We start from the raw sequence: 144,179 nt of genomic DNA on the forward strand, positions 1-144,179 counted from the left end.
AGCTCTGAGCTACGTCCCTAACTCTATTTTATTTTGAAACAGGTCCTCGAAAAGTTGCTGAGGGTCTTGCTATATTACTGAGGTTGGCCTCAAACCTGTGATCCCCTAGTCTCAGCCTCTCAAGTACTGGGATGACAGGCGTGTGCCACTGCACCTGGCTTCCCCTTGACTTCCAAGAGAATAGAGGCCTAGAAGGATGTGGCTGAGTTGGAGCTGTTATTTGCTTTAGAGAGTGGGTAAGATGACATGTACGGTCTTGGACCTCTAGTGTCCTCTCTGATGGGCACACTTATGGGGTTGGGCACAACCTTGCTCTTTACCAAGGAGAACTGCCACACTGGCGCCATCATTACTTACTTAAGGGGCATCCGCCAAGACCACAGCACATCCCACCTCTGCCTCATTGATCACTGGTCAGTTACACTGATTAAAATGAAGCAGTAATTTAATTTTTTCCAAGGAGCTTCATTAGAATAAGGGCAAATTAAATTTGCCAAGGAAAGAAGGAAACAGTCAAATAAAAAATATGGCAAGTAATTGAATTGCATATCCACAATTGCTCTAGTGTGATTCGATTCTGACACATGGAGCAAGGAATGAGAGGGACCTGCCTCTTCCTCTGCACAGGAGCCCACTGACCCATGCGGATGGCTGAGATGCTCGGGAGCCTCTGCTTCCATGGTGACCTGTGGCCTGGTCCTGGCAGAGGGGCTTAGGACCCAGGGACATTACTGAGAATCTGCAGTGCACCACAATGGGTTACATTAGCATCTTGTTTAGTCCACAAAAGTCCAAGTGAGGAAGATAAATTTTATCCATTTCACCTATGAAATAGAAATGGATTTATGAAACTGGAAAAATAACTTCGTGGTGCTGGGGACTGAACCCAGGGTATTCTGCTTCTGGGAAACACCCCCAGCCCTATTTTATTTTTTATTTGGAAATAGGGTCTGACCAAGTTGCGGAGAGCCTTGTTATATTTCTAAGGCCGGCTTCCAACCCTTGATCCTTTTGTTTCAGCCTCCTGAGTACAAGGATTACAGATATGTTCCACCACGGCTGGCTAACTGCTATACTTCTTTTTATTTTTTTCCCTTTGGAACTGAGGATTAAACCCAGGGGCATTCTACCTCCAAGCTATACCCCCAGCACTGTTTTATATTCTTTATTTTGAAACAGGGTCTCACTAAGTTGTGGAAGGCCTCACTACATAGCTGAGGCTGGCTGTGAACCTGCTATCTTCCTGTCTCAGCCTCCCAAGTACTGGGATTACAAAAGCATGCAGCCCCACACCTGGCTTCCTTGCACCTCTGATTCTAAATGCATGTTATTTCTACCAGCTCACGGTTCCTTCCAGGAGGATGTTCACATTGGAGTGGAAATAGACCTGGTGAGCTTCTGGGCCTGGTACATTCTGAGCTTCTAATCCTGGGTGTCCTTCTAGGCATCTTAGTCAATTCCAGCTAAAATATAAGAGGAGAAACACTCTTAGATTTTGTAGAACATCTCAGCCAGCCAATTCATAAATGACCAAGTTATTTCAGAATGAACGGGCAATTTTTAAGAATTCATCTAAACCGGGCATGGTATACACTTACTTGTAATCCCAGTGTTCGAGAGGCTGAGACAGGATGATTGCGGTTTGAGGACAGCCTCAGCTACTTAGAGAGGCCCTTTGCAACTCAGTGAGACCCTGTTTCAAAATAAAGAATAAAAAATAGGTCTGGGGTATAGCTCAGAGTTAGGATGCCCCTGGGTTCCAACCCCAGTACAGCAAAAAAGAAAAAAAAAAGAGAAAAAAAATCCATTCAAAAGTAAGTAACAATAACAACAACAACATCAACATTGAAAAACCCAATGGCACCCAAAGCTGGGGAGGCTGTAATGAAATGCTGGCCTGACACAGAATTCCCAAGAGGTTTAATTACTGCCATCATAGTTCCAAAAATTGACTTAGCAAGAGTTCTGGGTTGGATTGTGCCCCCCTCAAATGTGTAAGTTGAAGTCCTGACCCCTAGTATGAGTGTGAGCTTATTTAGAAAAAGGGTTTTTATAAATATAGCCAAGTTAAAGCCAGGGCGTACGGAAGTAGGGTGGGCCTAATCCAACATGACTGGCATAGACTGGGATAGTTTTCAAAAGGGGAAATTTAGGAAGACACAGGTACAGAGAGGATGATGTGAGGAGTTACAGGGACAAGGTCGCCATCTACAAGCCAAGAGCGCCTTGGGACAGGCTTTCTTCACTACCCTCAGAAGGAGCCAGCCCTGCAGACAGCCTGACCGAGACAAGAGACGGCTGTTGCTGAAGTCACCCAGTGTGTGGTGCTTTGTTAGGGCAACTCTAGGAAAGCAAACAAAAATATATACTGAGAAGCTTCAAACTGGCATGACCATCGGCGACAGAAACCGCCTCGCCTTGACTGTTGCTTAGGAAGGCTGCACTTTGCCACAGAGTTATACACCAACGTGCATTTAGCTGGCTTTCCCCCGACACGGGTTGCAAGAGGACGAATCCAAGGTCTCCCAGATCCTGGCTTGTTCCTGGGCATTCTCTGGGAGCTTGTGCATTGGATACCAGAAGCCGCTTGTCCTTTCTCTTCTCCTTCTGTGGACCCTGCTGTGAGGTCAGCTGCAGGACTTGGTGAGGCCTCGGGCCTCCATGTGCAGGACATTACTGCCCGGAGCATGGCCACGCTCCCCGCCTGCTGCTCCGGCCTCTCTCTCAGGCCCAGACCTGAGCCTCTGGTCAGCTGGGGTTAGGGCTCAGCTGGCAGGTGGTCAAGCAGGCCAGGCCACAGTCATGCAGGGCGGCGCCTTTCACAGCCCCGCAGTGGCTGGACCTTAGCGGGTGCCCAGCTCCCTGAACACCTAGGCCTTCAGCCAGCACTAGTCAGACGTGTCCAATCTCAGGGCTTGCCACTGGCTGGGTGCTGTGATGGAAATACCTGAGAACCACTGTGTAGAGGAGGAAAGGTTTATTTTAGTTCAGTCCGTGGCTGGCTGGCTCCATGGCTCTGGGCCATGATGGTGGACTGTGTTTAGGTGGGAAGTTACTCAGCTCTTGGAAGGCAAGAAACAAAGAGAGAGAAGAGAAGAGAAAGGGGCTAGGGACAAAGTGTACCCTTTCAGAGGACATCCTCAGTGACTTACTCCGCCAGTCCGGCCTCCCAACAATCCATTTAAATGATCGATCTGTCGGTGGCTGCCCGGGGAACAAGCCTTCAACAGGGGATCTGGGGGCAGGAGTGACGAGCCAAATCCCAGGCACAGAGATGTCAGCCTCCTTCCTACCCACTCCTAGTACTCATGTGCAAATGAACCATCTCCTTCCCACTTCACTGCCCACCCCTCTGTCTGCCCCCTGCCCTGGTAGTCAGTCGTCTTAGTGCACAGCCCCAGGGACCACCTCCTTTCTTTTCTGCTCCTCCTTAGCCAGAACAAACAGTAGGAACTCCCCCAGCCAGCCTGTGGACCCTTTGCTTTGGAAACATACTCAGGGTGAAAGGAATTCTGAGTTTAAACAGCATCTCATTGTGCGGCCCTTCCAGGGTACCGCCTGGAGCCCTCGGGAGCACCCCTGTTGACCTCTGACCCTTGGCCCTTTCACCCAAACAAGGTGAGCATTTCTGAGGCCTTCCTGGCTCAGGGAGGACCAGAGAATGCATCTGAGCCTGTTTACATTCCTTTTCCCTGAAGGTGATAAATGGTTTCCAGCATTCAAGCCAGGACCCTCCTGGGCTCTTGGATTTGCTCCTCTGATTTTAAAAGGCAGGGAATGTATTGAGTATCTTCTCCTGTTTACCAGCAGAAGGGCAAAGATCAGATTACCAGCTCAGGGTGATTCATCTTTTCTCCCAAATCAAAGCCATGTGTACAGAGTCTGTGTACATATTAGTTCATTTCATGCTTTCAGCTGGGTCAGAGGAGGGCCCTGGAACGAAGCCCAAGGAGGTAGAGAGAAGGAGTCATTAGGCTGAGCTCGGAGCAACGGGTCTCTATTCACATGAGGACTTGAGAGAATTTTTTTTTTTTAAAGAAAAGTATCTCGTAATTTCCTGTCAGGCTAATTAATGATGCTTTTCCCAGGCTCCTAGTTTAGGGCATGTTTTAATTTGAGAGACATTTCTACCTCCAAAAATACATTATCCCTACCTTTGGGAATAGTGTTCCAACCGCGGGGACCAAAATTCATATACAAAGGAAAATATGAGTTCAATCCATAGGTCTGAGTCCAGTGGATGGTGCAAAGAAGAGATCTCTATAACACTGGCATTTTTAAATTAAAAAACATTGCAAACATTTAGAATAATATATGCACCTACCTATGAAATTCTAAGATTTTTTTGGCCCACCTACAAAATTCTAACACTTTGTGGTATTTGTATGCCTGTTTGGGATTAATAAATAAAACATATGCCAGGCATTGTGGCACATGCTTATAATCCCAGTACTTGGGAGGCTGAGACTGAAGGATTGCAGATTCGAAGCCAGCCTCAGCTACTTAGTGAGGCCTTTCGCAACTTAGTGAGACCCTGTTTCAAAATAAAAAGAATAAAAAAACTGTAGAATAAAGAATAAAAATAATTGCAGCTTGGAAGTAGAATGCCCTGGGTTCAATCCCTAGTAACACACACACACACACACACACACACACACACACACACACACACACTAGAGTTGGGGTGTAGCTTGGAGGTAGAATGCTCCTGGGTTCCATCCCCAGTACCACAAAAGAAAAAAAAAAAAGAAATAAAACACACAGAGACCACGGAAACCCTTACTGCCCCTCCCTGTCTCTATACTGGTATCTCTCCTTTCCAGAAAGGTAAGAGTGTTATACTACAGATGGATGTATCCCCAAACAGTCTCCAGTGACTTGTGATGGCTCCATAACTCTATAACAAGCTACTTTTCAGTGAACGTTGTTTATGTGATTTAATAATATTGACAGGTGTAATTACATTCATTTTTTCTCATCAGCATATAGAATTTTATTTCATGTGTATCACATACCTTACTCATGCCGATGATGAGCATTTAAGTGGATTCCATCTAAAGCTATGAAGGGTCTGAGACTTTATCCCACGGACCAGCTATCATCGAGGCTGCCCCAGTCATGTGGATGCTGGAGGTTTCTGCATCAGAGATGGAAGGCTTTATTGTTCACAAAGCAGTAGCCAGCGTCAGCTTATTTGTGCTGGCTCCCCCAGGCCTCAGAGGCGCAGAGGAGGGGATCTCTGGGCTTGGGGCCCCCGTGGATTTACAGTAAGTAGATAGCAGACAAGCAGGCCCTTTGTCCTGGAGGGATGCTACCTCATCTTTCTACTCCTTGCTAAAACCCTGAAACCTACAGCAGTAAAAAGCAGTGGGCACCCTGTGGTCTCCACACACCCAGTGGGATGGGAGGACTGGACATCCGAGGAGGGTCACTTCTCTTTCCAAGCATCCATGCTGCAGACCTACCCACCGTGCTGCCACGTGTCTCCTCGTGAGGGGAGTCGATTTGCTTCTTGCCAAACTGTTGTCTTCGGTGATCAGAGGAATCTAGAATTCCCCAGCAGGATATAGGAACACTCACTCTGGCTTCTTCATGTCCTGTGTAACTCCGGTGTGTCAGACACTTTAATCCGTGATAACCTCATGGGTCTGGATGATGCTGCAATCAGCCTTGATTGTAGGTGAGCTCGGGCAGCCTCATACTGTGCTGGGGTGATCAACTGTGTCTCTCTTTTATACTTTGGACTTTGACATCATTTGCTTTTTATAGATTCTCCTCCTCCTCTTCCTCCTCCTCCTCCTCCTCCTCCTCCTCCTCCTCCTCCTCCTCCTCCTCTTCCCAGCTTGGATAACAGGCATACACACCATTGTGCCCAACACTTTCATTACTTTATTCATTTTGTTGTGGTGCTGGGGATTGAATCCAGGAGCATCCTACCTCTGAGCTACACCCCCAGCCCTATTTTTATCTTTATTTTGAAACAGAGTATCCCTAGGTTAATGTGAGTCCTTCCTTCCTTCCTCCCTTCCTTCCTTCCTTCCTTCCTCTTTCCTTCCTTCCTTTCCTTCTTTCTTCTTTCCCTTCCTTACTTCCTTCCTTCCTTCTTTCTACTGGGGATGGAACCTGGGGCATCCTACCTCTGAGCTATACCTCCCGCACTATTTTTTATTCTTTATTTTGAGACAGGGTCTCACTAGTTGCAAAGGACTTCACTAAGTAGGTGAGGCTGGCCACGAACCGAGATCCTCCCATCTCAGCCTCCCAATTTCTGGGACTAGAGTCTCACTACTTTTTGAGGCTGTCCTTAAACCTGTGATCCTCCTGTCTCAACCTCCCAAGTACTAGGATCATAGGCATGTACCATTATGTCTGGCCTGACTTTTATTTATTTATTTATTTTGCAGTACTGAGATGGAACCCAGGAGCATTCTAACTCAGAGTGACATCCCCAGCCCTAATTTTATTCTTTATTTTGAAATAGGGTTCACTGAGTTGCAAAGGGCCTAAGTAGCTGAGGCTGTGTGTGAACTGTGATCCTCCTGTCTCAACCTACTGAATGCTGGGATTACAAACATGGTCCACCATGCCCAGCTAATGAATGTTTTCATAAAATTTCTTCTAAACTCTACTTGAGATACATCACATGATTTCATTTGCTTTGTAATTTTTCTCTTTAAATCAAGAGTTATTTTAGAGTATTTTTTAAAATTTTTAGTCAGTGTGGTTGTTTGAAACATCCTTCCAGTTTTCGCTGTATCTAAGTGGCTACACTCTGACCAGAGGATGCATTGTCTGTTTCAAATTTTTTTTTTTTTTTTTTTTACCAAGATGCATGCAAACCAGGCCTTTGGACAAAACTATTTAGTGTCCAAACATATGAGCACACACTCCAAATTCAATAATCCCCGTGGCAAATTCTGATCTGAGTACATAGGTTTTTAAATGGATCCAAACACAGAAGCCTAGCTGACTTCGAGGTTCAGTCTGACTATTTTATATTGGATTAGTCAAGTCAGGGAAAATGAGAGTTATTAACCTAACAAGATTCAATTGCTCACCTTGCAAAACAAGGGCTGTATTTCAAAAACCTTATTTAAATTTCAGAATTCTTTCCTGGCCTCTCTCATTGCATTTGAGATCTGTGTGATAACTTGCAGAAACAGACTCTAGAGGGAGGAGAGAGAGCCTGTAAGAATAAGATTTCAGCCTGACTCCATAGGTCAAACAAATAAGTGAATAAAACCATCCACAGCTCAGGGGCAATGAAAACAGGTGGTTTGGGAAGCGCTGGCTAAAACCGGTCCCAGCCTGGATTTTGAATGGAACTTTGAGTACCTAGACCACAGGTGTGACTTGACTTCCCTCCTGGGTCCGACTCACTGGTGTGAACTCCAACAAGCAATGTATCCTTGGACACTCAGCTCTTCTCACTTGCAAGGAGGGTGCCTGCTAACGGCGGCTATCCTGTGCAGTGAGTCTGATAGGGTTTGTGACACTACGGGACACCAGGCTCACGACACTGACGCTGATGGCCAAGAAGGAACACAGAAAGATCTCTCAGCAAAAGAAACTCTTGATCCATCTGACACAGGAGAAGGGAAAATAAATCAATGTTTATATTCCAAAAAGCCCAGAGGAAGCGGAGAAGCCAGGGAAGGATATGGACGAGTATGTTAATGTGAGACTTTCCTGAAATTAAAGCCAACAGTCCCCCTTGAGAGGCAGGGTACCCTAGTGGTTAAGAGATGGATGTTAAGGCCCAGTGCAGGGTCAGTACCAACGTCTCTCCCCTGCAGCTATATGGCCCAGGGCAAACTATCCCACCTCTCTGTGTCTCACTCACCTCAACCTTAAAGGGGAGCTAATAATAAAATCTAGTCCACAGTGATGACTCATTAATATTGGCTGGGAACTTGGAAAAATGCCTGGCTTCTGGTAAGAAATTATGTATATATACATATATGCATATATACATAGACACACACATAATTTTCTACCATTAGCTAGCACCATAAACCAAAGTAAAAGCAAAATAAAATCTATTTTACAGTGATGATTCATTAATATCAGCCAAGAACTTGGAAAAATACCTGGCTTCTGGTAAGCAATTACATACATACATATATACACATATATATAGACACACTCACATATATAATTGGTTAATATTAGCCAGCGACACAAATCAATTAAAAAAACTGGATTATGTGAAATACTTATCAAGTTAATATTCTTATTTTAAAAGGGCATGGTGGCGCACGCTTGTAATCCCCGTGCGTGGGAGACTGCAGCAGGAGGATCGTGCAGGTTCGAAGCCAGCCTCAGCTGCCTTAAGAGACCCTATTTCTAAATAACACATAAAATAGGTCTGGAAGTGTAGCCCAGAGATAGAAGGCCCCTGGGTTCCATCCCCAGTGCCACCAAAAAAAAAAAAAAAAAAAAAAAAAATCAGATGGAAAGATAGATATTTCAATTGAAATACAGGGCAAAATACAGGAGCAGGCAATTTACTGTTGAAAAGACGATCAGCAGGCATGTGTACAAATGTCCAGTGATAAACAATAACCTGTGAAATGTGAATTTCAAGAGTGAAAGAAAGCTGGGCGTGGTGGGCACGCTTGTAATCCCAGCATTTGGGAGGCTGAGACAGGAGGATCACAGTTCTCGGCCAGCCTCAGCTACTTAGTGAGGCCCTCTGCAACTCAAGGAAACCCTGTTTAAAAATAAAGAATAAAAAATAGGCTGGGGGTATAGCTCAGAGGTAGAATGCTCCTGGGTTCCATCTTTAGCATCGCAAAAGATAAAAAATAAAAAGAAGAGTGAGAGAAACACTACTTTATCACTGAGGACTGAGATGTCAAAGAAAGGATCCCCAGAGGCCACTGTGGAAAGAAGGCTTTCTCCTGCTGGCGAGGGAAGGAGCTGGGAGCATCCGCTGGCCTTGTCATCTCTGAAGGCCTGGGGTACAGGGGCCTTCTGCCCAAGCTTACAGTTTCTTATTCATGTGTTTTCCTTAGTTGATAACTGGCCAGTTAAGCAACTATAGATACTGGGCCAGGGGTGGGGTAGCCACCTCCTGCCCCAACTGCCTGTGGTTCATGAGCCTCCTGTGACTGTACAGAGATGTTGTGGACCCAAGATGGAACAGGGAGGGGGATGCTCACCCAGCATTGCATGCTAGCCCTTGTTCTTCCTTAGGGACAGACAAGAGCCTTTGGATTAGGAATCGGGCTGACAGCCACCAAGCTGCCATGGACTCTGCTCCAACAGTTGGTTTGAAATGTACTTGGTCATAGGCAGTCCATGTCTCTTCTTTTATGGGAGACCTCCATGAGGGGTGGTGGGAGGAGGCAAAATGACATCACTCCTGTAGTCAAAAGATAATTCGGGTGCCTTGGTCCTCTCCCATGCCTTGATGGGGCCTTCAAGGACAAACCAGCCTCCTTCTTCTAACACAGCTGCGGCTTGTGGTTGGGACGCGTCCTTGGAGTGGCAACATGGCAGTAGGCTTTTTGTGGACTGTAATCAGAACTCTTTGGCCCCCCCAGGCTGCCTCCCGAGATTAAGCAAGGCACCACAATAAAACAAACAATAAACTCCACACTCTCGAGGTGCACAGTCTGATCTGTACACCTGTGAGTCATCACCGTAATCATGAAGGGTGCGTATCCATCTCCCCCAGTGTGTCCTGGAGCACCTCTGATGCCCCTCCCTCCTGAGCCCAGCCCTGCCCCAGCCCCAGCTCCAGCCCCAGAGAGCTGGGAGCTGCTTTCTGTCCCTTTCACTGGGTCACAGCTCCCAGGATTTTCTGTGGATGACACCATTTCACAGGTAGCCCTTTTTTTTTTTGGTCTGATTTCTTCCCCAGCACTCAATATTGTGAGGTTCATTCCTTCTTATTGTTGAATAGTTATTTCATAGTGTAGACAATGAACCTCTTTATTTCTCCATTCACCTTTATTTATTTATTTTTCTGTACTGGGGATGGAACCCAGGGGCATTCTATCACCGAGCTACACCCCTAGCCTTATTTTTTCTTCTTTATTTTGAAACAGGGTCTCACTGAGTTGCAAAGGACGTAAGTAGCTCACTAAGTAGCTGAGGCTGCCCGTGAACCGCGCTCCTCCTGTCTCAGCCTCCTGAAAGCTGGGATTACAAGTGTGCTAGCAATACAAACCACCACTCCAGGCTTCCATTTACCTTTTGATGGATATCTGTACCACTGTGGTTTGGGACTGCTACAAATAAAGCTGCATGAGTATTCATGTACAAATCTCTGTGTGGCCATGTATTTTATCTTGAGTAATCATCTAGGAATCGAATGGCTGGATCATTTCTTTTGCTTGGTACCAGGGCTAGAACCCAGGGGCATTCTACCTCCAAGCTACACTCCTGGCCCATTTTGTTTTGAAAATAGGTCTTGCTAAGTTGCCCAAGATCTTAGTCATTCTCACTGACATCACTCAAAAGCCCTGACCACATAACTTAGAAAAAGAAAGATTTATTTGCTCATGGTTTTCCTTGGAGGATTTGAGGGATTCAGTCCATGAGAGGCTGGGGGCTGCAGATCTCAGGGAAGTGGAGAGAGGGGAGCCCAAGGCTTTTCTCTTCACATCATGGGGCCCAGAAGTGAGAGAGTGCAAGCATAACTCCAAGCCTGGGGACCGCCTTCTCCAGCCACTCCCTGCCAGCCCAGGCCACCCCCGAATAGGTCCATTACTGCTGGGATCACAGCCCTCATGACTCAGTTATACCAACCCCCAACACCAACTTATGCACTCCTCTGGGGTCAGTCTATAGCTACCTATAACACGCAGGCTGGCCTGGCACCTGCCATCCTCCTGTCTCAGCCTCCCAATATCAGGACTGCAGGCTTAGGCCCCACACCTGACGGGATCATTACTCCCCGTAATGCTTCTGGATGAGATGGGAGTAACAGAGATAGGATTTACTTTCCTGTGTGAACCAATACCCCCCCCCCCCAAAATATCAGGAAAAAAATAGTGATGAAAGCCAGTCCTTCTGAGAGACACTGAACTAGGTAAGCCCTGTGACGGCCCGGGCTCGGTGCCTGAGGGCTTGGGGGCTGTTATAGTGAGATATGAAATGTCCCCTAAAAAATTCATGTATTAATATACAGGGCTGATATAACTGAGTCATGAGGGCTGTCATCCTAGAAGTGAATAAATCCACCGTGATAAATTTATCTGGATGGCACTCCATAGGGTATGGCTGGAGGTGGGCCTCGGGGATTATATATGGTTCCTCCTTCCCCGCTCGCAGCCGCCATGATGCGAGGAACACAGCCCATGTGCTGTCTCCACTTCCATGCCGAGTTCCAGTTCCCCGGCCTCACATGTACTGAACCTCGAAACTGTGAGCTAATAAATCTTTTTTCCTCTAAGTTGCTTTAGATTATGGCTACAAAATGCCGACTAACACAGGAGCTAAGCAATAGAGGTGGAGTCCAGGCAGAGTTTAGATGCTTTGAGTGTAAATGAGGGAGATGAGTTGCGTGAATCCAAAGCAGCTAGCGTTTGCAGAGAGGCAGTGAGAAACTTCTTGAGAGGGACTGGTAAATGCTCAGGAGGGCACCTCTGAGACTGGGAAAGGAAAAGCTAGGAGGAGAGGACACAGTGCCCAGAGATGGCATGGGACGGGCACCCTGGGATGTAGGAGGCGTCCATGCAATGTTCAGATAGGGCCCTACTACTTTTTCTTCTTCTTCTTCTTCTTCTTCTTCTTCTTCTTCTTCTTCTTCTTCTTCTTCTTCTTCTTCTTCTTCTTCTTCTTCTTCTTCTTCTTCTTCTTCTTCTTCTTCTTCTTCTTCTTCTTCTTCTTCTTCTTCTTCTTCTTCTTCTTCTTCTTCTTCTTCTTCTTCTTCTTTTTTTTTTGAAATAGGGTTTCACTGAATTGCAAAGGGCCTCACTAAGTAGCTGAGGCTGGCCGCAAACCACGATCCTCCTATCTCAGCCTCCCGAATGCTGAGATTATAAGTGTACACCACCACGCCTGGCTTAGGCCAGGCATTTAAAGAAAGAAAAATGTGGCCTGTGATAAAGTGGAGAATCAATCAAGCAAATCATCCCAGGGCTGGCGGGATGTTGCCCTGTGGAGGTGGAGGCACTACAGGCGTCTAACTTTATTCTGTGTGTTCAAAAGTTAAGTAGTAATATGGAAGATGTGTTTAAAAACTTAAACCACAAATCAAAGTTTGAGAGAAGAAAGCTAAAATGTGTGAGGGGAAAATATGTTGCTTGGGATTTAGAAGAGATAAGACATGGTAAAGGAATCTCAGTGAACTTGAAGATAGAACAATTTAATACATTTTAAGTGAAGAAAGAAAGAAAGAAAGAAAGAAAGAAAGAAAGAAAGAAAGAAAGAAGTGAGGGATTTTTTTTTTTGTACTAAGGATTGAACTCAAGGGCATTCTGCCTCTGAGTTATACCCCCAGCCTTATCTTGTTATTTTTAAACAAGGTCTCATTGAGTTCCTGAGAGTCTCACTAAATTGCTGATGATGGCCTTCAACATGCCATCCTGCTGTCTCAGCCTCCAAAAGACTGGAACTACAGGCCTGAGCCACCATACCCAGCAAGAGGTTGTTCTAAACAAAAAAACAAAAACAAAAACAATAAAACAGTAAACCATGGGGAAACTACTTTATTAGCTGAAGCTAATAAAGGGTGTGGGGGCATTCTTGAGATAAAAGGAGCTGAAAGCTTTCCGATCTTGACAAAAGCTATAATGCCCCATATCCAAGCTCATAAGCATAAAGGCACCCACATGGGGCATAGCAAAATCGCAGTGATTGTAATCATTATTGAAACAGGAATCTTAGCAGCAGCAAGAAAAAAGAAAAAAAAGGGACACTGAATACAGAGAATAAAGAACAGGTAGACATGAAAGGAAAACTGGATGAGCTGCAAGAGAAGCAGACACGGCCATGGTTACACTGGGGGCTTCAGCATGCCTCCCTCGAAGATGATGGATACAGCGGGTAGGAAATCAGCAAGCTTCCAGCAGACCTGAACAGCACCATCAAACAACTGGACCTGGGAGATGATTGTAGGTCACCTTGCTCTACAGAGGCAGGACATACATTCATTTCAAGTGTAATCAAAACATCTACCATGTTCTGTGCTATTTTGAGCCACTAAAACAAGTCTCAGTAACCTTCAAAGGATTCAGACCATATGAAGTATGTCTTCCAACCACAACAAAATAAAAGTAGAACTCCACTGCATAAGGACATCTGGAAAATCTCCACGTAATACAAACTAAGTAACTTACTTCTAAATAACCCATGATTCAGAGAATAAATCAAAAGGGAAATTAGAAAGCAGTTTGAATGGGACGAAAATGAAAACACTCCCTATCAAACTCCATGGGAGGATGTTTAGGCAGTACTTTGAGAGAAATTTATAGCACTAAGTGCACAGTTTACAAAAGAAGAAAGGTCTCAAATGATCTCTGCCACTATGTGAAGGACTATGAAAACCAAATTAAACCTGATGTAAGTAAAAGAAAGAAAAATAATAAAGATCCAAGAAGAAATCAATGTACCAGACAACAGTTAAAATAGAGAAAAACCAAGAAAAACAAAGCTGTTTCCTTGAGATGATCCACAAAATTAATCAACCTTCAGCCAGAATGTTCGGGGGAAAATAAAACCCCACGAAGGAGAATCATCAATGCTGAGAATGAGAAAGGTGACATCACTACATATTCTACAGATACTGAGAGGATGAAGAGAAACTTTATGAATAAGCTTATGCCTATACATTTGATGACTTTTTTCCATGAGATGGAAAAGTTCCTCAAGTATTACCAAAGATCACATAAGAAGAATTAGATATGCTGAATAGCCCTATATTTAGTAAAAAAAAAAACTGAATAGGAATGGGAGTAAAGTTCAATGGTACTTACCTACTATGTGTGAGGCACAAGGTCCCATCTCCAGTATCAAAACAAATAACAATAAATTGAATACTTAACCTCTTTATTTTTTAATTTTTTTGCCGGTCTGGGGATGGAACTTAGGGGCATTTTACCTCCGAGCTACATCCCCTGCCCTATTTTTTATTCTTTATTTTGAAACCGGGTCTCACTGAGTTGCAGAGAGCCTCACTAAGTACCTGACGCTGTCCATGAACCATGATCCTCCAGGTCTCAGCCTTCCAAATGCTGGGATTACAAGCGTGCACCACCATGCCCGGCTTAGTTAACCTCTTTCTTTCTTTTCTTTTCTTTTTCTTTCTTTTTTTTTTTTTTTTTTTTTTTGGTGGTACTGGGGTTCCTGGAAGCCCTTCTACCTCCGGGCTACACTCCCAGACCTATTTTTACATTTTTTATTTGGAAACAGGGTCTCCTAAGCCAGTGGCTAGCTTCAAATCTGCATGATCCTCCTGTCTCTGCCTTCCAAGCGCGGGGATTACAAGCATGCGCCACCACGCCCGGCTAGTTAACCTCTTTCCAATGAAAAAAATTTCAGGCCTGGATGGATTTACTGGTGAATTATGTCAAACGTGCATGCAAGTGTGTTACTTAGGGATTAACCCAGGGGTATTTTACTTTTGAGCTACACCCCAGCCCTATTTTACTTATTTTTTATTTTGAAACAGAGTCTCACTAAGTTGTGGAGGGCCTCACTAAGTTCCTAAGGCTGGCTATGAACCTGTGCTCCTCCTGTCTCAGCCTCTCAAATACTGGGATTACAAGTATGTGCCACTACTCCTGCTTATGTTATACATTTAAGATAGAGGTAGTATCAAGTGAAGCAGAGAGAATATTTCTAAATTCATCCTAAGAGAACAGTATTATCCTGATACCAAAATGAAATAAAGATAAGAAACAAAACAAAACTAATATCCTCCCTGGCTCTGGCTTCCGCTCCCTTGTGTGGACTTTGCTCTGAGGGTCTCAGCCCTGTTCTGGTCCATCATCAGCTCTACATCGGAGGGCTGAACCTGGCTTTGAGCTTAGTCTTCTCTACCTCTGTTTGCTCATTGTTGTTTGCTGAACTGGGAGATCTTCAGTTAGTTCTTTTCTGAACACCCAGTGCTTAGAGCATAATAGAATTTTGGTAAATATTCTCAGATTCAGTATTGAATCATAAGAATTAGCAGGATGCCATTCAACCTGCAATAATGTAATAAGTTAAACATACATATGCAAAACCTCACATGAATCATAAGTAACAAGATCTGTGTGAATTATTGTGAAATGAAAGCAAAAGTGTGGAGATAAAAGGAGAGAAGGGCATTGAGTCCATGTTGTGCTCCTGGCAGAAGACACTCAAATTCTGAATATCCCAAAGGACTCACCTAAACTAATCACAATAATCTCAGTTCCCCCAATCATTCTAGGAAAGAGTGTGAAGGGGGAAATCTTGGGTATTTCTTAAAAAAGACTTTTCTTACATCTAATAAGAAGACTAATGGGACGGAGAGACACTGCCTCTGTCTCCTATAGATGTTTTACCTATGGATGTGTTGCCTGGACCTGTGGTAACTGTTACAAACAGATTCTAGAGACGCCACAAATAAAAACTCATGAAATAAAAAGTAACTTGGCAAGGCAATTTACTTCTGCACAGAGGGTGCTCAGCTGACAGTCTGTTAAGTAAGCACATCAAGTGGGCAGTCTGCTCGTTATCTCTATTGTGATCCTACCCCTTGCCTTGATTGGTGAGGTCTTGGGTTCACAACTCAGCATGATTGGCTACTTCCTAAGACATAAAGGAATTCTGAAACAAGGTTTAACATTCTGGAAGATTCCTGGCCAATGGTTTCCTTGATCTAAGAAGATAGAAGACACAGGTCAACCACAAGTCACAGGAGCTCAGATGGCTGACGCTGGGGATGACTTGGGAGTAGAGCAAACAGATGCAGGTACTGGTTACAAAATGAATGCCTAAGCTACAATTCTGAAAGGGAAAGGAGCACACTTTTATGTAATTCGCGGCTTCCATGAAAATGACTGCCTTTATTCCTCACATAAAGGCACATAAAGGCTGCCTGCAGTCATGAGGCAAGGCTGATACAGCACAGAATAGAGAGACAAGCATCTGCTGTTCCTCTGGACTTTTGTTTTGTGACATAGTATATTCGCTGATAAACTTGGGTCAGGTTTTATGTTTCTAATAGTCAAGACCACTATAAAGCCTATTAAAATGATGTAATTTAGGGCTACGTTAATATTAGCCTCCTTCTTTAGCCCATATGGAGAGGGCTAGGTGACTTATTAAGTAAAAGTTGTGCAGCTGTAACAAAGAGCTCTCATGCCTCCAGAGAAGGAAATGGGACGGACGTTTACTCCTGACCCGAGCACAGGGGAGTCTCAGGGCAGCCTGGAGAGCCGGCCTCGCCATTTTCAACATGAGGAACTCTTGTTCCCAGCCTCACTAACAACATGGGAGAAGCTGGCATCAAGAAGGAGGTGCCCGGCATCAAGAAGGAGGTGCCCAGCATCCTTGGATGCTGACACACAGGTGAGACTCTCTCCTGGAGAGGGAGAGCTTACAGGGGGTGACAGGGCTGGGCAGTGGGCTGTGGTGGGCAGTGGGTGTTAAGACTCCAGCATCAGCAAACTGGAAATCGTGCTTTGGAGCCGTTCAGTGTGAATTGTGAATCTCCTGATTATCACACCCCTGGGCTACTGTTTGTCACTTGGGGAAGACATAAAAGGTACAAAAAGCGGCCGGTGAGGCCGCTTGAGGCTGCTTGAGGCTGGCTAGGGGAGCATGGGGGCTGTGTGGGGCCAGACTGGGGAAAGACACACCCTGAAGATTACAAATGTGTTTCTAATGTGTGAGAAATGATCTCAGGAAGACAAGGATGAGCTGATTAAGTGGGACACTGTGCTAAGACCTGTTTGGTATGATTTATAGAGCACTGCAGAACTTGACGTGAGAGGAGACAACACAATGGTAACAGTGAGGTCACTGGGGATGGGATAAAGAAGTGCTGATAAAAAAAAAAAAGCATTGCTCAAGCCGGGCGTGATGGTGCACACTTAGAATCCCAGCATTTGGGAGGCTGAGACAGGTGGATCGCGGTTCACAGACAGCCTCAGCTACTTAGTGAAGCCCTCTGCAACTCAGTGAGACTGTTTCAAAATAAAGAATAAAAAATAGGGCTGGGGGTATAGCTCAGAGGTAAAATGCCCCTGGGTTTCATCCAAAGTACTGCAAAAAATAAAATAAAATGATGTAATTTAGGGCTACATAAAATAAAGTATTACTGTTAGAAATGGATTCTAGGGAAATCACAAATAAAAACTCATGAAATAATAAGTAATACACAGCAAGACAATTTGCTTCTGTGCAGAAGGGTGTGCAATCAGCAAAAAGTCTGGTAAGCAAGCACAGTGAGCAGGCAGTCCACCCTGATTTTATCTCTAACGTGATCCTGCCCCTTACCCTGGTTGGTGAGGGTTTGAGTTTGCAACTCTACATGATTGGCTACTTTCTAAGGCAGACAGTAAATATGAAATAAAGGTAATGTTTTGGAAGATTCATAATCAACTAAAGGTTATTATATGAGCTAAATGGAAGACTTAGGTCAACCAAAAGTCATGTGAGCTAAGATGACTGACATTCCAGAAGATTCTGAGAGTGGAACATACAGACACATGTACAGTTACAAAATGAATGCCTAAGCTACAAAGTGGAAAGAAGTACACTTCTGTGTGACTTGCAGTGGAAAAGATTATCTTTATTCCTTATGCTTTCTACAGTTTGATGGAGAGGAAGAAAATGTATTCTCCTACAAATAGTAAAGCAGCTGCTCTCCTGGAAAGGTCTTGGACCTAAGACTTACAAAATCCAGTGTGTTTAAGTGTGGAATGGAGGGAGTAAGGGCAACTGCCGTGTGATCTTCTATCAATGGTACACAGCAGCTCATGGTCTCATAAGAATTTGATTTTCAGGACTGGCCTTCACCTTCTCGGTGTCTCCTTTGGACAAGAGCCTCCTGCTAAGGCCAGATGTTGCTCTCATCTCAAACCAGAGCTATTACAAATTCAAGGCAACACTTTTATTTTGGAAAGAGTATTGCACCAAGAACAGACACAGATGACCACATTCTTTAAAAAAAAAAAAAAAAAAAACCTGTGCTTGGTTAACAATTTGTTATATTAGTAACAAAGTTAGGACATTTTGTGCTGTTGAGAGAATCTCCAGGCTTTGAAAACATATTCTTTCCTAGCCTTAACTCAATTAAGTAACTTATTTTCTCTAAAGAATGCCAAAAATACCCACTGAACCCTGTTTAGCTCTGCATTTTCTATTTACTTTTTCCAGCTCCATCCATTAATGTGCTCCCAGACGTAGGAGGAATTAGATTCTGCCAAAGACAGATGCTTTGCCAGTGTTTTCTCAGTAAGTGATACTGTGGTAGAAAAGTTACTAAAATAGAAGGCCATGTTTCCAGGCAGTCAGGCAACTGACGAAGTAAGTCACTAAGTCGTAGCTCTCTCAGGAATTTCCTGCAATCACTAACTGCCACGTTTCAACTTCTGTAAGCCTACCTGCCTATTTCTGCCCTTTGTTCTATAAAATGAGAGCTCATGTGGAGTTTGGGGCCAGAGTTTTTCAGTAGTTATCCTAACTTCAGCCTGCCATTATAGTAAACTTACTTTTTTCCACCCTTATTGGTGTTGGGTAAATTATTCCAGAGAATTTCTGCAACAGAACAGGCTACATGTCCACCTGTCCATTGAGCGGTTCCTGTCACCCTGGAGTACAGATGGAATTGTAAAGGCAGTATGGGCTGAAAATACAATCCTCTGCCGTCTGTGGCAGCCTCAGTTTCCTATGTCAGTATATATTTGGTATATATTATTCACATGCTGGGGTGCCTTTCTGGCTAATGAGAACATTTGTTTTTTAAGGAACAAGTTGTCAGCTTGCTCAAGCCTAGCGTTGGCGCAAGTGGCTTGTAATTCAAGCAGAGCTTCTGTGTTTCTGTGGCTTGGCCTCAGCCTCCAATCAGTCTCCTGGCTGAGTTTCTTGGTGGTGTGCTCACTGGAGATACCTGGTTATTGATGTAGACCTCTGACCGGGAGGTCAAGGCACTCAGCATTTTTGAGCTGCCAAGCAGGGCTTGACCTTTATAGAATTGAAAATGGCACAAGCCCTTCCCTCCTCCACATCTGGGTCTTGGTGCAGTGAAAAGTGGAAACAGATGTTGCAGGGTCCAACGGCCAGGATTCAGTCTCATTAAACCAGAACAATTCAGGATGGCTACTTCCTGAGCGTAGACATCTTTGTGAAGTGACAATTTTACCCATAAAATATAATTTGGGGGGGAGAGTAAGTCAGGGGCTGGTTGAAGACGTGTGTCCAGAATCAAATATTAAACTAAAACTTGCCTTTAGATATCTCTGGGTACATAAGTATATTTGTGGTGAGTTGAGATGCATCCTTTCTCAAAAAAAAAATAAAAAAAGATGTTGAAGTGTTAGCTCCCAGTGCTTGTGGAGGTGACCATTTTTTTAGCTGATGAAATTAAGATGAGGTCAGTACAACTGTGTCCTTCAAAAAATGGAGACCTCGGACACAGAGAAAGCTCATGGAGAAGGTGCGAAGGAAACAGCTGGAATTACACTGCTACCTCCAAGGAGCTCTGAGGAGTCCGGGAGGCTTGGAGCAAATTCTTTCCTGGTGCTTTTAGGGGAGACTGGTCCTGCCAATGCCTTGCTCTTGGACGTCAAGCCTCCACACTGAGACAACACATTTCTATTTGGGTTGATTACTTGACTACTGCAGCCCTAGCAAACCAATACGGTGTTTTGCCTATTTTTAGAATATAATTATTGGAGTCTGGCTATAATTATTGGAGTCTGTAATGCTCCAACTTCTTCGAAAAGAAGCCAATGCTGCTAGTGCTTTGAAGTCCTTAAAAATATGACTTCCTTGACCTCCACAGAAGGAGATTGGGGTCCAGTAAACACAGTGTGTCCTCACAGTAACACAGAAGCCCTGGCGTATGTCCATGGTGTCACAAGTGCTATTCCAGCAGACATCCCCATGCAGAGACTGGCAGTAATACCGCAGCTTTATGGGACTCATATCTGGTAGAAGAGAATGAACCAGTAGCTACAAGAATGTCATCTCCTGAGACTCAGTCTAATGGGAGCTGAGAAAATTTGTCTCAGAAAGCCATCTGCTTTAGCATTTCTATCAGGGATTTAATTTCTTTCTACTTCTAGTATAGTCAATATTTGTAACTCACATCTAATCAGTTATTTTAAATTTAACTTATTTCATCCAGGGAATAAGTCTGAGATGAAATAGAGAAAAACTTTAAAAAAGTGAATCATTAAAACAAACCATCTCTCACCACTGTGATCTTATCTTTTTGTTATCTCCTTATCTGAATAATTGCTCCTTATAAAAGCATTTCATTTGGAAATAATTTTAAACTTAACCGAAATATTACAAAATAACTACGAGCACTCACACATTACTTAGGAAACATTGCCTATTAAACATTTGCTCTATTTGATTTATTATTTTCCCTCTTTCAATACATATACATTGTCCTTTGCTTCTCTTCAGTCAATAATCAACTTATTAAACATTCACTGAGCCCTGAGCCCTGTGGAAGACATGGCGGTAGACACATAATTTAGCCACAAGGGCAGAAGCGGGACAGGAGAGCAGGTCCAAATGATCACGCTGGTCAAGTCCAGGAGCACAGTGGCCCTTGATGTACTGGACAAATCTTGGGATGCTGGGAACATTCTCTCCCAGGTAATTCCTCATTCTAATTCCATGCTCACATTATTCCTCGGCCCTCTATTCCACATGAAAAGGGCACAGCAGAGCCTGGATCCCAATGAGCACAGAAGGTGCCCCCATCTTTGCCCATGAATCGGAGATGTCTATTTTCTAAGTTCCAGGAATAGTATGGCTTCTTGGTAGACATGGGTCACTCTTAAGTCACTGTGACCCAGCCCCTAAAGTTGTATCTGTCAACAGAAATACCTGATGGATGGACGAATCTTCTTTTTTTTTGGTGGTACTGGGGGTGGAACCCAGAGGCTTTCTACCTCCGGGCTATACTCCCAGACCTATTTTATATTTTATTTGGAAACAGGGTCTCACTAAGTTGCTGAGAGCCTCACTAAGTAGCAGAGGCTGGCTTCAAACTTGTGCGATCCTCCTGTCTCAGCCTCCCAAGCACGGGGATTACAAGCGTGCACCACCACGCCTGGCTTGGATGGATGGACCTTGAAACTCAGTTTTAACAATCTGGGTTGAGTCTATAGTGAGTATTATGGGATGCCGACACTGACTTCTCTTGATGACCCCAGGGGAAGAGCCACTGCATCCTTTTTTACAGAGGATATGAAGAAGATGGGTTACTTGCTTATCGTCACCAGCCAGTGTTACAGCTGAACCACTGTCAGCAGCCACTCGGGTGTGACCCAGTGACCTCCATGTCTGTCGGCAGGACCCGGCCTTTCTGGGACATGGCTGTTTGTACACACGGCGGCTGGGCTGGGCTTCCTTGGACCACAGCCTGTTTTCCTCAAGGACTCCAGCTCCTTGTATTTAGTTGTCATGCTCCATCAATTAGAAAACATCAGTCACGAAGCCTCAGTAAGTTTCCAGAACACGCAACAGTCATCATGAACGCGGCAAGTTGTGAGGAAGTTGCACAGCAAATTGCTGTAGGTCGGGTTTCTGTGACGGGGGCTTTGTTACTGCCCTGGGGAAATCACCTTCAGAACATCCCACCAACTGGCTAAGTCAAAGAGAGAAGAAGAAAAAAATTCACCCTTCAGCCACTCCCTTGTCCTGAATGACCATGACCTGAGGAATTCAAGTCCATGACCCAAACAGGCTGTGACAGCAGCTTGGACACAGCAGTGTGTCTTCTCTGCAAACCGTCCTCTGGGTTTGCAGAAGGTGCCCTTGCTGAAGGTTCCCATGCTGTGCACCCCGCACTCCGAGAGCGAGTGCAGATTTCCACGTAGAGAAAACTCTCTTCCCATGGTGGGTGGGTGCTGAGAAATCACACCGTTTTCTTTTTCTGGCAGTGCTGGGGCTCAACCCCAGGACTTTGCACAATCTAGGGAGGCTCTACTACTGAGCCCGACCCAGCCAACCAAGGACCGAAATGGCACCTGCAGCCTGACCTGGGCCGTGAGTTTACGTGCTCCTCTTTTGACTGATCTGGCTTCACTCAGTTATATTCACAAAAGCAAATCAAGGAGAAATGTGTGTGTGTTGGGTGCGGGAGGAACCCTCTTGATGTCTCTAAATTACGCTAGCTGGTTCAGAGACTTGGCCAGCTCCTGCAGCGCAGGGTCAGGGAGAGGAATCTGGGCCCCAGCAAGAGAGGTGCTAGACATTTTCTGCTGGAACAGATGGAGGTGGCCAAGAGCCAAGAGTGAGCAGGAACCCCGAGCAGGGGAAGGTGGGGCGGCATACTAGTGCCGTGCGTCACTTAAAAACACAAAGAACAATGGTATTTGCAGGTGGTTATTGATAGCTCCAGGCATTCAATCCTTCTCATTTATAAGACACGATACAAATCTCAATTATTAATGGTTGAGATGAAAAAACAATTGCCCTGAAGTTAGGAAATTCAAACGGCTGGTTACCTCGGCTCCCAGCACACAGAAGCAGGTCTGTTCTACAGAACGCACCTGGCCTGGCCTGCTCCAGTACCACCCGCACCCCATTCGCTTGCGCTGCGGCAACTAGGTGCTCCAGGCATGCGCACCCTCGAAGCCAGGTCAGAGGCCTGTCCCTGGCAGCACTGACTTTTGTGAAATGCATTTTGAATAAATACCTCTTAAAGTGATGGTCCAGGAAAATGTGTGTTTTTCAGCGGGAAGAAACTCAAATTGGCAGTTGTGCTGCGGCTGCTGCTAGGTAAGTCCCATGCAATAACAGTATGTCCCCAGGGCAAAGACAGAAGCCTCAGCCTCTGCGGTCAGCCCCTGCAGTGAAATTATTTCCTGAGTGTTTGTTGGGAAATTAGTGTAGTGTATAAGCGCTCGTGATAGTGTGTGTTTTATTCATAAAAAGATTGCTCAACCAGAGGGTACATTTAAAGCTCCCACTCACTGTAAGAGTTATGAAATACAGAAACAAGATAAGTATGTTACAGGAATGAGCCGAGGCATTCCCAGAAGAATGCTCTTATGGGGCTGGAAGTGGCTCAGAGGCAGGGTTTGCCCAGTGTGTGCAAGGGCTTGGGTTCGAGCCTCAACACAAGGAAGGAAGGAAGGAAGGAAGGAAGGAAAAGAAAGAGGGAAAACTGCCTGTGGGACTTTTGAATGGACAGTCTTTCCTTAACTTCTGTGGCAAGCCTCTGATGGTATACCATTAGATATAGAACTGACTTTTTTTTTTTTTTTTTTTTTTTTTTTTTGCGGGCCTGGAGATGGAACCCAGGGGCATTCTACCTCTGAGCCACACCCTCTGCCCTATTTTTTATTCTTTATTTTGAAACAGGGTCTCACTGAGTTGCAGAGGGCCTCACTAAGTAGCTGAGGCTGTCCGCGAACCGTGATCCTCCTGTCTCAGCCTCCCAAATGCTGGGATTACAAGCATGCGCCACCACACCTGGCCAGAACTGACTTTTAACTTGATCTATATTCTTATTTATTAAAAACATCAATTCCTTTTATTTAAGAGTATATATTAGATATTAGAAATGGATATTAAATTTTGTCAAATGTGGCTATGGAGAAAATGATAGCTTCCACTCGTTGTCCATGGAGGTTATCAGTATACGTGTGTGTGTGTGTGTGTGTGTGTGTGTGTGTGTGTGTGTGTGTGTTACTAGGAATGGAACCCAGGGGCATTCTGCTTCCAAGTTACACCCTTGGCCCTATTTCTATTCTTTCTTTTGAAATAGGGTTTCACTAAGTTCCAAAGGGCCTCACTAAGTTGCTAAGGCTGACTTCCAACCTACGATCCTCCTAGCTCAGCCTCCCAAGTACTGGGATTATAGGTATGAACCATGCCCAGTTTAAATCACTTCAAATCACGTAGAAGTAGCTTGTTTTAGGGGAGCAGAAAAGGTATCTAGATAACACTTTAATTATATTTTAATTCCAGCAACTAACCTCATTAAAATTTATTCAAGTTTTAATACGTTTGAACCATCTCTTCCCTGGGCTACAGTTCCGTTTTATATATACAGATGGTCCCTGTCTTAGTAGGGTGGGACTTAAGAGTTTTTCAGCTTCAACATGGAGCAAAAGTGGCATGCATTTGGTAGAAGCTGTACTCTGAGCCGCAGCTCATAGTCAGCTCCACCATCCCCAGAGGAAACAGCCAATACTCTGTAGTAATGGGGGCAGACTGATACCCTATCTTTTTAAACTGAAAGTTGAATCCTAGATTTTAATCATTAGCCAGTTCCTCCATTCTGGCCAGAGCACATTTTGACCATTGGTAGGATCCTTGAGGGATATTTATGCAAACAGATCCTATGATTTGGAATAGTAATTATTTCCAATCAACTTTAGAACTTAAAAAACTTCCTCTAATGAAAACTGAGAAAAAAAATGTATGCAAAGTCTTACCGCACTGTCTTGGTAAGCTGGGGCACCTTGGGCCACCATTGTATTGCTGGGTCGTTCTTCCAGCAGAGGGAGGTTTAGGCTGTCGGACAAACTATTGATCTTCATCAGCAGTTCATCTAACAGACTTGCAAATTCATCCAGGTAGTAACGCTGAAGAGACAGGAACTGGATGAGCGGATGAGCAAATGTGTTCACGAATGTAATTTTTCTTCTTTTCTCTTTTGCTGAAGCGCTTATCCAAGTGGTTATAGAGCATTTGTGCGCCTGTGTTAGAATCTGTATCGAACCCTGGGGTCAGAGGACCCGGGCACTGGGCCTGTCTCTTCATGTCTCCATACCTTAGTCCCTTTCATTTATCGTGTGCAGAGACTAATGCATTCATGAATGCTGTGGCTAGTGATGCCTACTCGGAGGTCGATGGGGGGGACTTGAAGGCAATACTAGGTAGGGGAACACATGACAGACAGTGAAGCCCAAGACAAATGCACAACCAGGTTCTAGAACTGCTCTGAGTGATGCGGAAATATCAGTGTGGAAGGCAGTTGAGGATTTAGCATGCAAGTATCTGGTTGGCCTTGTTGGCATTTGTGTCTGAATATCCAGCTCAAAACAATGCACCCAGGGTTCCATGTTTTGGATAGAAGTTTGGGTTTGGTAGCAAGTACCAAAACCAACATGACTAACTCTAAAGAGGGCAGAGTATAGAATATGTGTGCTCCAGGGAAGACCAGAAACACGATCTTTCCAACTGTGCAGGGTCATTATGAGGAGCTAGCAAGTTCATGGAGGAGGTGCTTTGGAACTTTCAGGGTAATGTCTACACGCTCCACAATGGTTAAGAACTAATTCCGAGCCTTTGCAATGATGTGGGACATAGATCACAATCATGCTTTGATAACTGAACACAACGTTCTGCAGTAAAGCTGTCATGCTGAGGGCACCACTCTGCTTACAGCACCCAGGGCTACAGCTTACTTGATCCATGGCCACCTCGGTCTCTTCTGACTTCGACATTTTCAGCCCTAGGAAGGTGAGGGCCTTCCTCCACGCATCAGCAGTGATGTCTTTAAATCTCAGGAGAGACTTGGGGCGAAAAGATTTTCTTTTTTGAAAAAAAGTCATGAGGGAAATTCTCAGCTGGAAAAAAGGATAAAAGAGAGAGAGAAAAAAAAAAACTTGTGTTGGTGCTTAAAAAATGGCTTTGTTAGCCGGGCATGGTGGTGCATGCTTGTAATTCCAGCATTCGGGAGGCTGAGACAGGAGGATTGTGGTTCGTGGACAGCCTCAGCTACTTGAGAGGTTCCTTGCAATTCAGTGAGAACTGTTTCAAAATAAAGAATAAAAAAATAGGGCTGGGGATGTTGCTCAGAGGCAGAATGCCCCTGTGTCCATCCCTAGTACCATACACACACACACACACACACACACACACACACACACACACACACACACAAATGGCTTTGTTAACTTTCTACATTATCAAATAGAGATTATAGTTTACCAAGTTATTTGATGAATTTTTGGTATGTGCTTGGTAAAAAAAAATTAGAAAAACAAATTTTATTAATTAAGCCAAGTGGCAGCAAGCTGAACTTGGCAATGGACATTAATCTTATTACAAAGGAGGTTTTCAATATCTAACAGTTGGGCGAAGATTACTAAAAAGATACGCATTTTCATATGTGATTTCTGCATCTCAGCTCAGTGTTCCCTGGCGAGCCACTACACGGGAGCACATAACTGTGTCTGGGAGAAACAAGGGGTCCAGAGGCCCCCAGGATGCTGTGTTCTCAACTGTGAAATGGAAATGATTCCACTGCAAACTGTTCCTTAGTTTGTGTATTTCCTCACTCCAAGATGGTACCTATTATCTCAAAAGCCTGTTGGCACCAGACTCAATGATTTTACACTTCAACTTGCTTTAAAAATAGCTTAAAGAAGTGAGTTTCCAGCCATCTTGAGCCTGTCTGCTGTGTGTACCCTGCAGCTTCAGGGCAACCGTTGCAATGCTGAGGGTCAGGACCTGTGGCTCTAAGGCCCCATCACTGCTGCCCTTGGAAGCTCTGTGGGAGACCAGAGCCACCCCTCCACTGCTCCAACTCCTCGAGGCATGGCAGCCCTTTGCCCCCGGGATTTCCCTTGTCCTCATCCCTTTGGGAGTCCCTCACCACCTAGGCCATAAGCCTCCAGATGGTCTCAGTATGTAAGGGATGCCCCTTCCCCCAGGGAAACGTGTCCAAACAAACTTCACCCACATGGAGCTTGTGTGTTTTTATTGTCTCTTATAGTCAGATCTTTGTCCTTCATCAGTCACTGAACCCCTTCAACCTATGAGTATGTGTCAGAACTACTCAGGGATGCTCAGGAACCTGAGAAGACAGGTAACAAATGCATAGAAACAGCACACATAGGTCTGCTGTGTCAGCAAGGCCACCATAGCCCAACTCTTGCATGGCGAGACCTCCAGAACTCACTTTCCAGTTTCCAGCAACTGAGTCCAAGTACCTGAGTATGGCACCCGGGACCTCCATTCCTGGCTCCCACTATTCGTTGGAAGGACAGGGCCTGAGTTGTCAAGATGAGAGCGTGTGCACTCATTTCTAGTATCAGTATCTACTGAATGAGAACACTGGTAGAATTTTAAAGACAGCAGGGAATTTGCAGTCATTTACAAAGCTTGAATCTAGCCCATTCAACTTGCATTAGGCTCTGCATGTGTTAGGAAGCATGGGGGAAGGCAGGGCATGTTGCTTGGTCTACCTGCTCTGCGTGTGGTCAGGGTTCAGAGGAAGTCAGGAAGCGACCACCGGGGACCCTGGTGCAGGGAAGAGGCCTGCCCTCTGAGACTCTGGGAGAGGAGGGGAGCATCAGCGGGCTGGGTCTGCTGTGGTGCCCAGAAAGGCCTGGAACCGAGCTTGAGCAGGACTTCACCTCAAATGGGGTGCAGAGGAGGACCCAACAAGAGGCCTGCTTAGAGAAGAGAGCAGCACACACAGCCGCCCAGCCCGCCTGGCCAAGCATAGAGCAGGGGCTTCCAACCCTCAGTCTTCAGCAGGAACCTCGGGGTCTTCCCAAAGCAGAAGTGTGAGCCCATCCCTTGCCAGCTAGATACAGCCACCTGGGGTTGACCCTGAGGAGGATCTAGGCAGAACAGCAAGAGCCAGGCACATGGCTAGATAAAACATAGGGCCAGTTACATTTTAATTTCAGGTAGGCAACAAATAATTGTTATAAGAGTATGTCTGAAGTATTACAGGTGTATAAAGACACTAAAAAAATTATTCACTGTATTGAAATTTGTTTGAAGCCTTCTTGGTCCTCAGCTCTGAGGTCACCTCGCTCCAGTTTGGGGGGGACACAAACTACCCACCCAAGTGGACACTTGTTGTAAGCAAGTTTCCAAGGACCCAACAGGACTGACAAGCTGGCAGACCCTGACATAACCTTCCTATTTCACAAAATTGTTTACCCTTTCCTTCCCTGACTCACCCACAACTGCCTTGCTATTTTTTCCTGGTCCATCTCATGACTGCTTTCCTGGCTCCTGTGTTTAATTATTTTTTACATTGTTTTGGTTAAACCCTCAATAGAAGAAAGACACTGGTTGAAGGAGGACAGACAATTGCTATCTTCTCCCCAGCTACCCTAAACCTCTAAAAATAATTCTGACTCCGAGCCATCTAAATACAGAGACTTCTGATATCCTCAGCAGCTTCCACTTGGCAATAGAAATTTATTAGTAAGTAGATATTCTGTGCTTGTATTCGTCAAGCCTGTCAACCCCACACTGTGGGGCAGGGCAAGGTCAGGGAGCGACCTTCTTCTCTGATGACAGGCTCTGAGCCCGGTGATTGGATTTACCTGTGGCAGGTAAGTAGAAGGGCACAGAACAGGGAATGCCCTGCATTCAGATGAATGTCCTGCATGTGCAGGGGCCGTCTGAAGACTGAGAGGGCAGGGCAGCAGCTACGCCTTTGGCAGCGAGAGATGCTCAGTGAAAGATGAGCTGAGATTCAGTGCAGGGGAAGGTCTTCCAGCCCTGGCAGCATCCTGGGGTAGGTATCACCTTGCAGGATTTTTCTAGGCAAAGGATTGGTCCCCAGCCCCAGCCTAGGGCAGGTCAGACGGCCTCGGGGTTCTGATCCCACGAGACCTGGCCTGAACAACCTGGAAGTGTTATTCCCTATGCACAAAAAGCATTTTGCCTCAACAGCAGAGGACACTTTCACAAACCCTGACTTCTGGGTATGGGGGGGTGTGTTTACGTACCATTCCAAAGCACAGCATGGTTGTCAGCAGCACGAGGGCTGTGCAGTAGCGGGTCAGGGCTGGCTGGTCGGACCCCGGAAAGCTGCCGAGGGAATCTTTTTGGCTTCTTCCAGGAAAATGGGGCAGCAGCCCTGGGAAGGGATCTGCAAAGTTGCCTGATGGCAGCATCCAGAGGAAGAGCGAGAACTGGAGCAGGTGGGACCGGGCAGCCAGCAGAAGAGCCCCCACCAGCTGTAGAGAGAAAAGGGCAAAACTGGCCGCACCCGCTCTTCGACATAGAGGGCTCCCCTGCAGGCTCCAAATTGCTTTTCAGTAGTGACAGCGTGGAGGGGCAGTGTTTGGAGGGTGGCTCGAGACTTCCTGGGCTTAGGAACCAACTCTGGAAAGGCCAGCCTCGATCCCCTCTGCTTCCCCAGCGCTGCTCTGCTCATCTCTAAATGCCAGCTCAGCTAGGTGGCCGGTGCTCCCACTTCAGCGCTAGTGCTCCTCCTGTCCCAGCACTGTCCTCCCTCCACTGCTCCTCTGCAAGGGCTCCCATCTGCCTGCCTCCCAGCCCAGGCTGGACCCCCTAGCCCTACAGGAGGCCATGGCTCCCTAGCCTTCATGTCTCAAGAACGCAGCAAGGGCTGGGTAAAGCAGACCATTCAAGAAGCAATAGGAAAGCCAACTTAGTGTTATTTCAGTTCCCCTAAACCTCAAAGTCCTGGCTGGCTGTGATAGCCAGAGCACTTGGTCTGGAACCTCAGGGTTTGCATCAGTGTCTCAGTTTGGTTCTTACTCCATCTGCTCAGACCAGCTCTGGTGCTGACCAACGCTTTTGCAACCGGGCTGACAGATGTCAGCTGGTGGTCGTCACAGGTGCATGTATATGGCCTATGGCCTGACCACTGGGCCTCCCGAGCCAGAGCTGCAGCCATGAACTGCAGCCGCGCAGGCACCCCCGGCCTCTGCTGCTACCCTGGCCCTGCACCTGCTCATATCCAGGAGCTTGTTTGGTGTCAAGCACTCTGCATGTGGGATGTCACCACTGGAATGGCACTCAGGGGAAAGAGTAACCCATGAGTCCATGTCCTGGGTAATCTGGCCAGTGGCCTACCTGGACTCTGCTGATCCCTAGGTAGTGTGCTTTTTGGCCAGTTTGAATTCTACTACCTACCTTGAACATTATTTTACATTTTAGACTTTTTTTCTTTATATAAAAGCATTTTATTTTTTAGTGCTGAAGATGGAACCCAGGGGCATTCTACCTCCAAGTGACATCCCCAGCTCTACTTTTTTTATATTTTATTTTGAATCATGGTCTCACTGAAGTTCCAAAGGGCCTCACTAAGTAGCTGAGGCTGGCCACAAACAGTGATCCTTCTGTCTCAGACTCCCAAATGCTGAGATTATAAGCATGTGCCACCACAACCGGCTTACATAAAAGCATTTTTTAAGTTGCTAAATGTTAATAACGACCAGCTTCATTGCTGGGTAAATTCTAATATATATATATTATATATTCTAATATATATATATATATATATATATATATATATATATATATATATATATATATATATATATTCTAAGGCCAGCAATAATCCTCCCAGGCCCATACCATCCATGCACTTCCTGGAGCTGAAGGTTTGGTAATTGGTCCATGGTCTCAACAGTGAGCTAGGAGGGAGCAGCCAGGACTGAAGGCAGCTCTTTCTGACGCTAAGGTTTACTCTCTCTGCCCTGGCGTGCTAAGCCGGGACCACTAAGCACAGGGCCAGCAGGGTCTGGGGACCTTTGCTCTCTGGAGCAGGAGGCCCTGCCTGGAGCTCCTTGAGTCCTGTATCTGAAAGCCAGGGCTATTCACTCAGGCCACCTGGAGAGACTGCTCCAGCCTGACTGCAGTTCTGTGCTGTGCAGAGGTAGGAAACAGGTACTGTACTAGAACCTGTATGAATACAGCAAGCTCTTGTGGCCTGCCAGGGCGAGGTCAGAACTCTAGCACCCAGCAGCTTCATCTGGGCTACAGGCTACACTCTAGACCTGCTAATCTTGGGCTTCCCTCTCCAGCCTGGACTTCAGGGTCACCCCAGGAGGATGGAGATCTGCCATGTGCTGGGGTTGGAGACAAACAGGGTATGTCCAAGCAACCACATTTGTTTTTTAATTCTTGATTGGGGTTTCTTTCTTCTATGATTTTACCAGGGCATTAAATTTTAGGAAAATGAGTTCCATTAGTGGGGAAGTATTTGAATACAGGGCACAGTTGACAGATGGAAGCCAGAGTTGGGGCAGGGCTGCATGGAGCAGTGCACAGCTGTGCTCACAGCAACTGTACCACACAGTGACCCCTCGGTGGGAGGAGTGGGGAGGTACCTCTCCAAGGCAAGCCTCACCCACAGCAATGCCTGGCCACAGCCTGTTGTGACCACTAAGCGAGGTACATCTGAGAGGCCCCACAGACCATTCCCGACCCGTTGCCAGAGCGCCACTGGTGGCAATAACTACTTACACAAGGAATGATAACAGTGTGCTACCAGGAAGCGTAACCCCAAGCAAGTGTTTACCAATCACAGTTACTGTTGTCATGACTGGAACTGATGACGTCTCTGCTGATAGCAGTTATCTGAAAGCCACACTGCCAAATGGACTAGAAGGCTGGGATGTGGGGTGGTGTTTCACCTTGAGAGAAGTCTGCATTTCCCTAACGACTGATGACAGCTTGCTGTTTGGGGAAATCCCTGGATAGAGGTGAGAATCTTACCGCTGGTACCAAGACGTAGGAGAGAAAGTGACGCATCATAAAAGGGCAGAATGCCGTGGTGCTTAGGGATCCCAGGAGGTAAATGCCTTTCAACGTCCAGAGGAAGGAGAGGATTCCCCGGAGCCATCGCACCCTCTGAGACAGAAGAGCACAGCAGGTCAGTGTGTAGGGCCAGGCGATGAGAAGGTAGAGGCTTGCATCTGCCCTGGGCCATGCATGAAGTATTCCTTGATTAGATGGAGTTACACAGACCATGAAACTCCCAGGGACATGGAGAATTAATGTCTGCAGAAGAGGATGAACTAGAACCAGGAGTAAGTACCAATTACCAAGCATTCGCAGGACACTAAGGTCAGTATTCTAGCCTTGCTGTTTCTGTGAAGCTCAAAAGGGGGCAGGCTACTGTGCTATACAGTCTACTGTCTTGTATGAAAACCAGGACACCAGCCCTATTGACCTTTGCCAAAGAAAGACAATTCTTTTCCCTAAGGATGAAGCCCAGACACTCCCCTGCCTGGGCTTTGTCAGAGCACACGTGATACCCACTAGGTTCCTGGTGGGTTCCTGGTGCTTGCAATAAAATGGTCCATTGCTGGAGATGCTTAGGAAGGAACCAAGAGCCAGAACTCTTGTGGAGGAGGGCTGCTGGGCTCATGCTGCCCACAACTTCCCACATAAAGAGAAGAGCCGGGCCTAGGGCCAGGTCATAAGAGGACCAAAAAGGAGATGGAGGGGATGTGGTGGAGCATCTGAGACTAGTGGGGTCTTCTTTCTTACAGGTTGTCTTGCAACCTCTCTGCCCTGGGGATGGGTTGGCCCAGCGGCCTCCCTAGGTGGATGGAAATGGAGGTCTGTGGGTGAGGAAGAGTTAGCTGTGGCTGTAACAGGAAAAGGAATAATATGTGGGCTCGACTTCCACACACCCATGCTGGTGTGAGGCCCTGGACCTGCGGGTGGTGGTGGATCCCTGCCCTGAGTATCCTTCCGCAGGCCTTGGCCAGGCCCGTCCTGTGAGAGTTCGCCTGGTCCTCCTGGTAAAGGATGCCATCTTTCAGATGGGACCCTGGGGTGATAGTTCAGCAAGCTGGATTTCTCCCCACCACGGGGCCCAGCCCTTTCCTTGAGCCTAAGTGTGGTCACTTGTAAAGACTACCTCTAGTTATTTAGGTCTGTCACAGATGGAAGGGACAGACGCCACAGAGTGTGTCTAAGAACTAGCCATTGTCCTGCATTGACAACCATTTCCTCATGCAGCTCAAGGGCCTCAGGAATCCCAGGGTCATGCCCCTGGGTTCCATCCCCAGTACCTTAAAAAAAAATCCCAGGCTCTTGAGCTCCATCTATTCCACGCAGAACCCACACACCTCTGGCTTGTGGAGCATGTGCTAGGTTCTCCAGGCCCTCTACGCTCCAACCACCAACACCTGCAAGCTCGTAGCACCATCAGACCACACCCAGACCATCCCTCACCCGTACATTCTAGACCTGAGTGACCATTGCCATGTGGAAAGCCTCAGCCCTGGTCCCTGTCTGTGTGCCCCAGAGACCCCATCGTACCTGATTCCACAGCGCCATCGGGCTGAGGTCCATGAGCACCTGACAAAGGCCTTTTTGAAACTGGTCAGCGGCATCCCTGGCAAGGGCAGTGAGCTGGCCAGAGGCTGCATAGTAGGCGAGAGCCACTCCGATCGCTGAGAGCTGCAATGTCGAGGAAGTGGGGCTGCTCAGTCAGCTCCCGAGGGAGGCCACCAGCATCTGACAACGCCTGGTCATAAGGGGACTGCGGGAATGCCAGGAAGAAGCTTTCAAGTTCTCCTCTGGAATCCAGACTCTAAAGAAGCACACTGCAGTGTTGAAAGTAACTAGTGCCTGGTTGATTTCTCATTAAAACCTTTCCTTCTTAGATTAAAAAAAAACTCACTTCTTTTTTTCAGTGCTGGGGATGGAACTCAGGGGCATTCTACCTCCGAGCTACATCCCCAGCCCGAGTTTTATTCTTTATTTTTTAAAACAGAGTCTCAGTAAGTTGCAGAGGGCCTTACTAAGTAGCGGAGACTGGCTGCAAACCTATGATCCTCCTGTCTCAGCCTCCAAAGTGCTGGGATTACAAGAGTGTGCCACCACGCCAGGCTGAAAAACTGACTTTTTGGTATTATATTTTCACAAAATAAATGACCTAAGAGAGTGTTACCTCCAGCCAGTTTTTTGGTTTTTTAGCATACTTGAGGACACCTTTCTCGACCATTTTGTAGAGTTGGAAGCAGAGGTGAATCAGGTTGAGTACCAGGAAGAACAGCTGCCAAGAGAATGTAAACAAGACATAAAAACTCAAGTACTTTGGGTTTTTAAAGGTCCAAGCTTCTTGTTGGCTTCCCTGCCAATCACTCTTTCAGTAGATATGACACCAGCCCTTTTCTTGCTCTGCAACATCTGAGAATGAACTTGCCCTGGGACCGAGTGGCACCTCATCACCTGTTTATTGTTCACAGAAGCAGCCCAGCTCTACACCAGTCGCTAGGACCTGCAGGCATCAGAACCAGGGATGTGAAAGTTCCCTGCCCCATCAGGCCTCTAAGCCTCCACGCCCGCCAGCTAGTCCTTCCTTAGCACCATTTGAAACAATGATAAAGCCGGGCATAGTGGTGCAACGCTTGTAATCCCCGTGCTTGGGAGGCGGAGACAGGAGGATTGCGCTGGTTCAGAGCCAGACTTGCTGGCTTAAGAGACCCTGTTTCCAAATAAAAATATAAAATAGGTCTGGGAGTGTAGCCTGGAGGTAGAAGGGCTTCCAGGAACCCCAGTACAACCACCAAAAAAAAAAAAAAAACAATGATAAACATATATAAGATATGATATGCACTAATTTTTTATGAAGTAAAGCCTTTAAATGCTCCTATAAGTTCTATTTAAATGGCCTTTTCACCAGCCATAAGTTATCCATTTATTTACACCTTCATATATTCATGTACTAATCCAAATTCCGGAAGAGTCATCAGATGGCGGGGGATGGGCCCCATCACCAAGGCTCCGTGCACTCCCTTCTGGTCCTCTGTTGGAGGCACGTGCCTGTGCTCCACAGACCTGCGCTAAGGAGCCACAGACACAACCAGAGTAAAGTTCACTTTGGGTGTCAGTGAAATATGTTATGTAGCAGCCTGTTCCAAGTCGTTTGGGAGCCGGAGGCCATGCAGACATCAACAAAACTGATGGTCTAAAATCCTGATCCTGCTGGTCTAAAATCTTGATACTGTAACCCATCTTTTTTTGCAAGAATTCTGATATTTTAAAATACTACACTAGATGACTGCTGACTTTGACTACTGGCGTGTGTGCGTGCACCCAAAGCAAGTGTTTCAGCTCAGTCCACAGATGCACAGCTCTGAGTGCAACTCAGCCTTAGCCGTTGTTGTGTCTCTGAGCAGGCCCTAGAATTGAAAGCCTTTTGGGATTCTCCCCTCCACTTCTGAGACAAAGCAAGCTTGACCTGAAGTGACAGCTGGACTTGGTGCTTCATGGCAGAAAAGCTAAATAAATAAGGTACAAACCCAGCAGTGCTTCCAGGAAAACACCCAGGATTGAGCCCAGAGGCGGTCCACCTCTGAGCTACACCTCCATCCCTTTTTTTTTCTTTTTATGTAAGACAGGATCTTGCTAGGTTGAGGAAAGCCTCACTACTCGCTGAGATTGTCCTTGAACTTGCCATAGTCTTATTTCAGCCTCCCAAGTACTGGGATCGCAAGTGTGTGCCACTGTTCCCAGCTGCTAACTGTTTTCTTATAGCAGCTGATGCTAAGACTGACAAGAATCAAGACATCAGTCCCGATTCTCCTAGGATGAACTCTGAATGTATGCCTGCTTCGTATTCGATGGCTGGTTTCCCCATGGAGGTCTTCTTCATCCTGTGCCCCAACACTAGCACCAAGCCTGCTATGAGGGGAGGGAGCCACAAGGGCGTGGGTGAAGGTGGGTCAGTAGGTGTGTGTTTGTCCCCCTGGTTGGGGTCCAAAGCCCATCTCCCTGCGGGTGAGCTCACCTCGGGCAGCACAAGGTGGTACCATGGAGCCGATTCCCCGTGGAAGATCTTGAAAGACTCCACCAGGGATGTGGGGGCGAGGGCCCCAGTGGGGAGGAGCTCTGCCCTCAGGGTCACACTGCTGAAGAGTCGGGTTGGAGGGTTGTAGAGGGTGAAATGCACGGACACGGTCCTGGTGCTGCGGTCGATCCATCTGCTGGCCCTGAGGGCCCTGAGGGCCGCCCGGGCTTCGGGCCTGGGAAGCAGTACAAGTTCCAAGTGAGGTTCGGGAGCCATGCTTGGGAACCTGTGTAAAGATCCAGCCACCACAGCCCTCTGCTGGAATACCTCAGGCAAGCGTTCACGAGGGCAGATGATACCGGGGCTGCAGAGGGCTGGGCAGATGGACCCTCTGTGTTCTAGGGACCCCATGGCCCACGGTGCCACTCTTCCTGCTCTGCTGGCTTCCTGCAGCAGCCAGGGTGCCCACAGGCAGATGGAAGCCTGAGCAAAGGGGGGCAGATATGCCCGAAGCCCTCCTGGGCTCCCTACAACATTCAGTTTCCTCTCTTGCATTGGGCTCCATTGTTGGAAAGCCATTACTTGTTACTAAGCCTTGTTTAATAACAATTTCTTTCTCTCTTTTTAATTCCTCAAGGCAAATATTGCTGCGATTGCAGAGCCTCCTGCCCTCGCTGTGAGCAACTCCTCCTGGCACCGGCGAGGGCCACCCAGGGAGCCCACCGCGGGCCACACACGGGCGGCGTCGCTTCTCTTAGGGCTGCCCCTCATCTGCTCAAGACCTACTCCACAGAGGACTAAAGGAGGCACCTACACACCCTGCTGGACACACAGTGGCACAGGACAAATGTCCACTCTACTCTCTGTGGCCTCTGGAAAAAAAAGAGCAGCCACTCTTTTTTTTTTTTTTTTTTTTGGTTCCTGGAAGCCCTTCTACCTCTGGGCTACACTCCCAGACCTATTTTATACTTTTATTTGGAATCAGGGTCTCTTAAGCCAGTGCGGCTGGCTTCGAACCTGTGCGATCCTCCTGTCTCTGCCTCCCAAGCAGCGCAGGGATTACAAGCGAGCGCCACCATGCCCGGCACGAGCAGCCACTCTTTTGAAAGGACGCTCAGTCTGCAGGCCAGCCCTCAGTTCCCTCGCCCTCTAAAGGCTCCTCTACCCTTCCCCAGCCTTGGCAAGTCCTGCACACCCGGGGACCTCTGAGCTGCCGGTTCCTGCTGCAGACGCTGGTTGCAGAGCCTCCCAGCAGGCTGGCTGGATGCCAGCCCGACCCACACTGACCTTGTTCTGCCCAGGGTGCAGGCGCAGTCCTCCCTCCTCACCCCAGCTCCGCAGGGGGCCACACTTCCGTTCTCAAGGCCTCTAACTTCAGGGTTACAGGTCAGAAGAGGGTCTTTGATGAGTGCTGAAAGCGGCCCTGGAGGCTGTGTAGGAAAAACACCCATCAGAAAAAGCCTTTGATCGCTGATGCCAGTTCATCTGTGTTCTGGGGCTCTTGAGCCGCACCTGGGAACATGCTGCACCTTATAACAAGGTACCCTGTCTTCTCAAAGTGGTCTGCAGCCTGGCTCAGGGGCTCTGGGCTCTACATGAGCTGGAAGGATGGAGGATGAAGCCACCAAAGGCGGGCACCTGAGTGATCACACCTGGGGCTTGGTCATGTAATTTCCAAGGAAGAAATGATCCAGGTAAAATGTCCACCTTGGAGCACCCCTCCTCTTCAGAAATCATATGTGACCATTGTAATTTTATTTATTTAAAAAATTTACATTTTTTTTTTGGCAGTACTGGGGATGGAACCCAGGGACATTCTACCAAACTGTACCTCCAGCCTTATTTTTTATTCTTTATTTTAAAACAGGGTCTCACTGAGTTGCAGTTGCAAAGGGCCTAAGTGAATGAGGCTGTCTGCGAACCACGAGCCTCCTGTCTCAGCTCCCAAATGCTGGGACTACAAGTGTGCGCCACCACACCTGGCTGAACACTGTAGTTTTTAGGTGTTTATATTAAAAAGTACTGTTTTTGCCTAGAACAGATCGCTGAAACCCAGCAGTGAGCCAAGCATGCCTGCGGCAGAATGCCAAGTCTAGGAGGGGCCTGGGGAAAGGCTGGCAGAAGGAGGAGAAGGAGAAAGAGGAGGAGGAGGAGGAGAAGAAGAGGAGGAGGAGGAGAAGGAGGAGAGGAGGAGGAGGAGGAGGAGGAGAGGAGGAAGAAGAGGAGGAGGAGGAGGAGAGGAGGAGGAGGAGGAGAGGAAGAAGAGGAGGAGGAGGAGGAGAGGAGGAAGAAGAGGAGGAGGAGGAGAGAGAAGAGGAGGAGAGTAAGAGGGAGGAGGAGGGCCAGGCTCCTGCTTTTCCCCAGAGCTGACACCTGGCATGTCTAAGCACCCCCAATGCTCTGAGAAGCTAAAATGATCTTCCAGCTTGCCAGACTTCTCTAACTCCATTTATATTTTGAAGTCATAGAGAACATCTTACCTTGCATGGACTACTGGAAGAGATTCTTAGCTGCTTAATTACTGAAGTGCCGATGAGGTAGCATTTTCCTCTGAGGGCTCCAGGCTAAAAGAAGAGTCCCAGGGAAGGCACAAGTTATAGATTCCACAGGCCTGCACAGGTACCCAGAAAAACTCTAAGGCTGCATCCAGGAGTCTCGGGAAGACTCCATCCCCAGCCTCTTCCAGAAGCCATCTCAGGCTCACTCTCTGTCTTCATAATTAGAATGATCTATTTCAGTCTTTTTCTTTCAACTGTCACCTGTTGTGATCCCATGAGACCACAGAGAATATAACGAAATGGAATGAGGAATAAGGTATCTGAGGAATGCAAGACAAAGAGAGTTTGTCTTTGAAAGATAGAAGAGAATAAAACCCTGGCAAGGCCTGGGATTACATGGAACCTACATTCCCTTTTTCTTTCTAACTTGGGCTCCACCTTGCCTTTTTCTGGAGCCTTCTTTGATGCTGGCTAGCTGTTTGCGGCACCTCAGCTCTGGGCTGCGCCCTTAGCCCATGTGCTTCTCCTCATGTGTTTTACTTATTAAATTGGAATCTTCCATGTAGTCACTTGTGCACTCCCATCAGTCCCCACATCCCCTCCTCCTCCTCCCCTGGGTCTGGGGCAGCTCAGCAGGTGCAGAAGCCCGAGACCCAGAAAGCTGAGGAGGGGGCAGGGTGTGTGTGGGGGAAGCTGACAGGTGCAGAGCTAGCCATGGCACCCACCCCACGGAGCACAGCCATGGCACCCATGGAGCACAGCCACAGGTCTCGACCCGTGGCCTCTTGGGAACCTCAGGGTGTCCACTGATGTGCCTTGCGATGCCAGGCAGTGGCCAGGGAGGGAAGGATGGCCCACCTGAGTTCCCTGAGTGCCGGCAGTGGAGGGACCGCCAGCATGCAGCCTGTCCAGCAGGGTGGTCAGACTCCAGGCCCACCAGTCTCCCGTGCTTCTCAGGCCACCTGAGGAGTGTCCAGCACTGCTTAATTCAAGAGCAGAAACAAAGTCAATCCTGCCTCTGTGAGAACACGGACAAGTTGTGAACAAAAACATTTTTTTCCTGCCAATTTAATTTTTTTGTGGTACTGAGGATGGAACCCAGAGGCATTCTATCTCTGAGCTACATCCCCGGCCCCCCTTTTTTTTTTTAATTCTTTATTTTGAAACAGGGTCTCACTGAGTTGCAAAGGGCCTCACTGAGGCTGTCCATGAACTGTGATCCTCCTGTCTCAGCCTCCCGAATGCTGGGATGACAAGCGTGCACCACCATGCTTGGCATTCCTGCCAATTTTTAACGTCAGATATTTTGCAGGTCCCACTTTGCTCCTCTGTGGCAGGGGGAGGGAGGAGAGTGGACGGTCATCTAGCTCATTCATTCACTCAACAAACATCACTGGGTAACTACTGGGTGTGAGGCATGCTCATAGGCCCTGGGCAACAGAAAATCAAAGCCTTGCCCTCACAGGGGGAAACAAGGAATGAGACCTAAAGGGTTTCTGCTACTGTGATTCAGCTTAAGGATTTTTGGCTTTGCAATGGTGGACAGGATGCCCAGCCAGCCACTCTCACCTTTAGCACAGCACGCCATGGGTTCCTGAGCCTTCCAACACTGTATTAGAAAAGAGGCTTATTTTTAAGAGGCACCAAGTCTTTACTGGAAAGGAAACCCACCCGCTTCCCTCAATGCAAGTGTCAGGCTAGGCTGGCAGGTTCAGCTGGTACTTCTTTTCCAGAGCAGGTGGTACAAAATGACCTCCCAAGTAATGGTAGCCACCAGCACACTGGGTCACAGACTCTTTGGGTACCATCAGAGAGATGAGCAAGACCCGCCGCATCTCTCCTGGGCTTTCTCACTGCATCCCTCTTGAGCTTCTCACTGCATCCCTCCTGAGCCTCCCACCGCATCCCTCCTGGGCTTCCCGCTGCATCCCTCCTGGGCTTCTCGCTGCATCCCTCCTGAGCTTCTCGCTGCATCCCTCCTGAGCTTCCTGCTGCATCCCTCCTGGGCTTCTCACTGCATCCCTCCTGAGCTTCCTGCTGCATCCCTCCTGGGCTTCTCACTGCATCCCTCCTGAGCATCCTGGTGCATCCCTCCTGAGCTTCCTGCTGCATCCCTCCTGGGCTTCTCGCTGCATCCCTCCTGAGCTTCCTGCTGCATCCCTCCTGGGCTTCTCACTGCATCCCTCCTGGGCTTCTCACTGCATCCCTCCTGGGCTTCTCATTGCATTCCTCCTGAGCTTCCCGCTGCATCCCTCCTGGGCTTCTTGCTGCATCCCTCCTGGGCTTCCTGCTGCATCCCTCCTGAGCTTCCTTTCTCCACACCCCATCCTGAGGGAATGTCGACGCGGGCACTAGGTGCAGCAAGTCCTTTCAGGACACTCAGGATGCTGCGGAACAGCTCCCGAACATCACTCCTGAAGCTGCAGTCAAAGATGGCATCCACCTCCAGCTCACACGGCTCGTCAACTGAGGGCTCTGAGGGCATCACCAAGGAAAGGGGCGCCCACTTTCTGACACCGAGTCACCAGTGCAGTGAGGAGTGTTTTGCTGGGTGTTTGGGGTAGTAGATGGTTGGCTGCTACTGAGAGTTTGAGATGTCAAGCACAGCCTCGCCCATGCCCTCTGTTACCCCCAGGCTCCAGGTGACCGGGATAGTCGGGGGCTCCTGGACATGGACGTGGGGGATATGCCTGGGCAATGGCCATAGCACAGCTCAGCACAGCCAGCTCCATAAGTGGGTCCACACTGAATTGGTCCTCACCAACTCCTGTCCACGGTTAGATGATACTGCCCAGCAGTGGGCAAATGTAAGCGCCTGCTCGTGGTTAAGCCAAGAGTCAAAGCCAGCGCGCAGCAGCTCTAGTGCGCTGTGCTAAACGCTGTCTTTTTACTTAGAATAATTTCAGTTCATAATCGACTCACTAGACATAGCCCCATAGTAAGCCATGGATTCTCTGCATCAGCAAAACATTCACCGCGATGTAGGAGAGAAAAAGGACCTTTTCTATTTTTAGGAGGTCACATAAAAATTGGCTGGTGTCCATTTTCTAACAGTGGCTTTTGTCACTTTTTGGCCTTTATGCTTCAGGGGTATAGGTTTCCTATTTCTCCTTTGTTCTAAAGAATAAAGGTGCCCAGTGGAAACTAGCCAGGCTAGTTTATGAGGCCTCACGCCAGTGGAGGACGAGTCGGTGGGCCAGGCGTTATGGGGATAAGAGGCTGCGTGGACCGCCCGCCCCACGTGCGCATGCTCTTCTCCCCAGGAGCAAATCGCCTCGCGAGCGGCTTTTGATTGCATAAGTTTTTATTTGCGACTCACCTAAAATCTCTTTCTGAGAATGAGAGGGATAAATATGAGAGAACCCTCAGCAGGGATGAGAGACTGGAGGCTTCATTTCACATGGCCGCAGGACACAGAGGTGCTGGGTCAGCGATACCAAAGGCCACAGGGAGGTTCCCGGCAGCGGGACGGTGTGGGTGGCGGCCAGGGAGCAGTGGACACCCAGGCCTAGACACGGCCCTCTACACTGGCCGCGCCAGGGGCGGTGTTGACCTGCTCCTAGGACGGCTGCAAACGCTAGACGAGAGGGCATCATGGACCAGTGCTTTGGGCACATAGTAGGAACCCAACAAATGCTAGTTTTCAATGAAGTGCTGTTTTTTTTATAGTGCTGGGGATGGAACCCAGGGCCTCGCACTGGAGAGGCAAACGCTGCACCACTGAGCTGCCCTTCCCAGCTTCTCCAATTAACTTCTTTACAATGCGGCACTTTCCAACCAAGGAACAACTTAGGAGAACACTGAAATCACTGCAAACTGACAAAATGTAGCATTCTGTCACCTGGGTGATATAAAGAGCCATGTGCATAAACCACAGCTGCCCACTGCAGCCTCAGTTTACCTCCGCAGGACAGTCAAAGGGAAAAGAACAGAATAAAGTTCCCCCGAGAGAACAAGGCGCCTCTCCCATGGCTCTACCACACTTTCTCACCATGCCCCCCCCCCCGAAGGGGCCCAGAAGAAAGGTCAGGACAGTGTCCTGTCCACAGCAAACAGAAGCGCACCAGATATGGCTGCTCTATCCCGATCTTTCTCCATAAAAAGGAGAGGCCAGAATATTTCTCTGAGAAAAGTAGTTTTGTTGCCGACGGGTAAGGAGGAAGACAAGGATATAAACTGGAGCCATCCAAGTACACTCAAGCTTAATTCTTCCTACTGGCCCACCGAGTCCAGGTTGCTCTACAGGATGCACTGAACAGCACATCCTTAAAGGCTGGCCCTGGCAAACGAGCTTGGGAGCAAAGCTGCGCTATGGCGGTGGGGTGCCCGAGCCCCTCGCACCCTCCTGAGAGCCAACTGCGCCTCTCTCCATCCAGCTTCCTCTTCAGGGCTACCCCAGACCATGATGGGGGGGTCTACACAACTTGGCAGGCAGATGTGATCAATCCAGAGAGAATGGAACAGTTACAGCCATCTGCCGACACGCCACTGAGACCCTGCTCCCAGGAGAGGGTTGGAGCAGTTATCCCATTGATGACTAAAGGCAGCTTTAGAGGATAATTGAGAAAAAGCATTTTAATTAATTAATTAATTTATTATTTATTTTTGCAGTACTGGGGATGGGACCCAGGGGGATTCTACCTTTGAGCCACAACCCCAGCCTTGTTTTTTATTCTTTGTTTTGAGACAGGGTCTCACTGAGTTGCAGAGGGCCTCACTAAGTAGCCGAGGCTGTCTGCGAACCTGCGATCCTCCCGTCTCAGACTCCCAAGTACTGGGATTAGAAGCGTGCGCCACCACACCTGGCTATTCCCATCCAATTTAAATGTGGCAGAATCCAATAACATGGTCACCTTTTGTGATCACGTAGCCTAGCTCCATCACGTTACAGGGGACAATCTACAGCCTAGGAAGGCCTGCCAGGCACCAACAGCAAGAAGCCCCGCCCATGAATTCCATTTGATCCACTTCCCCGGGGCTCAGCTCCTCTCTCTGGAATGCTATCAACAAACCCTGAGACACCGCGGATGTTTCTGGAATAGGCGCTGGTGGATGGTGGCCCGGGTGGTAGGGACAGGATGGGGTTTAAGTGTACCACTAAGAACACGAACACACAAATATATCCCTGCCTGGTGGCCAGGCCAGGAGGAGGCAGGGAGGCCTTGCATCCTGTGAGAAATAGGAGGCTTCTGCAAACCCATCGGGTAACTTAGGAGCCGTCCCTCTAGGCCCCTGGGTCTCCTGTGCCCGTGAGGGAGTTCAAAAATATTATCTCAGCTGCGAACACTCTGAGTTGAAGACCAAGAGGCAGCAATTGCTATGAGAAACGTGTCAAATAATGCTGACTTGTGAAATGTGAAATTAAAGAGGCCAGCAATTTTAGATGTTTGGATTTCCATCGCCAGAGAGAAGGGCGCAAAGGGTCGCTTTGGCTTGCTCGCAGCGCCACCTACTGGCAGGACCTGCGCGCCCCCAGGTGGGAGCGCTGAGAGGCGGGTCAGTCACTTCTCAAAGACCTGCTGCAGTTGTAGACTGGGAGGCAGAAAATACCACCGAGCTTTGCTGCTAGAATGTTTTTACCAAAAATGTGGATCATTGAGCTATGGATATCCAGATTCATTGAACAGGGATCTCCAGGTCTCACCTTATTAGTGAATCATAAAACTAACAAGGGGATGACATCTGCTAGCCATCACATGACTGGGTATCAATAACCCCATCTTACAGAAAAAATAGGGTGTCAAGTAATCAACAAAATCAAATGGATTTTTCTGCCAACCACCACTGCCGAAAATCTAACAAAAGATTTCCATCAACTTGAATGATTTTATCAAAGCATATTCATAGAAATGCTGTAGAATCTGTATTAAAATATTCTCCGGAAGCCGGGTGGAAAAGGAAACCCTTAAACACAAATATTTTGCTTCCTGTCACTGAACCCATGCTGAATAACTGATATCAAATCATACCATGAACCTCAGAATTTAGAGTCAAATTGTCTTGAAAAAGCTATTCGATAGACTTTTTGACATGTGAAATAAAGTCTGATTATACATTTTAAAACAACTTTCAGATGGAGGTGGGGACACACACTTGTAATCCCAGCACTGGGGAAGCTGAGACAGGAGGATTGCAGGTTCGAGGACAGCCTCAGAAAGCAAGGAGACCTTGTTTCAAAATAAATATAAATCAAACTGGGAGTGTTGCTTGGAGATAGAATGTCCCTGGGTTCAATCTCCAGAAACACACACACACACGCGTGCGTATGCACACACACACACACACACACACACACACACACAGCAACTTTCAATAAGGGAAAATGCTAGATTAAATGTATACATTGGCTACAAAGTGTCTTCTAATTTCAGAGATGTCAGGACAGAAAAGAATCAGGACATGATGAATGCTATCAGCACACACCTCTACCTTGACATCATGGGGACTTTCCTCTCTATTTTTCAGTTCTTACATGTATGTGGACCGGTGACAAACTCTCCTACTTTCAGAAGTAGGAAGAAACAAATCAACACTTGAGAAATAGTAGGGAAATTCAGGAGAATTAAGAGAGGGTTTGATATCAGGCATCGTGGATTATGAACCACGACCCTGGCCTTTGGCTGAGGAACTCAGATGTCTTTTTGCAATCAGGAAACTCAAAGAGCCTTGGAATATTCTCATCCACCTTTCACCCAGAGTGAGATGGTAGGAACATGCCTGAAGTCAGGTCTGGTATCAACACAGGGGAAATAAGGTCCAATGAGTCAGCTTGACAAAACCTTTTTTAGATTTCACAGTCTCAATTCTGCATAGGAAAAACGAACCCGCAAGGACTGGGCCATCTGCGGGGCTCCCCCTTCTGACACTGCACTCACAGACCAAGACACGGCGTGACTCACTCAGAGTGACACCTCCTAGAACCCCAAGCGCGGACTCCTTTTTACTTGCACTGGTCATGAATGAGTGCACCCGCCCCCAGATCTAGAGGGGTCCCCCAGACTTCCTACCTTACAAATTCCTTCCGGATAGCTTGATTGAGAGAATATTCATCCGGGGAATGCTTCCCATATATTACAAGCAAAAGCAGAAGCATCGTGAGGATGTACACTGAAATGTCTCTGTAAGAAGAGATTTTAAAGTCAGCATCCTTATAGAGGGTCTCACAAAGTTGCCCAGGCTGGCCTCGAACTTGCCATCCTCCTGCCTTCGCCTTCTGAGTAGGAGTAGCCGAGAGCACAGGAGAGGACCGCAGCACTTGGCTCCTCATGTTTTGTTGTTTCGTTTTGTTTTTGTTTAGCAGCTGAACACAACTCCACGGTGTGGGAAGGAGATGGTGAGTTATTTCTAGGCTACACCCATAAACTGTCTCCTGCGTGGGTCCTTATACGCTTGTGTCTTCGAAGTCCCATCCTAGATGTGGGTATGCTGGGTGAGAGCCCACCTGTGCTGGAGCTCCCCACCTCCCACAGGGCTGCACACTTGCACCTCACACCAGCCCGTGTGAGAGAACCTGCCGTAGCCCCACCAGCAGAGCGCATGCTCAGGTTTTAGAATGTTCACAATTTTAATTTGCAAGTCTCTAAATTTAAGTAGAAGCGCCACTTGTACCTTATTTCCCCCACAAACTGTCTTGTGCATGAAGCCTGTAGGTTACAAACTTGTGTTGTTGTTGTTTTTAAGAGTTGCTGGGAGACAGACGTGGGGGTGCACGCTTGTAATCCCAGAACTTGGGAGGCTGAGACAGGAGGATCACGGTTCGCAGACAGCCTCAGCTACTTGGTGAGGCCCTCTGCAACTTAGTGAGACCCTGTTTCAAGATAAAAAAAAAAAAAAAAAAAAAGAAAAGAAAAATAGGCCTGGGGTATAGCTCAGAGGCAAAATGCCCCTGGGTTTCATCCCCAGCACCATAAAAAAAGAGAGTTGCTGGTCTTTTTGTTTTACTTTTTGAACCTCTTTGCATGTGAAGTATATTGGATCTTTGTTTTATTTATCTTTGTTTTTTCCTGCCTTACATTGCACATGGTGTCTTTAACGGCACAACGCTCTCTTTTTTCAACATTACATACTTGATTATGTAATCAAGTTTATTTTTCTTTTTTTGGTTTCTGGATTTAAATTCATAGGAATTTTTTTTTTCCCTTTCACAGACCTTCAAGAAAGTTATTCGTGTTTTCTTCTCTAACTTGAATGGGTTTGGTCTATATTAAAAATCTTTATCCACTTGTAATTTTTTTGTAGTAGGCAAGATAAAAACATCCACATTTTTTTTCCATGTGGTCATTCAATGATCCCAGTTTTACTTAATAAAAATCCCATGTCTTTCTCAAGATGTGAAGCGTCACCTTTATTGGAGACAAACACTGGGGTTTGATCTGGATTTCCTCATTGTCTTTCAACGGTCTGATATTTTTGTGAAAATACCCATAATTTTTTTCTTTTTGTTATCTTCCTTTTATTGTTGAGGTGTTTATTTGGTAACAATGTAGGTTCTTTCTTTATTTATATTTTTAGTGGTGCATTGTATTTATACATCATAATGGGGTAAAAAACATCATCACCCAGCCAGCCCCCACCTCCCTCCCTCCCTCCCATGCTTGGCTTAGTGGTTGACTTGATATGAATAAGTACATCATGTGCTTTAAAGCGTTTCCCTCTCCCCACCTTCCATCCCCACAGTTAGGTTGTCTTATCTGCTCCTCTATAGGATCCTTTTTCACCTGGAGTTCCTCCTATGACCCCATTCACCCTAGCTTTCACATATTAGGGGAAGCATCCCATTCCTTACTTTTTGTGACTGACTAATCTCACTTAGCATAATGTCCTCAAGATCCATCCATTTCCCTGAAAATACCGCAACTGTATTTTTTATGGCTGAGTAAAATTCCATTGTGTCCATATCCCACAGTTTTGTAATCCATTCATCTGTTGATCGACATCTTGGCTGGTTCCGTAGTTTGGCTATGGTGAATTGTGCAGCTATGAGCATAGATACACATGCATTAGTTTGGTAATTTGGTTTCCTATCTTTTGGATAGATACCCAGAAGTGGTATTGCTGGATCGAATAGTAGATTTGTTCCCATTCTTCTGAGGATTCTCCATACTGTTTTCCAAATTGGTTCCACTAATTTACAATCCCACCAACAATGTCTTAGAGTTCTCACTTCTCCACATCCTCGCCAGCATTTGTTGTTTGTGTTTTGAATGATTGCCATTCTAGTTGGAGTTAGGTGAAATCTCGGTAGTTTTGATTTGCATCTCTCTGATTGCCAATGATGTTGAGCATTTTTTCATGCATTTATTGGCCATTTGACTTTCTTCTTTCATGAAGTGTCTATTTAGTTCACTTGCCCATTTTTTGATTGGATGATTTGTTATTTTAGTGTTGAGTTTCTTGAGTTCTGTATATATTCTAGGTATTAGTCCTCTATCGGAGGGGTAGGTGGCAAAAATCTCCCATTCTGTTGGCTCTCGATTGAGGTTCTTAACAGTTTCCTTTGCTGAACAGAAGCTCTTCAATTCCATGCAATCCCACACATTGATTCGTTAACAGGGGTTTGTTTTAATATCTAGGAGAGCTAGATCTGGTCATTTATGAGGTTAGTTTGGAAGTACAAATAGACAGAAATAGCTAGTAAAAACCCTGAAAAGGTAGAACTTCAGTTCACTCACCTGTGAACTGAAGTTGTACCTTTTAACTGAAATTCTACCTTTTCAGGGTTTTTACTAGCTATTTCTATTTGTTCTTCCAAACTAACCTCATAAATGACCAGAACCTGTTAAAAAGAAACTTTAATATACTGACTTTATAAATTGGTTTTAGAGAGAACTATAGGAAAACCTAGTCTTGTGTCTTCTCATTCAAGAACACAGTATCTCCTTCCACTTGTGTAAGTCTATTCTTGTGCCCTCAGGACTATTTTTTAGCTTTCCTCTATGCCTTGCACATTTCCCCTTTAGATTGTACCTAAGTGTGTCTTTTGTTTTTGCTATGTTGTATTCTTCTATCAAACCTCTTATCTGACTTTCATATGTCTAGACAAAGGTTGTTGGCTTTTGTATTTTAATTTTATAATCTGCTACTCTACTAAATTCTTTTATTGCCTGTAGTAGTTTGTTTCATTTTGGAGGGATTTTCTAGACCTTTGGCCATGTGATATGCAATGCCGGAAGAGCTGCTCTTCTGATTCCTGACTCTGCTGTTCCCAGCAGTGTTTTCTGGGCTGCCCTCTGTGGTGTGGCCTCTGCCCAGGACTTCCCACCTGAGGCTCCTTCCTGGGGGTCTGGCTCCCTCAGGCGGCCCTTGCACTCACCTGTGAACTGAAGTGTGCAAATCCCTTCCAGGTAGATTCGATTTGTTCCTAGTCTCCACCCTGTGGCGGCTCTAGGCTGCCCTGTCCCCAGGCCCGTGGGACACCCCAAGATGTCCTCTACAGAGGTGCGTTGCTAGGGTTCGAGGTGCCGGTGGGGGGCGACTTGTCATCTAGTTTTGTTGTGCATGTTTTCCATGAGTTTCGGCTTGAGGTAATTCAGTCCCTCTAGTTTTGTGAGGAGATTCGATCCAATTAAAAATTTTGAGTCATGCGTGGCGGTGCACGCTTGTAATCCCCACACTTGGGAGGCAGAGACAGGAGGATCGCACAGGTTCAAAGCCAGCCGTGCTGGATTAAGAGACCCTGTGTCCAAATTAAAAAAAAAAAAAAAAATATATATATATATATATATATATTAGGTCTGGGAGTGTAGCCTGGAGGCAGAAGGGTTCTATCCCCAGTACCACCAAAAAAAATAAAAAATAAAAAATTTAGAGGCTGCTCCATCCTCTTGGAATTTCTCTCCCACTTGTCTTTAAACATGCCATTTGAACACAGCCATGATTCTTCTCTTTGGAAAAGAATTTGCTTAGTACATACTTCCTACTGAAGGGTACTACCCATGTTCCACACTCTAATGAAGGGACTTTTTTTTTTTTTAAGATGATTGGAGGTACTCCCATTATATATTTTAGCAACACCAATTTGGAACAATAATCAGGAATTTCCAATCCTTAACAAGCTACACCAGAAATCTAGAAGTCAGTGTGGAGGTGCATGCTTGTAATCCCAGCATTTGGGAGGCTGAGACAGGTGGATTGTGGTTCATGGACAGCCTCAGCTACTTAGTGAGGACCTTTGCTCAGTGAGACCCTGTTTCAAAATAAAAAAAAAATAGGCCTGGGGGTGTAGCTCAAAGGTAGAATGCTCCTGGGTTCCATCCCAGTACCACACACACACACACACACACACACACACACACACACACACACACACAATAGAAGTCAATCTAGAAAAACCTTTTGGAGAGTTCCAGAAGGCTTCTCAGTAGCACTGGGCAGAGGACGCACCCCGGGACAAGGGAGCCGGGCCCAAGCGAGCCGTGGCCTCCCAGCCTGCACCCACCTCAGGGCTGCCTGCCTGCGCCGTGCTCTCCGCACCTTCTCCCTGGTCTCCCTGAGTTGGGCCTTGGATGGCGGACGTGCCCAGCGCAGGCGGCGCTGCCGTTCTCGGGCAGCCAAGACCTGTTGGACAAGAGAGTACTGAGGACCTTGGCCTCTGGTGGAAAGAGAGAGGCCTTAGTATCTGTGCCAGGCCCAAAGCCACGTTCCAATGCGCTTTGCCTGGTATTTGGGAACAAAGAGGCACTTTGTGTAGATAACATATTCCAGGTCATTGGGGAGGGGGTTGAAGACAGGGTAGCCCTATTAAAAAAAAAATCTCTGGTCATGTCTCTGCCAAGTTTTTCTTTTTTCTTTCTTTTTTCTTTTTTTTTTGGCAGGAATAGCAGCTGGGCCACTACAAAGCATGGCTTTACACAAAAAGCATGTCGGATACTGTCACACCGCCGGAGCAATTATCTTTGGCATTTGCATGGTATTTTCTCTTAGAGAACGTCAAAGTCTGGGAAAGCCATTTGAAATCTCAGTCTTAGCAAGAAATTACCACTGTTTTTCTTTTTTTATTTTATTGAAATAAAAGTATTCTTGCTCTCCTGGTCAGGAAAGTAACAACTGACGGCATCATTCATTTCTTCCTCATGCATTGGTTCACTGAGCACACATTCAGTGCACAGGCCTTGGACCAGGTACCGGGACTCTGAGAGCTCAGAGGCAGCCGGTCCCCTCAGAGTCCCTAGGCTTCTAAGGCAAGCATGTGCGCTGCAAGGTGAACCTGGGGTTGCAGCAGGGGATGGGAATTCGTCCCAGCCGGCACGCTGGGAGGGCGGGCTCTGTGGCTGCACATGGAGAGGGTAGGAGCATCCTGACCTTCAGGTGATAATGGGAGGGATGGGATCTAGTGCCACCAGCCCGGTCCTCAGGATCTCAGTAGAACTTGTTGAAGAAATTTGACTCCTGAGATGAGACTACAGAGAAAAAGGACACGCGTGTGGGGCAAAGCTGCACACAGAACAGGAAAAAAAAAAAGAGCCTTTGAGAGAAAAAAAGGGAAGCTGAGATCCCACAGGGTGAGCCAAAGAGTGGGGTGCCCCATCACAGAGGGGCTGGGCACAGGGCGCAGGGTGCAGGCCAGACACCCCTTTCCCTGTCTTTAAAGTAGGGTACGATAATGATGCCTACTTCTTAAGGTCTTGAAAGGAACAAATGAAACATTAAATGTAAATAATATGAAAATATAACATAGCATGACAAGTCGTATATGGTCTGAGCTAACACACTTTTTCTTTTTGGTGGACTGGGGATGGAACCCAGGGGCATTCTACCTCCAAGCTACACCCCTAGCCTGATTTTTTTTCTTGATTTTGAAACAGAGTCTCACTGAGTTGCAAATGGCTGCACTAAGTAGCTGAGGCTGCCCACAAACCCAGATCTTCCTGTCTCAGCCTCCCAAGTACTGGGATTACAAGCGTGCGCCACCTTGCCTGGCTCTATTTTTTTATTCTTTATTTTGAAACAGGGTCTCGCTAAGTTGTGGAGGGCCTCACTAAGTAGTTGAGGCTGGCCTTGAACTGTGATTCTTCTGTCTCAGTCTCCCAAATGCTGGGATTACAAGTGTGCACCACCACACCCTGCTCCCGAGCTAACACAGTCCGTCTCCTCAGTGGGAGCCCAGGCCAGGGAGGAAGGGCGTTGGGCAGGGCGGCTGACCTGGCTACTGAGTCAGCCAAGGCTTAGTGGCTCTGGGAGAGGAGAGGAGTGGGGACGAGGAGGGGAGAGATGGCGTCTGGCTGTGAAGCTACTGGGCAGCATCTGGGCTGGAAGGAGTCCTAGCCGCTCCACAGTTGATAACAGTAGGCTGTGTCTCACATGCGTGTGTGTGAGCGACATGTCTGTGAATATCTGTGGTGGTTGGAAGACCTTTCTCTCTTCCAAATAATCTATCCTAAGAGGAAACGATGCAAATATGCAAAACTGAATATGGGAAGGAAGGGAGGGAGGGAGGGAGGCAGGCAGGCTTGCAGGCAGGCATTCCTAAGGCTCCAACGAAAAGCAAATGGCCTGAAAGTTCTCCAAATTCATGACCAGAAATTATTTTTCTCATTTGCTTCAATACTTTATAGTAGGCTAGGGACTTGGGCTGTAGGGCAGTGGTAGAGCATTCATGTAGCAGGCCCAAGGCGCTAGCACCACCAGAAAAAGAAAAAAACTAAAAATAAATAATAAGTGAAACTAAAAATAAATAGCAAAGCAAGAAATAAAAGTCAAAAATAAGAATAAATAAAACAGGCTCATTTTCTTGAGGTTTTGGTCGCCCTGGGATGGGGTAAAGGTTAGGAAAGGAATGTTTATGCCTCTACCAGCCACATATATGTGTGGAAAGAAACATAAGAAATTAAAGGTACACACCAAAGGTCTCTAAGAGTGTGGCCACATCTGCACCAAGGCCTGGGAACACAGCTTGGTCTCTATGGCATGGTTCACACCACACAGATCCTCTTCTCACCTCATTAACGTCCCCTACACCATCGGGAAGGCAGCAGTTTCGAGAGAAGAGAACGTGGGTTCTGGAATGTTCTTCTAATTCCAAGTCCAGGTTCCTGGTTGCCTCACATAAAGACTCAGCAAAGAATTGGGGGTCGTCTTTTCTTCTCCAGGCGAAACCCAAGGCCACACAGCATATCTGGAGGGAAAGATGTAGCAGCCGAGCAGCCTGGTGTCACCGTTCCCAGGGCCCTTCCTGGTCCAGCAACCGACATGCCTCGTGAGAGTTCCATGGGAACCACGCATTAAGCTGGCGTGGAGCTTAACACGGGGCCGGGCGACCCATTTTTCTCATCACATTTTTCAAGCTGCACCCCCTTTCCCTGCGCCTCGCTGACGGGAGGCACCTGTGCCACGGGGCATTTTGTTTTCTTGTGTTTTGTTTTTACCATGAGTGGCTGGATGACGAACACACAGCAGATGATGGAGAGGGTCAGCAGGTGCAGCCACCGCACACACTGGGCCGGGACAAACCTGCCAGAGAGCACGGCCCATCAGTCTCCTGCGAGAGCAGCCGCCTCATGCCGTGGAGATCCAGTGAGGCTGGGCAGAAGGGGACTGTGGCCAGGGCGGGCCGCGGACGTGACGCCGTATCTTCCTGGCCACTAGAGGAGGGCCTTTCTCTAAAAGGACATGGACCTCTCTAAAGACGCCCAGGGGAAAGAGAAAGGCAAACCCAGCCCAGGACAGAGTGCAGAGGGAAGGCGACGAGATGGTTAGATGCGATGGGATGATAAAGCGAGGACAGGCTGGCGCCCCGAGCAGGACCACATTTGGAATATCCTGCTGGTGAAGGCTCTGAGCAGCACTGTTTGCAGGTGAGCACACGGGCCCATCCCTGGTCGTCCTTGTGGGCACAGAACGGTTCAGCATGCACAGTTGGGAGAGGGGAGACCGTCAGGAGGAAAGGGAGCCGGCTTTGTGGCTGGGCCATGTGCTTTAGGAGCGAGGTCCACAGGAGCCACGTCGAGTGACCCCAGGGTCTCTAATGGCGTCACAGCCACTCTGACCGCAGGCTGGGAGGACAGACCAGAAGCTATGGCATGTTCACCACGGTTCCCACCTCCCAAGCATATACTTTCTGTTGTTGTTTTTTGCAGAATTTGGGATGGAACCCAGGGCCTTGCACAGTTAGGTAAGTGCTCTACCACTGGGTTGAACCCCCAGCCCTTCTTATTTTACATATGTATGTATGCATGTATGTGTATACTTTTTGTACTGGGGATTGAACTCAGGGGCATTTTACCTCTGAGTTATACCCTGCCCTTTTTATTTTTTACTTTAAAACAGGATCTCACTAAATTGCTGAGAGTCCCGCTAAGTGGTTGAGGCTGGCCCGGAGCCTTGAACCTGCTATCCTACTGTCTCAGCCACCCAAGGACTGGGATTACAGGCATGGACCACCACTCCTGGCTCCTTTTTATTTTTTATTTTGAGATAGTCTCACTAAATTCCCCAGGCTGGCCTTAAAACTGTGATCATCCTTCCTCAGCTTCCAGAGTAGCTGGGATTATTGGCATGCACACCATGCCTGAAGGCAAGTGTGTTTTCAAGCAATATGAATAGAGATATTGAACACAAGTTCTGGCCAGTGTCCAGGCTCATCCCTGCCCTCTTTGGAGCTCCACGGTTGGGCCTTTGTTCCTAGGTGAAGGAAGCTACCCAGCTTGGAAGGAAGCTGTTGCAGAGGAGCCAAGGGACCTTTTGGGGTTTGCATTCTAGTGTCCCCAGGAGGTAGGGGTAGGATGGGAGGCCTAGCAAGGGTGACATCTCGTGCCTGCCTTTTACACGTGACTAGAGATGCAGGGCTACCTTACAAATGCTGACTTCCATCAAAGAACCTGAGCTGAAAACAGCAGCAGCTCACCTGTAGCCTAGGAATCCTGTCCCCAAAGCACAGGCCAGGGAAGCCAACACACAAATGGCCCACGCTGCAGAGCTTGACCAAGACAGATGGGCCCTTGACCTCTGGGGCATAAGCCCTTCAAAACCACTTGCTGAGGCTGTGAAAGAGAAGGACATGGACGGGCAGGTTAAAGGACCATCCTCCCCACCCACCATGATGGTGAACTTTGTGGCACCTGGGCTGGACCACATGTTAGGTCAAACATCATTCTGGGAATGACTCTTCAGTGCATAATTACCCCAAGGAGCCTCTGTCTGCCTTCCTCTCAGGGGCTCGCCTGCCTCAGCCCGGGGAGGGCTCTTGGCATCCTGCAGAAGTAGAGAGGTGTCAGAGCAGTGGAGTGCCACCCAGGAGCACAGGGCCATGCAGACAGTCCCTGGGTACCTTGCTGAGCCTGAAGAGCAGAGCCAGGAGCTGGGCCCCCGGGGAGGCCAGGAAGGCACACAGGAGAGCCAGCCTGAAGGATTCCAGAGTGATGTCTAAGGGGCCATCGGTAGGGAGCTGTGACAGCCAAACAGTAGAGTTACATCCCCTGGAATGAGCCCAACTAAAGACTCACAGGCATTAATATTCTCATTGTATTTAATAAAAATGCCCTCTACTTTAATCTTTGCCCTCTTAGTCCAAAAGTTAAAAATCACAAGATATCATGTGTTTTCTGCCTATACAAATCCTTGTCAGGTGACCCTATATTTGATGAGTGCCCATTTCCCACAAGGCACAATCTGATCTGATTTAACCTTGTTACAGTCTTACAAGAGCCTTCAATGTCCTCCATGCACCACCAGGCAAGAAGGATGGTCAGGGCCTCAGATCAGACAACTGGTCAACCTCACAGGAGTGGCTCATTTTACGTCCTGATGCAGGCCTGAGCATTTCCTTGATGGGTATGGCAGCTCTTCTTCCTATGTGATAATATTATTATTTCTTCTCCTCCTCCTCCTCCTCCGCCTCTGCCTTTTTTATTCTCCTCCTCCTTCCGTTTTTCTTCTTCTCCTCTGCCTACTTCTCCTCCTCCTCTCTTCTTCCTCCTACTCATTTTTTTTTTTTGTGTGTGTGTGTGGTTCTAGGAGAACAAACCCAGGGACATTCTACCTCCGAGCTACACCCCCAGCCCTTTTACTTTGATTTTTCATTTTGAAACAAGGTCTCACTAGGTTGCTGAGAATCTCACTAGATTGCTGAGGGATCCTTCAAGCCTGGGATCCCCTTGTCTCAGCCTCCCAAGCACTGAGATTACAAGTCTACATTACCACACCTGATATTTTATCACTTTTTAAAGAGTTCTACACACATAGTGTTCTGAAAAAAAAATCTTGCAAGCTAAGCATGGTGGTGCACTCCTGTAATCCCAGTACTGGGAGGCTGAGACAGGAGGATCCGCAGGTTCACAGCCAGCCTCAGCTACTTAGTGAGGCCCTCTGAAGCTCAAAGAGACGCTGTTTCAAAATAAAGAATAAAAACTAGGGCTGGGGGTGTATCTCAGAGGTAGAATGCTTCTGGGTTCCACCTCCAGTACTACAAAAAAAAAAAAAAAAAAAGTAAAAAGGGCTGGGGGTAAAAGCCTCCGGGTTCAATCTCCAGTACCCCCCACAAAAGAAAATTCTACAAATCTCTAATATTTCCCACACCTCTCTGACACCCAGTGCCACATAAGAGAGCCACCATGCCCTGCTGTCCCACTGACAGACCGCTGAGCCTGATCCCATGGCTCCACTCTGCAGTCACACGGGAGATGCTGTGACCACCATGAGGTCTTAAAGAACAAGCCAAGCTGTTTGGAAGTGCCCTAAAGACAGAGTCTCCCCCTATCTGCCAGTACTGATTCAGAGTTAATTCTCTTTGTCTCATGAGGAACAATTAGAGCTGCAGTGCACACGGCCCTCTAAGGGCTGACGTGGCCATCTGAACTGTTTCCTTTCCTCTCTGCCAGAGGATTTGTTTATAGATGAGCAATATGGTGACCTAACTGAGGGGGGTGAAAACAGGGAAGAGGAAATCCCCTAATGTACATGATGCACATTCACAAACATATCAAAGTCAATCACTAAGCCCAACATGAGAAGGAGGAAGGGGTGGGAATTGGGGAAGGGCTACATGAGTGATGTGTGCATGTATGCCTCTACCATCTTGTACCTCGTTAAGATGTATGACTACTGCAGGGCATGGTGGTGCATGCTTGTAATCCCAGTACTTGGGAGGCTGAGACAGGAGAATCTTGGTTTGTGGCCAGCCTTAGCTACTTAGTGAGGCTCTTTGCAACTCAGTGAGACCCCTGTTTCAACATAAAGAATAAAAATCTGGGCTGGGGGTGTAGCGCAGAGGTAGAATGCTCCTGAATTCCATCCCCAGTACCTCAAAAAAATATGTATGACTACAGTGCATCAATAAAAAAATAAAAATAAAATGCAAATTAACTATTGACCTTAAAAGCAGTTCAAGTGCATTCTCCAAGACAACCCAGGCTGCCTGTCTCACTGGGCACATCACGCTCTGTGACACCTCCCACCCAGGCCAGCCAGCCAGGCACAGTGGTCCCTCACTCACCCTCCACCCTGCAGATGGCTCCCAGCTGTCTCTGGCCAGTCACCTGTGGGCCCTCCTAGCACTCAGATTGTTCCCGCTGGCCTAAACCCTTCTCTGAGGAAACTGGGTTTTGCTGATTTGGTCAAGCAGGGGCCACACCGGGGAGAAATCAGCTGCCCCTCACCTGCTCCTGCACTCCCACAGTGACCAGGGCGGCGAGGCACGCATGGACACACAGCAGGCAGAAGGACACGGTGAGCCGCTGCGTGCGCAGGTAGCCACTGCCCGAGGGCCGGCTGTACCCCGAGAGCCACACGTGGAAATCCTCCAGGTACTCCGTGAACTTGGCATAGAAAAGCTGAAAGGGAAACCGCGGGAAACTGGCATTTGCAAAATCCCATTGGTAACCAGAAATTCTCCGAGCTGAGAGCCCAGCATTTCTTGGCTTCCCTCTCTGGGCTGGTGGACGACGCCCCACGGCCTCAATCCTGCTGCAGCCAGGAGTGGCTGCACCTTCCTGGCCCATGGTCCAGTCCGGCCTCCTGCATGTTGGAACAGCCCATCCCCCTGCCCCACATGTCTGGTCTCGGAGCCCTTCACACCAGCTCAGGGACCCTTATTCTAGAGCCTCTCAATGCTTTTCTCCTTTGTGTGCATAAGAGACTTTAAATCCGTCGGTTCTCAGCACTTCTGCAGCACACAGCTCATCTGTCACGGGGTCCTGAGCACACCCAGAACTGAGGCTGTCTCACCCCATCTGCCCCCCGGTGGCCCATGTGGTCCACTCTGCACAGCCAATATGTGACTCGGGAAGACACTGGATTCCTAAAGTTTCAGTGAAACTTGAATAAAGTTTGGTGCTCAGCAATTAGCACCGAACATTAGAAACATCTAAAAAATAAAACAGAATTACTTATACATAGAAGTGATTCCATAGAATCCATACTTATACATAGAATTACTTCCAAGACTCATAGATGTCAAGACTTATACATAGAACTACTTATACACAGAAAAATACAGGCACAATAGTAAGTAAATACCAGCAGAACCATTTAAAATAAAATGAGCATATGTCTTTTGTAGGTTAACTGACCGGCCAAGAACTCATGATGGATTTATGGGATGCAGCCACACTGGCTTGCAGGTGGCCTAATTAGTAAAGGTTTTTCACACAAAGTTCTCAAGCAAAACAGCTGGAGGAGAAGCAGTGTATATCTCCTATTGTTAACTTTTTAGGTCAGCTAAGTGGGCATTCTTCCACGGAAATAACTGTCTAAGGGAAGCCCCAGTTGAGTCTGGCCTTCGGTGTTAGGTGCTAAAATAAATGCTCTGGACCATTGGGTAGTCTTGTTTTGAATTCATCTTGATCCTGTTTCTTACTAACTAGCAATAAAGTTCTGGGCCTGACCCTCCTTACCACCATGGTAATAGAGCTGGAAGAAGAGCCTAAGTGCCTGGCAAATTCAAGTGTCTGGGAGAGCCGGAGCCCACGGGCCCTTCCTCCTGCTTGAGACCCTGCCTGTGAAGTAATTTGCTAGAAACACAAATTCACATGCAAACACGCTATCTACGATAATTTTAATTATGGAGACAAGTGAGAGAAAATTGGGTATGTTCCACAGATGGATATATAAGCAAAACGGAATGAATGCTTGGCCATTATATGAGCCGCAGGTGACTTTGAACAAAATCAATAGAGATTTACTCTAACGTGTTGAATCAGAGAATGCGAAATGCATGGGCATTCTTATTTCAACCAAATAAAATATGTTTGCAGGTAGGGAAAGGTTAGAAGGGGGTGTGCATAAGTTAAGGCTGCCGTGGTTTGTGAGATTAGGAATGATTTCATCTGTCTTCATGACCTCCTGCCATCTGGCCCTGACCAGGGATGTTCTGTGTAATAGTTATCTATGTTGTTTGAAATACATGCAGGGTACTGAAAAGTCCTTCAGTGGGTGCCTGTGAGACACTACAGACCACCAGCAACCAGACATCCCAGAGATCTTATTACAATGATAACAAATCACATTACTACAATCATTAATGCTCGGCAGAGGTAAGCAATACATGCGTGGATGGCCACTTAACTTATGCATCGCTTAAGAATATCTAGATGGCTAAATTAAAAAGAGCTACTACTATTAACTTCAGAAAAGTTTAAAGAAAGGACTGAAGAGCAGAGCTAGGCACCAAGGTGTGTACTGACGGACGGCATCTGCACAGGACTCACCTTCCTGAAGCCGAGCCCCCGGCGTAGACAAGTGAGCTCCCGCGCCACGCGGCCATCACAGCGATCTGCAGCCAGCCAACACTGGGCAGGGAAGAACCAGCCCTGTCCTGAGCACAGATCCTTCACCATCACACGGCTGATGAACCAGCTCGGGGAGGGGCCGCGGCTGTCATGCCAGAGGTGGACCTTCTGGAGCAGGCCCAATGGTTTGGAAGTGCTGGAGACACAGAACAGGATCTCATCATGTGTGTGTGTGCAAGATAGCATGGGCCTGTCCACCTCCCAACCCCATGCCAGCCCATGAGGGGTGGCTGGCACATGCCAACACACAGCTGTCATCAGAGTGACAGGTGAACATGGCCAGTGGCAGCCAGTCCCCTCGAGAGTGGCCGCTGATGGAGCTCACAGCTCTCCAACACCCGCCACAGCTGTCCCTCCTCACCCCTGCCTTGCGGACCAGAGTTTCCATTACCCACCACCCAGCACAGCCCCAAAGTGTCAAATGACCAATTCCAGAAATAAGCAATATGTAAGTTTTAAGTAAACTTTATGGTAGAATATTAAGATTATTTTACTTTATTATTACTGTGAAACTCTTCCTGTGCTTAATTGATAAATTAAATGGGTACAAACAGTATATATATCAGATCAATACTATCTGCTGTTTCCAGCAATCCACTGGGGGTCTTGAAATGGGACCCCTGAGGATCAGGAGGGATGATTATAGTTTGTCTAAACCAAAGTCATGTAAATCTCATTAATGCATTGCTAGCTGGCTTGAATTACTCTGAAGTTAACCTTTTCTGTCCCGATGAAGACAATACTCCAAGCCAAAAGATACAAATGCAGTTTTCCAGGAGAAAAAATAATTTATTTTCCTAAAAACGCCTAGCCTTTGGGAGGCTGAGATGGGAGGACTGTGGTTCGCAGACATCCTCAGCTACTCAGCCCTTTGCAACTCAGTGAGACCCTGTTTTAGAAATAAAGAATAAAAAATAGGGCTGGGGGTGTAGCTTGGTAGTAGAATGCCCCAGTACCATAACACACACACACACACACACACACACACACACACACACACACACACACACACACACAATCATACCAGGAGCTTGCCTCCTGGCTTGATAAAGGGATTCCTCTTACTCTGGCCCACCAATCTCTGTGATACCGTTGCTTCTTGCTCTTCCAGATTTGGGATGACCCTAACTGATGTAAGCAAGTTTAGAAAACACTGATTCTAGCAGGCAAAGCTAGGGGACCTCTCTCTCCTTCCTTCCCTCCATCATATACTGTTAACCTGCCCCAAATAATAAACCACAAAAATACTTTGTAAAGTTGTATGCTCCCCGTTAGACACCCGTGTTCTCCTCATTATTTTTCTGGGTTTGTGATAAGTCTACCCCAATTTCGGATGGTTACTCTTTTTCTCCAAAGTCTGTGGTTGAAATATCCCAGAATACCTCAGGATAAAGGTGTGTCTGGAATTCCTCTCAAACAGCGGTTTCTCTGGACAGTAGAGCTCCTGGGTTTCCGAAAGCCCATCTTCACCACACAAAATGATGTATACCTCAAGACATAGACATGGGACAGCTGTGGGCACCTCATGGACCCCAGCTGGGGTGGGGCTTCCCATCTGGTCCCCACCGCCCTGCAGGCTGCCAGCCACAGTGTACACCCAGGGATGGAGGTACCCACGGGGGATGCTTTTGGTCCTCTTTAGAGCTTCCCAGGAGAGACGGGCCAAGGGCCAGAAAGCGGGACTAGGAGGTTCTCCACATACTTGATGTGGAAGAGCTGGGCCTCACCTGGGTGGGGAGTGCTGGGGAGGCCCGCAGGATCCTGCAGTGCGCCAGGTGGGTGGGTGGGCTTTGCAGCCTTGCAAGCTCACCCGGGGCTGTCTCCCCGACCCCCCTGGGCCTGGGCTTGCCTTCCTTACTGGTATCTTGCCACCCAAGAATTTACAGTTCTGACATGGTGTAATTTATCAACCTTTTATCTTAGGACAATGTTTAGCTCTTGTTTTCTGAAATTCTTGCTTTATTGTCTTGATGGAAGTTTTCAGCACAGAAACCCATAAGAGGGATAGTTTCTGACATCCCTTAGCAGGTATCTACGGTTTCATCATGTAATTCTAGGAATGCTATAGGTAGATGCCCTCTGTTGGTTTAAGAGCACTCCCTTCTATGTGACATGTACTGTTTGTGAATTTATATCTGGTGGACTAGAGAAATATATCATGAATAGACTAGGGCTTGCAGTGAATAAAGGCCGCACAAGCTCCTGTGCCCAGGTACCCCTGCGATACCATGGAAGCCCCTCCACACACACCACCCATCAGGCCTACAGGCTTCTTAAAACAGCCACAGCTCCCTCCGGAAGTGGAGGGGTGAAGTTCAAGTGCATTTGGAGCCCCTCTTCTGGCCAGGAAGTTCCCTGTGGATTTGTGTAGACACACTTCTGCTTGCACACATAGCTCTGACCAATGTTCAGTGTCCACCTCTGTAGACCTGGCCTCCATAGCCCACCCCAGCCTGGGTGTCCCCGGGGCTCCTCTGCTAAACCTCCTTAATCCTCTGACCACTTGTTTACTCCAAACTTCTTTTTCTTCTCCTTCTCCTTCTTCTTCTTCTTCTTTGCAGTACTAGGGATGGAATCGAGGGGCAGTCTACCTCCGAGCTATACCCTCAGCCTATTTTTTATTCTTTAATTTAAAACAGGGTCTCACTGAGTTGCAAAGAGCCTCACTAAGTAGCTGAGGCTGTCCGTGAACTGCGATCCTCTTGTCTCAGCCCCCCGAATGCTGGATTACAAGTGTGCAGCACACGCCTGGCTTCTACTCCAAACTTTCTGCTTCATCTTCCATCTGCTCCTCTGAGAAATACTGGCTTTAGCCCCAAATTACCCAATGCAGCTATGTGCCCCTGAGCTCCAAGGTTAGTCTGGTCAATTCTTCCTCCTTTATTCCTGGATCCACCTCTGGCTGATGGGGAATAGATTTCTATCAACTACAAGAGCTCAACTTGGCTACTAAACTAATCTCTCTGGTTTGCTTTCCTTGGTGTAGCAGGAAGATGGGAAGGGATTCCAGCTGGCAGAAGGTGAGGGTCCTGCCTTCCACCCTTACAGATGTATAGATCAGGGAGGACAGTGGGAAGGGAGGGTGAGGCGGAGCCCAGGAGCAGGGGCTGGTGCTGGCAGGTGATTGACAGGACAGCTGTATCATCACCTCTTTTTTTCCAGTGCACCGCAGGCCCGCCACACCCTCAGACACCACTGATAGCGTCCCAGGAGGCTCGGGTTACCTTAGAGGTCAAACGGGCCGGCATCCGGAAGCCAGTGTCAATGACCACAGCGTAGAGCTGGTGGCCAGCCGGGGTGTCTTCATGAAGAAAAATGTAGCCACTTTTCTTTGTGTTATGATGATCTACATATCTGCTTTTAATGGCCAAAAGTCCATAAAGAATCATAAAAACCATGGTAAAAATGCCTGGAAGTAGGTTTTGTGGGTGGCTATAAACAAAGGAAAAGAATTACTCATGGAGACAGACATGTAGGAGAAGCTGGGTCCCCCACCCCACACATAAGCCCTGGCTGGGCTTCAGGGATGTGGTTCAAAGGCGTGTGGGGACCGAAGGGTGGGGCTTCTGCAGACAGACCTGCCGCAAAATAGGTGCCCAGAACCCCATGGCCTGGACTTCAGAACCAAGAGTTCCTCCCCTCCCCTGTTCCCCTTGGGAAAGATGAGTAAGAGCACCCTTTCCTGCTGCTATGACCATCAAGCCCTGTAGCAAGTGTACGGGAGCATCCTCCAGCAAAGCAAGGCTGGGAGATGCTAGACGTGTCTCGGGTGACCTCTTCTACATTCCTGTCCCTGTGGGTGTTGTAGCTTGCTCCCTGCCTGCAGGTTCACTCACCTGTTCCCTAGCACCTGTTCTGGCTGAGTGAGAGATCATCTAACCCTTGGGGATCCACAGAATGGCATCCACAAAGAGTGTCTTGTGCTGGAAACTTAACTGAGTAAGATATTCTGCCTGGACTCAAGCCTTACAGATCTTTGGCAAGATTGCAAAGGGTAGTTGCTGGGCCCCCCCGCATGGGCACACTGCTCCCTTATCTCTGCCTCGCCATTCTTTCTCATGCCTGAGGGTTGGGCTTTCTGCTCTTGGCTTCTTGCCCGGTACCCTTCTTTCTTCCTCATCAGGATGGGGACAAGCTTGTTCTGAGCCCCACGCTACCAGCTCAGCCCTTCTCAGCCCTGCACCATGCCTGGAATCTCTTGGATTCTGGCCAGCTGTCCCTGGTGCTAATGTCTTTAGGTGACCTCAGGTGCCCCCCCCAAATTGCCCCCTAGCCCTCACTGTTTGCCCCAGTGGTACCCATGCTGCAGAAACCAGGACTGAGGCTGCTGCACTTGCAGCCTTGATTGGTGGATGACTGACCACCAATCAAGATGCTGATCTCTGAAGCCAGCATCAACTGAGTGAGTCATTAATGCCTTCTATACTAATCATCTTATACACCACTGGTCCACAAAGTACTGTGGCTGGTTAAATAATAAAGGTAGGGTTTCCTATTACACAAATATGAGAGAGAAAAACTCTATCATCCAACACCCCTGAAAGTGCAGTCCAGCCCTTAATATTCACTCAGTAAATGTTTCCCACGCACCTACTGGGATAAGAGTGCATCAAACATGAGTTCATGTCTGAATGAGCCAGGGAACTTCCCTGCCTATACCAGCTGGCTCCTGATTTGCCCATTATGCAGACTCTAAATATAACTGTCCCAAATAAAATGGTTATAAAAAATAGGGTGGATTTTAAATTTACTTTAAAAATGGGACACTTCTCAGAGAGAAAGAAGGAGGTGTTAATAATTAGGCCACAGCACTAGGCATAAACCAGGACAGGCAATTCTGAAGGTGTTTTCTATGTAGAGGTTAACCCGATTGGTTATCATTGGCCAAGGTCACACTGAATAAAGCTGAGCTTAAAAGTGAGAAAAGTATGTTCACTTTCTTACTTATAAACCTCTTGTCAATATAAGTAAGTATAGACAACAGTTGAATAGAATATTTAAGGACAACTATCTGCCAGGCATGGTGGCACATGCCTGTAATCCCAGTACCTGGGAGGCTGAGACAGGAGAATTGTCAGTTTGAGGACAGCCTCAGCAAGTAGTGGAGCTCTCATTAACTTAGGGAGACCCTGTTTCAAAATAAAAATAAAATAAGGCTGGGGAGCTTAGAGGTAGAATGCTCCTGGGTTCAATCCCCAGTAAAAATAAATACATACATACATACAAGTAAATAAATCTACCTGCTAATATTTGTAATCCAGACACCAAAATAAGCAACAGAGACTTCAAGCATCTGCTTAATTCCAGAAGGGCATCCTGAGTGGGTGGGGGTATCAATTAAATGAAGTTCTGTTTAGAGAACAGAACCTACCTCTGTAAACCGGAAATGTCACTCACTTCGAAACTGGCATTTAGCCGTCTTCTTAGGACCGAGAATGTTGCCAAGCGATCATAGCTAGGAGGGAAATGCTGATTAGGTACCTCTGTGGCAAGAGAGCAGCTATTTACAATATGGTGTGAGGTTTGGGATCAAGAAGTATGCAGGGAGAGACAGGTCCCAGTCATTTGTAACTTTATGATGCAGGTCCAGTTTATAGCATTCACCTAGCCTAAGTTATAAACACCTTCATCTGTAATGCTTCTGATGCAAGAGATGTCCTTGTGTCTGGGCACTGGGGTACCCTGCTCCCATGTGGACTGAGATAGCAGATGTCAGAGCCTTTGTAGACTGCCTGGGAGCCCCAAGCCTCGCTGGGGACTGAACCCAGCTCTTGTCACACTGCAAATTTGGCCTAAGAGCATGCTCCTGGTACTACACATCTGTCCTTGGGACCTCCTGCCACAACCACCACCGTGAACCCTGTCCTTTTCGAATAAAAAGCCTTACTCATCCTTATTATCCTGTGAGTGGTTCCCGGGTCTCATTCACATTTGTACTCCTGGCTCTTGGAAGAACACCTATCAGGGAGTGGTATTCAACAGAGAATGAATGAGTGTATGAATCTCAAATCCAGTCTTGAAGCAGACTATTGAGCTAGAATCAGTAAGTTGAAATGGCGTCCCGTGATTGTAAAGGGGCCAGCACAGGGAAACAGCGGGTGAAGGATGTCACCGCGGGGCTGCCATCTGGACATCCTGCACCCTGGGAGGTGTCTGTAGCATAAACTCTCCTGTGGTTTAATTATCCTTACGGGGAAAATGACCACGTCTGTTGCTCAGCATGCCTAATCATTGCTGATCTCCATCTTAACAAGAGGGTCAAGACATCCAAAATGAACAAACTAAGCCTCTCAGAATCCTAAGTGTTGCGGCTGGACAATAAAGGACTTCCAGTCTTATAATGTGACTCAGATACCCAGAGATGTCCGAGAAGGCTGCTCATGCAGTCTCCTGAAGTTCACTTTCAAGAGGCCCGGGTGGGGGTGGAGACTCTTCCACAGACAGGGAGGCGGGGCGGCACACCAGCCAGGGAAGAGGAAGCACCAGTCTGCCTGACCACAGAGTGCACACCCTTGGGATGTTGGCATTTCCGCCATCATGAAAGACTCCTCTGTGGATCACTTTCTCCATGGAAACTCACTGAACACTTGATGTGCCTGATGTGTGCTAGTCACCATGGGAGAAGTGGGCTCACAGGGACTCTACAGAAACCAGTGTCTTCCCCTCCCAAGCCCTGGGAAAGCCTGGGAGAACCAAGACTGACTCCCAAAGTTCCTGTTGGGGTTGTACCAACTGGGATTGGTTAGCTTTCCATGGGAGGACAGGATTCAGAGAAGGCTCCAGGGCTGGACCAGAGGGAGAAAATATAGTCAACCTGCTACAAATCCTAGACTTTTTTTTTTTTTCTCAGCAGTATGCCCACACCTGCAGTTAACTTTTCCTGGAGAAGTTCCTGGTTGTGGAGAGAAACTTGCAGGTTTCCACTCCCTCTTATCCCAAAGTAGGCATCGGACCCACTGGAAAAGCACCGTATAGCTCACTGCCTCGGCAAAATATTGGTTGGGAGGCCTTCTGTCATAATCGGCATCTAATAAGGATAAATATCCCACGCTGGCCCCTAAAATGAAGAGAAAGAAATAAAAAAATATGATCTAAAGTTTGCAAAGACGTACTCCATTCAGAATTGCAGATAAAAGGACAAAGGGGACAGGTGCGGATGCAGAGAAGATGGGTAGGGACCATCTCTCACCCTCTCTTGCCCGCAGATAATTTAAATCTAAATTAAATACACCCAGACTTTCATTTGGGACACGCAGAATGCTGGAAGGGGAGCTTCTAGTGCTTGAAATGTTTCAAGTCCCTTTGAGATCATGAAGGAAGGGTTACCCACCCCAGGGGGATGGAGAGAATTCAGTTTCCTCAGCTGCTACTAGCACCGCCCCTGCTGCTCCCGGCACTTGGACGGCCTGCCAGCCAGCAGCTCTTCCAAGTCTGCTCCCTTCTCAGCAACAACAGTACAATGACCCATGTGGTTTTAGACTATCACTCCCATGATGGGGGCTGAGCCTGTTATTGGCTATTAATAAGAGCTGTATTAATTGCTAATAAAAACAAGTTTTCATATTTAGGCAGAACATTAAAATCCCTTTCTCTGCCTCTAAGCTGTCAGCCAAGAGCTGCAGCCAGGCTCTACTATTAAATACATGCAGAAAAAATAAGTAGTGAATTTAATTGTACATAATATTGGTAGCAAAATTCCGCATAGAGAAAGGAATTAATTTTAATAACTTTAGACTGTACTTTGGGGGCATTACAGTCACAACTAAAACCAAAATTATAAAAAAAAAAAGCCTAGAAAATTGAACTCTTTTTCTGATAGGTTTGTTATTGGTATGGACATAGGTGCTTTGATTCTGGAAGTATTTTGTAGACAATGTGTGGACGTAATGATGTTATTGGGAACTAGAGTCCACTTTGAAAATGAGATCCAAATGTGCAATGGGAGAATATGAGGACAGACAGACAGACAGACAGATACACACACACACACACACACACACACACACACACAACCACACACACACACACACACACACACACACAGTAATTAAATCAAACACATCCCAACAGCAATGAGCCACACATTTGGCACCGAAGGCTTAGGTTCTAAATATCACTCGCCGTGGGAAAGGGCCGTTTCCCTGGAAGGGCAGGCTCAGAGCAGGGGAAGCCAGGGCACCTGGGCCTCCAGAAGCCAGCGAGCACTCCAGGGCCACCTGTCCTGCCAGAACAACGCAGGCAGCATGTTGAAGGAGCATCTGTGGGAATGACTTGAGCATCAGAAAGAAAAATGGCAGAAAGGAACTGGACACATTGAATTTTTAAAAACACTCTATGCACACAGAGACAGGAGAGAGACAGAGGCTCTTCCCTGACGAAGGCACCCAGCATGCAGTGGAGTTAGAAAGCCACCATCGTGCAGATGGCATCTATTACCAAGGCAGGCTTAAGACCCCAGGTGAGAGGCCAGGAGGAGAAACTCAGAACCACCCTCTGATAGGGGAGGGAAGCATGTCCGGCCTCTTCAAGACAATCACCAAGGTGAGCATCATAGCAGCACCTGTTAAGCATGCTCCAAACACCTGAACACCAAGTTCAACTAAAAAGAAATCAGACAATTCTAGAATGTGATAATTCAAAGAAAATAAGTGACTTGGACTCATATAGTCAATGTTATAAAATATCAAACAAACAAATGGGGTAGGTGTTCTGGATTTTACAGGGACTCTGAAATCATGGTACTGACATGCATGTGTGAGCTGTGGCTTAATTCTGAGTATGAAAGATAAAGAGGCAGCTGTGCACTGTGGCACACACCTGTAATTCCAGGACTTGGAAGGCTGAAACAGGAGGATCATAAGTTCAAGTAACTTAGTGATACCCTGTTTCAAAATAAATGAGTGATAAATGGCGTACACTTGTATTCCCTGGGCTTGGGAGGCGGAGACAGGAGGATCATTCAGGTTTGAAGCCAGCTGCACTGGCTTAAGAGACCCTGTTTCCAAACTTAAAAAATATATAAAAAATAGGTCTGGGAGTGTAGCCCTGAGGTAGAAGGGCTTCCAGAAACCCTAGTACCACCAAAAAATTAAAATAAAAAAAATGAGTGATGTGTGCCTCTACCATTTTGTATTTTATTTCATATATGGCTTCAATGCACCAATAAAAATTATTAAAAAATAACAAAAAGGGCCAAGGTTGTCAGATGTAGAATGCTTCTGAGTTCAATCCCCATTACAAAAACAAAACATAAACAAACAAACAAAAAGCAACAACAGAAATAAAGAGAAATATAAATAGATATTTGGGGGGAATTTACAAAAATTAAATAAATATTATAGGGTAGATATTCTTGAGTTAATGTTGATTTATCTTGGTTATGATGATGGTATGAATTCAGTCGGAGAATGTCCTTGTCTTTATGAGCTGTGTGTAGACGTATTTAGGAGTGGAATGTCATGGAGTCTTTCCATAAAGTCATCTTCCTATTCAAAGGAACCCCGCTTCAGTTTGAAATTTCTCACAGTGAAAGAGAGCAGAAAAAAGAAAAACATGTAAAATGCCAAACTTTAAAAAATGCCAAGAACTTTTAAAAAGAAAACACCAAGATTTTGAAATTGAATCTATTCAACAATCCATTTTTTTTTTTTTTTTTGGTGGTACTGGGGTTCCTGGAAGCCCTTCTACCTCCGGGCTACACTCCCAGACCTATTTTTATATTTTTTATTTAGAAACAGGGTCTCCTAAGCCAGCGCGCATGGCTGGCTTCGAACCTGCGCGATCCTCCTGTCTCCGCCTCCCAAGAGCGGGGATTACAAGCGTGCGCCACCACGCCCGGCAACAATCCATTTTTTAAAAGTGTGAATGATATCCAGGCGTGGTGGTGCACGCTTGTAATCCCAGCATTTGGGAGGCTGAGACGGGAGGATCACGGTTCATGGACAGGCTCAGCTACTATTTAGTGAGGGCCTTTGCAACTCAGTGAGACCCAGTTTCAAAATAAAGAATAAAAAATAGGGCTGGGGATGTAGCTTGGAGGTAGAATGCCTCTGGGTTCCATCCCCAATACTGCAAAAAAAGAAGTGAATTAAATGCTATGAAGCACATGGGTGGGTCTCAGAGGAAAGTAACTATCTCCAGCAAAATCTAGAGAGGATACGTGGGACCGATCTGAGAGTCGGATGCCAACTTCTCCTGCAAGGGCCATGGCATGCAAGATGTGGCTTAGAGTGGGTCCTATTAGCATGTGTGGTCCATGTGAACACACAGAGCTCCAGTTTCTGGCCCTGCAGGGTGGTCACCGAGGCTTGGGATCCTGAGCGACCAGCTTAGGCTGCTGAGAGCCCCTTTGGCATGGACATCATTGACGCTGGTGAGCCCCAAAGTCAGCGCTCTGTCCTACCCACAGCTTCTGGTAAGAACCACCACGGGGTGCTGCTCTCTGCTGTAGGTCCCACACAGACCAGCCAGCCTCTGAAGTCGAGGCCCCTGATGGCCACCGGGGAGCAAGGGCAACAGGCCAGACAGCGAAGTTGAGGTGCTTGGGCATGGGAGTGTTGGGGTCTGGGAGGCTCAGCAGGGGTGAATCTGAGGCAGGAAAGAGGAGGGTGCTGCAGGTGAAGGACTCTGGCCAGCCCGGGATGGGAGAAGCTGTCGGAGCCATGCTGGGCAAGGTGGGCAGAGTCTCATGAGCGGTGTGTTTGGCCTGGTACCACTGGTGACGAGGCCTGTGCTTGGTTATGGGCTGGTTTTCTCAAGCGGATTGTGTATGTCAGGGAGAGAAAGGGCAATGATGTTTATGCCCTGAGGAGAGTAAACCGCTGCCTGGATACAGTGGATATACAGGACACAGCGATGTTCTCTCCGCCTGTGCGTAACTGGAAATGAACAGGCATCTTGCCCACTGACCTTTCTGCGGGATGGCAGGTATGTACATTTGTACAGTTTGATCATTCCAGAAGTAGGTCTGTTTCACAAAAAAATCAGAAGGAGTAGGTTTTTCTGAAAACCTAGGAGATAAAAACGTAGGAGTGATGTCTGGCGGCTTTCTCCTCTCAAATAGTTTCATGACATATTTTATGAAATACTTCCTTCTTGCTGCAAGGAGATAGTGAAGGCCAAAAATGTCCCCCTCTAGCCGGGCGTGGTGGTGCACGCTTGTGATCCCTGCACTTGGGAGGCTGAAGTGCAGGAAGGTCGCAGGTTCGCAAAAAGCCTCAGCTACTTAGCAAGCCCCTCCGCAACTTAGTGAGACCCTGTTTCAAAATAAAGAATAAAAAATAGGGCTGGGGGTGTGGCTCGGAGGTCGAATGCTCCTGGGTTCAACCCCCACTACTGCAAAAATAAGTAAATAATTAAAAATTTAAAAAATTAATAAGAAATAAAAAGGTGCCCTTTGCTTATCCCATGGCACCAGTTGGCCTTTTAGTAAAGATTTCTACATAACACTTTCATCCTTTATTTCATTTTAAAAAATAAGAACTTAAATAAAAGACGGGAAGAAGAAGAACCAGCAGAGTTTGTAGGAATAAGGCAAGCGGTGCTGGCTCCATCTTCGGGCCCCGTCGCACACACGGATCTGTGTTAGTACCTCACCAATCCTGCTAGCAGAGCTGGGGATTGGCAGATAGAGAACAGCAAGCATGACAGACTCAGACTAAGAGTTTTCTCAGAACCAGTTTCTGAACCTTTTTCGGTGTGTGACTTGAAGAAGTTAAAATCCAAGCTCTGTAAGAAAAGACACGCTTTCAGACCTGTGAGGGCTTAGCGCAATTGCTAAAACCATGAGAGCCCATTAAGCCCAAACTCAATAGAGCTGCGTGCCGAAGCTGCCTATGATGCGGCCTTGCCCACGAGCCGGTCTCCTGGAGGCCCAGCTATTCAGGTGGTGTGCTGGAATGGCTGGCGTCTCTGCCAGACAGCCCCACACACACAGAGGCTCAGGAAGAGACCACCACGCACTCTGCAAACTTGTGCTTTCCATCAGCAATTACAGTGTAAGATCCCAATCAATCTTTTCACTATTTATTTATTTATTTATTTATTTATTTATTTATTTGTACTGGGGATTAAACCAAGGGAGATTCTACCTCCAAGGTACACCCCCAGCCCTATTTTTTTTTTTTCTTTCAGTACTGGAGATAGAACTCAAGGGCATTCTACCTCCGAGCTATACCCCAGCCCTGTTTTTTATTCTTTATTTTTTGAAACAGGGTCTCACTGAGTTGCAAAGGGCCTCACTAAGTAGCTGGGGCTGGCTGCAAACCGCGATCCTCCTATCTCAGCTTCCCAAATGCTGGAATCACAAGCATGTGCCACCATGCCTGGCCCTATTTTTTATTTTTTTATTTTGAAACAGGGTCTCACAAAGTAGCTGAGGGCCTAAGTAACTGAGGCTGGCTGCAAAGCTGTGATCCTCTGGTCTCAGCCTCCCATGTTATAAGCGTGGGATTAGAGGCATGTGCCACCATGCCCGGCTTCACTAGTCATTTATTAAATCATGCTATGGCTGGGCATGGTGGCGCATGCTTGTATTCCCCGTGCTTGGGAAGCAGAGACAGGAGGATTGCGCAGGTTTGAAGCCAGCCTTGCTGGCTTAAGAGACCCTATTTTCAAGTAAAAATATAAAAAATAGGTCTGGGAGTGTAGCCCAGAGGTAGAAGGGTTTCCAGGAACCCCAGTACCACCAAAAACAAACAAACAAACAAAAAACAAAGCAAAACAAAAAAAATCTTAGGTAATTCATGTGGCCACACTCACAAACTAAGCATCAGTAAGAAAGAGAATTAATTTATCAAATTTTCTTAGATGTATACACTTGAACACATTTTCTACTTTTGCACAAGAAAGGAGGAAAAAGATAAAAAAAAAAACCATACAATATGAAAACCCAGATCTCTATGGTAAAAGACAATTAGATTAATAAATGAGATCATACATATTATTACTAATAATTGAGATGTTTCCCACTCCAATTGACAGGCAACAGTCTGACTTTAAAAAACCCACAAACTATGGAAACTTACTGTCTAAAAAGCAAAATCATAACATAATTGCTTTGGACAATGGGCCTCATTATTGCTTTATTTTTTTTAAAGAGTTTTATTTATTTTTTATTTTTATTTTTATTTTTTTATTTTCGGTGGTACTGGGGGTGGAACCCAGAGGCTTTCTACCTCTGGGCTATACTCCCAGACCTATTTTATATTTTATTTGGAAACAGGGTCTCACTAAGTTGCTGAGGCTGGCTTCGAACCCATGCGATCCTCCTGTCTCAGCCTCCCAAGTGCAGGGATTACAAGCGTGCGCCACCACACCCGGCTCTCATTATTGCTTTAAAAACACAATTTAATTCACTGATGTGTTCACAGACCACCTTAAGGATGATATGCCTTGCCGTATATAATCTTATCTCCAGTCGTAATCCCTCTCAACACACCTTACCAGCAGCATGATGGGAAACGCTCTTCTAACGGGCTTAGACAATTCTATTTGTATCTGGAGAGACTCCTGGGGGTTTCTGGAAAGCCCAACAAACTGATGGAAATTCACCTTATCACGAAACAATATATATGTCGTTTTATTTTCATTATTGTCCTGTCATCAAAAAAAAAAAGGGTTAAACAAAAGGGTCTTTGGAAAAACAAGTGCGTTTAGAATCAGCCAGAGCAGTTAAGGTGAAGCAGAGATAGTGAGGCAGGTCCTTACCTGGCCGTCGTCTTCCCCAAACTCCACAGTCACGGGTGTGGCCAGCCAACCTCTGGGGATGGGTCTCCTGCTGGAGCAGCTGAAGAGGCTGAGCCCCAGGACATCACCGACCTGAGGACCAAAGGTCATCTCTGAAGATGAATAACACAGCTGATTCATATAGGAAAAGCAGGAAACCAAAGACTGGAGGTGGTGCCATTGTATTCTGGAAAATCACATACCTCGCCTGGCGATGGAGGCGCACGCTTGTAATCCCAGCATTTGGGAGGCTGAGACAGGAGGATTGTGGTTTGCAGACAACCTCAGCTACTTAACGAGGCTTAGGGCAATGAATTCCAAACCATTCCTATGTACTGAGTACAGGCTGGGCTGAGACTGTCCTCAAACCTGTGATCACCTGTCACAGCTTCCTAAGTACTAGGATTGCAGGTGTGTGCCACCAACCATAGTTGTGCATAAAACCTTCTAAAGTTCCTAAAATTCCCAGAGGAATATAATTTTAATGGACTCCATGTAAACTAAAATTTACTTAAATGACCAGTGAACTATATCACTCTGTTGAGCAATTAGATAGAATTCTACCTGGGTTATCATAAGTACTGTTGTTTTGAGCAAACAAAGCCAAACAGAACATCTTGCTGCAAAGAAGTCTCGTCTCATTTTCTACAAGTGGAAGAACAGGATGCAGTTTCTGAAACTCCCAGCGCCTTGTGACAATGCGCTCTCAGAAAGCTCATACCAGCCGGCACCTTGTCGTGAGTCCTATACCCCCGCACTTGGTATTTTTTTAAAGTATACTTTTGTAAGTTAAAAAATCACTTAATTGCTGTTGCTTTATTGCTTGTGAATATGAATTCTTTTTATATGCTGATTAGCTATTTCTAGTTCCCTAAAAATGAAGAAAGCACTTTCTGAGTACTTTTTTGGTTACGATAAGGTGCCCATCATTAATTTATACATTCATTCGGTAGACACGTATTGGGTGACTGGTCAAACGAGCCAAGTACTGGAGCCTGGGTTGGGAGGTTTAAGACAGAGAATACAGAGAATGTGATCTCTCTGTACTTCCCAACTTGTCGTAATCCTGAAGAACTTTGTCTCTGAATCTAGAGTTTGAAGCAGATATCTACAGAGGTGTCAAGTGTCTGGGGCACATCTCTTGGACTTCCTGGATCGAATTGGGCTCAGCCTACGTGTGCCCACAGTGGAGGAGGGACAGTTCTGGTGGACCCCAGCAGCCCCTCCCCCAGGTTGCATTCAGCTGACTTTGGCTTTTGATTTTAGGAACCAGCAAAACTGACCATGGCGGGTAACTGTACCGCACGCCCTCACTTAGTCTGGCCTTGCATTCTCTGACAGTGAATTAAAAATTCCCATAGGAGTTAGGTATGGTGGCACACATCTGGAGTCCCGGGACTTGGGAGGCCGAGACAGGTGGGTTGGATGTTTAAGGATAGCCTCAGCAATATGGCGACACTCTCAGCGACTTAGGGAGACTCTGTTTTGCAATGACAAATAAAAAGGGCTGGTATAAATAAGGCAAAAATAAAGCCAGGTGTGGTAGCACACGCTTGTAATCCCAGTACTTGGGAGGCTGAGACAGGAGGATCGCAGATTACTTAGTGAGGCCCTCTGCAACTTAGTGAGACCTTGTCTCAAAAAATAAAAAATATAAAAGTGGGCTGGGGTAGAGCTCAGAGGTAGAATGTCCCTGGGTTCTATCCCCAGCACCCCTCCCATACACAAAAGGGCTGGAAGTGTAACTCAAGAGGAAGAATGCCCCTGCGTTAAATCTCCAGTGTCCATTCCCCAAACAAAAATGTCCCCATAGAAAATACTGAATGGACCAGTTGCCCAGATCCTTAGGATACCTAGTTTTGCTGAGATTTTTCTGGAGAAACTGATCCTCCTAGAGGTGTATAGATAGCAACCCCTTAGAATCCCCAGGGATTCTAAGAGGCCCCCCTCAGAACTAAAAACAGGTACCAACGTGCCAACCTACTTTTTCTTTTTACCATCAAAGCTTAGTTGCTGCAATTGTGAAATGGCCACTGAAGTGGCCGGTCACCTCCCCCTACCTGCTCAGGAGCTTGTCCCCCTGGAAAGGAGTTCTTCTTGAAGAACATGAGCTGGCTCACATAGCACGAGCTCTGCACTCCCTCTTGAGCAGGACTCTGCCCAGCCAGGTCCCCAGGTAAGTGCACACGGGCAGAGCCCAGGGTCTGGATGGAGCTCCGGAGGTCATGATGGAGGAGGACCCGGAACGCCATCTGCCCAGCCCTCAGGTCCAGCTGAGGCTCCTGGCTCGACGAGAGACAGCCCTGAAACACAATGCGGCGGGTTGGACGGCTGCAGGCGGCCTAGTAAACTGTCCTGAGTGCAGACCAGGCCGAGGTGAGGATCATTACGCCATAACCTGTGTAAAGTTACATCGGATTGCTCCTTTGCCCGAGTGAAGGCTTTGACATAAGAACCTAAGAGAGCACATAACAGTAAAATACAAACTGTTTTCCTTTGTGTCTGAAGACTATCCTTTTAAACAGCTGTGATGCCTCTTGGGGATTCCTTGCCCATCAAAAGAGAAATTTTGTTTGTTTGCAGTACTGGGGATTGAACCCAGGGACATTCTACTTCCAAGCTCCACCCCTAGCCTTATCTTTTATCCTTTTCATTTTTTTATTTTTATATATATCATATTAAAAGGCATACATTCAGAGAGTGATTGGTACAGGGTCTCAGTACTAAGTAGCTGAGGCCGTGAACCTACCATCCTTCTGTCTCAGCCTCCTAGGTGCTGGGATTACAAGCGTGTGCCACTATGTCTGGCTCAAAAGAGAGTTTTAATACCAGGATTGCTTTTTAAGACCTAGAGACTTGATAGCTCTCATAAGCACAGGGCCTTAGGGCTCAATACAAGGTGGTATACAAGCAATATTTTTATATGTGCTCATGTGTAATGAGTATAATTACCAGATTAAAAAATGAATCCTTATTTACTTTCTAATTTTTCAAATATTTCAATAACTATCAGCTAAGTAAACCAGCAGCCCTGGAAGGGAGGGAGGGATGATAGTCAGCAGAAGTAAAACAGGAGCCCGTCTATAGGCTTACTGCTTTCTGAAGTTGTTGGCCACTTCATAAGATTAAAAGCAAGAAACCAACAAACAACCTCAGATAAATCTCCAAAGCTATCACAGCAGAAATAAGCTAAATAAACTTAAACTTCAATATCCTGAAATATGATGTTTCTAAGTAAACATTTTAAAAAATACTCCAAATAAAAATCTATGAAGCTAGCCATGGTGGCAGATCCCTGTAATCTTAGTACTTGGGAGGCTGAAACAGGAGGATTGAAAGTTCAAAACCAGTCTCAACATTGAAGGTTCAAAGCCAGTCTCAGCAACTTAGTGAGGCTGTCAGCAGTTTAATAAGTCTCTGTTTCCAAATTTAAAAAAAATTAAAAATAGTCTGGGGGTGTAGCTTGGAGGTAGAATGCTTCTGGGTTCAATCCCAAGCATCACACTCAAAAAATCTATCAAAGCCTTGGAATATTACAGTATTACCACAAAGTGTTTATAATTTAAAACAATTATTTTCAAATATTAGACTGCCACCCGGAATCATAAACATAGTTCTTTAGGAACCCCTATCTTCGGTTGTGAGAAGGGGTTACAAACACGGGTTAGCATCTGGGAAGGGGGCAGCTGCTTTGTCGTCATTGGTGCTGGGGACTGATGCAGGGCTTGCACTTCGGGCATGCGCTGTACCACTGGGCGGCATCCTTGGCCCCGCCGCTGCGTTTTTATGGGTGGAGAAGTCTTACTCACCAGCAGTACATCTGAGATGACCTTCATTCCTCCTTCTCGTAGATAGTCCGCATTGTTCAATCCCTCTTGTTCAGACGCTTCCCAGACTCCGGAGATTAGAAGGACAAGTTCTAGGCCAAGTCCCTTGTCAACCACAAACCTCCTGGAGAGCTGGCTACCAGCAAGGAGTGTCCGGGCGAACTTGAGGATGTGGACTGCGCTCAGAAAGCTCAACTGCATAAAAGGAGACATGCTAATAATGTTTCCAGGCCCATGATGCCTACGCTGTTGCCTCTTTCGTTATTACTAGGATTAAATGATTGAACTTGAGCTCAAGAGAACAGGATCAAGCCCACTTTGGTCCCTGTGTGATTACTGCCTGGCTTCCTCAGTAACCGTGGTGTCTCTGACATTCACCTTCCAGCTCATAAAGTGACCAAGGAAAAATAAAGGCCCTCCACAGCACTTTACACTTTAAGATGCTACTTGATTTGAACCCTGAAAACCGCTTAACAAATCCTTCCACAAATTGATTCCCACCTCCCTCCCAGGCCTCAGTCTCTATCATCCATGTGTGTTATGTGCTTAGCCACCTTGAATTCTTACTGTTTTCTAATAACCAAGGCTTTTTCCTGGTGCTATGATATTCCTCTCACTTGCAAAATCTTTACTCTTTCTTTACCTAGCTATATCCTACTTTTCTCTCTCTTTCTAAACTCTGATGGGTGGTCATTTTCAAGCATACACAAAGTAGAGAAAATAGTACAGTTGTACAGCTTCATCAACCTTCAGCAAATATAATTGCAATGCACCAATAAAATAAAAATTATATTCAACTCCAAGTAAAAAAAAGTGTGGTATTGAGTTGGAAAACTCAATACCATGCATTAGTAATAACCAGTAAGCCAGGTATGGTGGTACACACTTGCAATCTCAGGACCTGGGAGGCGGAGACAGCCAACTTCAGAAACTTAGCAAGGCCATCTGAAACTTAGTAAGATCCTGTTCCAAAATAAAATAAAATAAAAAATAGGACTGGGAGTGTAGCTCAGAGGTAGAAATGTCCCTGGGTTAAATCCCCAGTACCACAAAAACAAAACAAAAAAAAGTCCCTCACCCAAATGATTCATAGTGTGGATAGGACTTGTTTTTATCCATTTCTACATTCAGTTTCTAAATTTCTGTACAAATGAAAGCCACAAATGGAGATGGACAATGCCATTTAAATGAATTCTTCGGAGAAAGTAATATTTCTAATTTAAGTGTCAATCTTTAACTCTAAACAGTGTATTCTAGAGGAACTGATCATGGCCCTCACAGTCATGCAAAAAAGCAGGAAATACAGATTGAAAGAGGTAGCACTTACCTTACTGGGGAAGTTTATAAGGCCTCTCAGCATAAGAACAGAATTAACAATCTCTTCCTGACCAGCAGAAGCAAACAAACAAACATACAAAGAAAGAAAAGTTTATTAATTTAGTTGCAGTTGTTTATGTACACATAGAATAGACCTTATGCTTTTCAGCCAAGAGAAAACCTAGAGGTCAGACCTTCTCTAGCAAAACCACCATCTTGGTCTCAAGTTTTCTTGTCAGTCCAGCACATCTTTGTGCCCACCCATGGCTGACCTCACAGATCCCTTCAGGAAACTGGCACGAGGAGGGAAAAAAGCAAGGGAGAGAACTCAGTGAGATTTTGAAAAAGAATCAGAGAGAATGAAGAGGAAGGGAAGCCATTAGTTCAAGTGAAAGATCTTTTAATGAAACGAGACGTGTTCTTTGCAGACGTGAATGTTCTCGAGTCACCATTTTAAGACAAAGTTGTAGAAATGCTCTGAGCAAGGACAGTGACCCTTAACTATGTGATTATTTCTTAAGAAGCAGCACAGAATCATGACTTTGACTCTCTAGGATATTGTTGTTAACAAGATCAAGTTAGATCAGATTCAGGTAATTGTTATTTATAAAAACATTAGCAGAATTGGCTGTAATGAGGACTAACTTTGAGCAGTTTTTTCAGTGATAAACCAGCAGCATCCACTTGTGAGGCATGCAAACAAGTGGGAAACTACAGCTGGGTATAAAAGTCAAGTTGGCCACCCACCTGGTTTGTGTCTGTGTTTGAAGAGCATGACCCCTTATTGGGAGCCAACTATGCATAGACCCTATGACCTGACACAGGTTTGCAGACAGTGACCTCACCCATCTCTGGGCCATACCTGATATGCAAAATCTAACTTGCATACTGAAGAAATAAATGCATTTTGCATTTGTGACCACTGGCTGCACAGAGCACTTCCACTCTCCTTAGCCAGACGACTGAGGATTGTGGCGATCATCGTGACGTAGTTCTTGATTTCCGTGTAACTCCCCATCAGCTGGAGGGTAGACAGGTTTTTCAGGCTGGAATTATATCTATAGAAAAAACGAGAGTTATCATGACTTTCCAAACACACTGTGAGACTTTTTACCCTGCCCACCAAGGGTGGAATGGAATTTGTTTTGGGGGTAGGTCAGGGAAGAAAGGATCATTCAAAGCTGAGTTGGTCTGTGCAGATGAAACTCTAAAAAGATGCAGTAGGACATTGGACCAAAATACTATAAAAACAATTTTCATCAGAACTGAAAAGGGCACAAGAATCCAACAGACACTGAATCAGAACTATCAATAAACACAGATATAAAAGCACCAACAAACACTGACACTGAAGCACTGCAGCGATGAAGGAATGCAGTGCAGAGCCAGATAAAGATACAACACTACAGAGGCACCAGCTGGCTCAAGCCCCACAGCATCCTGCCAGTTCTAAGTTGTTCACTGTGCCCACACTCACAATAGAGCATGGCCTGTACTCGTGGTTCAATGTGAAATCACAAGCTACTGACTTCAGATTTTAATAAATGGGTATTTATTCACTTATTTTAAAATGGCATATTTCAATTATTTGTATTTGGAAAGGCAATGTAGTGTCCTGGAAATAGCCCTGGGCATAAATTCAGAGGCCAGTTCCAGCCCTTGCTGTGCAGTTTCTTTGTTGCATGAGCTTGTGAACACCAGTTAACAGAGTAACAGAGCCTCAGTTTTCAAATGTGTAAAACAGAAAGTCCAATTAATTAAAAAATGCTTTGTGGGCACTAGGCGTACATGCCTGAGCACACATTTGACCAACAAGTGATTAGTACAGACCAAGACCACAGGAAGCCAAGCTACACACACACACACACACACACACACACACACACACACACACACTGAATCTGAGCAGAAACATCATGGGGGCAGCTGCGAGAGGAAAAAGCTGGGTAGCAGGATAGAGGAGTTACTATAAGAATAATGAACATATTTTACAAAGAAGATGTTCTACACCCAGATTGTGTGGAAGGTCACACAACTCAAATTGTTGTGCATGTTCTTAGGGGGTAAACTATAAAATATGTAAATGATGCTTTAATAAAACTGTTTCCAAACAAGAAGAAAGTGCTCTGAAGCACGTGCACAAACATCATGCAGCTGTGAGTGGGGAGGACCGCGGGGACAGCGCCCTGCCTTCTGCTGCCGCCATCCTGTGCAGGGGAGTTCACTCCCTGCCATATCTCCCCCTTGTTTTCAACTCAGAGGAAATGTAGACATTACTCTCTAGATGTCTATGTGCTGCTGTGGTACTCACAGGTCTTTATCCGGGCAGGCGTTCCCATGGAAACGGGGCAGCACGATCACCGCCACAGTGCATGGCTGCACCTTGGAGCCTTTGCCGTCTGTGATCTCAGTAGAGATCATGACTGCGAGGAAAGAGAACAGGTGGGTCACCCTGTGGCTACAGAGACGCCTCTTCACACACTGGCTGCCCTGGACAGGCTCAGCCCTGGCACAGCTCAGGATGAGATTAAATGCAAGCGGTTTTGCATCCCCAATGATGTCCACACTGTGGATATCAACAGTAAATAGAATCTCTGCTGGGCATATGGTTGCTATAAGGGATGCTAAAATAAGGCCAGGGGAGCAAACCTTGAGGTTCTCCCACCCTCTGAGAACTCACATTTGACATAGAAGCCAAGCATCAGCACCAGGCAGTGAGCATCATTTAGACAGGGAAATGGGAGGTGTCAGAGAGCTACAGGCAGGAGCCACCACTGTGTGTGCTGCAGGTGTCAGGGAAGGGGCCCATTCATTCACGTGTTTCCTTAGCCATTCATTTGAGCTGCAGAGCCATGGGCTGTGGTAGTGTCAATGTCGTGGGTGAGCAGCAGCTTCCCTGCCCTCCAGCATGCCCCTGTCCTCTAATAGCATGAGGAGTGCCAAAGCACAGGGACACCGGGTCCATGGGAGCCCAGAGAGGGGAATGCAGTCTCTACAATGGGCCGTTAAAGGTTGGGGGACTTCAACCAGTTCTTAAGGGATTTGCACAGATTTAACAGGTCTAGAATAAAGGTGGAGAATAATAATGACTAAGAGGAAGTTTTCATGAAGACACAGGAACATGGCAGGAAATGGTCCTGCTGGGACCTAGGAATTACTTCCTGTGAGAAAGGTGTGTGGGGGTGTGCTGAGGAAACCAGCAGATGAGCTCAGAGTATAGGCAATGATCACATGGTGAGGGCCACAGGACAGACGTGTGACCCACAGAAGACCAACACACATGTGCACCTTGGGTGTCTTCACCACACCCTTAGCCTGAAGCCCAAGGCGAAGGAGTTGGGAACTTAATTTTGGAGGTTAGAGCTTCTTAAGATATGGTCTCTGGACACTTGCATCCAATAACTGAGAAGCCTGTTTACAAGTGAATCCTGGGCTCCACTGTGTCCTCAAGATTCTGAGTCAGAAGAGACAACGTAGTTCCCTTAAAGCTCTAGTTTTAATTAATATCCCCACTGCGGCCATGTTGGTTCTAGGAAATGAACTGGAGAATGTAGAGATGAAGGAAGTTCCAGGCAAGATTCCATTTAATTTTGTATAAAGTTTGAGGCAGGTTCTATTTAACTTTGCACACTCCCTCCATCAGAAGAGGAGAACTTGGGGTGAGCATGCATTAGAAGAAAAGTGTCTGGAAGCAGAGGGTGATTTATGGAGAGGTGGGATCATGAAAGCCACCTGCATCCATTTGGCCAATGTCTACTGTTTTAGTCAGTCTCGCTGCTTGACTTCATGAAGCCTCTCGCTCAGATGGGAAAATAGTCATCATGCTACAAGGCAGAAAATGCCTACATAGTTCACAAAGCACCCTGCTCGGAAAAGCATTGCCCCCTTGGACTTCAATCTAGAAGCACATGCCATTGGAGGTGGCAGGCAAGGTTTCAGGAAGAAAATACTTTTATCAGACTTCAAGGAGTGGTGAAATTTAAATACAGCTGATGCATGAACTAGTTCAGACTTTGAGCTGAAATAATCTCACCAGCCCCAAAGAAGCTTCTAGATTAGAGACTCTCAACTTTAACCTACACAATAGCATCATACAGAAGTTTAAAACAAAATAAAACCAACAGTCACCTCAGAGACTACTTTATCCACTGTAGGTGTGTATATCCAGACTGTGTGTTAAATGCTCACAGGCCTCACATGCTCAGCTAGGCCACTTCCCCAGGGCTGGTGTAGGACTGCACAGGGCCTCAGGGACAGGGATTGGGGCGGAAAGTTCTGACACCATGGGACTCTTCGTCTGGGGATTACTGTGGCTTAGATCTGGGGTGTTCTCCAAAGGCCCACGAGTTCAAGGCTTAGGCCCCAGGTATTGTCACTTGAAGGTGGTGGAACCTTTAAGAGGAGGGGTCTAGTGAGAGGCCCTCCTGTTCCTGGGGGCATGGACTCAGTGAGAACATAGAGATCCTGGCTGCTCCTCCTCCTCTCTCTCTGTGTCTGACCATGAGATAAACAGGCCTCTTCTACAACTCACTCACTCCATGATGCACAGTGCCGCCAACCCCAGGGCCAAAGCACTGAGCCAGTCATTCACAGACTGAAAAATTAAAAAATGTGAGCCAATATAAACCTTTCTTCTTTCCAGTTTTTTTTTCTCAGGTATTTGTTATAGTAACGGAAAAATGGCTAACACAGGAATTAAAACTCGCAAATTCAACAGCCCTTCATCCCACATTTTCTTTATCGGGGTTTTATTTTATTTTATTTTATTTTTGTGGTACTGGGGATGGAACCCTTCTACCTCCGGGCTACACTCCCAGACCTATTGTATATTTTTATTTGGAAACAGGGTCTTTTGAACCTGCGTGATCCTTCTGTCTCCGCCTCCCAAGCGCGGGGATTACAAGCATGCAACACCACGCCTGGCTTGATTTGCTTTTATCTATAGTAAATGTCTAATTTTCCAGATAGGATGCATTCCATTAATAAATAAGATATATCATTTTTGTTAAATATTGAGAATTGAACCAAGGGGCATTCTAACTACAAACTACACTCTCAGCCCTTTTTTATTTTAATTTTTATTTTCTGGTACTGGGGATAGAACCCAGGACATTCTACCACTGAACTACACCTCCAGCCCTACTTTTTTATTCTCTATTTTGAAACAGGGTCTCACTGAGTTGCAAAGGGCCTAAGTAGCTGAGGCTGTCCGTGACCCACAATCCATTTGTCTCAGCCTCCCAAATGCCGGGATTACAAGTGTGTGCCACCACGCCCGGCTTATTTTTTGTTTTGAAACTGGGTCTTACTAGGTTGCTGAGTCTCACTAAGTTGCTGAATTTGTCTTTGAGCCTGTGATCCTCTTAGCCTCTCCAGTACTGGGATTTCAGGCATATGCCACTGCACCTAGCAATAATGAATATCTTAATCTCAAATATTTAACTTATATGAAATATATTTTTGGCATTTTATTATCTACATTACCTTTCAGCTAAAACTTTAGCTATAAAGACTACCTACTCATGAGAGTACTTTCTACATGAAAATGTAATCAACCTAAAAAAAAAAAAAACATTAAACTTGCAGAGGTGAATAAACACTTAATTCCTAGACAGCCAGGTGTAGCAGTGCACACTTGTAATCCCAGTACTTGGGAGGCCGAGACAGGAGGATTGCAGCAGGTTTGAAGCCAGCCTCAGTTACTTAGGCTCTGGCAGCTTAGTGAGACACTGTTTCCAAATAAAATATAAAATAGGTCTGGGAGTGTAGCCTGGAGATAGAAAGTTCCATCCCCAGTACCACACACACACACACACACACACACACACACACACACACACACACACACACATTCCTAGACACATAATTTTACCAATTTTTAGTTCCTGGAAACCAAGAGAAAGTGTTTAGAGCCATGGGTAGGCAAAACCAGCAACCCAGTCGCACAGTGACTCACCTTTGTACTTGTCCGAGGGCTCGCCAGCTGGCAGTGCAAAATAATACTGAGTATCTCTCCCATGGTACAGGGTGCGTTTGGAGGAGTTTCCTATTCGGTAACTAAATTCATAACGAAAGTCCTATGATCCAATCCATGGAAAACAGACAAAAATGTAAAAGGTATCACCAATAAATACACACACACCTGCAGCCTTCATTGTACTTGAGGATATATTTTGTAGCCAGGAACAGGGTGGCAATCTACTGAGTATGGTCCTCAGCTGCCCCAGAGAGGAGGGAACTCCTGGTTTGCAGATGCTCCTGTTCCCCACTCCAAAGGACTTCTCATGCGAATCAGGAGCCCTCATTGGGGTCCGCTAGCTCTCCTTGACCTGCATGCTTCTGAAAATCATGAGTCAGGCTGCCCTGGACCCCTTGGGGTGAAGAAGACCCAGCTGCAGCCATTGAGCAGACCTGAAGAGCAGCCGAGGGGAAAGGGGACAGGCTCTTTGTGTTTGAGGCAGAGGTCCTTAGAACAAGATGAGGGCCTGGCTGCTCCTGAGAACGAGGACGGCTTCCGAGGAAGAGTGCCATGGGTGGGTCAGAGAGGCAGGACCGGGGTATCCACAGCGAGCGGGCGGGGAGGACGGGGCAAAAGTGGTTAGGTGGGAGCCTCCGCCCTCAGGAGGAAGCTTTGGTCCCCATACACATACCTTCTCCTCTAAGCCTCATAAAACTTCACTGTGTGAATCACAGTGACCTTCTCACAGACAAGGAGAGGGAGGTCAAGTTGGTGTCAAGAGTCGTGCGGTGGGAATGGGGGCTCCTCGGAGTCCCCCAACACCTGCTTGTGGGTGCAGCTCTGACCTCAGCCCCAAGTGGCCAGCTGTGGCTTCTAACAAGCGAGTCCTCCTTGCTTTCTAAACTGGGGCCACACTCCCCAGCTCTCGCTAGTGGGTGAGGCCCCATTCACCCCTGAGCAACTCCCCGACAGGCAAGTGCAGGCCAGTGTCTGAAGAGGGGAAGGACCAGGCCTGCCGTCCCACAGAGCGCCACAGCGCGCCGAGCCCAGAGCTCACTGTCACCTCAGCAGCTGCTGCAGACGTCAGTCAGCCTTTTACCACATACCAGGGGCTGCCACATACCGGCTTCCCTGACATGCAGAACACGCCGAAGACGGTGTGTGCTTCCAGGCCACGGTGGGGCTGCACCTGACAGGCCATGTCTTGTGGAGCCTGGTTGACGGTCACATACAGCTGGGCTTTGCCTAGAATGCTGTGCTTTGAAGCTAAGAGAAAGGCGGATGGAGCTGTTAGAGACCTGCAGCCACAGAAGGCAAAGTTCTTAGGCATAAGCCCTAGAGCAGGAGTTCTCAAAGTGGGCTCCCAGACCAGCAGCATCAGCCTCAAACCTGACATAAGACATGAGCCTCAGTACCAGGCAATGAGCATCACTCAGAGGACAGGAGGTGTCACAGAGAGCGGTACTGGCATTTTTACAGCAAATGCATACAATATGGTCATAGGGACATATACAGAGAGATGACTGGCAGATCTGCAGAAAAATAATTGACTTACTCAGTTGTCTAACATAAATAAAATATACAGGTAATTTAAAGAGAGGGAACGGCGAACTAGCTGTGGTGATGCACACCTGCAACCCCAGCAGCTCAGGAGGCTGAAGCTAGAGGATTGCAAGTTCCAGGCCAATCTGGGCAACTTTAGTGGGACTCTCTCTCAAGATAAAATGAAGAGAGCTAAGGGGTGTAGCTTGGTGGTAAGAGCACTTGCCTAGCATGCTTGAAGACCTAGGTTCTGTCCCCAGCACTAAAAACAAACAAACAAACAGCAATTCTTCAGCCTTTATTTTGTTCTAAACATGTGTCTGATTCTGTGAGGGAGAGTAAATGACAGGAACTCAGCCACTTCCTATTCCTGTCCTTTGACACAAAGCAAGGGAGTGCTGGGCAGTTGTAACAGGAGATCAGGGAAGCAGGGAAGGGTCAGGAGCCAGGTGCAAGTGTCCATGGGAATGAGAAGTGACTGTCATTTCTAGGAAAAGATATGGTTGCAAACTCAAACCCTCTCATTTCCCCCACACCAAGTACAACTGATGACGTGACTTACCCACAGTGGCTTGTAGGACATATGTCTCTCCACTGCTCAGAGAATATGGTTTTATGGTCACAGCTGGTTCCATGGTACCTACAGAAGAGAAGGTGGCCACATGGAAGAGCAGTCAGTCACTGTGAGCCGGGAGAGCAGGCAGAGTCCCGGCAGCAGTCCCACCCTTGTTCCAGTGATAGGGTAGACATGTCCTGACTACGTGTCTTGGTCCTATCTGGAAATGCCACTAGTGTGTGGGTTACTTCCTTCTCTAAAGAACTGAAACCTCATCTTCAGGCATCCCCCCACCCAACAGAGGCAGTGCTGAGGGGGACCCAGTCACCACTGGCTCAGAAATGACACCGATTTCCTAAATAAAAGTGGTGAGATCTTATTTTATACGTTGATAATAATAGAGTCAGCATTCAGTTTTGCTACTTTATGAATTCGCTTTATCCCTAAAGTATGATTATGGAATCATAGTGTCATTTGTAAGCCTTTGAATGATATTTTTATGAAAAATTCTTCATCTGTGTATAACTGCTGCCCTTCTGAGTAGACGCCTTCCTGGGCAGGGGGAGGCTGACCCTGCACCACTCACCCTGAGATGCGAAAGATAACATCAATGATGTAAACCGGGCTGGACTTCAAACATCACAAATTTACAACAGCACTTCTCCAAATGTTTCAGTAAACAAGTGAAGTAGAAATCACCTAAGAATAGTGTGAGGCCCAGCGCTTCCCCACGAGGCCAATAAGCTGTGGCCTTACATGTGTTACTAGGAGAGGCAGCAGCTGAACAGGGCAAAATCATTATGACTGTGTTAGTAAAAACAGATAGACTCAAGTGCTCTTCAGGGGCAGCTTCACTTAGGTCAACTCATGTGAACAGCTCAGGAGGCTCGTCCACCCTGTGAACTGCCATGCACACGTGGACGCCAGGCTTGAGTGCCTGCTGAGGTGCATGCCCGTTGCTCAGACAGGTTCTTGGTGAGCAGAAGCAGCCAGCTCTGCCCTTGGGGAAGGGGCCCCTGGTGTGGTCCATGGAGGGAAGGAAAAGAGGGGGTAACCCCAAACACTTGCTGACTACACCAAAAGTTTTCCAAGAAATGAAAGGCTGAAATGCAATATGTTCTGAAATAGCTGCAAATTGTAGGACAAAAAGAGTGCATTTGCTGGGCATGGTGGCACATGCTTGTAATCCCCGCACTTGGGAGGCAGAGACAGGAGGATTGCACAGGTTCGAAGCCAGCCGCACTGGCTTGAGACCCTGTTTCCAAATTTAAAAAGTATAAAAATAGGTCTGGGAGTGTAGCCCAGAAGTAGAAGGGTTTCTAGGAACCCCAGTACCACCAAAATAGATAGATAGATAGATAGATAGATAGATAAAGTGCATTTGTACCTGATGAGGTGTAGCCTTGGAAAACGGTTTGGCTGACCAGGGCCTTGGGCCAGTCGACCATGAGGATGGGCTCTGCTCTGCCCCTGGAGAGGAAGGGGCCCACCAGGTTATCTCCGTCACTTGCACTCGGTCCTGATTCTGGAGGGCTGGTATTGTTCCCTAAGATGATAAACCAAGTCTAAGGGTGATGCAGCAAACGTCCTGTTCCTCATAAAGCATGAAGATTCGATGTTGATGCTAATAACTATTTCTAATATGATAAAATGTTCAACATCATTATGACCCAACTATACCACTCCTGGGTATCTACCCAAAAGAATTGAAACCAGACTACCATAGCAATGCCTGCATATCTATATTTATAGCTGCATAATTGATAATTACCAAACTATAAAGCCAGCCAAGGTGTCCATCAACAGATGAATGGATTACAAAATAATGAGATATGTACACAGTGGAATTTTACTCAGCCATAAGAACAAAATTATGTCATTTTCAGGGAAATAGATGGAATTGGACCATATTCTGCTGAGATTAGTCAGTCACAAAAAGTGAAAGGTAGAATAATTTCCCTCATATGTGGAAACTAGGGAGAAATTGGGACAGAGGAAGGACTCCAGACAAAGGGGAAGAAACCTTAGTGGAGTGAAGGATCCTAACTGAGGGAGGTTGGAGGGAAAGGGAGACTTGAAGAGGCAAACTCCTCAATGGGCATGATGTACATGTACAAACTTACCAAAGCCAATCACTGTGCTGAGCATGGGAAGGAGGGGAGGGAGAGGGCATGGGTGGGAACTGGGGAGGGCTCAGCGAGTGTTGTGTACATGTGTGTCACCCTGAACTGCATCAAGATGTACGATTTAATGCACCAATTAAAAAATAAACTATTTCTACTACTGCTGGACTCACACATCTAAAGTGGCATCTTCAGCAATAAAGCATTCAGGAAACATACTTTGCGGTACTGTGGATGGAACCCAAGAGTATTTTACCTCCGAGCTACACCCCCAGCCCTATTTTTTTATTCTTTATTTTGAAACAGGGTCTCACTAAGTTGCAAAAGGTCTCACTAAGTACCTAAGGCTGGTTGCAAACTTGTGATCCTCCTATCTCAGCCTCCCAAGTACTGGGATTATAAGTGTACACCACCACACCTGGCTTAGGAAACATACTTTGTTATCATAGAATTAGTGATTCAGGCCCTTCCTTCCTCCCTCCCCCATTCTTTCACTTCCTTCCTTCCTATCCCATTTCCGGGCCTCCCCTGCACACAGAAGCAATACTGAGGGTGGATCAAGTGCCCCTGGCTTAAGAACAACAAAAATGCATTATAAATATTCACTATAATCTACTAGGGCAGGTCTAGGAACTGATGACAGTGTGAACTAGATAGATGCAGACCTTGCAATCAAGAGTTTCATAGTGAGGGAGTCAGGAAAATAAAGCAACACACAGACAGTGTAGACAGGTACTGAAAGTGTGATGAAGGAAAAGCAAGATTTGCAGAGAAATCGTGGTGGGCAAGGAAGGGAGCTCTGCAGGCAGGAGGACAGGGAGTGCTCTCCATGGAGAGGCTTCAGAGCCTGGGCAGTGCGAGCTATCGGAAGATCAGGAAGAAGAGGTTTCCAGGCTGCGAGAAGGCCTCTGAGAGTGGTCATCTGTGCACAGTCAAGAGGCGTATGGGCAGAGCGTGGGCCATGGGGCTGGGCACATCGGAGGTCAGAGCCTGCAGCCTGTCCTGCACCTGCCAGGAGGCCAGAGGGACTGGCTGAGGCGGCCATGTGGCTTGTGGTCGGGAACTCCTCTCCCTGCTGCAGGAAGCAGGGACAGAGGCAGCGAGACAGAGACCACTGTGCCACCCGGCCCAGGAATGATGGCAGGAGGGCCCTTAGGTGAGAAGGAGACAGAAAGACTTCAAATGAAGGTCATCAAAAGAAGGTGCGGTGCTAAAATGGACAGATGTGAAGGGGTTACAATTACTCCTGTCAAGAAGAACATTTTTTAGAATGCAATAAAAAGGTATATCTCTTCTTTGTCCATTCAGTTATTTATTAAATACCCAATGCGAATGTAAATGTAGGGCCTAAAACAGGTCTATGCGTACTGTAAATTTTTATGTTTTGATACTAAAAACAAAGTAAACATAAGAGCAATGATACCTTCCTGGCTAAGGAGACACTACTGCTTCTGAGCTAGCCAATTTTTTATATGTTTTCTTTCATGCATTGTTATTATACATCATAGTGCAATTCTAAGTGATACATTCACATGCACATGCACGTGCGCATGCCCCCCCCCCCCACAGAACTTGGTGTAGTACCGTCCTCCAATCCTTTTTTGTTTTTTTGTACTAGGAATTGAATCTATGGGCATTCCAGTTTTGACCTACACCTTCAGACCTATTTTCTTTTTATTTTGAAATTGCGCCTCACTAAATTGCTGCGGGCCTTGCTAAATTGCTGAGGCTGCCCTTGAACCTGGGATCCTTCTGTCTCAACCTCCAAGTACTGGGATTATAGCCAGGCAATAGCAACAAGAACCCAGCCAGGAGCAAGTTTTTGCTATTCAAACTACCCAGTCCAGAGCCAGACATGCCTACCTAGTCCAGGCCTGACACTCTGAGAGGTAACATTCCTCTTCTTAATCATTCTAGGGCCAGGAGCCTAGCAACTAGAGACCACTCCAGAGCTCAGAGCCCCCTGAAATCAGTACCTAATCCTACCACCAGGCGTGGTGCCGCACGCCTATCATCCCAGCTACTCAGGGAGACTGAGGCAGGTAGATCACAAGTTCAAGGCCAGCCTAGGTAACTTAGCGAGACCCCCATTCTAAAAAATAAGAAGGGTTGTGATATATCTCAGTGGTAGAAAACACCCGGGTTTGCTCACTAGCACCCTCAAAATAAAACAGAAACCAGAGAAAGAAAATACTGTACTGATTTAGAAGAATGACAAGCTCTCTCCCCATCTATTCATTCCATAGATAAATCATTCGTTCATCATCCATCTGCTCAGGAGACAAACCATCTACCTATCCATCGGATAGATAAATCATCCTCTGGTCATCTACATCTATTCATTAGACAGAGACACAAATTGTTCACTCATCATCCCGCTATGCCGCTGAGAGATAAATCAACCACGCCCATTCATCTGCTCACCAGATAGACAGATAAAGCACTCTCTGACCACCTATTCATGGATAACACACTCCTTGGATGCTGATGTGCTGGGTACTATGATAGCTCTGGGGGATACAAAGATAAGTTTACCATGGAAGCTTTCCTTGAAGGAAGGGGGGAAGAGACAGAGTTGACAGGTCGAGGTGCCATCTGCTTTAAACAGGTAGGAGAAAACACACTAGGCTGGAGGGGGCCATCACTAGCCTGAGAGTCTACTGACACTGGGATGTAGAACAGATCTGTGAGGAAGAAACTCGGCAGGTGGGTACCCTGCAGAGAGGGCTGAGGGGGGGTCTTTCGGGCAGAGGACTCTATGATGAACCTGAGGAGTCAGAACCCCTACTGCTGGGCCAATGGCCACCGTGGCCTGTGGACCACAAGGTACAAGAAATGGAGACATGCATGAGATAGCAATAAAGGTTTGGGCAAGGCTGTGCTATGCTGGAGTTGAAACTTTTCCTTGGGCTCTGGGGAGCTCCCAGTGGCCCCGGTGTAAAGGGGAGGCGTGTGAGTCTAGATCCTGGAGCAGGGTGTGGAGAGGGAGAGCTGAGAGCTACGAGCTTGACCACAGGCACTTGCAGAGAGATTAATCACAGAAGCTCTGTCACCCACCTGGCTGTCTTCCCTGGGATGGCACTGCTTCCTCGATATCACTGTAATAGGCTTCGAAATCTAGATGGAAGGAAGCCTTAACATGTCACCGAGAACCGCAATTAGTAGGTGTGAACCCAGCGCCCTCTGGTTCAAGGGCGACCGGCACTTGCTTTCAAGCCTGAGCCAGATGCGCCTATTCCCAGGGCAGCAGCTGTCCAGATCTGAGGGAGGCCTGTAGAGACCGAGGGACTTACCATTCAGGGCAGGCGAGGAGGCAGGTGAGGGCCAGCTTCTCTCCTCAGGGCTTGTGCTTGGGGCTCCCTCACCAAGGAACCCTGGCTCTGAGCCCAGTGGCCCATCTTCAGCAAGCTCCCAAAGGGCTTCTGGGTCACCAGCTGCAGGAACCCCTTGGCCACTGACCATAGGCTCCACAGAGGTGGTCCCAGTAATTGAAAGGCCAGGTAGGCTGTGGGTCATGGGTGAAGGGTCCCTTGTGGACAACATGGACGTTCCACTGGAATCTGCTTTTGTTGTCCTGGTGGCCTGGGTGGCCAGCAGATTTGACTCTGAAAACTCCCAAATGGGCCGGAGTGCTGAGGCTCCCAGCAGCCCCACGGCACTGCAGAAGGGAACTGAAACACAGGCGACAAAACACTAAAGTTCTGGACCCGGCGATAAAAGCATTTGCTTCTAAAAAGTCTACAGGTGCAGGGCATGGTGGCACATGCTTATAATCTCAGCATTCGGGAGGCTGAGACAGGAGGATCGTGGTTCCCAGCCAGCCTCAGATAATACTCAGTGAGACCCTGTTTCAAAATAAAGAATAAAAAATAATCAGGCTGGGGGTGTAGCTCAGAAGTAAAATGCCCCTGAGTTCCATTCCCAGTAACACAAACACACACACACACACACACACACACACACACACACACACACACAGTCTACATGTATAATAAGAATGCTCTGCTTTAAACAAATCTGGCCTGATTTTGAACCCCTGCACTTGGGAGATAAAGCCGTGAAGTGAGTTTCATCTGGAGGGCAGAGGCCAACACTACTGCAAACGTGTAGGTGGGCCAAGAGGCCTGAGGACATCTTACCTGGAATTTGCTCCCTGCAGGCTCCGTGAGGACCTGGCTGGAGGGGGAGTGGGCTATGTCTTGTTTACCTGCAGCACGGGTTTCATGCACGTTAAGGTGTTTCTCCCAATTCCCACTCCCTTCCCTGACAGTGGGGTCTAGTATACGGATGCTAAAAGTCATTGTTGAAATCAATGACCAAGCATCAATGTCAAAGAAACACACAAACAAAAATAGCCACGGACATATAAGTGACGTGCCAACAGTCAGCTGTTTCTTTTGACCTTGGGATAACCAGTTCTTTAGGATGCTTCTATTTGAGCCTGGTTTTCCTTGCTGAAAGTTTAACCACTGGACATGTTTCTACTATAAGGAATCCATCAGCTTGGGCTTTCATTTGTTGGGAAAATTCACTGCACCTAAAAAAGTTTTGGGACACCTCTCCTACAAGAGAGGCACAATTGCCCTCGATGTCCCCTGGGCCTCTGAGGCCAGCTGTACTTGGAGCTAGTCTATGGAAGCTTTGTGCGGCCCCATTGGACAGATTAATAATTAGAAAAATGGCAGAAGGCCAGCAGGGGCTTGGCAGAAGCTTTGCTGGAGCAGCCAGCTGCCAGCTCACAAACAAAGCGGCTCTGTTTGCCATTGGAACTGGCTCCCTGGTCACAGCTATCGCCATGTGGGAACTCAGCCTAACTCCTAAGTGCCTCACAGGCACCATGGGTCCTATAGCCCAACACCTGGCACACTCTTACACACTATTTTCTTTAGCTCTACCACTATTTATTTTACATATCATTTTATTTTACTTAGCCCCATCACCACACTGAAGTAGTATGAGAAAGTACTTAAATTTGGCAAGAAAAAAGTCACACAATCCGTTAGTCCAAGGGAAACATGAGGCAGGAGGCCATTATGACCCAGTATGACTCCCCAGCAACACAAAGATAATATACAACCCTGGCAAAGCCTTTTATGTGTATTGCAATTCTTACCTGAAATGCATACCACCAGAGGCCCACCTCCCACACACGTTCTGAGCTGCTCTTGCCAACCAATGCTGTCGGAACCTCCTTCTTCTTCTTCTTTTTTTTTTTTTTTTTTTTTTTTTTTGCGGTACTGGGGATGGAACCCAGGGGCATTCTACCTCCAAGATATACCCCCAGCTCTATTTTTTATTCTTTATTTTGAAACAGGGTCTGAGTTGCAAAGGTACACCCTAAGCAGCTGAGGCTGTCCAAGAACCACAATCCTCTGCCTCAGCCTCCCAAATGCGGGGATTACAAGCGTTTGCACCACCCCGGGCTTCACTTAGATTTATTGGTTCATTAGAAAGTGTTATGGTTAGATGTAATTGTTCCTTAAAGAGCTTGCTTATTAAGGTTTGGAGCTGATAAAATGGAGTCATGGGGGTGGATAAATCCATCTGGGTGGTGACCTAGGCCCATAGGGTGTGGCTGGAGGAAGGTCCCTGGGCTTGTGGCCTTGGGGATTTACATATGGCTCCTCCTCCCCTCCACTTTTTCCTTTGCTTCCAGCCTTCATGATGTAAGGTGCACAGCCCTGTACTCTCCCTCCCACCACCATGTCCTGAGATCCGTGGCCCCAGGCCTCACATGGACTGAACCTGAAACTGTAAGAAAACAAATCTCCTCTAAGTGACATGGTCAGGTCTTCAGATCATGGATGTGAGAATGGCAACCCAAACACAGGCTATTAAAAGATATACTAGGTAGGAAGAGATGCATGGGGCAAGATGTGTGTGAAGAGGCTCAGAGCTTCTGTGTGCGCCCTGGGTACCTGGGACCCCACCTATTTGGCTGTATGGTCTATCCTTTGGGTTTTATTGGTGGCTCCACTGCATAGGCGTGCTTGATTAAATCACTGGCCATTGGTGCTCGACTGGGGTTGAGAGTCCCAGTTCTCTAATCCCACTGATCTAATGGTGATGGGCCCCCATCCCACAGCTACCTGGGGGCCGCCAGCCATCAACCAGTGCACTAGCATACAAAAGACACAGGCACCGTGAAGACTCCCAGGTGTTTTCAAATATAGACTTCATAGTATCACAGGGACAGGTCCACCAAAGAGCATGTCACATGAGTCCTTTTCAATAGCTTACTATGGCTTTAAGCTAAGAAAACTGCCCAAGCGAGTGTTGAACTTGGGGACAAGGAAGATAAATAGGGTGCCCTGTCTTCTGGGGGGTAAAAGGGAAAACATCCACAGGGAAAGGCAGGGCAGACACGCTGCTCAGACCCAAATCTCAAAACAGTCCTGCGCTCTTCTGGGATAACAAAATAAATCCGAGACCCTTACCTTCCATCCTAGTCTTTTCTGTTGCATTGACTAAAAAGAGACGCCAGGAATAAGAAAGATTCGGCATTCCCCCACAGTCTTCACACACAGCTCGGAGAGAAAGTTCCTCATTCCAGTTGATGTAGATGTCTTTAAAGCTGATCCAGGAGATGTGGGTGACTCTGGAATGGGTGAATCGGGTCGATACCTTAGGAAACAATGTGTGGGTTCTCTGGCCCATTCAAATGCATGTGGGCATTTGAATAGCCTGGCTGGCCCTGTGTTGTGTGGGCTCGGGGGTGACATCGCAGCTTGAACAACAAAGCGCGCCTCATGGACCATGTGGCATGTACTGCTGGCGTGAGCCGGCCTTCTCAGGCCGTCAGAAGCTTCTGAGGTCCGCTGAGAGTGGGACCCAAGTCTCCTGCCCCTTCCTGAGCTTCTTCCTACCTGGGACTCAAGGCGGGCGTACCTGAAGGCCGAGGCAGGGTGGGTGGACAGAAACACCTGCGTCTCAGAAGAGTTCCGGCCACTGCTGGAGACGGTCAGTGTCACGAGGAACTGGTCACAGCAGTTGCTGAGCCATCTTGCTGAGAAGAAAATGTCGGGAGCCCTGGTGTCCAGCTGGTGCTGAGCGGAGTCCTCGAAGCAGGGCTGGCCAGGGGAGCTGGCGGCAGCACATGTCCAGTGATACCTGGTGGAGAAGCCTTTGAAAGCGGGTCAGGGCACCCTGCAGGCCCAGAAGACACATGGAGGGTAGAGGTGAGGCCCTTCCCTGCGGGTGTCAGCAACAGGTGCTGTGCAGGGTCTTCTTCCTGGAAGACTGCACTTTCTACCCTGACCTGGGTGCTGCTATCACCCGTCCCTGAACACAGGAACCCTTCTCCCACACCTCTGCCTCTGCCCAGCCATGTTCCCCGGCCTCCTGCCTGCCAACACTGACAGACAAGAATGACACGACCCGACCTTGGGCAAATGTGCATTTGAGGTTTCAGGGAGGAGCTGTCCTCTCTCAGAGCTGGCAAAAGGCAGGGCCAGCCCTAGACATCTCTCTTCCAATCCTACCATCTTTATGTAACATAACCGCCAGAGCCCACAAAACAAACATGCACCCTTGTCACATCAGGGTCAAAGAAGTCCGACAACACTGCCTCCAACTTTAAACAGATCTTAATCTAGAAGGAAACTTCGCACACTTAGACAAACAGCTGGGCAGGGGGGAAAGGCTGTTGTGGAAATGGCCGGATTAGGGGGTCGTGAGGCAGTCCCTCTGTGGCGAGCCGTTTCTGCAGGAGCTTCTTGGGTCCGAGCACCCTCTGAGCGTTACAGGTACATTTCCCTGTCCGCTTTGCAGGAACCATGTTCTAGTCCTCTGCTTCCAAAGCTGCACGGGGCAGCACTGCACAGCACCGTAACCGGCCTGCTGTGCTCAGCCAGAGGGGCCAGCTTGTATCTCTGCACCTGGGATTCAGCTGGAAAGTTGTTTACTCCCCTGGCAAACGGAGGCAGAGGCAGCCTCTCGTCTCCACTGGACTCAGATACCAAATGCACCCCTGGAGCGCAGCAACGTGTGGGTCACCGGGGCCGAGGAGACTAAGTGCCTCCTCTGCGTAGTCATAAATATCCGCTGAGTAGCCTCCACATGCCAGGCACAGGGATATGTCGAGGGAGAACCCTGTGCTCCTGGAGATTATACTTCATAAGGAACAGTGACCAGTGGCCACAGAAGTGAGAAAATCCTGCAGAAAGGTAGGATTTTGAATTTTTAAATTTTTTGTGGTGCTGGGGATAGAACTCAAGGGCATTCTACCTCTGAGCTACACCCCCAGCCTTACTTTTTTATTCTTTATTTTGAAACAGAGTCTCACTGAGTTGCAGAGGGCCTCACTAAGTAGCTGAGGCTGGCTGCAAACCCAGATCCTCCTGTCTCAGCCTCCCAAGTACTGGAATTTTAAGTGTGCAACACCACCCGGCTCCTAAGGACCTGTCTTTTTAAGTGGGTCTCAGGGTGGGCCTCACTGGGAAGGTGGTGCTCCCTCAAGGAATCGAAGGAAGGCCATGATAGAGGCTCTGGAGCTGAGAGAAGAGCTGAAGAAGGAGTGGGGTGCAAGGAGCCGAGAGAGAAGCGCCCTCCAGAATGGGCGGTGGGGACAGTAGGCTGAAGCCAGAGGCACTGAGGAGAGGGGACTGAGGACGTTGGCTTTACTTGGAGTGCAAAAGGAGCCAGCTCTGGAGAGTCAGCACAGGGGAGTGAGGGCTTTTGACTTGTTCTGGAAGAATCTATCCCCTGCCCTGGGGAATGGGCCATGGGGGAGGTAGAGGGCTCTGAGGAGAGGTCATCCTGGAGGTGAACAAAGCCCTGCTGGGGCAGGGGACAGGTGTGGAGATGGGGCTTCTGAGGGAGCAAATGAACACGCTTTCCTGACAGACGGACCTTGACGTGTGAAGAGAGAGAAGTCAGAGACGCCACCTTGATATTTCCCTGAGCTGCTAGAAGAATCCTTCCCAGCTGAGATGGGGAAGGCTTCTGGGAGAAGGCGGGGACAGTGGCCGAGATGTCCAGAGATGCAGGAAAGGGATGCTGAAGGGCGGCGGGGATGGATGGATCCACATCAGGAGATTGGGGGCCCCAGGCTGGGCAGTGGGTGGGGCTGAGGGCAAGGCCTGCTGGGCCTCCAACAGCAAGAGACCCCACCTGGGTGGGTGTGCAAACTCAGGCCGCCTGTATGTCAAGGAGGCTCACCAAGAATCTTAACAAAAGGGTTAACAGTTAAGCCTTATATTCCCAAGTCATATATCAAACACCACCCGAAAAGCTACTTACATTTTACCATACCCTTTCCAAAATCACCTTGTATTTTAATATGGTTCAACTTTAGATATAAAATGTCCCCTAAAGAGCTCATTTATTAGTGTTTGGAGTTGATATAATTGCACCTTCAGGGTTGTAATTCCAACAGTAGATAAGTCCATTGTCATGGATTTATCTGGGCTGCGGGCTGGGCCAGTCTGGACTGGCTGGAGGGCATGGGTCCCTGGAGCTCAGCCTTGGGGGTTATATATGATTCCTCCTCTGGCTTCTGGCCTCCATGATGTGAGGAGTAGAGACCAGGAGCTCTCCCAACTCTCCTCCCTCCTGCCGCCATGCTGAGATCTGTGGTCCCCAGCCTCACATGGACTGAACCCCAAACCACAAGAAAATAAATCTTCTTCCCTCTAAATTACATGATCAGGTCTTTAGATTAGGCCTGCAAGCTGGCTGGGCATGGTGGTGCCCACTTATAATCCTAGTACTTGGAAGGCTGAGACAGGAGGATTGCAGGTTCATGGCCAGCCTCAGCTACTTAGTGAGGCCCTTAGCAACTTAGTGAGACCTTTCCTGCTTCATAATAAAGAATAAAAAATAGATCTGGGGCTGTAGCTCAGGGGTACGATGCCCCTGGTTCCATCCTCAGTACTGAAAAAAAAAAAATTATGACTGTGATAAAGCCATCCGGAACAAAAGTTGATGTGTTTAAACTTTTTAACTCTCTTGGCAGGATTCTAAAACCAACATTCCCAACATCCCCATGCCAGAGTTTGAAGTCATCAGAGTCTGAGAGATAGACAGCTGTGTGGCCTCACCTGAGAACAGCTCCCGGGTGGTCGGGGTCGTAGGACTGGGACCCACTCAGGGTGACAGTGGCCGCGGCGGCTCTGGGGATGAAGAGGTGTGTGCCTTCTGAGATCACACCGACAGGCAGCCGGCTTCGCACCTCCACGCCCACACAGTAGTTGCTGTGCACCACGCTGCCCTGGATCTGAACCTGGGGCCAACGACAAGGGTGTCACGCGGGGACCAGGCAGGTGCTCCCCGGACCTCCACACAACATTAGAGAGGGCACCGTCCCTCGGCTCGGCTAAACCAGTCATGGCTGTCAAAATAAACCACCTACCGTGTGTTCATCAGAGATGTGCTTGGAATCAAGGAGATGGAACATTCTCCAGCTCAAGTTCGTGCTAATGTCTAGGTGTGGGGACACAATACCCCACAACCGTGTCCCCTGTGTGCACATAACAGTTTCGAACCTCATGAGTCAATGGGAAAGTTTCCCATGGTCTAGACATTTGTTTGGGTTTCTTTACCTTTCTCGAATGCTGTACTCTTTATTCCATGACCTCCGCCTGTCTCAGCCTCACAGGACTTCTTGACTTCACCACTAGAATACTCCCCCCACACCCACCCTTCAGTCTGTGTCCAACTCGCTCCCAGATCAGAATTCCAGAGAGAAGTTCGCCTCCTGCTTGGAAACATTGACTTTTTTTTTTTTTTATGTAGTATTGGTGATGGAACCCAGGGGTATTCTACCTCCAAGTGACACCCCCAGCCCTATTTTTTATTATTTATTTTGAAACAGGGTCTAAGTTGGAGAGGGCCTCACTAAGTAGCTGAGACTGGCCACAAAGCTGGATCCTCCTGTCTCAGACTCCCAAATGCTGGGATTACAAGCGTGTGCCACCATGCCCAGCTCTTTTATTCTCTATGTTGAAACAAGGTCCCGCTAAGTTGCAGAGGGCATCACTTAGCAGCTGAGGCTGGCTGCAAATCTGTGATCCTCCTGTCTCAGCCTCCCAAGTGCTGGGATTACAAGTATGCACCATCATACCCAGCTACATTGACTTTTTCTATCACCTGCATCTAATAGTAACAGAAGAGAGAGGCCATTTCTACAAGAGTGGGCTTCCTGAAGGAAGAGTCCTGAGAAAGAGTCTGTTAACAGCATAGGAACTGGCAGAAGGTGATCAGAAGCCTGGCCAGGGATGATACCTGAGCCTGAGAACAGATGTGGAGTCAGACTCAGGTGAAGGGGAGAAGATGGACTTTGCAGCAGAAGGATTCTGTTATTTTACTTGGTGGCATTCTACCTCTGAGCTACACCCCCAGCCCTGTTTTTTTTTATTCTTTCTTATGAAACAGGGTCTCACTGAGTTGCAGAGGGCCTCATTAAGTAGCTGAGGCTGTCCGCAAACCATGATCCTCCTGTCTTAGCCTCCAGAATGCTGGGATTACAAGCCTGTGCCACCACGCCCGGCTATGACCTCTCACTTCTAACCTACATATTTACACCATCTGTCCAGCCTAAAGTGCACTGAGCACCAGCTGAGGGCCAAAGTGTCTGGTGGTCACTGTGGGCGCTGCTTGCCTGGCCTTGTTCTGCTGGATGCCCTCTCTTCCTTTCTGGGTGATAATCTTAGAGCCCAATATCCTTCTGATATCCCGGCACCAGCTCAGCACTTACTCCAAGGAGGTGCACAGGAAGGTTTGGTGAACCTGGAAGGAGATTTTCACGGGTTATGTAGGGTTTGGCCATATATTCTCTTGGGAAATAAATATTGCTACTAAAATGCTACCCGTGCCTTTTTCATTAACACCCTGCGTGGACAGAATAGGTTCAGAGTTACAGAGGTGGTTCTCTGGCTCCAGTACTTGGAAAGCCCTGGTTCCGCTGGGCTAGCTGGGGCTGAGGCAGGGGCCCACCTTGGCAATGGCGGTATAGTTCCCAGGTTCCAGCGTATAGCTGGGGAGCACCACAGCCTGCCGATGGAGGTTGACGGCGGCAGGGAGGGGGACAGGGGAGCCCCCAGAGTCCACAAAGCTCCAGTTGTAGGAAAGACCTTGAGAGATGTCACAGAGCACGGCAGCTTCGAATGTCACCGCCAGTCTCAGGGGCTGAGCCCTCCATACCTAAGTAAGGACAAAGGCAGACATCTTAGTAAGTGTCTATCATGTTGAACGATGCCGCAGATCACTAGATTCTGTTACAAATCCCCAGTTATTTACTTGAATCATCACAGAGATACCGCAGATTATAGACACTCACTCTCATGAATCTCTAATCATTTGTATAATCAAAGGAAGGAATCTGGGGCTAGACTCCAGACAGCACTAAAACAAATACTACATTTATTTGACGGACAAAAGTAAAAGGCAAAAATATAAGAACAAGGATAAGTGTTTATACTTACATATTTATAATGTGAAAAAAACATTTGAAGCATAAACTGAAGAGAAATTTTCAAAAAATATTACTCATACAAAAGCTTTAAACTTATGTCAAAAATGTACATTTTAAAGGAGCAATAAAAAGAATTTATTTGCTATATAAATGAGAGATAACTGGCTTACCATTCTTCCCAAAATATTCTAAAGTAGTTCTCAGGAAACATGACATTTAGCTTCTAAATTCTTAATAGATTTAACTTCTAAATACTCAATTGATATCTTTAAAACTTAAGGGTTTTTCTTGACAAACACACTGCTATAATTTCACCTTAACAATTAACAATGATCCTTAATATGAGCTACACCTACATCATGATCAAATTTTTCTAATTCTGCCAGGTGTGATGAGCACACTTGTAATCCCAGCTTTTAGGAGGCTGAGATTACAGGAGGATCACAGTTAATAGACAGCCTCAGCTATTAGGGAGACCCTGTTTCAAAATGAAGAATAGAAAATAGGGCTGGGGTTGTAGCTCAGAGGCAGAATGCCCCTGGGTTCCATCCCTAATACTGCAAAAAAATTTCTCTTACTCTATACAAAACATATTTTTATGCAATTGCTAAATTTGGGATGGATACTGCTTCTTTTATTAAAGAAAAAAGGAGAAAAAATGAAAACAGATTTTTCTCATCTACTAGAACTAAGAGGTTTCTTAAACGGTGGCTTGTTCGGGAAAGTAGGAATAGATAAGAAACTTCTTCCTCTTAGTCCTCACATTCAGAGAATGACGTTTCAGTGGCCACGGGTCACTTTCATGGGTGACCACTGAGCTGGGTCTGTTTCATGGGGGCAGGAAGCATCTTTCTCTCCTTTTAACATCACTGAGTTTTAAAACATAAATAGCATTTATTTGTCGATAGACAGTGTCTTGCAGATGTTGGGAGTGGCCGGCCCTCTTGGGGTTTCAGAGACTCATGGATCACGCCCTGGAGGCCATTTTACATGGTCCGCTGGTCTTTGAAGGGAAGAGTTTGTTGCACTCTTCTACCTTTATTTATGCTTAAAATCTTCCATAGTAAATTTTTTTATGTAAATGATAGTTTATAAAGATATAAAAACATGTTTGCTTACGGTGTGTGTGTGTGTGTGTGTGTGTGTGTGTGTGTGTGTGTGTGTGTGTATGTGTGTGTGACTGGGGATTGAACCCAGTGACATCCTACTTCTGAACTACACTCCCAGACCTATTTTATTTTGAAACAGTCTTATTAATGTGCTGAGGCTGGCCTAGATTTTTCAAGCCTGTTGTCTCAGCCTCCCAAGTACAGGGATTACAAGCATGTGCCACCTGCCCAGCTTATTTGCTTACATTACCTAAAAAAGGACAAGGACACAGGGAAGTATCTGTGCTGACCTATTCACAGTCCAAACTTGCCAGCCACATGGTCCTCCCAAGCCAACTATCCCTCCTCCTCCATGCTTGGAGAATGGGCTTGCCCTCTGCCCAACACCCTAAGCCTGACCGGGGTTGCTGAGCCAGCCCAAACCCTGAGCTTCCTGCCCTGGGGCCTATGCTGGGTGCAAGGGCTCCCCCTAGAGGGCTTTTTTCCCTTAAGGTTCCATGAAAATTAGAAACAATGGATATTTAATAATGAAGATTATTGTTAAATGATGCCTAATTTGTGCATATGACTTAGCATTAAGCTGCCTATAAAATCATGTAATTGAGACTATTTAATAAGATAAAATGGTCATGCATAGCCCAATTTTATAATGAACATATATACTCTCAAATGCAGACACACTTCACATAGAAAGAGGCTTAGAAATATAACAAAATAAATGCATCCGTTAATGGAGGAAAACTTGTCTATCTCATGTTGGCTGGATTTCAGATGACTCAATTTTTCTTTATAGCTTTAGAAAATGAACTGAATATAAGGAAAAATGGAAGTTGGGTGTGCAACTTGTGTGGTACTTGTGATCTCAGTACTTGGGAGGCTGAGACAATCGCAGGTTCGAGGCCAGCCTCAGCAACTTAGAGAGACCCTCCGCAAATTAGTGAGATACTGCTTCAAAATAAAATAAAAAATAAATAAAACAGGGCAGGGAGTGTAACTCAAAGATAGGCTGCTGCTGGATCCAATCCTTGGGACCCCCAGGCTGGGGGGTATAAAGATGGAGCCTACCAATGTTGTTTTCTTCTTTGTACAGATAAGAAAATTCAAATGTAAATGTTTTATAGATTAAAAAATCAAACTCATTAATAGCTACGATTTTACGATTTTATGTTTTTGTGTTTGGTATGTTCTTTTTTTTTTTTTTTTTTTTGTAGTACTGGGGATAGAATCCAGGGGCATTCTACCTCGGAGCTACACCCCAGCCCTATTTTTTTATTCTTTATTTTGAAGCAGGGTCTCACTGAGTTGCTGAGGGCCTCACTCAGTAGCTGAGGCTGTCTGTGAACCACGGTCCTCCTGTCTCAGCCTCCCAAATGCTGGGATGACAAGCGTGTGCTACCACTCCCGGCTTCCGTCATGGATTTTAATTTCCAGGTGTCACCTGAGCCCTTTCATCCTGAGGAGAAAAATTGGAAATCGCAGACCTCAAAGGACCGAAAGAAAGCAAACAACGCGAGCTGTGCTTTTCCTAACCCATAGTTGGCGCTCGACAACGGATAATTTCTTTTTCCTTTCATGTTACATTTTCCTTTCTCCCGAGAATGTCACAGTTCTCTATACAATCAAAAGAAGAAGAAAGAGAAGGCAGCTTCTCGAAGCAAGCTGTGTGAATGCCGGAGTCATATAGGCGAATAAAGGCCCTATTCACGTGCCAGAAGCCAGGCTCTCTCCTCTCTTCCAGGCTGGGTTGCCCCCGGCCCCAGGACAGGCCCACCCTCTCTGAAGCCCTTACAGGGGATCTTTTGTGTCCAGTGCAGCAAGCTCAGCTGGACAAAGCCTCCTTCACTGCCCAAAGTGCTCGCCCATCCCAATACTGGCCCCACTCAGAGGCAGTTTGGCAAAATGGCTGAGAACAATCCTGGGGTCCTGGCCCTACCTGGACCTTCCCGGGCCCCATGTTCTTCACTGGGGGTGGCTGGCAGGGCTCCCGCACGATGAAAAGCTGCTTTCTCAGGGCTGCGGAGCTGACGTTGTTGAAGGCAAGGACCTCCACTGTAAATTCTCCTTCCCTGGAAGGGCAGAAAGCAGGGAGAGGAGATGGAGGATGCTGTATGTCAGGCTTCAATCATGCCTCCTTGGCCATCTAAGGTACGCACGGCTGAAGTATTTGATGGCAAGTTGGCGAAGGAGTAGGGACAGAAGGGGCGAGGGTCACGAGGTGGGTCTTCACAGAGACCATTCATCGTCCAGTTAGCGGCCCAGCTACGTGGTCAAGTCCAGTGCCCAGCCCCAGACTAATGCCACACGCCCCAATGCAAACAAAATACATCCAGGTGAGAACATTCCTGCTGGCAGTGTGCTGACCACAGAGCTGCAGAGAGTTGTTTTTTTTTCCTATGATGGACATCTGACCAGAACTTGAAGGTCTCTGAGCATGATCTTCCTGTTCTAGCCTCAGATTTCCTAGCTGATCTCCGGGATCCTGAGTACTCAGGTGGCGCAGGAGAAGTGCTCAGCATAAACCCACACCCAGCCTGGAAGGGTGGAGGGTCCCGCTGGGGAGAGATGAGGCACAGGAGGAACATATAAGCTCTGACCTGGTGGGCTCTTCTCATCATGGAATGCCTGTAGATGTCTAATAACACAAAGTGGATGTTCAACTAAGACTTCTGAATTTGAAACAGACATCTGAGCTGGGCGTGGTGACGCACACTTGTAATCCAAGCACTTGGGAGGCTGAGACAGGAGGATCGCACAGGTTCGAAGCCAACTTCAGCTACTGAGTGAGGCTCTCAGCAACTTAGTGAGACCCTGTTTCCAAATAAAGTATAAAATAGGTCTGGGAGTATAGCCCAGAGGTAGAAAAGCCCCTGGGTTCCACCCCCAGTACCATACACACACACAAAAAAAATAAAAACAGACATCTGAATTTGAAACAGCTCGTCTGTCACAGGGTGACAACTGGATGTCCCACTTGGAGGTCTCAACCCTCTGGGGACCTGAGACCCACCCTAACCAGAGAGTCAGCCGAGAAGACCTTGAATTTGAGTTTGCAAGATTACTGTGGGCAGTGGTTTGGACTTAAACTGTCCCCTCATTCCTCACGGAAATAACATAGCAACACTGGAAGCAGGGTTTGGCTGCTAAGAAGGGGGCTGCTGGGGGTGTGGCCTTGGGGTTATATAAAGTCTTTCCTTTCCCTGTTCTCTTTCTGCTCTGGCCCCCATGGTGTGAGTAGACACCTGTGCTCTCCCTATGTCCTGCCACGATTTGAGCTCTGCAGATATAACCCGGCCTCACATGGACTGAACCGAAATCTTCCTTCTGCTGTGCTGTGTGGTAAGCCTTTTTGTATTGTAGCAGTGATATTGTGGACAGACACTGTGGCCGGCCATGCTGGAGCTCAGGAAGAAAGACAGGTACACGGAAGAGGATGAAGGGTGCGTGGCGGTCTCAGGTGGTGCGAAACTCCAGAGCCAACCTGGAGATGGTGCCAAGCATGCCCTGTTGTTTACAGAGAGCAGGAGAGGCTCCAGGAGCTGCAACCACACCTGCCTGGTAACTCGCCAGCCCACCAGGACCCCTGGCCCAGCCCTTCTGCACATGAGAATCTGTTTGCAGTGGAGAAGTCCTGAATCATGGCCAGTGAGGAACCATTCAGGAGTAACTATCAAAGCAAAGAGGGACGCAGGTGTGGGTGCCGGCAGACACCCTGCACTGGAGGAAGTCTGTCATCTTCCCCTGCTGCCACCACCCACATGAGTCTTGCTTTTGGGGTACTCTTGCATACCATAATACCCCTTGAGGTTCAGCTTGGCCACGCCTGTCTTTCACAGCTGTGACAACTGGACGTCCCACTGGGAGGTCTCAACTCTTTGGGGGACCTGACACCCACCCTAACCAGAGACTCAGCTGAGAACAATTACCCCCTTCCTCTGCACCGTAGATGTCCAATCTTGTGGCCTATACCTGTAGTTTCCCGTAGACCTGTCTATTCCCTCCCCGAAAAAGTTACATTAAAAAAAAATTACATCCAGCCACAAGTTGCAGGTTTTGCTCAATGAAGTACTGTGTATACCATGATGGGTCCCTTACGAGTATCATGGAGCTGAGCAACTCTGACTGCCTAGTGACGCCACAGCTGTCATAGTGAGGTGGTCCAACACACCACTCACGTGCTCCTAACGATGCTAGTGGAAACACAACTACCGTGCTACGTTGCTCAATGGTGTGAGCACCATGACAAAGTCAACTGAGGATGCGCTTCTCAGAGCAGATCCCATCTTGTCGCTAAGGGACACATGATTATCTCCCTAGTGCTTTGTTCCAGGTAAACAGTGGGTGTTCAGTAAAGCATGAATTAAAAGATAGTGTTCATGCCCTTCCGTGTGACACTGAGATTTTTTACAGCTTGATCCAGGCCCCCAACTCTCTTTTCTGCCAGCTCTTCATCCCCTCGCTCACACCTCCCCCTGGTAGTACCCAGGTCTCACCTGGGCTCTGCTGGGAGTCCCTAACACTCTTCCCTCTGGCAAGCTCCTACTTAGGAGTTCCTCTGCAGCTCATGTGCAAATGCCCATGTGCATGGTTTAGTAGTTTCTGAAGCAAAATGGGTTGTCCCCACCGCACCTCTCCTCAGTAGCCACAGGCAGGCTTGATTTGTCTCTGTGTTAGAGCTATCATCTCCATCGCCTCAGAGGCAGGGGAGCTGTGGGGAATCCAGAGCCCACCCAGCCTTCCTCTGCAGTAAACCCTTACCTGTGCCGTGTGGCTTACCTGCGGTAAGCATGGTTAGCAGAACTGCTCCCGGGGCTGACGGTTCCATCCCCAAAGCTCCACAGGTAGGTGACGTCAGTGCCAAAGTTGATTCTGCACTCGAAGGCCACACTGCTGTTTACCAGAGCTGAGGCGGCAGACACGAGCCGATTGGCCACGATTCTCTTCTGCACCCTGATGAGGTGGGGCTCAGAGACCACACTGCTGGCCCCGCTGGAGGCCGTGACCGTCACGTGGTACCTGTGGGGTAGAGCAGGAAGCAGGAAAGTCACATGGCAAGATGAGGACACAGTGCTGGAGAGAGTCCATGTCCCTTCAACAGAAAGGCAGTGGGTGGCTGGGGCTCATCTGTAGCATTATCACAGAACCCGGTGATTTTCTTTTACTTTGCCTTTCTTTTCTTCCTTTCCCTCCCTTCTCTCTTTTCTTTCTTTTCCTCTTTTCTTTTCTTTTCTTTTATTTCTTTCGTTCCTTCCTTCCGGTACTGGGGATGAAACCCAGGTGTATTCTACCTCCAAGCTCCACTCCTAGACCTATTTTTTATTCTTTATTTTAAACAAGGTCTCACTAAGTTGCAGAAGGCCTTACTAAGTAGCTTAGGTTGTCCACGAACCTGCGATCCTCCTGTCTCAGCCTCCCAAATACTGGGATCACAGTGGGTGGCATGGGCCACCACACCCAGCTGAACCCGGTTCTAACAGAAGTCATATTTTTTGGCCTCTTGTTCTCTTTCAATTTGCTTTTTCTCAAGCAGGATGTGAGCACTGCTGCCCTTCTTCCCAGGAGGGAGGCCCCAGGTCACAGCAGTGGCTGAGATGGATGTGAAACTGGCTTGCCTGTGCCAAAGCCTGCACTCTCCTAGTGCACACAGAAGGAAAGTGAGTCCCTTCTCTGTTCCTTCTTATGATTCATCGAGCTCATTTGAGGAAAAGCACCCAGTGCCTCCTTGCAACACAACTGTGGCATGTGTAAAACTGTTTGGGGAGCAGCAGGATACTCTTTGGCCTGAATGCCACTGATTACCACCCCTCAGGATCACCATGGATACGAACCACTGGGGAACACGGAGCCGCCTTCTGATGCTTCTGGAAGTTGTCCTTATGGGTGGATCGGCTCCAAAATGCCAGGCAAACTCCAGGGGTGCTGTTTCCTTGGTAACAGCCACAAAGGTGACTTCCGTGTCTGCAGCAAACACGGTCCCATTTGTGTAGACGGAGACAGCTGTGACAGAGAAAGGGAGTGTGGGAGTTAGAAGACAGGCAAAGTTGGAGTCCGCTCTGAGGACTACCAGTCCACTCTCCCACTTAGGTAAGTGCTGAGTGATGGGAGTGAGCAGGTGTGGCCAGGTTCAAGGGTCACCGGGAGCATCTCAAAAGGCTAGATGGTAACTCCTCTGGGCACTGTTTTTAGAAGGGTATGAAGGGCAGAGTGGCAGACCACTGCCCACTTCTCACACCCTTTCATAGGAGACTATGGTTTCTAGGAAAGTCCCAGAACAAACTTCAGGGGAACAGAGGCTGTTGCTCAAAGGCAAATAATTGACCTTGAGCAGAGCCGACACCAGAGCCTGTGCTGTGTGGGGCTTCAGTAACTTTGACCAAGGGAGAGTCTGCCAAATTTGGACTCAGAACAAAAACATACGTTGCATCTTGTACCAAACAGTCACGCTGGACCAAGCCTGGATGTCGCCCACTTGGGTTTGAGAAATAAAGGATATGTTATACGAAGACGTGGATGGGAAACGGTGCATCACAACAGTGCCTACAGCAAGAAGAAGCATGACAAGAGGGAAACAATGATAAAAGAATTCACTTGTCTCATCAAACACATGCCAATATTTTCCATTTTCCATTCTTCCTCAAACTGTGGGCTCTCAGCACTACTCCTGGGCCTGGGCTTCGGCTATGGCTGGGCTGTCCCAGAATGTCCCTGAACACTTGTCCTTAGTGGCTCATCTGTGCCAACTCCTACCTCAGCGGCTCCCTCCCTGTCCTATAGGTACATCTGATTCCTCTCTTCTGAGATCTCTCAGACCCTTGGCTAGGTCCTTCTCTGGGAAGTTTTTTTTTGACAAATCTTAGTTTCTAGATGTGTATGTATCTTCATGCCATACTAGAATTCAAATTCCTGGAGTCCAAGACCTAGTAGGACTTCATCTTCATGTTTTCCAGAACACAATATTCTTCAATAACTATTTTGTGGATAAGGGAAGAATACATACACTGGGAATGTTCTCTTGAATTCAGAATAATTATAACTTGGATGGTGAATTAAAGGAGAGAGGGAGAGGGAGAGGGAGAGGGAGAGGGAGAGGGAGAGGGAGGGAGGGAGGGAGGGAGAGAGAGAGAGAGAGAGAGAGAGAGAGAGAGAGAGAGAGAAAATGAATGTGTGTTTGTGTGGCTGTGTTTACAGCTGAGGAAGACTGGCTGCTCAGCCTCCAGACATAGGTCTTACTTTTCAGATGGGATACAGAAAAGACAAGGACTTCATCCTGGTGGACGCTGCTGGAATTCATGAACACAGACACAGCCTCAGAGCTGATTTCCAGGTAATAAGGCCCAAGCTCCACTCTAGTTCCATGAAACTCATCAATAACAGCCCTGAGCTTGTAGACTCCTTCTGGAAAACAAAGAGAGAGCATTTGATGAACACAATGTGGTCAGCCTTCCACTGGACCTTCTAGGCTTTATTCAAAACTAATAAGGAGAACAGTGAAAACAAAAATAAAACTTTTTTGGGTGAAACTAGGAGGCAGATAGAATGTTTGGAAGACAGAATAGATACAAGAGCTACTAAAGCAGTAAAAACCAAGTATAGGTGAGCAGGAATTATGCTGGAGGAAGAAAAGGGATGACACCCTGAAGTAAGAATTCAGCGGCAGAAGGGCTCAGTGGCTGTGGATGTCATGAACACACAGACACATGCTGCACACGCCTTGCTTTTTCAAGTAAACACTCGTCATCAGTGCAACACAACCATACGACATAAACCAACAGGCAAATTGATGGTGCTAATAAATAGTGACCACTGGTGAACTTATCAATTAAATAGTGGCTGGTGGAGGAATGGGTATCAGAAAAGCCAGGGCCAAGAGCTTACCAAGCTCACCAGACCTCTGAATGAAGCAACCTCTTCACCTGAGACCCAGACAGGGAAGGAGGTGTGGATGTGGCATTCAAGGTTACATGAGTGCCCTTGAGGGACAACTTGAGTAACTTGCAGCAGTAGTAGCTGTTTCTGCTTTGGCAGGAAGGAGTTCTGCTGTATTGACTGTGCCTCCAGGGCTAATTCTCAGCCTTGCCCACCGACCCCACAGGGATGATGGAAATATTAGATGTGAGGAAGTGAGCCAAGGGTTGGATGTGGGGCAAAATATGAGCAGAGACTCTGCTCTGTGCCCAGGGCACCAGCTGGCCATCTGGGAGGGGCCAAGAAGAATGAAAAGGGGCTTCCTTTCTGTCTGGTGCCCCAGCACTGCCCCCTACATCCCAGACTAGGCTCTCGAGGACCCTGTGTGAACTACCTGTCCTGTACTGGTGGTAGGCAGTCACTGTCGTTTCAGATATGTTTTGGAGGCTCATTTCAATCACAGAACCGTCCCCCAAGTCCACCAGCAGACAAAGAGCCACTGCAGGGGCCACGTGGACCTGGAATCCCAGAGTTAGAGAGGTCTGCACATCTGTTTCCAGGAAGCAGCAGCTGGGAGGGTTTGCAGCATTCCCAGGGTCTCTGGCTGGGATGGCCCCAGGAGGGCACCAAGTGAAGGCACAGAGCATCTCAGGAACAAATCCAGTGGTCACAGGGAGACTGGGGGTGCGGGAAACTCCAGGCAGAGAACCCACAGGGCTGTGGAAGAGAGGCAGAGATTTCAAATTTCAGGACAAAAGTCTTCCAGGGTTCCTGGAACATGTCATCATGTGGGGCCAGAGAGGGTAGGAGTGGCCACCAGCAGGAAGCAGGAATGAGAAGCCCAACAAAGGCTCTGGTCACTGGTCCCAACAGTGGGCTCGCGGCCACCAACACCAACAGCACGGGGCGCTTGCGAGGCAGGCCGTGGGCTGGGCCAGCAAGCCCCAGAAGACACCAAGACCAGCATAATGTGGGGACCCCTGCTCCAGCTACAGAAATGAGAGATGAGCTTGGATCTTTTCCATCATCAACGAATTGATGACCCAAGAGACAGCATGGGTGCTGTCAGGGCCGCATTCCTGTGCAGCTGCCAGAGCTACAAGTAAACTGGGAGCCAAGAGTGATCTAGACTACTGAACCCTCAGCTCCCATGATACAGGACTTCACCATTTTTTGTTTGTTTTGGTACTGGGATTGAACCCAATGGCATTCTACTGGGTTACACCACCAGCCATCTTTTTTTGTGTGTGGGTCTAGGAATGGAACCCAGGGCCATTTAACCTCTGAGCTACACCCCCTGCCCTATTTTTATTCTTTATTTTGAAACAGGGTCTCACTATAAGTAGCTGAGGCTGTCTGCGGACCATGATCCTCCAGTCTCAGCCTTTCAAATGCTGGGATTACAAGCGTGAGACCACGCTTGGCTCATTAAAAAAAAAAATTATTTCAAGACAGGGTCTCTCTCACTAAGTTGCTGAGACTGGCCTTGAACCTGCACTCCTGTATCAGCCTCCCCAGTGACGGGATGACAAGTGTGCACCCTGCACCTAGCTCTACCACTCACTGAAGGCTATTGCTCATGGTGTTGGCACAGCTAGGGAACAGGATGTATAAACAAAAGATAAAACCCTTCACAACAGAGAGAACACTCTCATAGAACTGCAAACATCCCACATATCTTTATGGCCAATATTCTCAGTACTCCTGGTCTCCCCCTTTCTCCTGGGCTGTATATGTCCATTAGAGCCACACAGGGTCAATAAAGTGGCCAGTGACTTCGAGTCTGGCGTGGTGACTTGAAAAGCAACGGCCCCAGCTGCAGCTGGATGACATCACTGGAACCCCTCAGCCTGGTTGGGCAGTGACTGGGGGGAGACGCTTCTACCACCCTCATCCTATTTTCTGGGAATAGTGGGGAGATGAGGAATCAGCCCCGCAGAGCTGGCTGGGCGCTGCTCTATGGGGATCCGGCCACTTTGCTGGGGTTCCCTTGGTGACAAACCCAAGAAGCAGATCATTAGCTGTGTCCCCTGCAATGCACAGCGGTCCCTTGTCACAGCAGGAAGCTGCCATCTTCGATCCGTAGGGGGAGACTGCAGAAGAGGTGCCCTGGAACAGAAAGGTCCGGTGAGAACCGAGGGCTTCTCTGACAGCCTGGCCTGGCACCAGCATTGGGCATTCTCCATGGCCAAAAGCCAGCTTGACGAAGCGCTCTGTGCAATGCAGGCCTGTTACATGGAGGGTGTCTGCAAAGCTGCCCTTTGCAGGGGTGTGCAAGCACCCAGCAGGAATCAGCTGGAGCCACACATGAGCCCCTCCATCAGGGGATGCAGGAGCCTGGTCTGCTCTGGAACTACATTCTGGTTTGTAACACAGAATGAAAGCTTTATAACTGGGACTTGCTTCCCAGGCACGGTTGTGGGTGATGTACAGACTATACCTGGTGAGCTGCTGAAACGCAGGAGACTTCAGAGAAGCGCGGTGCACGCGTCCCGTTCTCTGGAAGAAAAGCCAAGCCTCTCCAGGTGCAGCGGGGCCTCCGTGTGAGGCACAGCCTTCCCTGGGGAGCTGGCGAGGGAGGTTTCTGTGACTCCATGTCCCATGCTGTCCCTTTCAGTGCACATGCAGAACAGTGCCACTTCTCGTGGCTCGTAAAGAGCATGGGATGAGCGTGGATTTTTAGAGAAGGAAAAATCCACACTCAGAGGATGGTAATATCCGGGAAGATGAGAGCAGACCCATGAGATGCGCTTGACAGGGGTCAAGACTGCCCTGGGGGAGCTCTGGGAAACACTCTGATTCTTACTGCTCCTGTGTTTTTATCTTTTTTTCTACATCATAGGTATAATATACTAGGCACTGTTGGAATAACGTAGGCTACAAACACACTAAGCAATGCTGGAATCACTTCTCAGGTCTATCCTAGGCACAGTCTTAGCCGGGTGTGGTGGCACACGCTTGTAATCCCAGCATTTGAGAGGCTGAGACCCAGAGGATCGCAGTTCACAGACAGCCTCAGCTACTTGGTGAGGCCCTTTGCAACTCAGTGAGACCCAGTTTCAAAATAAAGAATAAAAAATAGGGAGGGGGTGTAGCTCGGAGGTCGAATGCCCCTGAGTTCCATCCCCAGACCCCCCCCCCCCAACACACACACACACAAAATTAGGCTAGGAGTGTAGTTCGGAGGTAGAATGCCTCTGGGTTCAATTTTGAGTACCACAAAAAATAAAATATTACTGGGGCTACATATTAATGTAGCTCAGTGGTAGAGGGCTTGTCTCCTGTGGTGGAGGCCCTGGATTCTATTCCCAGTACCACATGCACACGCACACACTGAATGCTGAAAATACTATCTTTTGTGTGAAGGAGTAAGAGACTCCCACCTGGGGCCACAGAGCTGCCTCTTAGATCTGACCACCTTTCCCCCCTGGCCTCTGAATGCCCCCACTGTAGGTTTAGGGGTTCACACCGGAGCAGAAAGTGTGGGATTTGGAAATAAGCCACCTGCCATGTTGACCATTTAAGTGAAAGGCACTGAAAAGCCAAGTAGGATTCCCCAGAGTTCTTCATCCTGCTTCTTAAAAGCAGATGAGCTGGGCGTGGTGGCTCACACTTACAATCCCAGCATTTGGGAGGCAGAGACAGGATCGCGGTTTGTGGACAGCCTCAGCTACTTAGTGAGGCCCTTTGCAACTCAGTGAGACCCTGTTAAAAAAAAAAAAAAAAAAAAGAATAAAAAAATAGGGCTGGGCGTGTAGCTCGGAGGTAGAATGCCCCTGGGTTCCATCCCCAGGACTGCAAAATGAAAAAAGAAAAAGAAAAAAAAAAGAAAGAAAAAGAAAAAGCAGATGATGAAAAGCTCCTGTAAAAGATTCTCCTCCTGTATGAAAGATCAAAGCAGAGCTCACCAAGGACAGGCAGTTGAGGGAGGCCAGAGAACTCTGCACCAATCACCACATTCCACTAGCCCTTCTCTTCCAAGCCCAAGTAACGTCACACATTCTCCAGCCCTGGCTCTAACGGTGTCTCTGGGGCTTCTTTGCTTACCAGGGCTCCTGGGCCACAGAAAACGTGTATAGAACAAATTTGTATCTGTCCCCTTGATCTCTTAGGTCAGCTTCGTTTGTGAGCCTAGCTGAGAGCCTAAGGGGATGGCGGCGGTGAAGTTTTGCAGCTCCTAGACCATTAGTCTGTATTTTGTGCCCGCTCCCCGTGGTGAAAGGAAGCCCCAGCGGAAGAGGGTGAGCCCAGGGCTGGTGATCAGAGAGGGCTCCCAGCCCCAAGGGCCCCCTGCGGGGTGGTGCTGGTGGCTTCCTGGTTTCCCTGGAGGCGGGGATAAAAGGGACAGTACCCGCGGGTGTCCTGTCCCCAGGCCTTACCGGCTGGCACTCCATCACAGGGCGGGCTGGGGCTGCAGCCACAGAGACAAAGGCCTCTGCTCAACTCAGCCCCCATGGAAAGGGAGCAAGGGGCCTGGGGCCACCTAGGAGGACGAGAACGAACGGAGGAGAGTTAGTCAAGCACCATCACTGGACTATAAGCATCTCCTGGCTCTTTCTCATCTACACCTGCTTTCCTTTGGTCATTAGATACCTGTCCAGCTGCCGCACAAGCCAAGAGCCACATGCTCCAATGGGTTTCACACTCTGACTTCTGTGTTGAGGGGCCATCTCCAGAGTTCACTGAAATTCAGTTCCTGTCTGTTAAAATGGCCCCACAGCCAGGCAGAGTGGTCACGCCTGCAACATCAGCTACTTTGGAAGCCGAAGGATTGCAAGTTCGAGGCCAGCTGGGCAACTTTGTGAGAAGTTACTGGTGAGTTTGACCCCATCCCAAATATCTCAAAATAAGAAAGGAGAAGGATTTGAGGTGTAGCTCAGTAGTAGAGCCCTTGCTTAGCATGTGGGTGAGTTTGGAGTCTATCCCTGAAACTGCAAAAAAAAACAAAATCAACCAAAAAGAAGAAGAAGAAGAAGAAGAAGAAGAAGAAGAAGGAGGAGGAGGAGGAGGAGGAGGAGGAGGAGGAGGAGGAGGAGGAGGAGGAGGAGGAGGAGAAAAGAGGAGAGAAAAAAGAAAAAGAAAAAGGAGGAGGAGGAAGAATAGGAAGAGGAGGAAGAATTAGAGGAGGAGGAAGAAGAGGAGGAGGAACTTCACAGTTGCTTTGTGCTGTGCAGGCCTTGACAGCACAGATGCAATGAGCAGGCCCTCAGCTTTGCCCCGCAGCCCTGCCCCTCCAGGAGCCCGTGGTCACCCGAGTGTGCGGTGGGCGGGGCAGAGGCACAGCTGGGCGCAGTCTGCTTCCCCTTCAATCTGCACAAAAAATCTGGGAGGCTGTCGCTCACCTCTTCCATGGCAAGTGTCCAGTCCCCAGAGGGGCACTACTGGGCAGTGGTGGACATTTTATAAGCTGAGTCGTGGGGCCTTAAGTAACTGTGGGCACATCCTCAAGGGTGGCTGTGAGATCCTGGCCTCCCTTTCACATCCCAGCCACGAGGTGAGGGCTGCTCTCTGCCATGTTCTTCCCATGGTGAGCTAACCGAGCTTGGGATGATGCCTCCAAAATAGTGAGCCAGAATAAACCTCTCTTCTTCTAAGTTGGTTATGTCAGGCCTTTTGTGACAGCGACAGAGTTGACATGGACTAAGTGCAGTCACTCTGTCAGACGGCCTCTGGAGGCCCAGGAGGATTAGTTAATTTGGTGAAGTTTGCCGCACTAGGGGAGGCAGAGCCAAGGCGGGTTTTAAAGCACCACAGCAGATGCCAGGCTGCGGCCCCTCCTCCCACCTTCCCCGGGCTCCTCCAGAGCCCCAGGTGCAGCCCTGCTATTGAGTGTTCAGTACCAGCCTATGCTGGTACACCCAGGAAGGGTGTTGACCTCATTTTAAGATGCCAGTTCTACTTTTCCCATGATGATAAAATCATATGTTTAGTATTTTTATCACCCTGGGATGTTTGTGAAATGGAGAGTGCATATATTTTAATTTAAGCAAGGCTACTACAAATTAAGAACTGGGTAGTTCCATCCAATTTTTACAAGCTTGGGTCTTGATGCAGTAACCAAGAAATTACCACCAGAGGGCAGATGAGGACACCACATAGGTTGAAGACCTCTGTAAACTACTGAACACTTCCAAGCTTTTTCTTGTCTACCCTTAAGTATGGTTGAATTTCAAAGGCCCAGGAAATGAAACGAAGGAAGGAAGGAAGGAGAAGGAGGGAAGGAGAGAGAGAAAGAGAGAGAAAGAGAAAGAAAGGGAACTTTGGAATCATACAAATCACACTGCAGAAGCTGAAGGATCCACAATGATCTAGAGAGCAGAAAAAATTGGTGGGGAAACAGGCCGGGCGTGGCAACACACGCTTACAATCCCAGTACTTGAGAGGCTGAGACAGGAGGACTGTGGGTTTGCAGACAGCCTCAGTTACTTAGTGAAGTTTTCTGCAACCTAGTGAAACCCCAATTCAAAATAAAAAATAAAAAATAGGGCTAAGGGTGTAGCTCAGAGGTAGAATGCCTCTGGGTTCAATCCCTACTTTTGCAAAAAAAAAAAAAAAAAAATTGGGGGAAGGGCCAGCTTAATTTCTAGCCACTGTGCAGACCCCTCAGCCCTCAGCTGGGAGACTGTCCACCTACCACTAAGCCCAAAGGGACAAGTCCGTAGACTGCCTGGCCTGTGTGGCCAATATGGAGTATGCCCGTGTCAAGGCATACTTGAGTGAGGCCAACTGTGAGTTGGCAGGAACAAAGGAATTTGCAACCAATGAAGAGATAATAAAAAAAAAGTCAAGGGGGAAAACCTGGTAGCTAAAATTGACCAATCTTATTCAGATGTGGAAGCATGTACCTGTGATCCCAGGTTATCCCAGGAGGACCATAGGTGAGAGGCCAGCCTTAGCCATTTAGCAAGACCCCCAGCAACTTAGTGAGACTGTTTTAAAGTAAAAATCAGGCTGGGCGTGGTGGCGCATGCTTGTAATCCCCTCGCTTGGGAGGTGGAGACAGGAGGATTGCGCTGGCTTAAGAGACCCTGTTTCCAAATAAAAATATGAAATGGGTCTGGTAGTGAAGCCTGGAGGTAGAAGGGTTTCCAGGAACCCCAGTACCACCAAAAAAAAAAAAAAAAAAGCAGATAGCCTTAGCAACTTAGTGAGGCCCTTTGCAACTCGGTGAGATAAAGAATTAAAAAAAAAAATTGGGCTGGGGTGGGTTCCATTCTCAGTACCAATAAATAAATAAAGTAAAAAGGGCTGGGGGTATTGCATAGCTTGGAGGTAGAACACCCTTGGGGTCAATAACAGCCAATCGTTGACTGCAGCAACACAAGGCAATATGAGGCATAGAAATTTGCCAACATTAATGTTACCAATCCAGCAATATCTGCAGCTTAACTGTCCTCACCAGAGTTTTTTTTTTTTTTCTTTTTATAAAAATGGCAGTGGGGTACAGGAGCCAATAGTAAGCTACAAAAGGCAGAAGGCAAGCTTGGGTTGAGGCTGTATTATCTGCGTCTGTAATAACCCCATGGAGGATGGAGAATGAGCACCCTGGGGGTAAGGAGGTAAAGCGTCCCACCAAGCTCCCCACTAGGATTGGGGTACATTCCGACCTGGCAGCCCAACACAGCTCACAGCGGCCTGCGCCCACCCACCTGGGCAGGGCCTGCAAGCTGGCCCCTCGTGCAGAGCCACGTCACAGGTCCAGGCCCCTGACTGGCCCAGGAGCAGGACGTGTGGAAGGCTTTAGTACCAATCCTGCCCCTGCACACAGCTGGTGGTGAGGCTTACAGGGCTCAGCCCTTAGCCTCATTTCTAGCCCCTTCTCCCCCTTCATGTACAGCATGATGAAGGCCATGGAAGGTAAGAGGTGGGGCTGACACCTGGTCTTCCGCTAGCAGCAGGCGGGCCTGGGACGAGGCTGGCCTCGGCTGGTAGGAAGAGCAAGGGACACTGCTTGGTGATCCAGGCCAACCTCAGAGTCTTCTGGAAAGCCTTTGGGGATAAATTGATTCTCAGATCATCAAGCCATCAGCCCCAAAGGTGCAGAAGCAGCCCCACCACCCTCTCTGCCACAGAGAGCCCAGGATGCCTTCAGGATACGGCTCTCCCAGGACCTACCCTAAGAGCTCTTGAGTTCAAAATGCCACCTCAGAGCTCAGATCCTCTTGTGGCAGAGAGGTGGGAGAGGTGGAAAGATTTGGGATTTGCCTAATCAGCATGCAAGTGTGTGCTTTTTGGAGCGAGTCTTTGGGACCTCATGGGTCGAGTGCAGGTGGCCCAGATCCATCAGGAAGACAGCAGGAGTGTAAACCATAATCCTGGGTATGCACACACAATTCTTCTATCTGGGAAACTGCTTGGAAATCACCCTGATTTTTTCCTTCAGTATTGGGAATGGAACCCAGGGGCACTTTACCTCCGAGCCACACCCCAGCCCTATTTTTTAAATTTTTTTTATCTTGAAACAGGGTCTCACTGAGTTATACAGGGTCTCACTAAGTAGCTGAGGCTGGCCGCAAACCTCAACCCTCCAGTCTCAGCCTCCCAAATGCTGGGATTACAAGCATGCGCCACCATGCCTAGCTTACCCTGCTTTTTAAAATGTCTTCACCAGGCCGGGCATGGTGGTGCATGCTTGTAATCCCAGCACTTGGAGGCAAAGACAGGAGGATCACACAGGTTCGAAGCCAGCCTCAGCTACTTAGTGAGGCTCTCAGGAACTTAGTGAGACCCCGTTTCCAAATAAAGTATAAAATAGGTCTGGGAGTATAGCCTGGAGATAGAAAAGCCCCTGGGTTCCACCCCCAGCAACACACACACACACACACACACACACACACACACACATACACAAAATGGTCTCCAGCAGCAATATAACAGTGAACTATTTCTTTTTACTGAATGTGTATTTGCTAGACCAGCTTCATCAAGCCCCTGGAGAAAAGCAAAGGCAGGCTGGCTTACCTCTCCTGGACATCAGAAACACCCTGGACCTGCGGCTCCGCCTCCGTCAGGACTGGTGCCAGTCCACCCTGGACACAGTGGTCAGCCAAACAGCTCCCTCCGCTGCCCCCTGGAAGACAGTGGGTTTCCGGATGCGTCGCTTCTCTTTGCATGTTGTGTGGCATTGAACCCAGGGGCATTCTACCTCCCCGCTACATCCCCAGTCCTATTTTCTATTCTTTATTTTGAAATAGGGTTTCACTAAGTTTTGAGGACTTTACTGAGCCTGGCCTTGAACCTGGGATCCTTCTGTCTCAGCTTCCCAGTGCTTCCAGCTGCTTCACCAGGACCTCATATCAGGATGCATACAAACACATAAAAAATACACCCGAAGTATTTTCCTAACCAGAAAGAACTTATCTTTTCCCGATACTTCTTGACAACTTTCTTTTGAGGTGTGCTTTAGATCTTGATGTTTGTGTGGGGGACCTACAGCAATCTACCTCCACCGATCTACCCAAAGGAGAGACTGCAAATGGAAGCCAAGAGACATCTGACAGCAGAATGCCCAATGACCCAGGTCATCCATTAACTCTCCTGAAAGCTTCCCAGGGCTGATGGACTCCCAGGACATCCAGGCTGCCTTGCTCTCCTGTGGCCGCAGGAGGGAGCTGGTCTCTGCACCTCAGCCCCATGGAGCCTCATCTGCAGGTCCCAGGGTGAGATTGAGTCCTCTCCATTACACACCGTTCTCTTCTGTTTTAAAGCATTCATTTGTTAGTGCCTCTGATTCTTTGATTCCACACTTTGACCTTCATAGAGATTTTATAAAACTTAGTTTGTGTTTTGCCTAGAAAGTAGGCTTTCCCTCTGGAGCTGCTCTTGAATTTGTATTTAACTGGAGAAGGAAGTGGGGATGTTTTTGGCACAGCAGGCCCTCAAGTGGGAAATCGAAAGCCCCCTGGAGGATGCAGACAGCCTGCAGGTGGGCCTCCCGCAAATCTGCCCACATGCTGTGTTAACTGGGGCTCACTGTAGCCCACAGACTGAGGGCCCCAAGGAGGCTAGCGGCCCCTGCAGTGGGTGTGAAGGTCCCTCCCAGGCTGACGGAGGTTTCCACCTCTGGCTTTCTCCTCTTTGTGTTTTTTGGCAGTAAACTGCAGAGATTTGGGGCAATGTGTGCTTTCCAGTTTCCTTAGTGACATGCTTTCAAACACACCTGTGCCCAAGAATTGTTAGTAAACAAGCAACACCCCAGCTAAGAGGCGCCGAGGGTGGCTTGAACCCTTCCTACCAAATTCAAAGCCTCGGGTCCGAAGGGAGGCTGTGTGTGAAGACAGCTGCTGCCAGACCTGGGGGCCGCACCCACCTCTACCCAGAGATGCGCACCCACCGCCTCGTCCCTCGGGGATGCAGGCCATGGCCTCAACTCAGGTTGTGACGCCAGTGGTGCTAACACTGGGCCAACACCGGGTGGCGAAGGAGCAAAGACTGTGATCTAAGTGGGGTGAAGAGGGACTGTCCTCCCAGTGCAGCTCAAAGTAAGAGCAGGAATTCCTCCTCCATCCCCAGCCTGACTCAGAGACTTGGCTGCAGTGACACAGAGCATTTCACCAGCACAGACCATCCTGGCGGCCTGCCTCTTTCTGGGCTATGCGGTGGGTGTCCTGTCCTCAGAGCAGGGTAGCAAGGATGGGGTTACCTACGTCCACACCCTGACCCTGGCCCGCTGGTACCCACGGGTACAGCAGGGTGCAGAGCCCAAGTCGTGCTGTGTTACCCTTGGGGACAGAGGGACATAGCCTGGGAGGTTAGACCTGACCACTGGAAAGGTCATGTGAAGTTCTAGAATCTACTTCAAGGACAAACATCCTTGAATGATTAAATTAGCCAAATGGCTTCTAAATGGTCCCTTTCAAGAAATCACTATCTGCCCGGTGTGGTGGCGGATGCTTGTAATCCCTGTGCTTGGGAGGCAGAGACAGGAGGATCACACAGGTTCGAAGCCTGACTTGCTGGTTTAAGAGACCCTGTTTCCAAATAAAAATATAAAAAATAGGTGTCTAGGAGTGTCGCCCAGAGGTAGAAGGGTTTCAAGGAACCCTAGTATCACCAAAAAAAAAAGAAAAAAAAAAAGAAAAAAAAGACATCACTATCTAACTTCATTTAGAAACCACAAAAGACAACGACAGCTGGGCGTAGTGGCACACACTTGTAAACCCAGCATTCCGGAGGCTGAGACCGGAGGATCGCCATTTATGGACAGCCTCAGCTACTTAGGCCCTTTACAACTCAGTGAGACCCTGTTTCAAGATAAAGAATAAAAAATAGGGCTGGGGGTGGAGCTCAAAGGTAGAATGCCCCTGGGTTCTATCCCTAGTACCACAAAGAGAAAGAAAGAAAGGAAGGAAGGAAGGAAGAAAGAAAAGGAAAAAAACCACCAAGGATTTAGTAGGATCAGACCTGTTCTCCTGACTTGAATACTGAAAGGGTGAGAAAAAGGAAAAGAAATCGTCCCGTTTCTTTGCATAAAATTAATGTGCAGTATTCCCACCCAGAGGAAGGAGCTCTGCAAGATCCTTCTGGAAGACAAATAAGGGAATACTCTTTCTTTCTTTCTTTCTCTCGTTCTTTCTTTCTGGTACTGGAGATGGAACCCAGGAGCCTTCTACCTCTGGGCTACACTCCCAGAACCATTTTATATTTTATTTGGAGACAGGGTCTCACTAAGTTGCTGAGAGCCTCACTAAGCAGCTGAGGCTGGTTTTGAATCTGTGCAATCCTCCTGTCTCCCAAGCACTGGGATTAAAAAAAGGCACCACCACACCCAGCCTGGAATACCTCTTTGTCTTTACTAAGCTGGAACTAAAGGCCAGCTTCATAGAATATATTTTTTAAGTGACAATTCTGTTTCACATTTGATACTCAACTTTTTTTTAATATCTCCCCTAAAAGACTAGTTTACCTAATTAAACCTTGCCTTACTCCACACAAGGCTTAATAAAGCACTTAAGAGGCACACAGTTCAAAATATGGATGACTCCTCGAAGGTTGGTAACATCGCCTGAAGAGTTTTGACAGTCTAAACACAAAAGGCAAATGTTTACACAATTCACAGTGTGAGAGAAGGGGGAAATGCAGAAACAGCTGCCGCGTCCACAGCGCAAGGAGTTCTTCCTGGTTTGGAAAGGCAGGGGACTGCTCTCCCGCGGGTCCTCATGGTTATGATGCTGTGGATGGCATTAACGCCACGGGGTTCCAATCTGGGGGGGGCATTGTATTTGCAACTCAGACAGTGAGTACAGACAACATAAAAAGAAAAGTAACTAGGTTGGTCACAAGCTCTGGTTCTGATGATTATTATTACCTCGGGACCCACAGGCCTCAATTCCTCACCTTCAAATGGAGCTTGCTGGGGAAGGACCAGCAGCTGCTTGAGCAGCAGGGGGCGCGACTTACTCTTTCTGAGACAGAAACATTGCCGGGCGCTCTCCCTTCCATCCTGCTCCTAGAAACATCCGGCCAATACTCACTGCCATCTTTAGCTACTCTGAATCTTTTATAGCACCTGACCCCATCCCCAGCCAACCCACGTGGGCTCCAGCCACTGATGTATCAAACACTGCACCTGGGCCCATTCTGCTCATTTAATTGAGGCAAAACAAGAAAAAAAATTGCCAACATCTTGATAGAGCATGCAACTTACCACCTGTTGGGCTGATGTCGGGAGTGGGCTGCGCCAAAGAGAACAAGGCTCCCGTTAGCAACCCCCACCCCAGTCGCAAGCAAGAGGCTCCCATGGGCCTCCCCTTCAGTGTCCTATTCACAGATGGCTTTGGGCAAAGGAGCGCAGGCAGAATGTCCACAAGAGCACTGGACCTGCAGGGACTGGCCTTCCTCGACCCCACACAGCCAATCAGGAGCTCCCGCGAGAAACAAACACCACCCCCTGAGGAGCTCTAGGGTCTCTCCTCGCCCACATCTGGGCTGTTTCCTCTGGAGTGAGTATGTCCTGAGAGGTGCCAGTCTGCAGGGGGGAGTGCAAGCCTTCTGCGAGCCTTCACAGTGGCTCTACTGGAGTAAATATGGTCACCAAGTGTCAGCACTCTGTAAGGCAGCCAGGTGCCCTGTAGTTTGTGATGGCAAACACCAGGGGACTTAAGTTTAAAGTCAGAAAAACCACAGTTTTGCTCTACCTGAGACTCAAAATGGGCACGCTGAGGGTTGGGGTACGACTTAGGGGTAGAGCATGTGTCCAGCTTGAGATCTTGGGTTCAGTTCCCTGCATGAACAACAACAACAACAACAAAGCAAAGAGAGAGAAAGAGAAAGAAAGAGAGAAAGAGAGAAAGAAAGAGAGAAAGAGAAAGAGAGGGAGAGAGAGAGAGAGAAGTGATTTTTGTCTTATATAAATCAGAAAGACCTGTTGAATTCAAAAGAAACCTTCCTTGCCTCCCATTGACTTTCAAACAAAAATATTCAAACCCTTGAAGGGCTCCCCAGGTGCCGTCAGTAATACGGGGATTAGTGATCACCTTGATTTCTCCCTCTCAAAAACACATCACGTGCGGGGAATGAACGTAACCTTTATTATCTCTCTTGTTCTGACACAGTTGTTAAGCAGAGCAGCACCACACACATTCATTAAGTTCTGAAGCCCGTATTTTTCATTTGTTTTGTATACAGTCATAGGTGCATCTTGATTTCCTGTGCTCACCCACTTCTGCCAGCTCTGCTTCCATCCTTTTGCCCTTTATCTGCAGCAATTTCTCCACACCGAATAAAAAAGTATTATTTGATATAGGCAATGGTCACCCAGAGGACCTAACAGGATTCCTCTCTGTTAGGAAGACAACCGCATAGGTGTTTTAAGCAGGACTTGTATGGTGAAAAGTGGTGACAGTGTGTAAGCCGGGAGCTTACAGCCTGAATTGTCAAGTAACTCTAGACTTAGAACACAGGGCTGCCTGGTCACAGGCGCCTGCCCTGCGGTCGGGGAAATGTCTGGGTGTGCTGGGCAGCACTGACAGAACCTCGTGAGCTTCAGGAGCAGCGCCTGCAGGCTGAGCCGCTGTGGACTGGTGGCCATCACTCTGCGCACAGATCCACGGGGAACGGGTCCAGTTCCTTATTGTCAGTCTTCCACATGATGACATTTTATACTTCCAAATTTAGAAGTACAGCTCCGAGTTCTGCATTTCCTTTTATTCCCAGTATCAAGGTGATGAGAATATTAATCTTTTTTTTTTTTTTTTGGTGGCACTGGGAGTAGAACCCAGAGGCTTTCTACCTCTGGGCTATACTCCCAGACCCATTTTATATTTTATTTGGAAACAGCGTCTCACTAAGTTGCTGAGAGCCTCACTAAGTAGCTGAGGCTGGCTTCGAACCTGTGGGATCCTCCTTTCTCAGACTCCCAAGCGGGGATTACAAGCGTGCCCGGCTTATTAATCATGTTTACACAAGCCATTACTCTAGAAAGCCGGCTCACCCCAGAGAAGGCTGGGAAGACCAGGATCTGTCCCTGGGTCTTAGGGAGAATTCAGCATCCCCAGGGATCGTGTGCCTTGTGGTCACCAGATCGGCGCAGGCAGTGCTAAACAGGCCTTACACTCTAGGAAGGCGGCTTCTTGGCTTCCTTATCCTGCCCCTAGGGTCATTTTATCATCCAGCAATTTGTGAGGCCACTGCTTTTGCTGGTCCATCCCAGACTGCTTCAACCCCTAGTAAGTGAAAACTTTGCTACAGATACTATGCCTCATGCACTGCTATAATCTAGATCCTGACCGTCCTCAACAGGCCCATGTGTTGAAGGCTTGGTCCCCAGAGTCTGGGATTATCAGAGGGTGAGACCTTTAAGAGGTGGGGCCTAGTGGGAGGAAGTCAGGGCCCGCTGGGGAGCCAGCCCCGCCCCTTCCGGTGTCTCTGCTTCTTGGTTGCCAGGAGGCGAGCTCTGCACCCCATCAGTGCGTCTACCTGCTGTACTCTCACCACCGCCCCCAGAGCAACAGGCCAAGAGACCATGGGCTGAAACCTCTGAGGCCTCGACAGAAAATACCTGTCCTTATTATCCCAGACACATCACAGTGGCAGAAAATTAATACATTTGTGTGGGCCATGATCAGATTGTTCTTCAGTGTAGGGCCGCCTTACTGGTCCAGGCTCCCGTATTCTGGACCTGATGTAATTTCAACATGACAGATAAAAAGCTTAATTCTCTACTCATGAAAACAGGGAAGTGCTATGAATATTAAGCGTGGAGTCTAATGTTTAGGTAATTTGAATTGCTGGCTGAATATATACAAATAAATACTCAACAACTAGTCAAGTAGTAAATATTTATTATTTAGTCTTATAAAAATAAATTTTGTTACAAAATTGTTAGAAAATATATTAAGTGTACAAAGATGAGATATCTTCCCAATCTATAACTCAGTCAATACCAACATCTATCTTGCTTTAACTTGACTATAAATCAAAAACACTTTTTCATGTCAATACAGATTTCCCTGTAACTTTAGAGTACTAAACAGTGTGTCAAACCATCTAACCAATTCCCTTTAATTATATATTTAAGATATTTTGTGGGTTTTTCATATAACAATATTAGAACATCTCTGATTATAAATTTTGTATAAATTCTCATAGGCAGAAGTATCAACTCAAAGGAAACACATTTTTCAAGAATGTTCATATATAATAAATACCTGACTGGACTCCAGCACACGGTACTGTATCTGAAGCAGCTTAGGTCTTGACTCTGTCATATGACAACAGATTCTGCTTATAATGTCCACCTCCACAGGACACGGAATTTAAAGTAGGAAATATGATGGGATGGCTGGCAGAGCCAAGCCAGCTTTGAAATCAAACAGAAACATGGTGTCCCCGCTGAGCTCACAGGCTAACTTAGAAGTGTCACTTGTTTCTCCTCCAGATACAAATGTATTCCTTCCAACAACAGAATTGTACAGAATTATAAACTCAGGGGCTAGGAATGCAGCTTAGCATAGAACACATAAAACCAAACTGTAGCTAAACCAAAAGGCCCAGGGAGCAGGAAAGAGCAGGCGAGCTTGGCATGCATCTTTGGCAAGTTGGACAGAGCCCACAGTGTGCCAGGAGCCAAGGCTGCTATGGGGCAGAGGTGCCACCCTTCCTGGGCTGGCTCCCGGGAGCACCCAGCTCCACGGCACCCTGCGAGCTCCATCTACAAGACCAAGTCGAGGTGTGTGAGACTTTCAGAAAGCTTTGCTGGGAAGCTGCCACAGCTGGCCTGGTGAGCACACTAGGCCCTGGGGTCTATCCCCAGCCCACAAAATACATCTAGCCTGGATAAACCCTAGCTTTTCTTTCCAATGTCTTAAAAGCAAATAAAACATGAGTAGTATGAAGTAATATGTTTATGCAACTGTGTCATTAAGTTCAGTTTTAAATGAGCAGATGTAGATGCGGCCTGGCGAGGAAGACGGAGGTGGGGGTGTCAGCCCACCTCCCGGCAAGGTCTCTGGGCTCCCGGGCGGGTGAGGCAGCTATGCCAGCGCTGGGATGAAGTACTGCAGGGAGACGTCTTCATGAAGCAGATCGAAGTGGACAATCCTGTTACTCACAATGTCTGGGGAGAGGAAAAGACACTATTTATTTTTCCTTTTACCTTTTATACTTTTAGTGGTGCATGATAGTCTCACATCACAGCTGTGGTGACAGTGGCATATAGGCACACAGCACACACATTTCTTTTTTTTCTTTTTTCTTTTTTGCGGTACTGGGGATGGAACCCACGGACATTCTACCTCCAAGCCCTGTTTTTTATTCTTTATTTTGAAACGGTCTCACTAAGTAACTGAAGCTGGCCAAGAACCACGATCCTCCTGTCTCAGCCTCCCAAGTGCTGGGATTACAAGAATGCGCCACCACGCCCGGCTCAGCATACGCATGCCGATCCCTCCATCAGCACAGCTTTTCCACCTTGGGCTCCTATAGAAGGGAGCTCTCTTCCCTGAGGGCCCTGAAGAGGCGACAACACAGGCAGCTGCCACCCCCACCCCGGCCCCATCTGGGGAAAGAGAGAAAGAGTGCAGAGCGTGGCTGCCCGGGCCAGCATCCTGCAGGTGACAGCAGCTGCCCTCTAGCCAGCACTGGACACAGAGCCAAGCCAGGCCCAGGACCCTCCAGGACGCGTGGCCACACCCCACGCCTGCGCCTCCCTGAGTCCCCCTCCACTGCTCCTCCTGTTCCTCCAGAGGCTCTCCTCTCAGTCTTTTCTGAGCTCTCTTGTCTGCTTCTCATTTAGAAGGGCTGGCCCTTCTAGGAGCCACCTGGACCATCCTGCTCCTCCACACCACATGAGTGTCTGGGTGCTGTCCTGGGCCCTCCTCCCCCTCAGCTTTGTCCATGGCGTCTGAGAGGTCAGCCAGGAGCTGCTTCCCAAGGGGCCTACAAGTCCAGGCCACTGTCTCCTTGAGGCTTCTGCAGTTTAAGGAACAGAAGACAAGAGGAGCCTTGAGAAGCTCTTGACAAGGATGCTTTGCTCACATGCGTGAGTCGCTGAGGGCCAGGGCCAGGGTGCAACCTGAGCCCACACTCGGCAGAATGGAGACACACCCTCCAGCAATCAGCATCCCAGGAGACGTGGCAGGTGGACAGAGAGGGGAAGCCAGGCGGGGCGAGGGGAGACGCTGACACAGCACACGAGGACTCGGGCATCAGAGCCACGCCTGGCGAGCGAGTACCGCGCTGCCCTCTGAGGGGCCTCTGCAGGCCACCACGGACTCAGGGCCTCAGAGGCTCATGTGCTGCTCAAGGCCGCTCCTCCCAGCGCTCCCTCTAAACCTGACTGTCCTAGAGAGCTCAGGTCCACAGAACTCAGCCTGCTACGCACTGAACAGGCCGCAGGCCATCTGAGACGAGGCAGCAAACGTCTGAGATCCGCAACACAGGGAGGGGTAAACTCACTGCACACGGCCTTGGTGGGGTGCACCTGTTGTCCAGCAAGAAACTGAAGGAGCTTCTTGATGTCTATGTTCACCTCGGCCATCTCCCCTGGGTTTCTGTACTGTGAGTCACTTTTGGAGGCTAAAACGACACAAATGTTTTTAAGCGTGACATCTTTCGATGTAACAGGGGATCCAGAACTACGCGATGCATGTTTACTTCAATAAATGGCTCACCTTACAACTGATGTTAACACCCTGGAAAAACATCACAACTTATAAATGTCGCTTCCTAGGCAAACACGTATTAGGTCCTAGACATTTAAAATAATATGAGACCTTTCAGGGGATCGCTGCTAACAGGGACTTAAAATATGATTCAATCTCCTCTTTAGGTCAAAAAGAATTTGGTACTCATCATGTATTTGAAAGAGAAAATGTGGAGAGTGAATGCAAGGCCTCTCATTGTAAGTTGACGACACAAAGCAAACAGCCTTTCCACTTGGGGAGACCAAGAGTCGGTCCTGCTTTGTGCTTATTAAAACCCGCTTCTCTGCCCTCGCCCGCGGCTGGGTGCCCGCCATCCTGGTGCCCTCCCCATGTGCGAAACAAAGTCAACTGAATGCTACCTTCCCCACTGAGAGGCCTCGAAACAACAACTAATCAAAGGTAAAACACAGGAGAGAGCTTACCTAGCGGGGGATTGCCAAGGTCTTTAAAATGAGTCGTGACACACACCAACTCAGTTTCTATCTTCAAGTTCAGTTCTCCATTTAAGTTCGCTTCAATAACCTGCAAACAGGATCACATTAGAGAGTCTTCAATACCAATCTCAGGGATACAGATACGTGCAAGGAGGCGCGGGGAGAGAGGATCCAGAAGGAAACACCCCGGTGCCGAATGTTTCCATTGCTCGGAACCTCATCGCAACCTATGACCGTGTATTAAAAAACAGTCTTACAAAGGGAGACAAAAGGCAATCCCCCGGCATCAGCTCACACGAGCAGGTGAGAAGGCAAAGGCCCCACGGGACCTCACGCTGCAGACAGAACCAAGCCCCCACCACAGAGGAAGACAAGTCCTGAGAGCCACAGCGCCAAGGGCCCCCAGGAGGCTGCCTCCTCCCCTGGAGGCGTGGACTCTGGGAAGGAGCCAGGCCCCACTGGAGACGGCGGCAAGGGGACTGGGCTCAGGAGAAGCTCGTGCTACACTGAGAAAGAACGCAGAGAAGAGATGAGGCCCTCTGAGCAGGATACGCTCTCGGGGCAGAAAAGCAAGGGAAGAGCCGGGGCAGTGGCGCATGCCTGTGATCCCAGTGCCTGGAGGCTGGAAAAGGAGGACTGAAGATCTGAGGACGGCCTCGGCCAGTGGTGAGACTATCATCAACCTATGAGACCCTGTTTCAAAATAAAAGATATAAATTAGGACTGGGGGTGTAGCTCGGAGGTAGAATGCCCCTGGCTTCAACCTCAGTATGACAAAAAGAAACAAAAAAGAAAAAGAAAAAGAAAATACAGCACACGAGAAAAGCAAGGAAAAGTTAGATGAAAGGAAGAAAGGAGAAGGAGGGACAGGGCTCAGGAGTCCAGGACAGACGTTGTGCCTTAGTGTTCTGTGGTTACAAAGAATGAAGAAGCTGTAATGTGAAATGACCTTGGTCCACTGCCACATCTACAATGAAACCTCCTCCTAAAAGAATCAAAAACCATCTCGGGAAAGGACTGTAAGCGAGTCCCATAGAGAGATTCTGGAAAGAAAACATAGTGACCTCGCTGAGGGGATGGGAGGGGCAGAGGGAAATGCTACTGTACATGACGTATATCCATAAACATACCAAAGTCACTCACTAAGCCAAACATGAGAAGGAGGGAGGGGCGGGGGGGAAGGCTAATGAGGTGATGTGCGCATGTGTGCCTCCACCATCCTGTACCCCATTAAGGTGCATGACTACGATGCACCAATACAAACTTTTTAAAAAGATAAAAAAGGAAAACAAAACAAAACGTCATGCACAGTACAATGCGAGACTATCACGCACCACTAAAGCACACACAAAGAAGTGCCGGCAGCTCCGACGACCCGGCACGGGGCGCACAGCCGGACGCCCAGGACGTGCCAGGCTGCGTGAGGAGGATCACAGGTTCAGGCCAGCCAGGCACTTTACTGAGACCCTGTCTCAAATTAAAAATAAAACTGGACTGGTGTACCTCAGGGATAGATTGCCCCTGGGTTCAATCCCCAGGTAAGACACCAAAGCAAAAGAAAACCAAAAAAACCTTCCTGATGCGGGGGAAGATTGGGCCGGTGCATTGAAGGGACACTCGCCACACCTGGGGAGGTCAAAGGTGTGGTCAAGACATTGGAATTCAAAGAAAATATAGAAAGTCCCTGGGCTATCAGCCCCCTCCCTTCACATTAATAACCCGACCTACTCATAAATGAATCAAAGTTGGAATGGCCTAGGTCTCTTTACCCACAGCACTCCGTACAGAAGACAGCGCGTGCAGGGAGTCAAGCTGGTGCCAGCAACATGTGAACACTAATGCAGTCCTGCTCTCCTGGGTCCTTCCTGGGCGGTATGGGCGTACACCAGACACCAGGCAGGGTGCACCGTACAGCGTAAAGACAGAGGATTACTTCTATCGGTTGAGCCAAAACTCACAACGAGGCAGAGTACCAGTGTAGTAATTGTATGCTCTGACAACACAGACCTAAACACAGCGATTCAAAAGCAGGATTGGGAGAATGGGAAGAGACCGTGCGATCAGCAGCACATTTCTACAAAGGGACCGGAGCATCTGGCCTAACTAGACACTGAGAAGGATCATAAAGCCAGTGGAATTTTGAGAGCCATTTGTTCTAAAAACACACTCAGGTGTTGGCAAAGAGATTTCCAGACTCGAGGGGCCGAGCCGCTGCAGGCTGCCATGTGCCGGGGCCTGGCCTCTGCAGCAGCTCAGCTGGCCTGGCTGGGCTGGCTGGGAGGAGAGGCCCAGGCCTCTCCTCAGTGCGTGCTCTCCCTGGGCCTCCCTCCTCAGGCCTCTCCTCAGCACGCTCTTCCCAGGCTCCTCGCCTCTCAGGACCTGCCCTCCACCCCACCAATGTACTGGGTCTTGGAGCTGGAGTGACATGTAATTGCGATGTGGTTTGAGACTTTGCTAACATGCCCATGAGACACTGCGTTTCTCTTTGAGATGTTGGTCACTGCCCATTAATCCACCCTTGAGAATGTTCTAGAATGCTCCCTGGGGTTTGCTATCAGTAATACAACCATGCCACCTCCTCTGGAAAGCGGGGCGGGCCTGGTGCGGTGCTGGGGGGAGGGGAGCCCAGGCCCAGGGAGGAATGGAGGAGGCCCCTCTGCAGCTCCTCAGCCAGTGCCCGCGTTTAGCAAACACCTAGTGCTTCTCATTCCCACTCCTTCACACTGCTGAACTCTCTTTCTCATTCCAGAAACAAACAAAAAAAGGTTTTTCTGACCTTGGGTGAGCTCTTAATTTCGGAGATTTTAACACTAATCAGAAAAAGTTCCCTAAACTTTCTTGTTGCATAATTTAGTACCCTTACCTTTGAATAAACAGCACTCATTTAAGACTTTTACTTTTGTTAACCCAGAAATATACCAGCAGATTTCTTAGCCTACTCTCTATAATGTGGGACAATACCTGGCTGAAACAAGGTATGTCAAACTGCCCTTGAGAACGTTCGGGAACGCTCACTGGGGTCTGCAAGCCCAACACGTGACTCGTGCCGATTCGTCTCAAGCAAGCAGACGTCTGAGGTTTGTAAACTGTTGTGTTTGGAGAACAGTGGTTTTAGAAATAAAACGTAAAGAGATCCTCGTTCAAAAGTGATGCAACATGCAGCGATGCAGGCTCGCCCAGGCTGACGCGCTTCCTTCCCACCCCTAAGCTCTGTGTCCTGGGCACCGGGCTCACGCTGCTCCTAATACCTGTGCCTGGCGCATGGTGGCGTTCAGCGAACGCCTTCCGAAGCGGTTAAGCCACCAATTCTCAGAACATCAGCCACCGAATTTATGACTCAACCACGTGGACTAGTAAGCACGTCAATGTGCTCCATTCCTTAAGTAGCAGGATAAGAACCTAGTACTTCCAAAGACTTCCTTTGCAATCACTACCTACCATTTGTTGAATGCCAGCTAATCGCACTGGGCACCTACTGCAAATCATCTCTACATTCACCAAAAATGACAAACCCCTGAGTGCTGTGCTCTCACCCCACAGAGGGCGCCAGCACTCGGTACGGGCTCCTGGCTCCAATGCCAAGCTCTCTGCAGCCCTAACCAGGCCTCCTGTATTAGCCATTAGCTGATGCTGCGATGTCCAGCCCCTGACACAGCGTCTGGGGTGACCTACAGCACGACCCGCGTCGCCGGGAGTGGTCAGGAAAGGGCAGCCTCAGCGGAGCTGGACACAGCGCAGAGCCGAGGCCAGCCGCACTGTGAGCAGCCCCAGGGATTCACCCTGGAAGGCTTAGAAGCCAAGACTCAGGACGTGGCCTGGACGCCTGGGGGCACTTGTTCCTCTTTCTGCATGAGCCCCATGCACAACACATCCCAGCTCATCAGCCACTCTTCATTAAATGAGGATGCCAGGCGTGGTGGCGCAAGCTTGTAATCCCAGCACTTGGGAGGTTGAGACAGGAGGATCAGGCCCTCCACAGGTTGAGGCCCTCCATAACTTAGTGAGACCCTGTTTCAAAATAAAGAATAAAAAACAGGGCTGAGGGTGTAGCTTGGAGGTAGAATGCCCCTGGGTTCCATCCCCAGTACTGCAAAAAATAAATAAATAAATAAATAAATAAGAATAAATGAGGGCAGGAGGGGCCAAATATCTCAGAGAGGAGGTACACAATTTTAGTGTGCTGCTTCTCCTTCATTTTCTGTAAAATTCCAGTTATACAGGTAGATCTCCTTGTGCCTTTATTACAGTATCCACTCCAAAAGAAAAATTATTTGTTTTTATATACTCTAGATTAGAGAAAACAAAGCACCTCTGACTTTGGCTACGCTGTCCTCTTCCCTCTCTATTTTGCTGACTCATTTCCACAGAGGAAACAGAACAAACAAGCGCACCCTTCAGCTAATCACCAGCTCTCCCCTGGGCCCCTGAAGCTCACTGGAAGTCCCAGCACGCGGGGGAAGCCGGCCTGGCGACTCCTCAGCGCCGAGGCCGCCACAGGACACCACAGGACACCACTGTCCACAGTGCAGAGAGGCTTTAGCCTCGAACGGGGTCTATAATGATCACGTCCCAGAGAAAGCTGAGCAGATAAGTCCAAGGTCAGCACTGCCCTGAACTGAGCAGGCCACGAGGGGACAGAAGGCCCAAGGCACCATCTAGGCTTCAAAGCCTTGTGATTTAAAAATCCCTGGAAGCTCGATTTCAGCCCAGGGGCATGCAGCGACACTGATCACCTCCTGACTGACAGCCACATCCCCAGGCCTAACACAAAGGTCAGGACCGGCCCTTGCAGGAGGATGGCGGGTCAGGACTTGCAAGATGCTGGCAGACTGGAGGCACTCACTGGAGGGCACGGTGCCTGGCCGGGTGGAAGGAAGGTTCTGGGCTCCCCAGGGGATGACAGACATAAGCAGGTGAGCCTAAAATGGCCAAGGAAAGACCTGACGAGGAAGGTGCTGGGGAAGATGCCAGCGTGACTCTGCGGAGGCCTGGAGCCCACAGACTGGCCCAGCAGGTTGGTGAGATCAGAGGTTTAAATTCAGCAGGTGAAGAGCAGCCTTTAAAAGATTCAGGCATGCCGGGCGTGGTGGCGCACGCTTGTAATCCCCTCCACTTGGGAGGCGAAGACTGGAGGATCGTGCAGGTTCGAAGCCCGCTGCGTTGGCTTAAGAGACCCTGTTTCCAAATAAAAAGTATAAAATAGGTCTGGGAGTGTAGCTCAGAGGTAGAAGGGTATCCGGGAACCCCAGTACCAGAAAAAAAAAAAAAGATTCAGGCATATAATCAAATGGTTTATTGGGGGACGAGTAAATGGAGATATTCAGAATACTTCCAGCTAGGTATGAGAATAATCAACATACTTCACCATAATTGCCGGACACTGTGGCATCTTATGAATGTAGCAATAGAAAACCGTCACAAATTAGCTTCGGTGGGGTCTATAATGATTAAGTCCAAGAGAAAGCTGAACATTTTGAAATCTGAACATTTTGCTTCACAGAAAGAAAAGGAAAAAAGGTGTTCTCTGGTGAGAAATGTTTGGATTAAAGACTGCTGGGGTGGGAGAGCTCTGTGGCCCACTGAGAGACATCTGGCGGCACACAGGACCCCCAGACTTACTGTCAACCATATCAGCGACTCATTCAAAAAACCACCAAACATATCAGCAGATAAAAGATGTAACGTGCTGACAAAAATATGAGGGAAAGGAGGTGGAGCTATTAAACACATTCTTAATAAACTACAAATACAAATATGAGGCATTAGAGCAGTAAAGCCTTCGCCAGTGAACAAGTGCTGAAAGGCACCTGCAACTCCACCTGCTCTCCCCATGGCCGCAGCTGGGAGGCCCTGCCCTGGCCCCGCCCTGCTGTGGCCGGGAGTGCCCACACCAGGCCGAGGTGAGGAGTCTCCTCCGGGAATAACAGCCCGCGTGGCTCAGAGAGAGCTAAGCCTCACAGAGAGCTGAAGTTACACACACAAAGAAGTTATGACTTACAAGATGATTGCTGATGTTTTTCATTTTCTCCACAACGCTCTTCATAGTCTTCAAGACTGGTAAATAAATACTCACCTATAAAGCCAGTAAGAGAAATCACACGTTTCAGAAACTTGCATATAGTCTAGTAATAACAGGTGCTCAATAATGTTGGGTTGTGTTTGCTTGACAACTCTGAAATCCTGTTTTTGAAATTTCTGAATAACATGCTTTAAAAAAATTGAAAAGCAGTTTTATAACCTCACTAACTCACAGGTATTCAAGCAAATTAAAGAATGGAATGCCTGTCTCTGGTTACTTAGGCGACACGTCCCTGTGGGCACCCTTCTGGTTCGAGGACCACAGTTCTCCAGCTGAGATGCCTACATGCAGCCCAAGAGAGTCAAACGCGAGTGCTGAGCAGGCCTTCCTCAGGGACCTCACACCCCGGACTCCCTCTGCCCTCTGTGTAAAAGTGCAGGGAGGAGTCACTGCCTCTCACCTGCGGCTCTTTCCTGATCTGTGTAGACAGCTTCTAGTGATAGCAAAGTGAATACTTTATCCAGTGTATATTTGTAATTTCTTCTTAAATAAATTGTGAGCAAGGGCAAAGGACCCTTTGTCATCATCTTTATTTTCAGGGCTCTGAGCTTCTACAGCAGGAATGTTAACCCAACCCCTAGTCATGAAAACGCCTGGCCTTGTGGCTCTCATACATAAATCTGGACATCAAGTCCTGTGAAACCCAAATTGGCACCTAAAGCCAAGAATTCTAAAAAGTACAGATTACCTTCCAAAGTACTTCGCTTCAGTTTTAAGGGCTGCTATTGGGTAAGACATTCTTCCTCCTTATGTCTAGAGTGTGGCATTTCCACTAGATCCAACAGTGTTTCAGGATGTTTTATATAAAGTCACAAAAGGCAAGTATTCTTATTTTTTTCCCTTGAGTATCTTTTAAAACTGAATATCACTTTAATTTCAGATACGACACAGCTTTCAAATAAAATGTAGTCCAAGATGACAACTAAAATTAGAGAAGCCCCCCCCCCCCCAATATTGATGAACGAGGGCTGCAGGAATCACCTACATCAAAGTCTGGGACTGCGGGCTCCTGCAAGTCCTTCCACAGTCTTCTGGGGATAACCTTTATGGGGATGTCATGCGTCACAACGCGAGTACTGCTTGACACAGATAACTTCAAGAAGAAACAAAAATTATTGTCAGTATTAAAAATAAAACCAAAACCAAAGAACTGAAGATAAAAAAACTTTAAAATATCAGATCGAAGTGGAATGTTCTCAATCCATTCATCCAATACTATGGCCTATCTGTTCTGCTCTGGGCCCTGTGAGTGGCCAGGAAATACATAGTGTATAAACAACATGGACCCTGAGATTCCAGGGGAACGACTGGATTGATGAGAAAGCAAGCCGACAGCCGGGCATGATGGTGCATGCTTATAATCCCAGCATTTGAGAGGCTGAGACAGGAGGATCATGGTTTGCTGCCAGCCTCAGCTACTCAGCGAGGAGGCCCTTTGAAACTCAGTGAGATCCTGTTTCAAAATAAAGAATAAAAAATAGAGCTGGGGGTATATTTTGGAGGTAGAATTCCCCTGGGTTCCATCTCTAGTTTCGCCAAAAATAAATAAATAAATAAAAATTAAATAAATAAAAATTAAAAAAGAATTAAAAAGTAGGTCTAAGAAAGCAAGCCAACAAAATTATATGGAATAGTCACGAAAGCCCTGAAGAAAGAGAGTAGTAAGCAGGCTGACTGGGCAGGTTCCTAGATCAGGAGGCCTAAGGAGGGCTCGCTGAGGCAGTAACCTCTCGGTCTCGGACGATGCAAAAAGTCTAGAGGCGATGGCTGGGGGAAGATGGGGTGAGAGAATAGGGCTGCAGGCAGGGGAAGAGCCTGTCACGCCGTGAGAAAGAAGCAGGCCTCTGCTGAAACAACCAGAGACTATTCTTGCACACAGACACTCAATGTGCTGCGGTTTCTACACTGCTGAAAGGATAAACCACGTTAATCTATTTCTGGGGTTTCTGGGGTTCTCACAGGCCAAAGCATCTTGTGCTGTTAGAGAAGTATTTTATAGTACTACTTTGCTTCCCCTTAAGAAACTGAAGAGATTTCAGACCCATACTGTGACACCATGATTAGAAGCATTGCCTAACTGCAAAGTGTTGAGAGAAAGTTATGAAGAAGAGTTGTGAAATGCTTTTCCAGAGGCTGAACCCACACACACTACTCACCTGTAGATAAACAAAGCATAAAGCTATGTAAAGAGCTGGGGATGAGGGAAGCTGGGAAAGCGGCAGTGCTAGTGCTTAGTACTAAAGGAAGAGAAGGACAGACTCTAAGTGGAAGGCCACGGTCTGTGAGCTTGAAAGAATGGGACAGATCCAGAGGACCACCCACTCAATTTGGGTCCAAGGTAGCTTGGGCCATTCATGAATGGCTCTGAAAATCACGTTAAGAAATGTGAACGCATCCTGTGTGTATGTTCTGGGGAGGGCTACTAGGCACTCAACTCTTCTGGCAGTGGTTAAGTATGACAGATGTGTTACTGAAGAATGCCTGGTTACCTAACGGTACAGCAGCAGATAAGTTGAGGGGAGCATACAATAAAGGTGAAAAAAAGGATAGAAACCATGACTTCAAGACTAACAATACCAAGAGGAGACCTAGTGATGCTGCAAGTCTGCCTTTGGGAAAGGCAGTGTCCTAATTGAACACTGTATCAAATTATTTTAACATAATAAGGAGGGAGAACCAACTGTTTTTTTTTTTGTGTGTGTGTGTGGTACTGGGGTTGGAACCCAGGATGGAACCTTACCTCCAAGCTACATCCCCCAGCCCTATTTTTAGTTCTTAATTTTGAAACAGGGTCTCACTGAGTTGCAAAGGGCCTCACTAAGTATCTGAGGCTGCCTATGAACCTCAATCCTCACGTTTGAGCTTCCCAAGTATTGGGATTACAAGCATGTGCCATCATGCGTGGTTGAGAACTGACTCTTAAGACAGAAAAAAAAAAAAAAAACAGAAATTTAACTTCAGATTTTAAACTATCAGATTTTTAATTTTTTTTTTTTTTGGTGTTACTGGGGGTGGAACCCAGAGGCTTTATACCTCCAGGCTATACTCCCAGATGTAATTTATATTTCATTTGGAAAGAGGGTCTCACTAAGTTGCTGAGAGCCTAAATATCTGAGGCTGGCTTTGAACCTGTGCGATCCTCCTGTCTCAGCCTCCCAAGAGAGGGGGATTACAAGCCTGCTCCACCACGCCAGCTGAGACCTTTAATTTTTTAAATGAAACAGGGTTTCAGCAATACTGTTAAGCCTATGCCTCTAACTCCCTGCATTCCTTGGCAGGACATTTGGGAATCCCTGCTCCTCCTACTCACCAGCTCTACAGAGACTGTCAGGCAGGGAAAGTGTTTATTGGTCAGCTTGATTTTCAAGGATCTGGCATTTTGGGCCGTTTTCAGGGCTCGAGCTAAGTTTTCCGACGTCAGTTCTAAATAAATCTCGTTGTTTTCTGCGCAGACCCCCTCCATTTGAAATTCGCTGAAAAAGTTCTCCTAATGAAAGAAAGTGGGCATCTGTGGCCTTTCCAAAGGCACCGGGTGGAGTCTGAGGCCTCTGGGGAGCCTGGCTCACCTGCTCCAGCTCACACCACATGCTCACCCCTCCACTGGCAAGCTTGTCCGAAAGAATGAAGTTCAGCTTCTCCGGGCTGACTCGGAGGGTGCAGGTTTTGGCAAGCTTGGCTATCATGTTACTGACTCCTACAATAGGAAGGTTAAAAAAAAAAAAAAAAAAAAAAAAAAAGGTGTTACTAAAGGGATGAGCTTCACGTGCCCTAGAGCCTATCTTATCTAGCAGAACTTTGAGTTGATCAAGGAGCTACTTTCTAGTGGGAAAATAACAGATTATGCTGGGATCACGCTGAAAAATGCTTCAATATTGCTGACATCATGCCAGTCTCCCAACACCTGGTCGAGGCCTGGGGGCAAAACCGCCCAGGCTGAATAAGGACACTGAGGCTCGGAGGCTAACCGCAGCTGGGGACCATTAATACATTGATCACACACACAGGGGCCCCCAGGTACCACATCTCAGAGTTCACAGCGATGTCACACTCGGGGCAGCTGGCCACTGGGGCCGGACTGAGAAAGGATGTCCGTTACCAGAAAGGGGCAGCTATGCGAGCCTATCAAAAGGGATCACGTGATCAGAACCAAGTTTCTGGGACGCCGCTGGGGCCGCCCTCATCCCCGCGGTCCCGCCCCCAGCCGGGCGCGGCCTCCATCCCGGTTTCCGCCTTGTCCGCCCGCAGGAGCTCGGTCCGCTCCTTCCAGTGCTCCTCGGTCCCTCCCTGCTCACGCGTGAAGTGATTCAGACAGGCCGCGTCCACGATCTTGGCGCGAAACTTCATGGTGGCACCTAGAATCCGCGCGGCGGACTCCGGCGGCGACGGACACGGGGTCCCCGCGAAACGTTCCGGGCCGGAAACGCAGCCGCGCTGCAGAGGTTCCGACCAGATCCGGCCCGCCCCGCCGCCTCTGCCCCACCCCCGCCCCCGCCCCGCCCCGCCTCTGCCCCGCCCCGCCCCGCCCCGCCTGGAAAAGGAGGAGCCCCAGGTTCCCATCCTCTCAGCAACCTAGCAAGACTTTGTTTAAAAAAAAAAAAGATGGGTGAGTGGTGAGGGTGTAATTCCGAGGTAGAATGCCCCTGGGTTTAATCCGCAGCACCATGAAAAAAAAAAAAAAATAACACCCAAATTAACTATTTCAAGGTCTGTGTTTAAAACACCCAAATAAAACGTTTTGCAAATAAAGGAGTAAAGAAAGTGTCTCTTGAATATGTGTTTTTAATATAGAGAATCTTTAAGCCCCACCCCTCCAGCCTCAGATAGTAGCACTGGTAACTGGAACGTCTTGTTTGACTAAGGTTTTGAAAATTGTTTTAAATGTTCTTAATTTTTTAATATATGACTGACTAGTTATAAATAGATTGCTAAAGTACATTGACATTGAATTGATAATTCTGTAATTTTGTTCCAATATGAACATTACAAGATCATACAAAAATTTCTTAAAACTATAGTGTTAGAATGCTTTTTTTTGGTAGTACTGGGGTTCCTGGAAACCCTTCTATCTCTGGGCTACACTCCCAGACCTATTTTTATATTTTTATTTGGAAACAGGGTCTCTTAAGCCAGCGAGGCTGACTTTGAACCAGCGCGATCCTCCTGTCTCTGCCTCCCAAGTGTGGGGATTACAAGAGTGCTCCACCACTCCTGGCTTTAGAATGCTTTTAAAAAGAAATTTAAGGGGAGGGAGTTAGAAAAATTATATCCAATTTATTTTTAAAAGACTAGGTTACCCATGTAAAGATTTTCTTCGTGTGTGTGTGTGTGTGTGTGTGTGTGTGTGTGTGTGTGTTGCTGGATCAAACTCTGGGCCTCCCACAGGTAGGCAAGTAAGTGCTCTACCACTAAGCTACATCCCCAGCCCAGTCCCTGGCAAATAGAATCCTAGATACTTATCTTTAACTTGATACATAAAATTAAGAATTTTAGTAATAATGATGGTACAGATTATAAAGTGCAAGCTACAAAAATTGCAGTTTTAGATTATAACATAAAGCTAAATTCTAGTCTACATTGTAAGTGTTTGACAAACCAAATGCCATATATCACTTTCAAATTTATGCTAGGAAATGTGCTTTTTATTTATTTATAAATTCTAAAATACTTGAGCATCCATTGTGAAATAACATGGCTGCTATATAGAACGTGAATATTTGTATAAACTTTGCAAGTGCTTTATTCCATCAATATTTACTGTAAATTGCTCCATATGCCATAAAAAAGAATTTCTTAAACTTTCTCTAAGAGTTGTGTGATTATGCATTCTGCATTGGCAATGAGCAAATAATATACTTTTTTTTTGCAGTACTGGGGATGGAACCCAGGGGAATTCTACCTCCAAGCTACACCCCCAGCCCTATGTTTTATTATTTATTTTGAAACAGGGTCTCACTGAGTTTCAAAGGGTCTAAGTAGCTGAGGCTGTCTGCGAACTGCAATCCTCTTGTCTCAGCCTCCCAAATGCTGGGATTACAAGCATGCGCCACCACGCATGCTTGAGCTTTAACTCAACAAATCCAACGTTAAGCTGTAATCTTTTCTTAGAAGAAAAGGGAAATCCTTTATGTACTCTGGAAATTATCCTGCACTGAATAGGGCCACCCAATTAATTCAATAATTTTAGAATTGATAATTAAATATATTGGCACCATTTCCCTGTTTTCTTTCCAAACGATTTGGAGTCAAGGAATGAGGTCACTAGAGAGTTCCAGAAGCCTTATGTGCCAATTTTCCAATGCAATGTATGTTCTTGTTGTTTTCAGCCTAGATTGTCTCCACTAGCCTTCTGATTTAAAAATGTCCAAACTTCAGGGGTTAGGAATGGAGTCGCACGCTGATCTGTGGAACAGTTGTTAGCTGTGTGTGTTTAATTGGGGGAGAGAACACCTTAATCTTGTCTTAGAAACTGAAATGCAGTACAGTGGCGCATATAAACTATCAGTTAGGCTATGTAGTTGGAAGTAAGGGAAGCGACTTTTGTAGCTGCGGAGACAGTGAAGCCAACTTGGGTAAGTTGCATGTAAGTAGCCGGTGTCTTTCTAGCATGTACTTACTGGCAGGAGCTTGCTCGTCTTTGCCGGTCCCTAGGGGAAGAGGCCACTATTAGCAGCCCTGTTGTTAGCAGCTAATGTCAGGAAAAGGAACTGGCATTGTTTAGAGATTCTGCATCAAATTTGAAAGCCAATAAACTGTAACTTGAGGAAACTTGTGTTATACAGATAGCCCTACCTAATGCTTTTGAGAGCTGTCCTCGTTTAGGTGGTAGGTGTTTGCTTAAGCAGTTTTTCAAATACACTTCCTGCCGCCCCCCCCAGTACTGGGGATGGAACCCAGGGGCATTCTACCTCCAAGCTACATACCCAGCGCAAGTTTTTTATTCTATATTTTGAAACAGGGTCTCACTGAGTTGTAAAGGGCCTCCCTAAGTAGCTGACGCTGTCTGCTAACCATGATCCTCTGGTCTCAGCCTCCCGAATGCTGGGATTACCAGCGTGCGCCACCACGCCTAGCCCAGTCTGGCCATTTTCTATTTGTTTATTCATGTCAGCAATTTATAATCTGGATAAAAAGTAAAGATGGAGCTCAGTCCATTTGGCATCTTCTTTTTGGAACGAATACTAATCTGTGGAACTGTAGCCGTGAAGCAACAATGGGGAGCTTATTAGTTACCTATTACTGTATAAGACACTACCCAGAATTTGTGGCTTTGAGAAGAACTTTTAGGATCTTGGTCCCTCAGGAGACTGTGTTCAGTGGAGAGTCCACTACACTAGAAAATGACTTCTTTGAAAGGTATGGAAATTGGTGTTGGGTGTTGCCTGGGCACCTCCTTCTGCTTCCTGTTGCCTGCACTCCTCTGGATGGCTAATGCAGATTCAGGCTAAGGTACTTTCAGGACAGTGGTCCAAAGAGAGGGCAGAAGGAAGCTGGGCAGGGTGAACTGCTTGGGTGGGGGTCATGCAAGCGGGTTCTTCTCAAAAGCTCCTGGGCCCTCTGTTCTCACATCACCCATCATACCATGTGTGGAGATGCACAAATCAACTCCTGGTAGAGTCCTCCCACACCCCTGGCCAACGACCCTGCTTTCATATTGTCTATTTCTAATTTTTTATGACATCAATCACTACTTAATATCCACTTTTACTCCCAACCGTTATGTAAGAAAATGAGACCATGTTTATTAAAAACTGTGTAATGTCTAAGCAGGTAAAATGTTCGCCTGGCTTAAAAAGAAGATAGTATAAATATTCATTGAAGTACTTTGTTCCCACCTACTGAGGGGCCTCCTCACACCACCCTCCCTTGTCTCTCACTCCTTTACCTCCTGGGAAGCATTGCTGAGGAGTAACTTTTTACCTGTGGCATTTTGTACATGATAATTTTTTGAGAGAAGGGATGTGTGTCTGTAATATTAGTAGATAGTGCCAAGTTCTCTCCATGAAGGATGTAGCTAGTTGCACCAATGCCAGAAATGATTAAGACTCCTTATTGCAGTATAAGGTTGTGGAATAAAACATCACCAAACTTTGAGATTTTTAAAATTTTATTGGTTCAAAAGGTGGTACCGCAATATAAGTTTTGCTTTTTTCTTCAATGAATACATTTGTATGCCGTTCATATGTTTCTATGCGGTATCTGTTCATACTCTATGGCCATTTTTCTAAAGGGCTATGGTTATTATTGCTCTTTTGAGACTCAGTGCTAAAAATATTGGTCCTTATATTAGTTTCAAGCTTTTTTATATGAAGGTTTTACTGGTCATGTAAAGTAGTGTAGAAGTTCTTGGTTTTGTTTTTCTGTTTTGTTTTGTTTTTTGGTACTGGGGATTGAACCTAGAGGCATTCTACCTCCAACCTACACCCCCAGCCCAATTTTTTATTTCTTTATTTGGAAACAGGATCTCACTAGGTTTCTGAGAGTCTCACTATATTGCCAAGGCTGGCTTTGATCATGTAATCTTCCTGTCTCAGCCTTCCAAGTACCGGGATTACAAGCATGCACCACCATGCTTGGCTAATTCTTGATTTTTTTTATGTAGTGGAATTTACTTTTATTCTTTTGTGGCTTCTGAATTTTGACTTGTACTTAGAAAAGATTCTTCTCTGATACCATACAAGAATTATTCCAAGTTTTCTTGCTAATATTTTTTTTTACAGGTTTCATCACCCACTTGTAAATCTTTTACCATGTCTTATTAGCAACCTGTCATGTTGTAAGGTAAAAATTATGGGTGTGATTTTATTTTCTTAATGACTAGATAATTTCCCCATTGGTTTCGTTTTCTCCATATGCTATGATTTGAATATTATTCATCCCTTCCAAATTTATGTTGAAATTTATTCCTTATTATGAGTTATTAAGAGGTTCACCTTTAAGAGGTAATTGGAATTATTTCCTCAGGGATGGAGCAACCCATCTGTGTGGTTAATGGATGAGTAGTTCATCTCAAGAGTAGATCTGCTGTAAAAGCCAGCTTGGCTAGGTCTGTCTGGCTTCCTGTGGCTTACCATGTGATACCCAATGTCTGAAGACTGCAGTCACTAAGGCCATCGACAAATGTATTCCCTTGACCTTCGACCAAAACTGTGAGCCACGACAGACCTCTATTATTATTTATAAGCTACCCAGCCTGTGGTGTACCTGCAAGAGGAAATGGACTAAGACCCCTATCTACTTTTTTGAGATGCCCCCTTTGCAATATACTAGATTCCCACGTGGATACAAATCTATTGTTTGACTTTGTTCCATTCATCTGTCAGTAGTTTTAATTATTGATTTAAACCCATGTTGCAGAGCTGTTTTCCTTTGTTGATTTTTTTTCATGGGGGGAGGTTTCTGGGCTTTTTCAAGGCTTATTATTTTCATATAAAGTTTGTAATCAAGTTAGTTTAAAACATGCTCCTTTTGGACTTCAAAAATACAAATGTGTGTCAATCGTCTAAACACTGTTTGAAATTGAAATACCAAACATATATTAAAAAAAGTAGAGCTGAGCATGGTGGCATATACTTGTAATCCCAGTACTTGGGAGGCTGAGACAGAAGGATCACAGATTTGGGCCCAGCTTCAGCTACTTAGGCCCTCCACAACTTAGTGAGACCTTGTTTCAATATAAAGAATAAAGAATAAAAAAAGGGCCGGGGGTGTAGCTCGAAGGTAGAATGCCCCTGGGTTCAATCCTTAGTGCTGCAAAAATAGATAAATAAAATAAAATAAAATAAAAATGTCGATAGGACAGCAAAAAAAGCCCCTTGGACTGGCAGCATCTAGCCTCAGTGGTCAATTCCTGCCAATCTTTTATCCATCTTCTCATCAACTTCCTTCTCATATGTTACTTTGAAAGTGAGCCCAGATATACTTTTTAATTTGTAAATATTTAAATATATAAAGCAAAAGATAAGACTTTTTTGTGTAAGTGCTGAACATGGAAACCAGGGCCTTGCATGGCCTTTGGCAAGTTCTCTACCACTGAGCTACCTCTCCAGCCCAAGAATTTTCTTTTAAACAAAATGAGAATGTCATTATCACACAGACACCTACAAATTATTTTATTAATTCTTTAATATCTCACATCTGCCCCATATATAATTTGTTCTGTTATTTAAAATGGAGACCAAGATACATTTGTATATTGACATAGAGAGCATTAATATGTTGATATTTGAATTTTCAA

The 144,179-nt window shown here is 47.4% G+C and overlaps 2 protein-coding genes across 2 annotated transcripts; both read right to left on the reverse strand.

The window, feature by feature from the left end:
• Nucleotides 1–2,888: 2,888 nt before the first annotated feature.
• Nucleotides 2,889–118,402, reverse strand: PKD1L1 (polycystin 1 like 1, transient receptor potential channel interacting; the record flags this gene model as incomplete). Its single annotated transcript, XM_080701159.1, has 55 exons — nucleotides 2,889–2,957; nucleotides 3,153–3,235; nucleotides 5,466–5,527; nucleotides 22,279–22,370; nucleotides 24,555–24,704; nucleotides 28,824–29,054; nucleotides 31,567–31,701; nucleotides 33,124–33,264; nucleotides 33,758–33,862; nucleotides 35,600–35,834; nucleotides 36,887–37,029; nucleotides 38,080–38,163; nucleotides 38,956–39,059; nucleotides 40,420–40,572; nucleotides 40,711–40,787; nucleotides 49,535–49,653; nucleotides 52,034–52,210; nucleotides 52,461–52,545; nucleotides 53,939–54,074; nucleotides 54,216–54,285; nucleotides 54,362–54,478; nucleotides 56,688–56,861; nucleotides 58,737–58,953; nucleotides 60,200–60,306; nucleotides 62,042–62,249; nucleotides 64,189–64,272; nucleotides 65,682–65,874; nucleotides 69,726–69,826; nucleotides 72,256–72,413; nucleotides 72,525–72,635; nucleotides 74,603–74,845; nucleotides 76,352–76,564; nucleotides 77,697–77,753; nucleotides 78,549–78,744; nucleotides 79,998–80,109; nucleotides 83,643–83,763; nucleotides 84,769–84,911; nucleotides 85,750–85,827; nucleotides 87,131–87,289; nucleotides 90,924–90,983; nucleotides 91,072–91,137; nucleotides 91,298–91,537; nucleotides 94,304–94,464; nucleotides 94,755–94,976; nucleotides 97,907–98,088; nucleotides 99,801–100,007; nucleotides 103,321–103,453; nucleotides 106,161–106,400; nucleotides 107,213–107,381; nucleotides 107,802–107,921; nucleotides 108,615–108,779; nucleotides 109,684–110,006; nucleotides 111,292–111,502; nucleotides 113,669–113,772; nucleotides 118,251–118,402. The coding sequence occupies 55 exons, from the start codon at nucleotides 118,400–118,402 to the stop codon at nucleotides 2,889–2,891; spliced, it is 7,998 nt and encodes a 2,665-aa protein (XP_080557285.1).
• Nucleotides 118,403–125,761: 7,359 nt separating this feature from the next.
• Nucleotides 125,762–138,289, reverse strand: HUS1 (HUS1 checkpoint clamp component; the record flags this gene model as incomplete). Its single annotated transcript, XM_080700940.1, has 8 exons — nucleotides 125,762–125,844; nucleotides 127,185–127,304; nucleotides 127,855–127,954; nucleotides 133,865–133,939; nucleotides 134,931–135,038; nucleotides 137,256–137,432; nucleotides 137,512–137,639; nucleotides 138,238–138,289. The coding sequence occupies 8 exons, from the start codon at nucleotides 138,287–138,289 to the stop codon at nucleotides 125,762–125,764; spliced, it is 843 nt and encodes a 280-aa protein (XP_080557066.1).
• Nucleotides 138,290–144,179: the final 5,890 nt, after the last annotated feature.

The sequence above is a fragment of the Muscardinus avellanarius genome (assembly GCF_963383645.1).
Source record: "Muscardinus avellanarius genome assembly, chromosome: 9".
NCBI lineage: Eukaryota > Metazoa > Chordata > Mammalia > Rodentia > Gliridae > Muscardinus > Muscardinus avellanarius.